Source organism: Phascolarctos cinereus, unplaced genomic scaffold (assembly GCF_003287225.1).
Source record: "Phascolarctos cinereus isolate Bilbo 61053 unplaced genomic scaffold, phaCin_HiC Scaffold_9;HRSCAF=440, whole genome shotgun sequence".
NCBI classification, from domain to species: Eukaryota; Metazoa; Chordata; class Mammalia; order Diprotodontia; family Phascolarctidae; genus Phascolarctos; species Phascolarctos cinereus.
In genome coordinates, this window is record NW_027556402.1 from 101,380,791 (window position 1) to 101,502,686 (window position 121,896).

A 121,896-nucleotide genomic window follows, 5' to 3' on the forward strand; every position below is an offset into this window, starting at 1 on the left:
CTAGAAAAGATGGAAAAAAAATTAAGAAAGCTCAACTTAGAAAATTAAAGCATTTAGAGAAGTTCTCTGACTGATATCATTACCATAATAAAAGTGAATTTATTAGCTCATGACTTTATGTGTCATATTTACAGCACCTGACTTTTGCTATATAATAACTGACCTAATGGATAACATCATAGAAGGCAATTTTTTTTTCAAACAAACAAAGAAAAGGAGACTGAGGAAAGGAAGGCTCAAAGGGACAAAACAACTTGATCTCATATCACATCCTTTTCAAAAAAGAACCAACCTTGAGGGTTATTTAGCAATGTAAGACATGTTGGAAGTGTAATTATCTGAATCAAAATAAATGCACCATTTACAGAATTAAACTCTGGATTCTCTCTGATCTTGTGGTTAATGTCACCAAAGCAAGAAAACAAACAATTGGGGATAGGAGAGTGGGGTGGGGGACGAGCAGGGAAGGAGAGTGTTTTTATACCCATTTGAGAATTATTAGTTTCACTATCCTCTTAAGTTTCAAATAAAGCTGAAATACCGAACAGATATTTTGGCCTGATTTTGATTTAATTCTTTAAACTACTCCAACAGAGAGTGTCACTTTACGAAAACTCTGCCATCAAGGATATTGTTAGCAGTTACTGCATTCAAAAGGTAGAATGGTGACATAGCGCTGGACCTCGAATCAGTAGAACATGGGCACCCTGCTTCTGACCTTCATTAGCAATGTGATGGGAAAATTTCTTAACATCTAGGAGCCTCAGTTTCCTCATATGTAAAGTGAGGACAAAAAAGTTCATTACCTACATTATGGGGTTGAAAAAAATAAAGCTCAAATGACATAAGGTAAAAGAAGAACTTTACAGATCTTAAGGTGATATAGAAATATGAATTATTATGATTGGAATATTGTGATTTGAATATATTGATCATTTATAGAGGCAACATAATGTAGTAAATAGAATGCTGTCTCGGAGAATGCTATTTGGATGCTACGATGGAGTAGATGGAATGTTATCTTCCAATACTTGGAACTGGAATGACCTGAGTTCAAATCCTGTCTCTGACACAATTAACTATGCAGCCTTCAACGAATCATTTACCTTTTAAATGTCTGGCATCTTCCCTAGGATTTACTGGTTGCCATATGCATTTGGTGGAAAGAGCTCCATAAATCATAGATCCTTCAAATCCCAAAGTCTCCCATTATCATGTAATTTATAGCATATCTGAAAACATGAAGATATATGTTGGAGGGGACTTGGATGTGTTTGATTATTGTTGTTGTTAAGTGTTAGAAGGTGAAAATATTTAAAATGTTCATATTTTTACCAAAATTTCTCTGAAATAATGTTTTCCAAGTTTCATATTCTGGGCAGAATATGTGACTATTCCACTGAGAAGAGAAGGATCAATCATGGAGGATAAATATCTTTATTTGCAATACATGTACTCTTTTCATAGGTATTAGGAGCCCATTTCAGGGATGAAGCCGCTGGTCTGGGTTGTAAGGGAGGGTAACAGTAATGGCCAGGCAGAATAAGCACGAGTCAGGGCAGACCATTAGCATACAAGTTTACTGAAGTCAGGCTAGACGTACAGCAGGAAACTACATACACTCATTGACTCAGAAGTACTACTATTAGGCATCATCCCAAAGATATCAAGGACAGATGGGTACCCTTGGGTACAGGAATATTTATAGCAGAACTTGGCTTTGCAGCAATGAACTGGACACATAATAGGTTCCCATCAATTGGCAAATGACTGAATGAGTTGTAGTATATTGCTATATAGAATTTTATCATGATATAAGAAATTGTAAATATGATGGAGTCAGAGAAATATGGAAAACCCTATATGAATATATCCAAAGTGAAATGAGTCAAACAAAAAGAATAATTTATACAACGACCACAATAACAATGTGAAAGGAAACCATATTGAAAGACCTTAGAACTCTGACCAAAACAGTAACTGATCATGACTTCAAAAGATTGATGAAACACACCTCCCACCTCTTATAGATGAGCCACAGGTACAGAATGAAACACTCATTCTCATATATGATCAATGCATTGATTTGTTTCTCATGACTATATATTTGTTACAAGAAACAACATCTAGCAGGGGAGATAAATAAAACATTTTTAAAGCACAGAAAAAAATAAAAAAGGAAATATAGGCTAATTTTATTATGACCTTGTCAAAGATTATCATAAGATCACAAATTTAGAGCTGGAAGAGATCCTAGAGGCCACTGAGTCCACTCTCCTCATCACACAGGTGAGGAAACTGAGGCATGGAGCAGTTAAGTGATTTGTCCAGGTTCATAGAGCTAGTAAATCTGAAGAAGTATTTGAACCCAAGTGTTCTTCACTCCAAGTGCATAGCTTTCTCTACTATTGTATGTTTCCCTCTCCACTATTCCAAGCATCCTCTAAACAAAGAAACTATGCCCCATGAAGCTCATAGTTTCTTACTCTTATCTACTCTTTATTGGATTTTGAAATGTTTGATGACTGTTAGGTTCATAATAAAGAAGAAAACATTTTTAAAGGAAAAAATGCAACTCATTTGACTATAACTTCCTTTAGACAAAAGATCTATTTCTGACTAACTAAAGTGTGTCAGATTTTTTGAAAATATAATCATATTTTAAATGCGTCAGGGGCATTTGATCACTGTTTTTACTTATATGGTGAAACATTTTATGAAGATAAGAATCATTCTCACTCTCTCACCTCTGCTAATTTATGTTTTCTATGCCTAGATTTTCACATACTGGATTTGCCTAAACAGGACACCTCTGCAATTAGCAAATCTCACTAATGTTTTTAATATGCAGTTAGTCCCAAATGAAATATATGTTTTTGAACTGAGTACCTTTAGACATAGACATCTAAATACATACATACGTATACGTATTCTGTAGAAAAAGACCAACAGAAGCAAGAAGTTTAGTTTCATGTTGATACAAGCACTTCCTGAACAAAAGATCTAGAACTTGAAAGGACCTCAGAGGCCATCTTATGCCTCGGAGGCCCTGATTTTACAGATGAAGAAACTGTAGTCCCTGGAGGTTAAGTGACATCCAAGGTGACACAAGTAATGAGAATCAAAGATGGGATTTGAACGTAGGTCCTCTAAGAAGGAATCTAGAGCTTTGACACTGTCTCTAATTTTGTAATGTCCATGAAAGTCCACGAAGAACTGTGCCTTATTTAAACAGCTCTAGCACATGGCATGGTGTTAGGCAAGGAATAGACACTGAGTGCTTGTTTAATGAATGAATTCTGCATCAGGCTTTTTGTGCTTAAAATAACATTCAAAGTTGAGTTTCTCTAATAGTTGGAGCCTTTACAGCAAAGTGTTAATGTTTCTGACCTATCCAATCACCTTCAAGGCAACAATAAATGCAGCAGATACATACTCAAATAAAGACTTTCTGTAGAAAAAAAAATAATAATATATAATCACTTCATAGAACACTTATTCTCTCCCAAATCATAAAATACATTATGCTATTCTTGAGTAATAAAGCAATTCCAGCAATTGTGCTTTATTGTGCCGCTCATTCTGGAGAACTCTTAGGGAGATTACAGACTTCATCATTATTCCTCCTATCTGACTGTAATGCACCATAATGACAAGCAAATCATTGGGCACATTGATATTGACTCCGCCTTTTAAAGAAACCTGAATCAAAAGCAGATGAAATGGAGGATGTGGGGGAAATCATGATGATCAGCAGAGTAAGGCAAATCAGGACAATCCCCAGAACTGAGGTTTGAGGAGTGCATGCTGCCTTTCCAAGGCCCTGTTAGAAATAGACTTGACACCAAAAATTTAGTATCAAGAAAATTTATTAGAAAGAAAGTCCAGAGGATTTAGACGTTTCTGGCCAGAAGCAGGCTCCACCCCTCTTCAGGAGGGGTGGGCCCTGAGTGTAAGGGAAAGTGTGCTTTTATGCAGTTGAATTCAGCGTGAAACCTCCCAGGCCGGGATTGGTCCATCCCTTCCCAGGCCACACCCCTCCTAACATGTTTCCCCTTGACATGCTCAAGTATGTTCCCCCTCGCCTGGTCATACATCCCATGACTCGTTAATGAGGCTCCAATTTTATGCGGGGTGTGTCAGATAATAGTAATGAAGCTCATTAAGCAGGCGCACTAGCACTTTTCAGGTGTCCTCAGGTTGACCCCAACTGGTCTGAGCTGGCTTGACCCTTATCTTGATTTCAGGGTCTTCTTGGAACAATCCACTTACTTCCTATTGGTCAAGCCCAGTCCACCTACAGTGTACCACTTCCTGGGACCTTTGTTCTTTAAATCTCTGCATTATTCTCTTTCTCTGTGGAAATTTAACCTTTACCTGACTCTCACAGCCCCAAGGATAATAACTATGTTTTATGCCATTTTGTGTTCCTAGCAGTACAGTGAAGTATGCCTACTAATCACGTTTGAAAATGATCAAGATGATGATAGTGTTAACAGCTGATGTTCACGTAATTCTTCAGGGTTTACAAAGTATTTACATAGCTTATTTCATTTGATCCCAACAAATAACCCTGGCAAGGCAGATGCTATTGTTACCATCTCTGTTTTACAGATGAGGAAACAGAGGTTGAGAGAGGTCAAGAGACTTGCCCAAAATTACACAGATGATGAGTGAATAAGGCAAGACTCATTCAGGATTTTCTGAATTCAAGTTCAGGGCTTTCTCTACTATACCACCTAGCTGCCCCCTAGATGGTAGACATGACAATGACTACGATAATGACGCTGATGGTAACAATGACAGTCAGGCATCTGGAACCACATAGTAACCTGAACAGCTTATAGACTAGAATAGAAGAACATGGGACTGCTAGCTAATGCTTTTTAAAAACAGACTTTCTATAACTCCCAACCACCAACACTTTCATTACCAAGGCAATGTAAGTGAGACTGGGGCTGCTTAATTGGCAACTACAATCCCATTTCCGTTTACACACACACACACACACACACCCCATTCAGGTTGTGTGTTGCCCCTCTTAATATTTCTTTTCCACTTTTAAAGGTTCCCTGAATAGGGAAGGGGGGAAAGAAGAAACATTTATATAGTGCCTATTATGTGTCACTTACTAAGTTAAGCTCCCCTTCGAGGTAGGTGCTGTTACTACAGTAATTTATAGTTGAAGAAACTGAAGCAAACAGAGATTAAATTATTTGCCCAGAATCGCACAAACAGTAAGTGTCTGAGGTAGGATTTGAACTCAGGTGTTCCTGACTCTGGGCTCAGTGCTTTATCTACTGTACCACCAGCTGCCTTAATTATAATGCTTATTTTAATCAGATTTTATCTTTAGATAAGTTTGGGGTTTTTTTGAGGAATAGAAGCACAACATAGTTTGCTCTAGATCCCATAGACCTTTGGGGATTTGCAGCTTGCCGAGATGTAGGAAGAAAAGCACAGATTAATAGGAAGACAGAGACGGAGAGATGATCAACTATACATATCTACCTGCTGGATAGTAGTGGTTCTTTAAGAACAATAATACATGTCTAACAAAAAACTTGTAAATCAGTGATGCTAAGCTATTTCACATTCTACCTTGTGTGACTCTGGGTAATTTACTTAACCTCCCAAACAGCCCAAGTTTCCTCATCTGTGAAATTTTCCAGCTTGATGATGCCAGATATAAACTGGCATAAAATCAGTATCTATTTCATGAGATAATACATATGAAAATACTTCAAAAACTATAAGAGAAGTAAGGTGTCATAATTATTTCCAAACAGAAAGAAGTAAAGATAGAAGCAAAGGCTTTTTAATTTTTAATTCTGAAAAGCTAAAATGGCCAAACATAATGCCAGAAGATTTAGGAGGATGTATATAAAATGAGACATGTATTTATTGGACATGGCCAACATGAGAGTTTGTTTTAATAGACCATGCATCTTTGTTACAAGGGTTTTGTTTTTCTTATTTTCTTTCAATGATGAGAAGAGGTGGGTGGGAGAGAAAATTGATTACAGTTCTTTGAAAAAGTAATATTTAATTTTAAAAAGTAGTGATGTAAAAATAATACATAACCATTTTTTATTTTAAAGGCTAAGGTACATGATTTTGGGGAAAGGAGGCAATTAGGAGTGGCAACAAGGACACTACATAAAAGGAAAAACAGCTTTTGGGGTCATATGACCCTGGCAGTCTGTTACCCATTGTAGTTATAAAGAAGAGAAGATGGTGAGTTATTTATAAGCATGGGAGGTTTTCTCTATACATTATTTAGTTTGTAAGACTTTAAAGAATTTGTCACCAAGTCAAATGTAACTAAGGAAGGAAACAACAAGGAAGTTTTTAAATGGTCTCCCCCAGAGGCAGCTGCACATTTTGGTTTGTTTAATGAACTAAATTAGAATCTGTGATGTCTGTGAAGGTACACAGATCATCCACATTGACTGGTAATTCAAAATGGAAGGAAAGTCATAAATTATAAATATCCATAACTTGTTAAAAGAAACAAAGAATTAAAGATATTGAAGAACAATGCTTTTTTTCTTTCCAAATGCCTTAAATTTGAACTTCTTGTCAATAAGAAGGAATCTCTGCAGGAAAATATAATTACAAATTTTCATTTTAACCAAACCTTTCTCCTGCTTTGCTATAATTCATTTATGAAATTATAATTCTCACAAAAAACAAACTAAATGAGTCCCATGGCAACAGAGTCAGTGGATAAAACACGGTCATGATCTCCATGAGTCTATGAAATGATTTACAATTTTTACATGTAATATTGACCTAGAAAGAAAGAAGGGGAAAAAAGAGGAGGAAAACCATGAGTAATGGACCTTTGCTCATAATTGCAAAAGATCATGACTTTTTTTCCCCCATAGGTATAACCATGGCAGTTAATGACTCCATGATCAGTTTTGAGGTCCTTTCATTTCCTACATCAGAAGCACTTATGTTCAAATAGAAGTACAAAATTAGATTCAAAATACACATAGAAAAGTAATGTAATTATAGTCATTCCCATCCCATTAGTCCAGGTGATTGATAATTGACCATGCATTCAAAAATGTTTTAAAAAAAATAGTTTGGGGAGGTAGGAAGTCTTGCACATTGTACTTATTTATCAGACTTTTTCAGTGTATTGATCAATTATGCTGATTTTTTCCTTTCTACTTTTCTTCTTTTGATTTTATAAAAATATTATTTGTTAAATGAGATGGCTCTCTGGGAGGAAGAAGGGGAAAAAACAATGGAAGGAAAGGATAGTGATATTTTTAAAAATCAAAATATGAAAAAAATCTTCTAGGAGTTAAGGTGGTGGAGTAAGCAGTAAATCGCCATAATTCATTCATATTCACCTCCAAACAACCATAAAATAGTACCCCAAAACAAATCCTGGAATAGCAGAACCAGCAAAAAGATAAGGTAAAACAATCTTTTAGCCCAAGAAACCTGGAAGATCAGCAAGAAAGATCTGTCTCACTTGGGTAAAAAGGAACCAGAATCCAGGACAAGGAATCATCCCATCAAGCCAGAAGAAAGCCCCAGCTCAGCAAACCAGCAGGAGATCCTAAGCCACAGTGCAATGGAGCAGGCAAATACCAACACCAAGAGCTCCATGTGCCTCAGCAGAGCCAAGACAGCAGGCAGAATCCAGCCCCCAAAACCACCACTTGCTTCAGTATAGCCCTAGGCAAACAGGTAGCCTCCAGGGACTAGACCATCAAGTGCTTCAGAGTAGCCCCAGAGAAATGAAGAAACACCCCACCACCCTTAACATATGCTAGACACCAGCACTAGGATGCTGGCCCATCACCAAGTAACCTGCCAGACCACTATGGATTCCAGCAGTGCCAGCCACTCCCCACCTACCCCCTCAGTGCAGCACCAGAAAGGAGGGCCCCATGGGCCTCAGGGCAATATCAGTGCACTAGGTAAACAGTCAGGACCTGCAGCCACTGGCACAACAAGCCTGAGACAGTAGCCCTTCCTCCCTGGGAGTACAGCTCAAATTTAAAAGAAAGGGAAAAGGGAAAAAAAGATGAGCAAAAACAAAACAAAAAAAAAAGAATCTGATCAAAATTATTGTGGTACAGGGAAGACCAAGACACAAACTCAGAAGAGGACAAAAATATCAAAATACCTATGGGCAAAACCTCAAAGAAAAATAGGAAGTGATCTCAAGCCCAGAAAGAACTCATGGAAGAGCACAAAAAGGAGCTTAAAATCATATAAGATAGGTAGAAGAAAAATTGGAAAAAGAAATGAGAGTGATGCAAGAAAATTATGAAAAAAAAAGTCAACACCTTGGAAAAACTAAACAACTGTTTAAAAAGTAGAACTGGCCAAACAGAAAAGGAAGTAAAAAATATAACTGAGGAAAACAACTCCTTAAAAGTTAGAATTGGGCAAGTGGGAGCTAATGACTCAATGAGACATTAATAATCAATTAAACAAATTCAAAAGAATGAAAAAATAGAAGAAAATGTAAAATGCCTCATTGGAAAAACAACTGACCTGGAAAATAGATCCAGAAGAGACAATATCAGAAACCACTGGACTACCTGAAAGCCATTATCAAAAAGAGGACCTGGACAGCATCTTTCAAGAAATTATCAAGGAAAACTGCCCTGATATCCTGGAACTAGGGAGCAAAATAGACATTGAAAGAATTCACTGAACACCTCAGGAAAGCCATTCCAAAACAAAAACTCCAACAAATTACAGAACCATTAGGTAAAAAAAAAAATAGTGAAAGTGGCCAAAAAGAAACAATTCAAATATCAGGGAACCAAAATCAGGATTATATAGGACTTAGTAGCTGCAACATTAAAGGATTGGAGGTCGTGGAACATGATATTCCAGGAGGCAAAGGAGCTAAGACTACAACCAGTGAAATTAAGCATAATACTTCAAGAGAAAAAAAAAAAGGTTATTCAATGAAATAGAAGGATTTCAAGCTTTCATACAGAGAAGACCAGAATTGAACAAAAAAATTATATCCAATATCAAGACCCAAGAGAAGCCTAAAAAGGGAAAAAGGGGAAAAGGGAAAAGAAAACATAATGGAGCTGAACTGTTTACATCCCTACATCGGAACATGATACTTGTCATTCTTAAAAACTGCACCACTAATAGTACATCTAGAAGAAATACACATAGACAGAGGGTACAAGCATAAAGTGAATCTGAGGAAATGACGCAAAAAATAATTAAGGGATGAGAAAGAGGAGTATACTGGGGGCAGAAGGGAGAGGTAGAACAGGCTAAATTATTTCACATGAAGAGGCATAAAAAACTAATTACAGTGGAGGGAAAGATGGGAAGAGTGGGAGATGGGCATCATTTGAACCTTACACTCATCAATATTGGCTCAAAGAGGGACTAATATACACAATCAATTAAATATAAAAATCTGTCTTACCCAACAGGGAAGTAAAAGGGGAGGAGACTAGGCAAAAGGGTTGGGTGGGGGGAGAGGACTGACAAGAGAGGGCAGACTGGGGAAGCTGATAGACAGAAGCAAAACACTGTCAAGGAGGGAAAGGGTAAAAGGAGAGAGTACAAACAAGAGAAAAAATAGGATGGAGGGAAATAGTTAGTAATTATAATGGAACAATCTCTCCCATAAAATGAAAGCAGCTAGCAGAGTGGATCAAAAAGCAGAATCCTACAATATGTTGTTTACAAGAAACACATCTGAAGCAGAGAGACACACACAGAGTAAAGGTAAGGGGCTAGAGTAAAATCTATTTAGCAGAAGTAAAAAAAGCAGGGATCCTGATCTCAGACAAAGCAAAACCAAAAACATACCTTATTAAAAGAGATAAGGCAGGAAACTACATCTGGCTAAAAGGTACCATAGCCAAGGAAGTAATATCAATACTAAACATATCTGCACCAAGTGGTATAGCATCCAAATTCTTAAAGAAGTTAAGTGAGTTACAAGTTCATGAACAAACAAGAGATAGAGAGTATTACAAAATGTAAAACAGATCATTTTGATTATATTAAATTAAAAGGCCTTTACACAAACAAAACTAATGCAATCAAGAAAAGCAGAAAGCTGGGAAACAATCTTTACAGCAAGTGTCTCTGATAAAGGCCTCATTTCTCAAATACATAGAGAACTGAGCCAAATTTATAAGAATACAAGTCATTCCCCAATTGGTAAATGGTCGAAGGATATGAACAGGCAGTTTTCAAATGAAGAAATCAAAGTTATCTATAAGCATGTGAAGAATTGCTCTATATCACTTTTGATTAGAGAAATGCAAATTAAAATAACTCGGAGGTACTGCCTCATACCTATCAGATTGGCTAGTATGTCAAAAAAAAAAAAGGAAAATGATAAATGTTGGAGAAGATGTGGGGAAATTGGGATACTGATGCACTGTTGGTGGAGTTGTAAACTGATTCAACCATTCTGGAGAGCAGTTTGGAACTATGCCCAAACAGCAACTAGAATGTGAATACTCTTTGATCCAATAATACCACTACTAGGTCTACATCTCAAAGAGATCATAAAAAGGGAAAAGGATCTACATGTGCAAAAATGTTTATAGCAGCTCTTTTCATGGTGGCAAAATATTGGAAATTGAGGGGATGCCCATTCAATTGGGAAATGGCTGAACAAGTTGTGGTATATGAATGTAACGGAATATTATTATTCTATAAGAAATAATGAGCAGGCAGATTTCAGAAAAACCTGGAAAGACTTGTATGAACTTATGCAATGCAAAATGAGCAGAACCAGGAAAACACTGTATACAGTATCAGCAATATTATGTGACGATCAACTATGAATCACTCAGCCCTTTGAGAAGAGCAACACAATGATCCAAGACAAGTACAAAGGACTCGCAAAGGAAGATGCTGTCCACATCCAGAGAAAGAACTGATGGACTCTGAATACAGACTGAAGCTTGCTTTTTCCACTTTATTCTTTTTCATGTTTTTTTCCTTTTGATCTGTTTCATCTTTCACAACTGTGACTAATATGGAAATACGTTTTACATGATAGCACATGCATAACCTATATAAAATTGCCACCATTTTAAAAAGAGAGGAGGAGAGAGAGAAAAATTTGAAACTTAAAATCTTATAAAAATAAATGCTAAAAATTGTCTTGACATGTAATTGGGAAAAAATAAAATACTATTACAAATAAAAAAAAATATGTCAGTAAAAACATTTCTAAATAGTTTAGAGAAAATATTTAAGTAGGCAGTGGCCATCTTCCACATTTTAAACTCATTTACCAAATTTGTAGAATATTAAGAAAAGTCAGGTTAACTACAACCCATCAAAAACCATAGGATCAAAACATACTGAAGGAAAAAAAGCACAGAAGGTTACACAAAGAGAGCAACTTTTTTACTTCCTTATTAAACTTTACATATATATGTTTCTTTTTTGAACTTTATATAAGTTCACAGTTTCTTATAAAGTTCTCTTCTTCATTATTTTTATCTTGAAATGTCTGTGTTTTTGAAGATTATTAAGTTCACAATAAAATATTTTTTAATAATTATAGCATAATAAACAGAGCTAGAGGTGATCAGAGAGGTCATCTAATCCAACCTCATTTTATGAATGAGGAAACTGAGATTACATTATTCTGAGAAAGTATTTGTCATCAGGCTTCACAATACTTCCAAAGGAGTCCACAACACAAAAAGGTTAAGAACTTCTGGATTAAAGAGAATATGCACTAAACCAGGTGTGGAGGCACCATAAGTAAACACCTCCTTATTATGTACATTTTTGCAAAATTCATAACTATTATAAAAGTCCCATTAGTTCAAAGAGAAGCAGAAGCTTGCTGTCACTCAGGTAATGGAATGAATGATGTGCAGTATAGTCTGGTATGATCGAACAACAAATAAAAAGCCTCCCATAGATAAGGGGTAATAAATGCCCTACAGGCAATTTATTGCAGGAAGAGATGATGAGTGAGTCACATAACAAGGATGATAGACAAGAGATAGACGACATGAAGAGCAGAAATGGCTGATACTGAAGCTCAAAAATCTGGTGGGAGGAATCAATGGTCTGGTTTGGAAAGAAATAATACCTAAAGAGGAAGAAGGAAATCTTAACCCATATTGAGAAGTTAGAGGATAGAAGAATGCAACAAGAAAAGGAAGGAACACTGAACAGCTGGTGCTAAGTAAAATGTGAAAGGCTTTTCCTACAAAGACAAAAGTTGGGTCCTCTATAGAGGAAGCAGATATTTGTGTTATAAGGAAAAATGATTTGTACCTATGGGTACAATTAGGAAAGAAACCATCCTTTAAAGGTGAAAAGAAGGTCAAGCAAGTAATAGTGGTTCATAAATTCATGCTAAAAGGCAGTGAAACTATTTGTTGATTTGACATGAACAACAGAGGGACCAGTCTTGATAGAACGAGCTAAGTGATACAGTGGATAGAGCAGTGGGCCTGGAATCAGGACTCAGGAAGACCCGAGTTCAAATCCAGCCTCAGACACTTACTAGCATTGTAGCCCTGGTCAAGTCACTAAACCTGTTTGCCTCAGTTTCCCCAACTGTAAAATAGGGATGATAATAGCCGTTACCTCTCAGAGTTGTTTTAAGGATCTATACAAATGCTTATTCTCTTTCTCTCTTTCCTTCTCCTTCTTCATTTGGATGTCCCAGAGAAGTATTCAGGATGTAATGAAGAATCTAATGAAGATATAGTGATGAAGGATCTGAACTCTCACTATATTAAGTAACAGTGATGCCATTTAGGTGAGCATAAAATTTTTACAAAAAGCCATGGTAGAAAGCTACTAAAAATAGAATGTACACTAAGGCTGACAGACTAACAGCATCTCAGGTTTGCAAAGGACTTAAAGGGTCATCTGATCCAATCTCTATTAGAACAATCAACTGCACAGTTCTCCTGATAAGCAGTCATCCAATCTTTCTTTAAAGGCACCCAGTGATGAAGAATGCATTTCTAAAGAAAAGGGAATATTTTCCCTGATCAAGTCTAAATCTTCTCTAGTATTTCTGGCCATAACTCTTAGTTCTGTTCTCTGGGACCCAACAGAATGAGCCTATTCCCTCTTCCACACAACATTCTTTCAAATATTGAAGACAATGACAATGTCTTCCAAGGGTAAGCCCCCAGTAAACCTTACCTGAACCAGTTGTATTACTGGACAGAAAGCTGGTAAGAACATCAAAAAATTATGGGGGGAGGGGCAGAGGAGAGGAGAGGAGATCAGCGAGGTAACTTCCCATGCTTGGCCCCTCATCTTTATACTCCTGAGCTTTAGGGGAATGTCCTTTTCTATCTAAGGAGAAGTAAGTACATAAGGATAGAGGTTACTGGAAAATTAACTAGCCTCCCTTTCTGCAGTATTTTTCCCTCGTTATAACCAAAATTATTCTTGCTGCAAGACTAATATTCCCAAAACACCACATTCAAGGTGTCATGTCCACGTTCAAGAACCAGAATTGGCTACTTCATGAACTAAATTCCTCATCCTAACTGCACTTATCCTCTACCATCTGGCCCTACTTTATATAGTCAACCTGATTGCCCATACTCTCTTAAGCCAAACACAAAGCATGGGCTCCAGCTACCCTAATTTCCAATTCTGTGTCTTTGTTCATTCCTCATTCATAAAAGCCCCTACCTTCCTACCTACCTACCTTGACCCAAGGAGTGGCTCAAACATCAACGCCTCCCTTTTATCCATAAAATAAACACCCTTCAAGGCCCAGGTCAAGTACCACCTCTTCCATGAAGCCCTCTCTGAATATCTCCTTTATGTAATTTCTTTTCTGTGATAATCTATCTACGCAATTAGCGTTTTGTGATTGTTAATCTCTTTTAAAATTTCCTTGTACAGTACTCCCATTTTAGCAATATTTCATATCAACACAAAAATGAAGTAAAGGTAAGAGAAAAGGAGCTGGAGGAAAAGAAGAAGAAAAGGAGGAGGTTAGCAATCACAAAAGATATTCAGGGAAGGCTTCATGGAGAAAGAGAAGGAGAAAGAGAAGGAAGAAGAAGAAGAGAAGGAGGAGAAATAAGTTTTCAGCCATTATTTTGACCTTCTTTTAAGATATTTTTCTCTTGTTAAAATGGGGGAAAGGTCTACAGCTGCATTTATCCACTTCAGTGCCTTTGGGAAAATATTTTTGGTAATCTTTCTTCTAGAGTCTTTGAAAGGACCTGGTATGCATTGCATTGTGGGTGGCTTTATCCAAAGCATCACAAAAAAAAATGGAAAAAGTTTTTAAAATGTTCTTTCCCATGTACATTCTTAGGAAGGTACCTTGCCGAGAAAATTGAATTTCTGTTATAATAAAGTGACTAGAAGAAAGAGGCTCCATTTGGCTGAAATCAGACATCCACATTTTATCTAGTCAAAAATCCAGTGGCAAAATGAATCTGGATTGTATGAGGTGTGATGAGAGTATGAGGAAAGGTAATGTTTATTCCAAAACCCATCATAGTCACAGATTTAAAACTGCTGCTTCATTATGAGTTTTCACAAGCAATTCTCCCAAACTGCATTTGAATTATGGATGATTTTTTTCAGCACCCCTAATGCTGGACAGGGCACAGTAGCTGTCTGAATAAAGGATTTTTGTTACAGTGATAAACAGGTGAATGAAATGCATGCAATTTTAAAAATAATATTGGCGTAACTCACGCTTCTTATAGCTTCTTCCCTGCTTGGTAGTTTGCGGCTAAAATTTCTACTATTATTTATAGTAATTTATGAAAAAAAGACATATGATGGGGAGTAAAGGGAGCTGGCTGGTATCAAAGGGTTAAAGATTAATCAAGTACAGTTTTTGAGGTCAACTAGTGGATTGTGATTAAGTCTTTTGGGGATCTGTGCTTTAGATCATCAGCTTCTTCATCTCGACCACATTCTATGTTAAACAACAACAAAAACAAAAGCCTTTTGGAGTTATCTTCACACACCAAAGTCTACATCCAATCCTATCAGAAAATAGTTACCTTGATTCAATAAATGCTTATAAAAGAGAATTGAGAAAATTAGCATCACCTCATGAGAAATGTGAAAAATCTCAAAAAAAATAAGGCTTTACTTCAAGCCTCCAAGGTAGAAAACTCTTGTAGTAAATATGCAGATTCCCACATTGGTCATGTCCAAAAACATGTCTCATTCTTTACCTTGAGTCTATTAACTCTCTGTCAGAAGATAAGTAGAATTCTTCATTTTTGATCCTGGAACCTTTTGAATGTGATCAAGAGGAATTTAAATCAAAAATAGATGGTGAGAAAACTACATACATGTATCTGCCAAGTCAGATACCAGGGAGAGTATAAAGTATGATATAGGAAAAAGGAGATCAAGAGAGAGGACTAGTAATTCAAAGGGAAAAAAATTTAAGAGCTAATTGATTTTTGAAACTGAAAGTAGAGAGCCCTGTAGAGTATTATATTTTATTTAGTTGATGCTGAGGTATATTTATAAAGCTACTTTAAAGAGTTTGTAGCACATCTAAATATAAAATGTTGTCTTTTGCTCTCTCCCTCAATTAACTAACACTATACTAAATTTATGTCTTGATCCCACATTTCTGATGCTGACCAAGATGAATATGGATCTCAAAATATTCTGGAAGAATGCACTAATCCTAGATCAAAATGTTGTTCATAGTCATCCAGATATAATACTGACTCACAACCCCCCCCCAAAAAAAACAATTTTAAATAAGGATCCACTCCCAAATACTCATCTCCAAGCTAAATGGAATGGAAACCTATAGAAACCTAGAAGAGGAGGATGCAATCACGTAAGAACAGGACAAGATACAGATCATCTCTGTTATCCTATCTGTTACTGGAGTTGTACTAAGAATTTTTTTCAGTGAGCCTACAGAGGATAAGTTTATATCCCCACGCTTTAATTCAGCTACCAAAAAATAGGTCTTCTTTGCATCTATGCAATAGTCCATAGACCATTAAATACAAATAATAACAGGTGGGAAAACTATAAAACAGCATGGCAGAAACTATATATAGACCAACATCTTACACTGTATGCCAAGATAAGGTCAACATTGGTACATGATTTACATATATAAAATGTGATACCATAAGCAAATTAGGAGAACATGGAATAATTTACTTCTAGGATCTGTAGATAAGGGAAGAATTTAGGACCAAGCAAGATATAAAGAACATTACAAAACATAAAATGGATAATTTTGATTATATAAAGTTAAAAAGGTTTTGCACAAACAAGACCAATGTAACTAAAATTAGAAGGAAAACAAAATTGGAGGAGGGGATTTACAGCAAATATTTCTGAGAAAGATCTCATTTCTCAAATATATAGAACTGAGTCAAATTTATAAAATAAAAGTCATTCCCCAATTGATATATGATCAAAAGATATGAACAGGCAGTTTCCAGACAAAAAAAATTGAAGCTATCCATAGTAATATGAAAAAATGCTCTGTATCACTATTGATTAGAGAAATACACATTAAAACAACTCTGGTGTGTCACCTCAAACCCATCAGATTGGTAATGTGACAGAAAAGGAAAATGATAAATACTGTAGGGGATGTAGGCTAACTAGAATACTAATGCATTGTTGGTAAAGTTGTGAACATATCCAACCCATTCTGGAAAGCAATTTGGAACTATGCCCAAAGGGCTTTTAAACTGCATAATAACCTTTGCTCCAACAATACCACTATTAGGTTTGTATCCCCAAAAGATTAACAAAAATGGAAAAGAGCATATTCATAAAAAAATATTTGTAGCAGCTTTTCTTTTTTTTTATTTAAATTTTTTTTCCATACGCTTTTGAGTTGAAAGTTTTTCTCCCTTTTCCTCCCCCCCCACCCTCCCCAAGACAGCGCACAATCTGATATAGGCTTTACATTTACATACCCATTAAACATATTTTCACATTATGAAGTTGTAAGTAAAAATTAAAACCAATACGAGGAACCATCAGAAAGAGTAAACAAAACTCAACAGAAGGTAAAAATAAGTGATAGCGATTTGACTTCCATAATTCTTTCTTTGAATGTGAACAGCATTATCCATCCCGAGGCCTCTGGAAATGTCTTGGATCGTCATAATGCTGAGAAAGGTTCAGTTTAACAATCTTAGTCATTGCATAACGTGGCTGTTATTGTGTACAAAGTCCTCTTGGTTCTGCTCACTTCACTCAGCATCAGACCATATAAGTCTTTCCAGGTTTTTCAGAAGTCAGCCTGTTCATCATTTCTTACAGCACAATAGTATTCCATTACATTCATATACCACAACTTGCTCAGCCATTCCCCAATTGATGGGCATCCTCTCAATTTCCAATTCTTTGCCACCACAAAAAGAGCTGCTATGTATATTTTTGTACATATGGGTCCTTTTCCCATTTTGTAGCAGCTTTTCTTACAATGACTAAGAATGGGAAATCGAGAGGATGCCCATCAGTTGGGAATGGCTGAACAAGTTATGGTATATGATTGTAATGGAATATTTTTGTGCTATGATAAATGACTAGCAGTATGATTTCAGAAAAACCTGGAAAGACTTACATGGACTGATACAGAGTGAAGTGAGAAGAAAGAGGAAAACATTATACACAATAACAACAATATTATGTGATGAGCAACAGTGAATAATTTAGCTATTCTTAGCAATACAATGATCTAAGACAACCCCAAATGACTCATGATGAAGAATGCTATCTGACTCCCAAGAAAGTAATGACATCTGAATACAGACCAAAGCACACTATTTTCTTTCTTTCTTTCTTCCTTCCTTTCTTTCTTCTTTCCTTCCTTTACTTCTTTTCAACTTTTCTTCCACAAAATGACCAATATGGAAATGTTTTACATGATTGTACATCTACAACCTATATCAGATTGTTTACTTTCTCAGGGAGGGAGTTGGGTAGAGAGGGAAGGTTAGAGTTTGGAATTCAAAACTTAAAAAAAGGATGTTAAAATTGTTTTTACATGTAATTGGGGGAAATATAATATTATTTTTTAAAAATATATCAAGATAGCAACATGCCCCAAAACCATTTCAATCTGAACTCTGTTGAAAAAGATGAGAACAAAATAATAATAACCCCTTCAAAGCCCAACAAATCATTAATATCATGAGTGGAGAGGAGCAAGGGAAAAGTAATAGCATGCCAGTCAGAATGACATAAAGAAGAGACTTCAAGGGCTCTGTGATTGCTATGGTAGCTGTAAGAGCTTGGCAGAAAACCTGAAACATCTGCCAACTGGGCTCTACCAACATTATCAATTGGGTTAGCATGCCAGCCACTGTGATTTAATTGTTGCTATGAATCTAAGAAATAGGTGAGATCACATAGGTTGCAGGCTGGCTCTACTCAAAAATCATCACTATGATCCTCATCACAAAGGAGAGAGGAATTCTTCTTCATGCTCTGACACCAAGAGAAGGCATGATACATGAGGACAAATCAGAAGTAACAATACCCCACTATTCGAATGCTTTGTTAAAGATAGCAGAGACCACTAAGGTGGGCAAACTATGAGGGGTCACGAAATGTACTACAGCTACGAATTTTTATGTGCCGGTATTACATCATAACAAAATTAGAAACATCTCACCAGTTATATGAAAGTCAATCAAAGTCAGCAAGCATTTATTAAGTGACTGCTGTGTGCCAGCCACTACGCTAAGAGCTGAGTGATATGCAAGGCATCCACGCTGCTTTTTGTCTATGACACCTACAGCATTTGACATCTAGGAAATACTACTCACTGTATACATTTGGCACAGAAAAAAAAAAAGGACAACAACGTATCTAGAAGATCTTCAAACAGTAATCCCTACAACATTAACAAAATGGGATATTCATCACCACAGTGCAGTTACAGAAAAGCTAGTACTTCTGCATCAAAAAGAAAGAAGACTAATTAACATCCTCAGAACACAAGATAAACTGGTCAAAAATTTGCAGAAGAAAGAGGCATTCCACAAATTACATTTCATGAACTCAACTAACAACCACATGTAGATAGCGATGTATCAAACAAAAGAGCTAGCCAGGCAAGTTGTTGTTTGTTTGTTTATTGTTTTTGCAGAAATGAAGGAATTTATGATAGTAACTGAGAATCAGATCACTGCTACCAGAAAATACAGAACAGTTATCCTTAAGAAGCCTAGAGTTAGTAATCAATGCAGATTACACAAGAAAATGATAGAGACAATGAAATATGTCACCGCAGGCTCTAAAAATTTAGCACTTATAGAATATCTAGGTGGGGAATGCTTTAGGAATATCATATTGCTAGATATGTGAAGAATAAACTGGAGAGGGGACAGGCTAGAATCAGGAAGATCAATTAGAATGCTGTATTAATAGTCTAGGCAAAAGGTAGGGGTCAAATTGGGGTGGTCATGATATGAATGGTGAGACAGGAACAGGATATGTTTCTGTGACACATGAAAAGTCCAAGAAACATAATTTCTGGGCAACTAATATTAATTTATTCTGGCTAGCAAATAATAAAATGAGGTCAGTGACTTTGTCTCATAAACCAAAGATGACCACTGGAGAACATTCAATGCTTAAAAAGCTTTGGAAAAGGGGGTGTACCTGAGGGTAGAAATCAACTCTAATTAATTAACAATCAGTAAGTGAGTGAACACATTAATGAGCAAGTGGGCAAACAGTCTTCAGCTCCTCCTGCTGATAAAATGACCTGATCATGAGACTCAGCCACCTCCAGCAATCTAGACAAAAGAATCCATCTCTACCCAGACTACTCTGGCTGGTTTTCCCTTTCATAAGTTGGGTCATGCTAAGTTCTAATGGAAAGGCCTAATGGAGCTTATTTCCTAGTAACATATTACCTAGACTGTATTCTGTTTGTAAGGTCTTCAATTTGAGTGGGGTCACACCCAAGATCAAAACACACTGTACCCCAAGGATTTGGACAATCTCACGTATCAGCAATGTCCTTCAGAGGCTGGCTGAATAACCGACAAGGATTGGTTTCTGACTGAGAGTTCTAGTCTCTATATCAGGAATGCTCAAAAGTTCTCTATTTCATTGACTATCCATTTTCACCCCTGGAGGATTATGCTCAGTTTTGGTGATTCTTGGTTGTAATCTTAGCTCTTATATTCTCCATAGTATCATACCACAAGCCTTCCAATCCTTTAATGTAAAAGCCTTGAAATCTTCTCTTCTCCTGTCTATGGCTCCACAATATTTTAATTGTTTCTTTCTAGTTGCTTGCAACATTTTCTCCTTGACCCTGAAGCTCTGGAATTTGGCTATGATACTCTTGAGAGTTTTCATTTTTGGATCTCTTTCAGGAGGTGGTCAATGAGTTCTTTCAATTTCTAATTTTCCATTCTAATTCTAGGCTATCAGGGTAGTTTCCCTTGATAATTTCTTGGAATATGATTTATAGGCTCTTTTTTCAATCATGGCTTTTAGGTAGTCCAGTGATTGTTGAATTATCTCTCCTTGATACATTTTTCAGGTCAGTTATTTTTCCTATGAAATAGCTCACATTTTCTTCTATTTATTTTCATTCATTTAATTTTGTTTTATGGGTGTCTCAAGGATTCATTAGCTTCCACTCGCCCAATTCTAATTTTTAAGGAATTATTTTCTTCAGTCAGCTTTTGTACCTTCTTTTCCATTTGACCAATTTTGCTTTTTAAGGCGTTCTCTTCAGTGGATTTTTGCGTCTCTCTTGTCATTTGGCCTATTCTGTTTTTTAACGTTGCACTGTGTTCTGTATTTTTTATGCCTTCGTTGTCAAGTTGTTGACTTTCTTTTCATAATTTTCTTGTGTCATATTCATTTTCCCCAATTTTTCTTCTAACCTCTCTTATTTAATTTTTAAAATCTTTGTTTGAGCTCTTCTAGGAATTCTTTTTGGGCCTCTAACCAATTAATATTTTTCTTTGAAGTTTTGCATGTAGCTGTTTTTAACTTTATTGTCTTCTTCAGAGTTCGTGTCTTTATCTTCCCTGTTTCCATAGTAACTTTTTATGGTCAAGTTCTTTTGTGTTATTGTTGTTGGCTTATTTTTCCCAGACTATTTTGTGACATATAACTTTATGTTAAAGTTGGGCTGTGCTCCTGGGGTAGAGCGGACACTGTTCCAAGCCTTTCTTGCTGTTGTTTTCAAAGCTAGCTCTGAGGGTCTGTAGGTTTTTGGTTCTTCCAAAATGGTATGATCTAAGGAAGGGTGTGGTCACTGCTCTCCCTGGCCTGTGCTCTGGTCTGTCAGCAACCATAAGCATTCTTCTTTGCCTTGAGAATTGTCACCAGGGCCCCTGTACCCCTACAATCACAAGCACTAGTGAGCTAGTGCTCCTCCTTGCCCTGTGACTGTTACCAGGAACTATATATGGGCAATTCAACAGAGTCCCACACTCAGTGCCATCAAAGAATCCCCTACAATCTCCTTCTGACCAGTTGTCAAATCCTCTTACCATCTGTGAGCTGAGAGTACACTTTGCAGTACCCATACTGGTTTCACTATTAGCAGATTTTAAATCACATAAAGGAAAGCCCAAGGTTTAAAAAAAAAAAAGTACACACACACACACATACACACACACACACACACACCAGGGATAGCCAAGGATACAATATCACTGGGTCTGAGTTGCCAAGGGGGCAGGTACAACTTAGTTAAAGTCCTAGCAACCTTAGATGTGATGGCAGCAGGAGAAAGTGGGGTCAACTATAGTTCTTTGGAAATTCTGCCCTCAGATTTGGCCCATCTACTTCTTTCAAGCTCAGTACCATTTCTCCTCCTTGAAGAACAGGGCACCTAATCACCTCCACACCAAGGCAGATGGATGAGGTCATGGGTTTTACAGAACTTAGCTAGGTTGTCCTTCAGCCATGCCTACCTGTCTCATGTCTGATATCACAGGCAGGACCACACCAGGAATTGACCAGCATATTAAATAGGTAAAGTAAGCACAGGGTAAGGAACTTTCCCGAAGAGGCAGGAAGAAGGTTAAACCTAATAAGTCTCAAAGAAGACAGAAAAAAAACAAGGAAAGTTCTATTGGACTACTACATGCATTCTGTCACCTTTTTTACCTATCTATTTTTTCTATGTTTTTCTCAAATCCTCTAGTCCCCAGAAATTTTTCCTATCTCTGAATCTCCCTGGCAAGGGGCTGGCTGGCCACAAAACCCCAGGATTTGTATTTCTACCCAATTTGGGAAGAGAGGAAATTAACAAGATATCAGCGCTTAGATGAGAAGACAGATGTTTTTTTCACATACTGATACAGCAGGAGATTTGGTGCTTGATGAGAACAAATTGAGAAGAGAGAGACAGCCATCATCCCATGGCAACAGCACTATCATGGCAGCAGACAGTGTCTGCTGCCTCTGTAGTTCTCTTCTTCAAGACCATGAGAAATGACTTCTAAATGGACAAACTGAGAGGTAGGTAACTGTGTCTGTCCCAGATGCTTGCTCTGGTAGCAGGAGCACTGAGAGAAATAAGCCATAAGAAGAGAACAGGCAGCCCCTACCCCATCCTCTGCCTTCCTTCCACTTAATTGTGTGTGTTTTCTAATTCTATGAAAGAATATATTTGCCAGATTTAATATTATTCCTCACAAACACCTATGGTCAGCCCTGTCCTTATATTGCCTGGGTTCCTTTGTTGTGGCATGAAGGCACAACGGGAGCTACATAGGCGACAGGAACCTTTCCTAGTCAGGGCTGAGAGCTCAACCCCAGCCCACTGTTAGAGAGTTTTGCTCTCTAAGTGGAGGCATAAGTGTGAGCTATTTCATCCCTACACTTCTAGGCACAGAATTACTATAAATGCAGGCAAATTTTTATAAATCTACCCTATAGACATGAACTGATGTTATACATTTATTATTTACAGCATATGTTATCATTATTAAAGGACAAGCATTATTATCCTCCCTACATTAAAGCTGATTGATTAGTCTGGAAGGAGCTATGAATTTATTAGTGCAGAGAATTTCCCACTGAGGAAATTAACAATATAGATTGGCATGTGTTGTGTATAGTTTTAGCTGCCTGGAGCACTGCAAAATTAAGTGTCTTGTCCAAGAACCCAAGAGGCAGGATTTGAGATCCATTTCTTTATGACTTTAAGGAAAGCTCTCTACCCATTACAACATACTAACTCTCAATATTTTATTTGTAAGATCTGAATGTATAACATATACTTATATATTGCATAGGCTGTATATATTATAAATACTAATATAAAGGACATTGACATTAATTATAATAATTTCATACAGTTTAATCAATTACAGCAATGAGAAGATTAAATGAGTACAGGAGTTACAACATTACATTACAGCCAACAAATATTTTATTTCTTTACCAAGGGAAGAAATATGGCAACCAAGTGTTACAGCGATTTAGAATATAAACTTGTTTATGAAATTTTATTGAGAAGGATAGTGGAAGATTATGGACCCCGTAAAACAATGAATAATAATGTAGGGGAAAAGTCCAGCAAGAAATTTAACAAAGTCAAGTCATCTTAAATGTATTTAAGGATAAAACTGGAAGAAATAAAAAAGAAACAAAAAAAATTAATCTGTGAAAAATTTTATGACAATTTTTTCCACCATTAAGGATAGCAGAATTTGGAATTTAATGTTACAGTCATGATGAATGTGCTGCTGCATGAGAAACTGGAAATGGGACCACAGAAGACAAAGATGGAAAAAGCAGCTGGACTGGACCTAATTAATATAAGCAGAGGAAACTTGTGATTATACTTGCAAGCAGTCCAATTTTGAGGGCACTTAGGAACATAATTCAAGGTATCTAAAGAAGGAGGAGATACCAAAACATGGAAAAATCTGACTTTTTTATTACAAGAGAAAAGGGAACAGACAGACCATCAATATAATTTCATAAGAATAATCTGCATACAAATTGAAGGCATTAGAAGGGAACAAGTAGATTTTCACAAGCAATATTCCACAGGAAAACACAAAATCTCATTATTTAAAAAATATTTGATTAAATATCAATTCAGTAGAACAGAATTATTCTTTAAATATTCTTCTCCAGACTTAGCCCACCTCAGTAATGCAAGGATATAAGACATCTCCAAAAGTCTCATGATGGAAAATGCTCTACACATCCAGAGAAAGAACTATGGAGTTTGAATGCAGATTGAAGCACACTATTTGCCTTTTTTTTCCTTCTCTTTTGTTTTGTTTCCTCTTTCTTGTGGTTTCTCCTATTGGTTCTAATTCTTCCTTACAATATGACTAATGTGAAAATATGTTTAATAGGAATGTATATGTAAAGCCTATATCAGATTGCATGTCATCTTGGGGAGAGGGAAGGTAGGGAGGGAGAGAAAAATTTAAAACTAAAAAGCTTATTGAAGTGATTGTTGATAAACCAAAATAATAAAAAAAAAATTTAAAAGAAAGAAAAATAAATAAATGAATATTCTCCTCCAACAATATGTTTCCCTTGAATATGTCAAAAATATGCAATAATCCTTGGAAGAGACTGCAATGGGAATTTTTTTATGATCTGAGGCAGCCAGTTGGCTCAGTGGATATAGCACTGAAATCTAGATGTGACTTCAGATTTGACCTCAGACACCGGCTGTGTGACCTTGAGTAAGTCACTAAACTTCTGTTTGCCTCAGTTTGCTCAACTGTAAAATGGAGATAATAAAGCAGCTACCTCCCGGGGTTGTTGTGAGAATCAAATAGAAATATCTGTAAAGCATTTAGCACAGTGTCTGGTACATAGCAGGTACTTAACAAATACTTGTTTCCTTCATTCCATAACATTAAGTGAAACATAAAACAGGGAGATAGATGCTTCTTATATATGCTCACCACTGTCATGGAGCTGACCTGACTAAAAGTCCAAGTCAAAAAGGGACTTTCTGTAGGCAGTAAGGTCCTGCAGAAACTGCTATTTCTAGATGACACAATGCTAATCATATCCTAAGACAGTAATCTCCTAAATGAATCCACAATTCTAAAGAGTTTGGATTAACTACCCATGTACATACACAAACACACACAAACCTCAAGTATAAATATGAGTGGGTAGTCTATAGAATTCTACAATCTGTATGTATATCTGAGAAAGACAATATAAAAAAAATAATAAAATTGGTCCCAAAATTGAACTGGAGATGAGTGGGCACCACTGAGAAATTGTAAACTTCCATCTTTTTTCATAAATATCTTTCCAGTTGTATAGCTGCAAATCAAAGGATACTATAATCTCTGAAGAACTAATATTGAGATCACCTACAACCATGTACATATTAATTGGAACAAAGTAAAACAATTAAATTCACTGTCATTCCATAAACTTTGCAACTTTTTATATCTTAAAAACTTTTAACATACAATACGCCTTCTTTTGCTTCAGTCACTTGTTTTAAATGTCTCTGAATTCAGTTCTCTGGATTTGGACACAAATTCCTTAATTTATCATCACAACAACATGCAACATACTGGACATTAAGTGTACCTCTCATGAATAATCCATTTTTCCAAGTCTAGCCTTGATTATAACCCATATTTTCAAAGGGATTTAAATCAGGTGCATTTCCTGGGCACTATGGCATTTAGATAAAATTTTAAACTTTTGTGACATGTGGCATGGGCCAAAGTCACATTCTATCATTCCATGTCTATTTAGGGATTTCTATAAGTCTGGAACAATTCTGCTTCTCAATAGATCAACACACTTATCAGAGTTCAGCATTTCTCCAATGAGGACATGACCTCCAGTTCCAATTGAAATTTTTAAAAATTCTCAAAATACTTTGGGGTAGATAGACATTTTATAACCTGATAGAGAAACTGAAACCTTGCAGGCTCACTTGGACTTCTGCCAACTGTTTTAGTACAGCCTGTAAACAGAGTGAGCTTCATCCGTTTAATATTTTCCAGCCTTCAGGACTATTGACAAGCTATTTTTTAAAACTTCATAGCACCAGTTAGCGACTAAGTTGTCTGTTTTTTAAGTTTTTAAACTAGCCTCCTTGCTATTTTTCCACCTTCCAAAAGCCAGTGCTGTAGTGTAAAGGAATCAATAACCACACGCTATGGTCACCTTCAGCTTCCAGGTCCCTCTGTTGGTATTTGTTTCCTGAGGCCTCATTAGTTCATCTTAAAGCAATCATTTGTCAGTTCTTTGTTTTGAGTTTTTGCTTTTTCCTTTTTGACCACACTTCTTCCTTTGCACTTCAGCATGATTGATCCTGTTTGACCGTGTACTTTATCAAACCCTGAAATGCTTTATTTCCCCACACCAACAGCTACTACGATGGTCTCTAATGGTCAATGAAGTGCGTTTTTTAAAAGCTTCATCTCTTGCATGTTTCCTTGGAGTAAAAGCCACTCTTAAAAACAGGGAATTAAAAGCATAACAAAGGAGAGCAATGAAACAGCAGTGTAAGATTCAAAAGTCTAGCATTCGGCTTACAGAAATAACTAAAGCTGAGGAAACGTGTTCAATTCTATGTAATCCGCTCAAGGTCAGACTTCTGAGTAAGCCTGCTGTCATCAGAAGCACATGTACAACTACTGCCATCACAAAATGAAACCATATGCAACTATTGCCTGTCCCTAGTCATTTGAATACCACTCTAAAGGGTAATGGAGAGGCAAGTGCACGGCAGGCATGATGTTATACAATGCGATCCAAATGGAGAAATGCAGTAATGGTCTCATCAGAGAAATTTTATGATCATGGAAAAAAAGAAGGACTGGTCATAATGCAAGGGCAAGGAATAATAACTCATATTCCCTGCTTATATATGTTTGCTATTTTTTTTCAGGCAATTGGGGTTAAGTGACTTGCCCAGGATCACACAGCTGGTAAGTGTCAAGTGTTTTGTCTGAGGCCGGATTTGAACTCAGGTCCTCCTGACTTCAGGGCCGATGCTCTCTCCACTGTGCCATCGAGCTGTCCCAATGTTTGCTATTGTTGTTTAGTCATTTGAGTCATGCGCTACTCTTTGTGACCCCATTTTGTGGGCACAAAACATTAGGAGAGAAGATGGTCACTCACAACTGCTCAACTGAAATTTAAAAAGAGCTAGTGACATTTCAGTTCTATGGTTATGCAGCTCAGGATCAGTACCAAGCATTCTGAAGAAACTGAATGAGTGTTTAAGAAGAAAAGGCAAAGATACGGCAGTGGTCTGCCATTTCCTTCTCCAGTTCATTGTACAGATGAGGAAACTGAGGTAATCAAGGTTAAGTACCTAGCCACGTAACTAGGAAGTGTCTGAGACCAGATATGAACCCAGGTCTTCCTGACTCCAGGCCCAACGCTCCATCCACTGTGCCACCTAGCTGCCCACTTGTATTTGTATAAGATCATAGATTAGAACTGGAGGGTCATCAAGTTCACCCCCTTCATTTTCAAGATGAAGAAATTCAGCTCGGAACAGATATGATATAGGTTGTTAGTTAACTGGCAGAGCCACAGATTTAAACAGGTCCTCTGTCTTCAATTCAACAAGTTAGGTGGCACCATGTGGTGAATTCTTGGGAGAATGAACACAGATAAGGGGCCCACGGGATGGACAGTCATAGATAAAGATCAATGTATACCAGATGAGAGAATAACCACATCACTGGATTATGGGAGTATTAGATTCATAAAGCACTTTCTATTAACTCACTTGAGCCACATATCAACCCTGTGAGGGAGATACTATAGTTATTATTGTCTACATTTTACAGATGAGAAGGCTGAGGTTCAGAGAGGGTAAGTTATATGTCTTTTGTCACACAGCTAGTAAGCACCACAGTCTGGGCAATCAACGAGCATTTATTAAGCTTTTACTATGTGCGAGGCACTGTGCTTAGCTCTGGTTATACAAAGAAAGGCAAAAACATAAATTCAAAGCCAGGCCTCCCTGACTCCAGTTCCAGCATACTGCATGGACCTGAATCAGCTTTTCCAAATGGGGAGTCTCTATAAAGTATGAGACAAACTGTTGACTTTCCACTGAGTTTGGTTTGGAGCTACATCTGTGTGATTGGACTGAATTTTCATCGTGTGGTCATCTCTCTTTCTTAGATTCACTGCACACCAAGGTAGAACACATCATTTTGAAAAGGTTAATGTGAGCTAGGTCTGGATTTTAACAAAATTCTCTGGTAACATTTCCATTTTCTGAATGGTACAATTCCATGCTTCCTAGATGTTGTTGTTAATAATGATGTGATGATATAACTCATATGTATGTAGTGCCTAATTAAAAAGAACTAAAAGTACCTTCCAAAATGTAAGTGGTCCCTAGAACAAGTCTGTGGAGTACAGAAGAAATGTCTTACAGCCAGGAAACACTTGGGTATGTCCACATGATGTCACTGATTCTATCCTGATATTGAAACAAATCTGGTCTAATAATAAATGGCTACCAGAATCTGGCTATTAGTTATGAAGACAACTAGATTCATCTGACCAGTTGCTCTGGCCAATCAACTGCCATGCCTGCCCAAACAACTGAGTTGACAAGAAAATGGTCGACTGAGTGAATTATGTAGACCCTGTTTAAAACTTGAGCTTAATTCCAGGTTTACTTTTCATGAAGGTCAAAAGCCAAAGAAATCAATCCACATTCATTGCAAAGCTTCCCTTCTTTGTACATAATTAGCATACAAAACAACCTGCTCCTTTGCTGCTCTATTTTGGTTTTTTGGTTATAATTTTTCCTTAGTATACCTACATAATACACTTCCTTTTCTTCTTAAATGCTCATTCAGTTTCTTCAGAATGCTTGGTACTGATCCTGAGCTGCATAACCATAGAACTGAAATGTCATTAGCTCTTTTTAAATTTCAGTTGAGCAGTTGTGAGTGGCCATCTTCTCTCCTAATGTTTTGTGCCCACAAAGCATATGATACTCCAGTAGTCGGTGCACACGGCAACAGCTTCTGCCGGTGCAAATTTAAAGTGTTTGAAGCACAGTTCAGAAATCATTTTCAGCTCAATTCTCCACCCACCCACCCCACCCATCAGATGTGAGACAAAGAAGTATGAATACAATGAAAAGCTCAAAGCCAAAGTGAGAACAAAATATTGGTAATTACAGATGCAAAAACTGGGAGCGGAAGAAGAAGGGAGTGTTTATAAGCAGAAGAAACGAAGGTTAGAAAGAATCAGATTTGAAAATTGTCTTCAAAAGCTAAAATGATTGCCTAGAAGCACAGCTCACTTAGCAGAAAAGGAAACGGGATCAAGACAAAGGGAAATACCAAGTCCAGATGGAGTATCCCCCATGTGCGGGGTCATGCTCCACTCACAGTAATCGGGGGAAAACCCATCAAGGAACAAATCATTCTTTTCTTGTTTGATGATGAATAAATGCTTATTGAGTCACTGACGGAGTCTGAAGGAAGAGAAAACAGTGAGAGTATTTGCTATTTTAATTAAATACTCTTGCTAACTAGTGAAAAAGTTTCAGTTGAGAGGGCATGTTGTCAGCATTCTCCAGATTTTTACAGTAGCTGGGCATAGACCGCAGTGATCCCATTTTGTTAACAGCTCTGGCTACAAAGGATTGATTACAGAAGTACATGCTGTGCCAATATGGACTGGATGTGTAAAGTGTATGCTACATCACCTCTAAAATTCTCTGACCCTCTACAATTTTCAAATATCTCAGTTCTACTTGGAAGGGCCAAAGGCTACTGAGCTACCAAGATCACCATCTAGTGGGCAAATCAGGTAACATCCTGAATGGAGAAATGAAACAAGATAATGGCATCCTTAAGATTTCTTGGACTCCTACTATCTTGATTCACTTACATTCAGCGCAGCAGGTTATAGATCCCATGAAATTTAGAGGGGAACAGGACATCAAATCTCTAATTCAATCCTACCATTTTCTACAAGGAAATTGATACTGGAAAAATGAAGGAACTTGCCCAAGGTTGCAGTTATTAAGTACAAGAGTCAGGATCCTACTCACTTTGTTCTTTTGACCCAAATCAGCTTACTCCTTTCACTATGCCAACTTTGCCTCTGTGGACTCCCAGTCATAAGCTTCAGTGATGTCAAAGCGAAGGAGGCAACTTTATCCCAACATTCACTCCTGCGTGTTTTACGCCACTACAAATGTGTACCTATAACAATGGATATTCCGTGTCTTTTACTAGAAACGATTCAATTGCACTTGTGAGTAAAATCCCCATAAAAGCAATTCCAAAATAAATTTGACCAGTTATTCATCACATGCACATAGCCATAAGAATGAAAAGTGAGTATACTAACAAGATCCTGAAATCAGGGCACCTAGGGTTGAGTCTTGCCTCTGTTACTTGTTGCCTGTGTATTCTTGGACCAGTTATCTCCCCTCTTCCGGCCTCTATTTCCATGTCAATGAAATAAGCAGATCAAACTCTCTAGATAATCTCTAATGTCTCTGCTTCCAGCTCTCAGTCCCATGATCTGATATGCTTCCGTGACAGATTTCCATGCCCAATTGAGTGTATATGTTCTTCCCTCCTTAATCCAAACGCAATGAGAGTTACCTCTCACCTTCCCCCACTTCCCTTCCACTGTAAAAGCTTTTTCTTGCCTGGTTTATGTGAGATAATTTACCTCATTCTACCTCTCCCTTTCTCCTCCCAGTATAATTCTCTCTCACCTCTTAATTTTATTTTTTATATATCATCTCTGCATTTTCAACTCACCCTGTGCCCTCCCTCCCTCTATACACACACACACACACACACATACACACACACACACTTATACATATTTATATATACATGTCTATTTATGCATTTAACTAGATTGTCTTAAAATTTTAACAAATTGTCTTAAAGAAGGAACTTCAAAGACTGTCTATTATAACAGACATCTGAACAAAAATCACTTCTGAAGCATATACAACCATGGTTTAATGATCTCCTATGAGGGGGAATCCACCACTTCTCTATACAGTCCATTCCACTTTGGGATAGCATTAATTATTAGGAAGTTTTTACTTTCATCAAATGTAAATCAGCTTCTTTGTAAGTTCTACCAAGGTTCTCAGTTCTGCTCTCTTAGATCAAGCAGGATTTATCCAAATTCCCCATGCCCCTTTAAAAATCAACTCAATTTGACAGATGAGAAAGCTGAGACCCAAAGAGAAGTGACATGCCCAGTGTCACACAGTTAATAAATAACAGAGGCAGATCTTCAGACTCCAAAGCCAGCCAGCTCTTTCCACTGCATCACACTATCTTTCAAAAAAAAAAAAAGTACTTATGTTGTTTCGGGAATCAGGTCCCAGAATCAAAGTCAGGCTTTGCAGAAGTCAAGCTAGAATTCTACCCTGAACCATCCATGCATTTGGAGGACTTTGGAATAGTGAAGACAAAGGACTGAATTTTGGTGGACAAATATGGAGGAGGAAAAGAAAGAGGAGAAAGGAAAATGAATAAGATGTGAAGCAAAGGAGAAGAGTTTGAGGAAGAGAGACAAAAGAAGGAACTTGGCCCTGCGGTCAATAATTTCACCAATGACTTGAACAAAAATTTAGATAGGATCCTTATGTCATTTGTATATGACACAAATCAGATAGGACTAGCTTATACACTGGATGATAGCTTCAAGATCCAAAGAGATCATGAAAGACTATACAATACTGAGACCATAATAATATGATGAACTTTATTTTTTACAACATGACTACTATGGAAGTGTTTTGCATGACTGTACATGTGTAACCTGTATCAAGTTGCTTGCCATCTCAATAAGAGTGGGTGGGGAGGAAGGAAGGGAGAGAATTTGGAACCCGAAGCTTTAAAAACAAATGTTAAAAATTGCTTTTACATGCAACTGGGAAATAAGATATACAGGCAATGGGGTACAGAAATCTATCCTGCCCTACAGCAAAATAGAAGGTGAAGGGGATAAGAGAAGGGGGGTAGAGGTGATAGAAGGGACGACAGATTAGGGGAAGGGGTATTCAGAATGCAAGCTGTCTTAGGGTGGGGAAAGGTGAGAGATGGGGAGAAAATTCAGAATTCAAAATCTTGTGGAAACGAATGCTGAAAACTAAAAATAAATCAATTAATAAAAAATATGATGAACTTTAATAGAGATCAATATGAAGTCTTACCCTTGGCTTCAAAAAATCAAGTTCACAAAAGATGGAGAAGTTTTGGCTAAGCCAGAGTATACCTGAAAAGGACCCGGAGATTGTAATGGACTGCAAGCTCAATGTGTGTCAGCAGTGAAATCTTTGGCTATCAGAAGAGGCATAATGTCAAAGAATAAGGAGTTGAGGATCCTGCTGTATCCTGCCCTGACCCACCACATCTGCAGTGTTATATCAACTATGGGCATTATAACTCAGGAAAGACATTAAGAAAACTTAAGAATATCCAGAAAAGGGTAACCAAGATAGTAACATGTCTCAAGGTTATGCCACATGAGGATATGTTGAAGTAACCTGGGCTCTTTAACCTGGAAACTGAGAAAAAAGTAAACCTGAAATCATGGCAGATACAATGAGAACATCCGACATGATTCAGGAATCTGGTTTACATGTAATTTAGCTATGCTGCCTGGAGGTACAGAATTTACAGATTCTCTTAGATTGGCAAGCAGCTCCTTCTAAAAATACAAATACCCCTGCAAGAATTTGAGGGCCCTCAATCTCGTTAATGTGAATTCATTCCATCAGATTGCTTTCCTCACACCTAGCAGATACCAGTTGCTCTGAGGGAATATGTTGAGAGTGGGAAGAACCAAGTTAAGTCCACCAAGACTCCAGAGGACCAATGAGATTCATGCTGCTCATCTCCTGCCAGAGAGGTGACAGATTCAAGGTGCAGAATGAGACCTGCATTTTGAGACATGATCAACACATGAATTTGCTTGACTGTGTATATTTGTTACAAGGGTTTCCTTTTTCTTTTCTTTTCTTTTTTTTTCCCAAAGAGAAGGGGGAGGTCAATTAACAAATGAAATTGTTCATTTCATTTAACACTGCTTGTTACGTGAAAAATAAATTTAATTTAGAAATAAATAATTGAATCTTGAAAGCAAAAACAACCATGCTGAGACATTTTAAGCATTAGGCACTTTGTAAGTTGAGCTATAATATACCTCATTATCCTCTAGCTTCTCACTTTTCATTTTAGAGACTCCTTTTTAGTAATTTAGTAATTCCCCCTGAGAAGCAACAAATAACTCACACTGAAGTCCCACTCTAATGGTCACAGGGGCAGACAGTGTGTGTATGTGCATGATATCTGAGATCCAGCCTAGCTAAGGTGGGGGCCATGTCAACTCACAAAGGCCATATATTAAGTTGTGCAGGGACTGTGATCCACATTGTCAGAAGGAGAATACCCACACACACACACACACACACACACACACATACACACACACACACACAATCACAGCTCTGTGAAGTACTGAAGTAATAATCCAATCCATGGGAGGGTCATCAGTCGATGCTTCTATTTCCTCTGTTTACTTGAGTGCTTCAAAGATCTATAGCCCCATGGGTGTGTGGGCTCTGCCATTGTAGACCTTGTTCTGAGATAAATTAATACTGTGACCTCAGCAAGCCACTGAGCCTCTCCCAAGTCTTAGCTTCTTCTTCTCCAAATAATATTTGCTAATAACATATACCCCACTTACGTCCACAAATTATTGTGAGGACAAAATAATGTAATTTATGTAAATGTAGGACCTTTTCTCACATGTGAATACTTTCAGAGAACTACATCAAGCTCAAGACCTCCTGTGGGTCAGCAACCATTCAAAACCACAGATCATGGGTCCTCAGTACTATGGGAGCAAGCCAGAGGACACATTAATTCAAAGGAAAGACACAATCAAAGAGCACAGTAAATAAAGTAACAAGAGAAAATGCCACTCAAAACATGAAAAGGGGGGGGGGTTCATGCTCCAAAAGTCTTCCACACCACCAGTGGGGAGGGAAGATACTAGGAAAACACATGAAACCAGGAAGTTAGAAGGCTCAATTGCCACCTTTTATCGCATTCTATCTTGTATGATAATAATAGCTAACATTTATATAGCACTCATTATATGTCAAGTACTGTGCTAAGTGCTTTACAATTATTTGATTCTCACAACCCTGAGAGGTAGGCACTATTATTATCCCTATTTTTCAGATGAGGAAATTGAGGCAAACAAAGGTTAAGTGAGTTGTCCATTGTCACAGAGCTAGTAAGTGTCTGAGGCTGGAACTGAATTCAGTTCTTCCTGACTCCAGGCCCAGCACTCTACTCATTGCACTTTCTCCAACTTTACTATTTACTAAGGCATCTATGGGTAGAGACTGTTATCTTTGATCTCTGTACTCCCAGCATCTAGCACAGCATTATCAACATGCTGATATTTGTTGATATTTATTGAAGAAGTACCTTCATTAAAGAAAAAGCCTGAAACAACAGTAATACCCATGATTCCTCAAATGTCACTCAGCCGAATCCTAAAATATGTCTGAAAAGCAAGGTCAAATAATCAGAGGTTGGAGTCCATTAATACCAAACTCCATTTAATATAATGAAGAAGGCTCTTACTGAACATGCTGCATTGTCATCTTTCACTGACAAAAAGCTGAAGGACAGAACAGCTCTCCTGGTACACATCTTTCATTACTGACTCTAATGGATGGATGAATTCTCCACAGAGCAGAAGGGTATAGCCAACTTCCCAAGACCTGGGAAACCTTTCTAGATCTCTCTACAATTAACTGCTATTATTCTTTAAGAAGAAAGATGATTTTTAAAAACTAATAAACAACAACAACAACAACAACAACCTCACAGCAATAAGTGTTCTCGTGTTACATTACAAATTCAAGTTTGTTTCAAATAGATATAGCAGAAATTTTACAGGAATCATATGAGAGCTGTTCCCTTCAAGGTAATGACCTTGGACCTTATTTTAGCTATGTTTCAACCTCTTCAAATATCTCCAAATAATTCTCATTTAGAAGTGCTTGCTGAGTTGAAGCTACACGATATTTTTTTATATCCTCAGTTAGTTGTAGGCTTTTGGAGGATGGACTTGATTTCTGGAACAGCCCAAAGTCCCAGATATTCACAGTTGGAAGGAACCTCACAGGCAGTCTAGCATAACCTTAAACCCCTTCTACAATATCACTGACAAGTGCTCAGTCTTCAATGAGAGAGAACGGGGGTGGAGGTGGGGGGATTGGGGGGGTGGGGGTGGCGGAGCCAAGATGGCAGAGTGAAAGCAGCAACTTGCTTGAGCTCTCCCCCAAACCCCTCCAAATACCTACAAAAAATGGCTCTAAACAAATTCTAAGGCAGCAGAACCCACAAAAATACAAAGTGAAACAAATTTCCAGCCCAAGACAACCTGGATGATTGATCAGAAAGGTATATTGCACTGGGCTCAGAACACAACGTGACATGGGCTCGCAGGTCACAGGGAACCTGGAACAGGCCTCAGAGGACTGAATCGCGGGCAGCTGTGGCAGTTTCCAGACTCCTCAATCCACGAATGCCAATGACACCTTAGAAGGTCAGTGGGAAAAGGCTGTTTCTGTGGTGCTGAGAGAGGAAGGCAGGGTCTCAGATCCAATTCCCTGAGAATGTGGCCCTGGGATGGGCAGCTGCTTCCCGAGCTTCTGGCCCACAGACTGAGGGGGAATCAAGTGACTGATCAGAGGGGGATTGAGGGATCTCTCTGCTGGTGCTGAGGCAGGAATCTCTTGCTTTGCCCGTGCTTGCCAGTTCTGGACGGGGGTCCTGGGGGAGGAGGAGCGCTAGCACAGTGGAGCTTGTAGTGGCTGTGGACAGAAAACCTTCCTCACAGTTCCAGGACAGAAAGGAGTGCTTGTGGTCACTAATAGACCACAACACAGGCCAGGAAAGGAGTAAACACCTCGCCCCTTTTCATACCACCTTGCAAGAACTGAAAATTTACAGGTCCCTACAAGTATCTCTGAAAACAACTATATACACCCCCAAAGCTTGGGACAGTACATTCTCCACAATGGAAGCAGACTCTTACCTTAACAAAGAGTTTAAAGCTCAAGTAGTTGGCTGGGATCATGAGCAAGCAGCAAAAAAACAGTCAGACTATATTATCTTACTTTGGTGACAAAGAAGATCAAAATATACAACCAGAAGAAGACAACAAAGTCAGAGCTCTTACATCCAAAGCCTCCAAGAAAAATATGAATCAGTCCCAGGCCTTAGAAGAGCTCAAAAGGGATTTTGAGAAGCAAGTAAGAGAAGTAGAGGAAAAACTGGGAAGAGAAATGAGAGTAATTCAAGAAAATCATGAAAAACAAGTCAATAGCTTGCTAAAGGAGACCCAAAAAAATACTGAAGAAAATAACACCTTAAAAAATAGCCTAACCCAAATGGCAAAAGAGGTCTAAGAGCCAATGAGGAGAAGAATGCCCTAAAAAGAAAAATTGGCCAAATGGAAAAGGAAGTCCAAAAGATTACTGAAGAAAATACTTCCTTAAAAATTAGAATAGAGCAATTAGAGGCTAGTGACTTTGTGAGAACTCAAGACACTGTAAAACAAATCCAAAAGAATGGAAAAAATAGAAGAGAATGTGAAATATCTCATTGGAAAAACAACTGACCTGGAAAACAGATCCAGGAGAGAGAATTTAAAAATTATTGGACTATCTGAAAGCCATGATCAAAAAAAAGAGCCTAGACATCATCTTTCAAGAAATTATCAAGGAAAACTGCCCTGATATAGTAGAACCAGAGGACAAGATAGAAATTGAAAGAATCCAATGAGAGAGAACCTAGGACTTCCAATGCAGCCCATTCCACTTTTGAATAGCTCTTATTGTTAGAAAGATTTTCCTTATATCAAAACTAAATTTACCTCTTTATAATTTCTATCCATTGTTCCTAGTTCTTCTCTCTAGGACCAAAGAGAACAGGTCTAATCCTTCTTCCATACAACAGCCTTTCAAATACTTTTGGATGGGTATCATGAAACTGCCCTCTTTTCTTTTACCTCCCAGCTCCCAGCCAGGTCTTCTTTTCTCTAGCTTGGTTATTCTAGAGTCAAGTCTCATGAATAGAACTGGCCTTCAACTCTCTGAAGTGATATACACTTCCCTCCCCTAGTTATAAGCAAAGCTCATTTAGTGAAATGGAGGGGCAACTTCCCTCCCAATTTGCCGTCTGTTTGCTCACAGGGCTTGGATGAGATGGAAACTGACAACTCTGTTCATTCTGATGAAGCATCAGGAAGCCTACCTACCATCTGTGCAGCCACCTACATCACCTGAAATTTCCCAGTTCTGTCATCTTAACTGCCTATGGAACTAAGCCTCACCATCCATTCCATCAATGTGAACCCTTAGGACTGTGAAAACTTTCCATCTGTCCTGAAGCTTTTATGAGTTGTCTCCCCCGTTACAGGGGGTGCTCCTTGAAAGTAGGGACTGTCTTGCTGTTTTTATTTGTATCTACAGGACTTTGCACAGTGCTTGGTACATACTAAGTAAGCATCTCTATGCTTTTTCATTCATTCATTCATGAAACCGAGGGATGAAGTTTGAGGTTACAAAATAAAGTTACAAAATTAAATAGTGAGATCAGTCCTTTTCTAGTATTGGGGGTAAACTAGCTCTGAATGGAATAGAAGCACATTTATTAAGTGCCTACTATGTGCCAAGAATGTTTGGTACGAGGAGTGGAAACAAAACCAAGCTCATTGACCGTAGGGACCCTTTGTGTGCATTTCTCATTTCTGTGCCAGGAATAGTTCTTATTTGCTGTATAGACATAGTTTCAATGAGGACAGGTTCCATGTGACGGAATTCTTTTTTTTCTTTTAATTTTATTTTTAATTTGTGGAATAAAAGAAGCTTTTCTATAACAGTACAATAAAAAAAAGATGATTGTACATGAAACTGCATCTCTACTATACACAGCTTGCAATTCCTTTCAAATACACAACAAAATCATCATGTAAATTTCTTTCTTTTTTATTTTTTCTTGGCAGCTTTAATTTTCAAAACTTTTAGATGACATAGACCAGTACTATGGAATTGTATTTGCATAGGGACTTTGTTTAAAAACGCTCAGTGAAGATTTATCTCACTTGTCCTAAGAGAATCCCAGTGAGATGATTCTCCCTATTTTTATAGGTGGGTAAATTAAAAGCCAGGAAGTGACTTGGCTCTGGTAAGCTAATTCCTGGTTTGTTGCTATAATCAGGAGATAAGGCTCTCTTCTTTATGTTTAGTCAGAGGTAGTAGTACAATCAAAAGATGCAGGATCTATACTCAGAGGACTCATATGTTTGAATCCTGATGATGTCTCTTTTATTACCTGAGTGACCTTAGGTAAGTCACCTAATCTCTAATGGTCTCACCTGTCACGGAGACAACAGGAATCAATGACTTAAGATCCCTCCTAACTCTAAGGCTCTCATAAATTCCATTATCCTCCGAACTTTCCAATGAACACTCTTGGACAATGGGAGCAGCTAGGTTCCTGAAGAGATCCTGGTTCATTTCTGACCTCTTGGGAAGCAGGGTATACCTTCCATAGTACAGTGTAGCAGAAGGTGCAAACAGGAAAGGCTGGGTGGGAGGAGAGAATGTGGTGGCACTTTCTTCTTTACTCCATAGGCTGTGCCTGACTTGAGTAGCTACTGTTCTGTTCCAGGATTTCATTCTTGTCTCCTAACTATTTTTGAGTAGAATTTCAGCAGGCTGCACAGCAGCACAGAAATGCCACACTCTTTTCAAAAGCCCAAGGTCAGCATAACTTCTTCCCAGGGAAATCGTAACCTTTTGTGCTGCGATAAGGGAGTCAAGGCACTGATGTCTTAAGATTGAGGAAGGTGAGAAGGGACAACGTATGTGGCCCTAGTGGCATCCTGCCTAGGTAAATGACTCACAGGGTTGTTGTGAGGAAATCACTTTATATGACAGAGAGCATTCTTGAAGATGCTTCTTTGAATATTTGCTGTTGTTCTAAAGGCATTTAACTTTCAGGGCCTTGACATAGATGAAGATGATTATGAGGAAGAAGATAAAGAAAATAACAGATAGTCAAAAGATGACAATTCTCAGACTGGAAACCTGGAGGCAGGTGTCCTGAAGTCATAGCTTCATCAAAGGCTGCTGGCATTTCTAATATCCCCTCCCAAATCTGCTTCTGACTTCCTGTACTTTTCCCCCATGATGCTTCAGCCCATAATTTCCCTCAGAACATGGGGCCTCCTTGTCCTGGAATATCTCTGTGGCCTTTTTACCTGGAACATCCCTCTGCCATGCTGGTCTCCTTTTCCTATTGGTGAGTTTCTCCTAGGACTTGCAATTTGGGGAGCTGCCCAGAATAGACATGTGACTGAATTCTTACCAGTAAGAAGGAAATGTATAATGGATAAAGAACTGAACTCAGAGACAAGAAGACTTAAGCAGGAATCCTGCTTCTGACACTGACTAGCTGTGTGACCAATAGTAATCAGTTTCCTTATCTGTAAAATGGGCATCATAATACCTTTTGTAAGAATCACAACAAGCTTTTTGTTTTTTGTTCTTTTTGGTGAGGATGAAATTAGACAATCTTTGTGAAGCTGGATTGAGAGAGGGTGTTTTCTTATCAGGGACCCCCTATATTAATGAAATCACAGGTTCAGTGCAAAGCCAAATGTAACAGCATAATGTTATAATAATACTCTCTGCATACCTACCTTTGAAGATGGTTGTAAGAACGAAATGGAAGAATCAGTAGTAGTCAGAATTTCAATATGTTCATTATTTCTCCAACCATCCCTAAATTAAACCCTACACTTAGCTATTCCCTTTGCTTTTCTGTTCCAATTGCCTAGCAGGACCTTGTGACTCTGAGGACAGCCATATGAATGAGTGGCTACTTACACCTTACAAAACCATCTGAGACATCTATATGGTGTTTGGGGGAAACATTGCCCTTGAAATTAGGGGACCTAGGTTTGAATCCCAGCTCTTATACTTACTGGAAGTATAAACATCAACAAGTCATTTAACTAAGCCCTTGAAATTCTCACCTGTGAAATAGGGATAATAACATTTGTACTACTTTATAAACCCTAATGGACAATATAAAATAGAGGTAAGTTACTATTATCAGCACTGTCCACAGCAAAGATAATTTCTTTCCATAGGCAAGGCCAGTTTTCCAGTAAAATACATCTGAGCTTCCTTTGCCCCTCTTTTACAAAGCAATATTAAGATAGATAAAGAAAACAACAAACATTACATGTGATACAGTATTCCAAGAAAGCATCTGTAATTTTTTGCTGAGTCTACCTCGCTGCAATTGCAAGATACCTTAAAACAATTTTTAAAAATTTTTTTTATAAGTTGGTTCATGTTTCCCTCTACAGGAAAATGCCAGTCATGACATATTTTCATAGAAGAGTACACATGCATTCTCAGAAATGCTTGAGTCAAAAAAAGCTTCTCTTTAGGAGTTCTGATAGAAGGGTTAAAAAAGGAAATGCCTTCTTGGATATGCACATATCTCCCAGTTTAAACCACGAAATATCTCAAGGCTAAGATGATATCTGATCACCATTCTTCCTTTCCCAAGTGTCCATGAATACAAGGTAAACATGAGGCATGAAAATCACTTAAGGAATCAGAGTCTCAGAGTTGAAAGGGACCCCAGACACCATGGAGCCTAACAGGAATATCCGAGACACATAGCAGACAAGGGGTCATCCAGACTTTGACTGAAGATCTCTAAGGAGGAGTAACCCATCATTTCCATTCCTTTTAGGGTAGCTCTCTACATGTTCCTTGGCCTACCAGTATAAAAACAGACCCGTATACTTTGATTATCTTCAAGTGGAGGAATATATTCCTTGATAGAGATGACTGAAGCAAAATGGAAGCTGAATAGTTCCACCTTCTGTCATAAGTTAATATTATGATACACAACAAAGCCATAACAATTCATCTGACCCTGGAACAAAGGTCAAAAACATAACAGGGGTAAGCAGCGCAAAAGGTGTCCTTGAATCAATAATTTAAGACAAATTCAGTTAAGCAGGAATAGAGGAGCTGGTAGCTAATAGGCATCAAGGGTGGATCCTGGTAAGAAAAAAACCATTAAATCTTGACACAGGAGGAGAGACTCTGGGATATCACTCAGCAGAGAGCAGAAAGAAAGAAACCTCAGGTCACCAATCCCCATGAGTAGATACACATCAGCATGCCATGAGTCCGCTAACAAGGAGGATACCACTGGAGGAAGGTGTACCTGGGCTGGTGGAAAACTCATCTCCAGTATGGTTACAGCAGGGAACTTTCTATTTTAACTAATTAATTTTCCTAAGCAAATACTAAATTGCTATTATGGCTAAACTAGAGTTGCAGTTATTCTTCCTAAGCAAGTATTTGCTACTGTTAGTGTTGTTTTAACATGATAAAAGGGTATCATGCTGTCAGCACCCTCTAAATTTTGGCACACTGAAAAAATGCCATCACCCCATTCAATTTTAGCTCCACTAACCACCCCAGGCTTTCCCTTTCTTATTCTTCTCGCTCTGAATTTAGTTGTCCTTAACAATTATTATTATTATTATTATTATTGTTATTATTATTATTATTATTATTATTATTATTATTTATCATTGCTATTATTTACAAACCCAGGTCATCCAAAGCTTTAGTTTAACAGAAAGACTAGTATCTTAGAAGTGGTTAAGCATCTCCTTCTGCATTCATATTTTCTTATGTCCATCTATTGTCTGAACTTCCATACTGAAAGATCCATGATTTCATCAGTGTGAATACCTCCTCCCCAGGTGAATACCTCACAATTCTTCAACAGCTCAGTTGGTGGTTTTTTGAAAGTTTCTATGGCTGGAAAATTATTCATCCTGTGACGAAACTGGCAATTAACTGCTCTGAACCTTGTTAGATGGCCTCTGGACAGCAGACACTACCCACTGATCATTAGGTCCCACACTCTTTTTCCCTTGGGATGGGCTTCCAAAATCTGTGCTCTCCCTGTACAAGCTTCTCAGGAACCCAGGATAACGTCCACACCATAATGAGACACAGGGGTAGAAGTAGAAGACCTAGTGTCAATGTCCTTTTAAAATGTGAACTCAACAGAGGATTCAGCATAGGCACATTCATTCTTAAATATTTTAATTGGTATCATTTGTAACTTTAACATCAGAATTTCAAGTTTGAAAACTTTCCAATCTTCAGCTTTGGCCATGGATCATAATTCTTTTTCTCAGATTTTTTTTTTAATTTCTGCTTTCTAAAAGTCTGTGATGTCACAGAATCATATTTTAGCTGGAAGGTACTAAGAAACTGTGTAATACACTTACTACATATAAGATCCTTAGCAAGTCCTTTAATCTTTTTTTGTGAGGCAATTGGCGTTAAGTGACTTGCCCAAAGTCATACAGCTAGTAAGTGTTATGTATGTACGGCCAGATTTCAACTCAGGTCCTCCTGATTCCAGAGCCAATGCTCTATCTACTCTGCCACTTAGCTGCTCCCCAAGTCCTTTAATCTTTCTGGGTCTCATATACCCAAGTAAGGACTTGGATTAAATGATTTCTAATAACTCAAGTTCAAATTCTATACCCCTATGACTCTATCATTATATGAGTGAGTAAACTGAAGCCCAGGATATCAGAATCTCAGAGGAGGATGGAATACTAGTGGCACTTTAGTCCAATCTGTCTTTAAGTATAGGAATTACCTTTATGAAGAGCTATAAGTAGGAATTTCAACACCAAGAGCAAATTTCTTGGGTGGGAGGAAGGAGAGACACAAGGCCCTAAGGGAGAAGAGCCCTGGGGACACACTCCCACAGGGAAAGGGAGACAGGCATAGGACCCCAGGGCAGTTTGCCTCTGTCAGCATAGTTGTACTGGGAGAAGGGGGTTTCATGTTATCCAGGGAATCCTGCCTATACCCCACATGGAAACTTCAAAGGAGATGTTTCTGAGTTAATGTGGTAAAGAGATAGTTGCAAGGGGCAGTCAGGATCAAGGAATATACCTTTTCTTCACAAGAGAAGGTATAGAGAGTATTGGACAAGCACTAGAGAAAATGACCAAGGAGGATATATTGTATTCTGTAAGGAGTCACATTTGCATTCAACAACTCAGTCAACACACATTTATTGGGCATCCGCTTTGTTCAAAGTATTGTGTTACGTACTGGTAAAAATGGTAAGATGAAAAGCAAATGGCAAGTGTGAGAGAGACAGATCTAGGATGAAGGGAAATGTGCTTCGCCAGAATTCCTAGAATAGGTGCTCCAAAGGGTATAACAAAAGTGGAAGGGAAAAATCAATCCACAAGCATTTATTACATGCCTACTATGTGACACGTACTGTACTGGGTGCTGAAAATACAAAGACAAAAAAATGAAACAAGGAAGAGGAAACAACTTATATGAGGGCAAGGGCTGAGGCGAACAGGGTTGACAGCAAAGAATGGTAGGACAGGAAAGATGGATTTTTGCCTTAGCACCTAGTAACTCTGAATTACAAGGATTAGAGAAGAGGAAGTGTGTTTTCTAGCTAACAAAGTGAGGTTAATGCCAATTAATTGTTACTAGCTTCATTTTCCATCAATGGTTCTACTTGGCTTTGAATACATAAGCATCATGTATCGCCCAGGATAAACTCATCCCCTGAAATTTCATCATCATGCAGACTGACCCATCTTTTTCATTGGTATATTTTATATATTTTTCCAATCACATATGTAAAAATAATTTTACATTCATTTTAAAAAATTTTGAGCTCCAGATTCCCTCCCTCTTTCCCCTCCCTATCTCATTGAGAAGGCAAGGAATTTGATACAGGTTATACATGTGCAGTCATGCAAAACATGCCCATTTTAGTCACATTGCAAAGAGAACACAGACAGAAAAGAAACAAGAAAAATAAATTTTAAAAAGTATGCTTCAAGCTGCATTAAGACTCCATCACTTCTTTCTCTGGAGGTAGATAGGATTTTTCATCTTGAGTCCTTCAGGACTGTCTTAGATCATTGTATTGCTGAGAACAGCTAAGTCACACTTGTATAATATTGCTGTTACTATGTATCTTGGTTCTGCTCTTCACTTTGCATCAGTTCTTGTAAATCTTTCCAGATTTTTCTGAGACCATCCTGCTCATCAGTTCTTACAGCACAACAGTACTCCATCACAATCATCTTGTTCAGTCATTCAACAACTGATGGGTATCCCCTTAATTTCCAATTTTTTTACCACCACAAAAAGAGCTGCTATAAATATTTTTGTACATATAGGCCCTTTTCCTTTTTTATCTCTTTCAGATACAAAACAAATAGTGATATTTTTGGGTCAAAGGGTATGCACAGTTGTATAGCACTTTGGTGGTGGCTGTTGAATCATTTCTGTCATGCTCAGCTCTCCATGACCCAATGTGGGGTTTTCTTGGCAAAGATACTGTAGTGGATTGCCATATCCTTCTCCAGATCATTTTAAAAACTAGGAACTGAGGCAAACAGGGTTAAGTGACTTGCCCAGGGTCACACAGCTAGTTAAGCATCTGAGCCTTGGCACATAGTAGGTGCTTAATTTTTATTGACTATTGGCTATTACCCTCTTAGGTCCACTGATCACAGAGGGTAGCATCAGGCTATACTACCTCAAACATCAGGGAAGAAGACAGTTAAATCAACAACAACAAAAAAAAAACTGGGTTAATTTCTGAGTAAGTAAAAACTGAGCAAGTCCTCAGGCAGCTGGATGAACTCACATTCAGGGCCAGTTCCTTTGTTTCATCCCCAAATAGCAAGCAATCATGTACATCCAGAAAATATCCTGTAAATGGATCCCATACCTGACTCCTAGTCAAACTTCTTGTCAGATCCTAGACCTAAACAAGGTCCTGGTGTCAGAGGCCTAGAGTCTGAGTCTGAAGTGAGAGAGGGCTGTCACTGTTGTTTATCTCAAAGGATTTCATAAATCAGGTAGAAGTAAACAGTTCTTCCACATGAAATATGTCACTAAGAAATAAGAAGGGAATGAAAAAATCCAAGATCTAGAATTAGAAGGATCATAGATTTAAAGAGAGAAGAAACCTTAGAGATCATCATCTATCTCCCTTATTTAACAACTATATAAACTGAGGCACAGAGGTCAGGTAATACAGGGCCACAAAGGGAGTCCATGGAAATAGATTATGAGAAATCTGGGAAGATTTATATGACATGATGTAGAATGAAGTAAGCAGAACCAGGGAAAAAAATTTCTACAACACTGCAAAAAAAATACCTTTTTGAAGACTTTGAAATTCCGATCAATGCAATCAAGAGCCACGAACGATGCCAGACAACCAATGACGAATCATATTTCTCACCTCTTGACAGAAAGGTGATAAGGTTAGAATGAGATATATGTATTTTCTGAGATCATGTGTTTGGCATAACTATACTTTTGTTGTTGTTGTTAGAAGGGAGGGCATTTTTGAGAGAGGGAGAGGTTATGAAGACAGAAAGTAGTATTAGCGATAGGGGAAAAAAAGCATTGAGAAAATGGTTATATAATATACAAAACAGAACAGAAAGAAGTTCAGAGAGACACAAACAAGACAGTACTAGAATTGCTGTTAAATTTTATTACTTTTCAAAAGAGCTGTACATGATAGACTCACAGTTTCTTTCATGTTTTTTGTACATGAAAATTATCACATCACGGAGTTTTAAAAGTACAATAACTTGCCATTACATCGATATTCTATCCTTGCTTTTATTAGCCTAGTTTTTACTCCAAGTTTTATCATATTTGGAGCAATGACAGATAGAAGGATGTCAAAGTCAGAAGCAATACAATCTGTATACTTTTGAAGGTCAAAGAAAGGCAAAAATGGTGATCAGAATGGAACCAAACTATTCCAAGCCTTCTACTTGCCTTCACTATGATTTTAATTATCAAGATAGCAAATCCTTTGTAGATTTGAGTCAGATCTAAGTGTAAAGAGGAATTCAATGGAGCCACATGTGAATTATGAGAGAATAGAAATGGGAACGTTAAGGATGGTGATGGAAGCAGTGTGGGTGCAACTTCAGTACCACATGTACTCTACCTGCAGATCCCATACTGCCTCAAGAAATACCAACGTAAGTGCACCCTGACCTAATGAAAGGTTTGTTACGTGACTCGAAGTCACCGAGGAAATGATTTACAAGCTCCCCAGTGGGGTGGCTGGGAGGTAAAGTGAGTTTCCAGGTCTTTGACTCACCTTTAGACAGGACTGTTTCTGCCTTGTCTGAAGAGGATCATTTAGGTTGTGGGTACCTCTCATTTTGAATGTATCAATATTATTTACTTATCCATTTTAAATACTGGTTAAAATTTTTACACAATTTTTATAAGTAAATCAATGAAGCAATGAGTGATTAAGGAATGGGAAGAATCTGTGTAATTTGTACTTAAAAGTCCTAGACCATGTTACCACCCACAAAAGAGTGGAGTTAAATAGAGAGAAGGAATCAGCTCTAGGAGTAAGAGAGCATAGATGTTACCTTTAGCACGCCTACTGGTACTGGGTGGTATGCATGACAAGTGGGGATGAATACTTGATTGACAACACATGGTCCATATTGCTGAACATGGTGGGTCATTTACTGGGTTCACCTCCTGGCTGCTACACATTGGGATTCAAATCGGACAGATGACACTTGGACGGAATGTCAACGGCACTGGCTGCCTGTGACACAAACCCAATATGAGTCAGGAATATAATATGTCCCCACAAAAAGCTAAGGAGCATTCAGAGATAGGATGTCTAACCTGAGTGAAGAGACAATTTTAATGTTCTCTATCCTGGCCAAGCCACATCTAGCCACTGAATTTTAGAAGATACCTAGGCAATTAGAAGCACTTAAAGGGTAACTAGCCTAGTGAGAACACCTGAAACCATGACCATTTGAAGAAACTGGGGATGTTTAGCCTACAGGAGAAGATCTGTCCCAAAGGGCAGAATTAGGATCAATGGGTAGAAGTTGAAGTGAAACAAATTTCAGTTTGATGTAAAAAACTTAACTAATTAGAGATGTCTGGAAGTGGAATAGTCTGGTTAGGAGGAGGGTAATAACCTCTTCACTGGAAATCTTCCAGCAAAAACTATATGACCATTAGTCAGTGATGTCATAGAGGGGAATTTTGGTCAGGTATATTTTAGACTAGGTGGCCATGAATGACCCTTCAAACCAATTCTTAGATTCTATTATTTTATAATGTCAAATTTTTATCATTCCTAAAAAGGAAAAATATTTATTTGTTCCATCTAAACACAAGTACCATAACAATTTCACTTTTTGTAAAAAATCCTAAGCCAAATTCTTATCATGCTCGCCATTTAAGTTAACAGACTATCAAGAAGGGAAATGCCTTCCATTAAGCATTCATTAAGGGCCAACTGTGTACCAGGCAATACAAACTGGGATATAAAGAAAGGTAAACACACACACACACACACACACACACACACACACACCCCATTTCCTACTGTCAAAGGAGCTCAGAGTCTAATAGGTAAGATAATACTCAATTATGCATGTATACACACGATAACTGAGAAATAATCAACAGAGAGAAAGCTTTAGAATTAAAGGGAACAAAAAAAAGGTTTCTTGTTTAAAATAGGATTTTAGCTGGGATTTGAGAGAATCCAGTGAAATCAGGATATAGAAATGAAGGAGAAGCATTCCATGCATGGGGGATAACCAGTAAGAATGCACAGATTGAGGAAAATGAGGCACAATACAGAGGTCAATATCTTTTTTTTTATTTTTTTAATGTAAATTTATTAATTTTTAGTTTTCAATATTCACTTCCACAAGTTTTTGAGTTCCAAATTTCTCACCCCCCCCCAGATGGCATGCATTCTGAATACCCCTTCCCCTGGTCTGCCTTCTCTTCTATCTCTCCCCCCTCCCTTCTCTTATCCCCTTTTCCTGTAGAGGATAGACTTCTGTACCCCATTTCCTGTATTTATTTCCCAGTTGCATGTGAAAACATTTTTTTAAAAACATGTGTTTTTAAAACTTTGAGTTCCAAATTTTCTCCCTTCCTCCCTCCCCACCCACCCTCATTGAAAAGGCAAGCAACTCAATATAGGCTGTACATGTGCAGTTATGCAAAACACTTCCTTAGTAGACATGTTGTGAAAAACTAACTCTATTTCCCTTAATCCTATCCTGCCCTCCCATTTATTCTATTGTTTCTTTTGACCCTGTCCCTCCTCAGAAGTATTTGCTTCTGATTACCCTCTTTCCCAATCTGCCCTCCTTTCTATCCCCCCTGCTCTCTTGTCCCCTTCTCCCCCTACTTTCCTGTAGTGTAAGACAGATTTCCATACCCAATTGAATGTGTATGTTATTCTCTCCTTAAGCCAAATCCTATGAGAATAAGATTCCCTCATTCCCTCTCACCTTCCCCTTTCCCCTCCACTGTGAGACTTTTCTTTTGTTTTTTTTTTTGAGATAATTTACCCCATTCTACCTCTCCCTTTCTTCTCCGAGTATCATCCTCTCTCATCCCTTAATTTTATTCTCCAGATATGACCCCTTAATCTTCAACTTATCCTGTGCCCTCTATCTATATATACACATACATACAATTTTTTTCCTTCAACTACCCTAATACTGACAAAGTTCTCCTGAGTTACAAATATCATCTTTCCATGCAGGAATGTAAACAGTTCAATCTTAATAAGTCTCTTATGATTTCTCTTTCCTGTTTACCTCTTCATGTTCCACTGGAGTACTGTATTGGAAAGTCAAATTTTCTGTTTAGCTCTGGTCTTTTCATCAGGAATGCTTGAAAGTCCTCTATTTCACTGAATGACCATTTTTTCCCCTGAAGGATTATACTCAGTTTTGCTGGGTAGGTGATTCTTGGTTGTAATCCTACCTCCTTTGCCCTCTGGAATATTATATTCCATGCCCTGCGGTCCTTTAATGTAGAAGCTGCTAAATCTTGTGTTATCCTGATTGTGTTTCCACAGTACTTGAATTGTTTCCTTCTGGCAGCTTGTAATTTTTTCTCCTTGACCTGGGAACTCTGGAATTTGGCTACAATATTCCTAGGAGTTTTCCTTTGGGGATCTCTTTCAGGGGAGATCTGTGGATTCTTTCAATTTCTATTTTGCCCTCTGGTTCTACTATATCAGGGCAGTTTTCCTTGATAATTTCTTGAAAGATGATGTCTAGGCTCTTTTTTGATCATGGCTTTCAGATAGTCCAATAATTTTTAAATTCTCTCTCCTGGATCTATTTTCCAGGTCAGTTGTTTTTCCAATGAGATATTTCACATTGTTTTCTAATTTTTCATTCTTTTGGATTTGTTTTACAGTGTCTTGATTTCTCATAAAGTCACTAGCTTCCAATTGCTCTATTCTAATTTTTAAGGAAGTATTTTCTTCAGTAAGCTTTTGGACTTCCTTTTCCATTTGGCCAATTTTTCTTTTTAGGGCATTTTCTCCTCATTGGCTTTTTGGACCTCTTTTGCCATTTGGGTTAGGCTATTTTTTAAGGTGTTATTTTCTTCAGTATTTTTTTGGGTCTCCTTTAGCAAGCTGTTGACTTGTTTTTCATGATTTTCTTGCATCACTCTCATTTCTCTTCCCAGTTTTTCCTCTACTTCCCTTACTTGCTTCTCAAAATCCCTTTTGAGCTCTTCCAAGGCCTGGGACTGATTCATATTTTTCTTGGAGGCTTTGGATGTAGGAGCTTTGACTTTGTTGTCTTCTGGTTGTATATTTTGATCTTCTTTTTCACCAAAGTAAGATTCTATGGTCTGACTCTTTTTGCACTGCTTGCTCATGATCCCGGCCAATTACTTGAGTTTTAAACTGCTTGTTAAGGTAAGAGTCTGCTTCCAATGTGGAGACTGTACTCTCCCAAGCTTCAAGGGTTTGTGTAGCTGTTTTCAGAGATACTTGTAGGGACCTGTAAATTTTCAGTTCTACCAAGGTGGTATGAAAAGGGGCGAGGTGTTTACTCCTTTCCTGTCCTGTGACCACAAGTATTCCTTTCTGTCCTGTAACTGTGAGAAGGGGCTCCTCTCCACAGTCACTACAAGCTCTCCATGCCAGTGCTCCTCCTCACCCCAGCACTGCCACCCAGAACTGTGGCCCAGATCCACACACGGGCAAAGCAAGAGATTCCTGCCTCAGCACTGGCAAAGAGATCCCTGCAGTACCTCTCTGAACAGCCACTGGATTCCCCCTCAGTCTGTGGGCCGGAAGCTTGGGAAGCAGCTGCCCCCCCCCCACTGCCACGCTCTTGGGGAATGGAGCTGAAACCCCGCCTTCCTCTCTGGCCACCAACAGAAACAGACTTTTCCCACTGACTTTGTAAGTTGAGGAGGCCAATATCTTGATGTAGCCACACTACATCCTCCCATTAGAGCCATTTCTTTTGAACAAAATATATATTTCTGTCATGTTCTCATTACAAGTCCCATCCCACAAGTACTGCCCATACTTACAAAATCAGGTTTACCGCAGAGTTAAAATCTCAATGGCAATTTATGCATTGGTATATAGATATCCAGTTCCAGAGAAATTAATTCTTGTTCTTTGCTGCCACCTATACAGGGTGTCCCAGAATTTGTGCAGTGTTAAGCTATTAAGGCTTTTAAGTTTACAACTGCTCTAAGACTTCTGGGACTCCCTGTATAACTAATTGCTCACTTTCCATATCCTCCTTTCTCTTCACAAGTCAGAAGTTTTCACCAGGAAGAAGAGCTGACAACATGACCTCTGTATTCTAATCATTTCTGTTTCCTAAAACTAGCTCTTCAAAGTCACTAAAGGAGCTCTACAGGTTCTTGTAGTGGTTTTGTTCACTCCATGAATCAGCAAAAAAGTTAAAAAGAAAAAAAATTTGAGGTCTTTTGCTAAGTTTCCTCTTCTCCCCTTATTTCACTCAGACATTTTCCTACATTATCTCCTCTACCCAGCTCACATGAAGAGGTGGCCCTTCTTCCCAAAATAAACCTCTATTTATCTATAATCCCAGGCTCAAAGCCCATTTGTGTAAAACTCTAATTGGTAAAGACTGACTACCCAATCCTCCATGCCTACATGAGGGGTGGAGCGAGGGAAAGCTTGGGAGAAGAGAGATCCTAATCTTCTGGTTTCCATTTCAGCTTTAAGAGATAAACATGATCCCAGGTTCTCTTCAGGTCTCTAGAGTGACAGACAGACTGAGGAACAGCTGACCTAGCAATTCCATCTCATTCTTATTCTTAGCTTACTCCACAAGAGATCCTGGAATCTCTCTTGCTTGAGCTCTTTCCCAATAGCAGAACTAATTTACTCTGAATTTCTGGTATATAATCTCATCCGCATACTTCTCCGATAAATTATCAGCTTGGATGAGTGGGGTTTACTTGCTATTTGCTATGTGCATTCTTTGGGAACTGGTATCTAATGGAGAGTCACACCCTGGATGTATACCTTGGGGATTCCCTTCTCCATTAAGGGATAGTGATCAAGAGGTCAGCTTGAGCATAAAAATTATTTCCCCTAGACTAACAATACCGGCTTGGGGGTGGAGGGTGGGGGACCACACACAGGGCAGGCAGGGAAAGATATAATTCTGCCTTGGTACTCTACCTCTCTAAGAACAGTGGCCAGCCTGACTCCATTGTCCTGCTTTCCCTCCTGGCAGAAATCAGTCTCCCTTGGAGAAGTTTGGATGGAGACTATTAGAGATACTTGTTCATGCTTCACTGTGAGCCACATCTAGACAGACACATGTAGATACACAGAATCTACAGTTTGGGCAACAAAAAAACACAACATACCACACTCTTTACATCTTTGATTCCATAATATCCTGTTTTCCAGATTACTGAACCACCCCCTCTAAATTTCAGTGTCTTTCTAATGGCTGCTTCCCTGCTGCCTACAAACATGCTTGTCTCCATTCTTTAAAAGCCAAAAAACCCCCCCAAAACCCAAACTCTTGCTTTATTCAATTACCCTTGTTATTCACTGTCGTATATCTCTATTTCATGGCTTCCTTAAAGACACAGCTCAAATCCCACCTTTTTCAAGAGGTTTTCCTAGTCCTCTCTTTCTCCAAGTCCCACAACTGTCACTGCTAGTGTCTTCTGGGATTACCTTCCCTAATACTGTATATACATTTTTGGATGTTCTTTTTTCCAACTCAGCTCCTTGAGGGCAGAGGACATGTTTTTGCCTCTATCCCTACCACTTAGTATACTGTAAACAATTACTACTTACTGATTAATCTCACCAATTCAACTAAAGTATAATGTCTGGAACTAAATGAATGCTCCAACTAAGTCTGACCACGTTAGAGCACAGTAAGACTATTAGCTCTGTATTCTTCAACGTAGCTCAAGATTATTTTAGCTTGATGACATTTTACAGTCAACTCATATTAAGATTGTAGTCACTAAAACTCTGGTCTTTTTCAAACTATTACCTTACCATGCCTCCCTAAGTCTTCTACTTGTGACTCTGAAGTTTTGAAAGCCCAGTTAAGAGTTTACATTTATCTCAATTACTTATTGTCTGACATTAGGTCCAGTGCTACAGACTGGCAAGATCTGCTGTTTCAAGCACTGACTCAGAGGAAAAAACGGATTTTCTATATGGATTACATGAATACCTAGAAGCAATGGGAAGATGAAATAAATTAAATAAAAGCTCTAGTGGAAAGAATTGGAAAGATAAGTAGCCTAGACTTGTTGGGGAGATGATTAGTAAACTTTACCAAGAAATGGAACCCTTAAAAACGAGAATAAATCAAAGAGAAATTAATGACTCCGTAAGATGAAAACTGTTAGAACTAACAGATTTTTTTAAAAAAATTATAAGATATCTGACAGTCAAAAAACCCACTGACCTGGAAAGTAAATCAAGGAGAATTCATTTATGAATCACCAAACTCCTTAAAAACTACATTTTTTCTTTTACAAGTACGGACACAATATTTCAAGACATTATAAATACTAACTGCCCAAATGTTTTAGAATTAAAAGTCAAAAAATCTGAAGATAGAAGCAATTCACTGGTCATCTCCTAAAAGAAATCCTCAAAGAGAAGGACTAGTATTAGCCAAAATCTAGAAATTCTACATCAAAGAAAAAATACTGCAAGCATCCAGTAAGAAGTTCAAGTACCAAGAGACTGTAATCATGATCACCTGAGACCAGCAGCTGCTACTAAAAGCAAAAGGATATGCAATATTCCAAAAGGCAAGAGATGGGCTTACAACTAAGAATAACTGATGCTGCAAATCTGAGTATAATTAATTCTACTGGGGTAAAACAGATCTTTAGCAGAACAGAGGAGTTTCAAGAGTGAAAGAACAGGACCAAGTAGGAACTTTGAAATACAAACCAAAAAAGCCCAGAAAAAACTAGAAAGGTAAATTTGAGCAATAGAAGCCAACTGTAGGATGATGTAATGTTAATAGTATTATATTAAGGAGGAAAAAAGTATCCCTTAACCTTTATACCTTCAGAGCATACTGAGAAGGCTAAATAAGAAAAGAGCTACTCAGGGTAGAATGGTTCTGTTACAAGGGTTTGAATAGAGGAAAGAGAAAGGAGGGCAAAAGGAATATATGTATGTAGGAAGGAGGAAAAATGGGGTAGAACTAGCTATTTCTCATGACTATATAAACATCAAGGAAAGGGTAGGCAAAGTAGGTGTCAGATGAACATCACCTCTGAAATGAGATAGTTTGGCATTAGTGATGCTATAAGAGGACCTTTGAAATACTTCTTAAAAGAACAGACAAGCAGGGCAGTTTTGAAAGTAAAGAGTATAACTTATTAATAAAGCAAACGCTATGAAATGGAGATTCAGTTTAGAAGCCTCTTTGTTCTGTTGTATATTGAAATGCTTAAGTTCAGAAATATAAAAGAAAAAGGTCATTCAAAACATTTCAACAAACAGGACAACTATATTATTGTGTTTCCTTTGGTTTGGGCTGCTATATTTGCTATTTCATTAACCAGTGGCCATAAACTACTGAGAAGTAAGGCAAGGAAAATGAAAACTGTTTGCCAACCTCACTAGAGTGGCTCTTCATGAAAGGAAATGATGTAGTTTAAATTCTACCTCTTAAGTTATGCACCTGGGAGAAAAGTGTTGCTAAGGCTATTAAAGTTGCAGATATACTTTATATATAGATTATACAGTATTTAATACTTGTCCTTTAATGTATATAGAATATTTTTACTGAATATATTAATAAAAATCATTTGAGTTAAGAGGTATAGTTGAAAGTCATGAACAATGTCAAATTTTGGCTTAGAAGAATTGAAGAAAGTCCACTTTCCAATTCCATAACATACTGCTTTGAAAATGAAGTGTTTCCAATTATTTCTTCACCATAGGTCTGCTTCAACAAATTCTTCAGAAAAGGTGATGAAGAAGTTGGGGAGAAAAATAATGTAATCAGCCAATGAAGAAAGGCCCAATCACAAACTATTTTTATTTACCCCTAAAAAGAGGTTTACTGCAGTTGTGCTTTCATACATCAACAAATTTTTATACAAAATGATGTCTGATTCCATTGATTTATGTATGCATAGACCATGATTTTCTTGCAAAGGCTCTCTACTGTTCTCAAAGAAGAAATGGTAAAGAAATCTGAACGAGAAGTAAACAAGAACTGTAAATAATTTTAAGCAATCTAAAAAATTAAAACAACAGACACATGTTAAAGACACGTTAAATTTAATGTCAAAGTGTTTGAATTCAAGTACAGAAATTAAACAACACATGATTTCAACATTAAAAAAACCATAACACTTATTCTAACTACTATACACTGAATATCACAAACTCAAATAAAATAACTAGAGTAACTCAATAAATTAACAGCAAAAACTATGATAATTTTTATAACAAGTATTTGTTAACTAAAATACTTATAATGATTTTCAAGGACCACAATAGTAAACTGTTTTTTATTTACTACTAAATAAAATTTACTTCTTAATCTTTTTTTCCTCATCATTATCTGGCCACATAATGGTTAGATGCTTCTGGTTAAATAACTGTTTTAATCTCCAACACTGTAAGTGATCCTTGGTAACTAAATCTAATATAACTACTTTCTGCATGTGTTATAATATTAAAGATATGCTGGTCAGCAAAGGAATTATTTGAAAAACATTTAACATAAACCACTGGGTTCTACTGCCCACTCTTAGATCAGGAATTGGCAATACTTAAAATCCAAAAGTTTAAAAAGAATAGTAGCCTACTGAACCCTAATTCAAGGGAAACCACTGAATAACTTTTTAACCTGTTTCTGACAAGTTCAATAAACATACGAATGTTCACATGTATCAAAGGTTACTATATTAAAATAAACATTTTTCCTTTCAAACCAAATGCACAAACCCGATCTAAAAATAAAAGTGTTTTAATCTGTAAGCTTTACAAAGAAATTTTTACATTAATGTTTACAACATTTTCTTCAGAAGAATGAGGCCTGATTGGAGATATACAGTCGTTGTCCAACATGGCTGCCATTAGCAAGCGATATTGTTGGTGATAAGGGGTAGCTTGGATAAGAATAAGGCCTTGATGTATATGGAAGCACGCTGGGTGTCCCAGAAGAGAGGGTAGCACTAACAGGGGAAATACTATTTACTGAGCTTCGACGGAAATTGTAGTCTGTAAATAAATATATGAACAGTTACTTTGCATATCTTTATGGATACAAATTTAATACAAAGAGACAAAGCATTGAAATACTAATCACATTTTAAAATAATATGCTCTAACACTCAAAATCTTGATGTTATTAGTAAAGACTGTTTCAGCCTGCACAACACTGCAAATCTTGATAGTTTTATTTTTTTATCAGTTAGTATTATTTGCCCTTCATTGACACAGTTCTCCAGAGATTTTTATAGGGGGAAAAAACTTTTTTTTTTTGCGCTATTACTTTTACTTAAGTGTCTTTTTGTATTTAGGAAAAGAAAGCCTCCAATTTATTTGGCTCCACAGTGAAGCTTTGTTTGGATTAGATTTGGTACTAAAACTAAGGTGTATAGTCTCAGAGAAAAAGCTAAAAGGGCCAATTCATTTTTACTTCTTTTATTAATTATGGTTATTAAGACTTAACTAGCAGAGCCACTCATCTCCTTGGACTTCAGAAATATTTGGTGTTTACAAAGTAACTACCAATATTTCATGTTTAAATACTACCTTTTATACAACTCTTAACTCACCAATTTAAAGTTGTAGTACTATTAGTCACATAAACACATCAAACTAACCACCTCTTAAAATAAAACTTCAGTCAACCATAATCAACCTATAGTATAGAAAAATATCAAAATGTTGAAGCAAAATGTTTAAAATACAATTATATTTGCAAAATTATTATTCCACAATAAACACATATCTTATTTCCAGTAATTTTCCTGCATCATTAATTGTAATTTGATACACTGATCAAAGACCAAATTTGTGAATCCTGAACTTTCCAAAAACTCAACTATGCTCTTCAGCGTAGGATAAGCCTAAAAGGATTTGAAGTAGGCTACAAAAAGTATTATTTCCAAAACGTATGATGTTATCTAGAAATGGAAGAAAAGGACAAATTAGGTCATTTAATGCACAGGTTAAGGTTTGCACTGTATTATTCTCCTATTACTATAAATTGAGGCACCTAAAATATATATAAGCATTAACTTAATGTGGCCAATGAGACAATGTTTAGCCAACAGGAATGAGACCGACATCAGGAGAATAAGCTCAAGCAACATCAGAAAGGACCTAGTTAAGAAAAAGAAAAATGCAAAAATTAAAAATTGCTTATAAAGCACTTAATTTTAGTATTATAAAGAGTATATCTTCACTGTGAATATTTTATTTCATGCAAGTATACTGCATCATTAACACAGGAAGCGAAATGATTTGTACTATAATAAAGAAATACATATATATATACATATATATATACGTGTTTTATATATATATATATGTGTGTATATATATTGTGTGTGTGTGTGTGTGTATATATATATATATATATATAAAACATCAGGTTCAATATCTTTTCAGTTAAGTTCACATTTAATGAAGGACTTTTGTTTTCCTGTTCCAAAATGAGATGCTTCTAAAAACCATAGTAAAAAATGTACTATCCTCTCCCTTGGATTAACAGTTCTTTCCTGAAAAGTTAGTTACAGAATTAACTACATTAAGTAAAGCTAGGTACACTAAACAGAAACATTAGGATGAAGTGATCTCAAAAGTAATTTTTTAAAAAGCCTATCCCATCAGTAGCACTGCTTTACAAACTGGTACAAAAGGTTATAAAACTAACTAACTACCTTCCAGTAACTTAATACAAAGTAAGTTCATTTTGTATTACCTACCCTTCTATAGTATATCCTTCTTTAAAAAGTATTTTAAAAATACTTTATCTAGTCTTCTTTATCAATCAGGCTACTGACAAAAAAAATCCTTGTTTATTCCTAAAAGACCATGAAGAGCAAAACTTTTAGCCAAAAAAAATTATATTTCTGTCCTAAGAAAACATGAACTACAAAATATGGAAAGAGAAACAATTCCTGTGGTGAGGATTTAAAGCTGAAAAGGAACTTCATCCAACCCCTTCATTTTATAAGAGGAAAAATTCAATCCCACTGCATTAGTGATTTGTCTAAGGCTAGGATGGGCTGCAGCCTCAAGGCCACATGTGGCCCTTTACGTCCTCAAGTTGGCTCTCTGACTAAAGGATTCAGACAAAGGGCAGCACTTGAGGACCTAAAGGGCCACATGTGGCCTTGAGGCTGCAGCCCATCCCTAGGTCCAAGATTTCAAAAGCAAGAAACAGCAGAGTGATGAGAACCTAAGTTCTGACTTCATATTCAGCATTTTTTCCAAACTAAAAAGTCATTTAAAGTAATGTCTTTTTTTAAAATTAAGAATGTTTGTAGGAAATGACTGCATCCACTCCTAGCATTAAATTAGCTTATACTACCTCTGTGTGTTATGTTAGACAAGCCATTTATTATCTCCAGCTGCCAGTTTCATCAGTAACATTATAGAATGAGTCCCATTCCACAATTAAGCCTGTAATCTTTGGTTGCCATCTTCCTCTGAATGAGGTCTAATGAGAATGGGCAAAACAAATCTTTCCTCAGAACTTTACAAAGATAGCAGAAAGTCCATGAAAAATTACAGGCATTTAAAAAAAGTTTACAAAAATTTACTGTGTACCAGCATGAAAAAGTCAACAGTAACAAAAATAAATGTCTTGCCTCTCAAGAAATTTACAGCCTAACAAGACAAAGCTAGACATATTTTTTAAAAATTATGATGATTAGAAAGTATTCATTAAAATATCCAGACTTAGATCAGGATAGAAACATAAATTCATTTCCTATTGTTATTAGGGATCACTTAGCTAGTAGAATCTCTAGAGGCTACATTAAAGTTTTGTAGTCTCAAAGCTACAATTACTTTTCTAGGCTGAATTTAAAGATAAAGAAAACAACAACAAAGTCTCTGAAATTCTTGAGAACTTCATTACCAAATAAATAAGTTACAAGTCTTCATATAGACTAACCTATCCTCCTAGACTCTCTTTTCACTCTATATTCTTAGTTATTTAATTCCACTGCTCAGTTCTCTTTACCTCTAGGCAACTCAGAGACAACTTTAGATGTTTTATGTTAAAAAATACTACCCAATGTCCCTCTGGCATTCCATAATATTCCATAGTTAAGTTACATAATTAACCAGCATATTTGATAAACCAGTACCTACACTCCCCCAAAAGAGAAGTTTAGAGATAGATAGGACCTTAGAGAACATCTGATTTCAAAAGCCATTCATTTTATGAGAAAACTCTGACCTAGAGATTAAAAATCTGTCCAGAGTCACAGAAACAAGAATTCAGACCTCCTGACCCCAATAACACAAATCCTATAGTAAAATGGTGAGCTGTAAAAACAAACTATTGCCTAGCAGTGCCACAATTCCACCCATTACTTTCTTCAAGTCTCTAAAATGAATGGCTTCCATCACAATTGTGTTGAATAGTCAATTTTATTTTTAATCAAGAACACCCTGCATTTGTCACTACTAGCTCTAATAACTAGGCTTCTTATAAATGAAAGGATTTCCCCATAGTCTCAAATGACAATCTAGGAATAGGAATATTCCTAATATCTTTATGGAGCCTAAACCAAAAATCTACTGAGTCTACATCCTGAGTATACCATGTGTATAATAGATTACCAATATTCTCTCTAACTATATTCCTAACTTTGATATATTTTTTAAACTTCTTATCAGTGATTTAGGAGTTCCCTAGATGATTTTCCTCAAATAATTCTGACCGCCTCATTTATAGTTTTTAAAACTCATCCTTTCCCTACATGGGGAGAATCTTTCCTTTGGGGGTAAGAGAAGATGTCCTCTTTCTTGTGATGGCTCCCATTATTTTTACTTATTAGCCAAGTAGAATTGTTTCTTTGTTGTTGTTCATTGACTGTCTTGTCTTTTGTACCCACAGTACACATTTCTTTGGGGGGGGGGGGGGGTTCAGAACAGTCTCTTAAAGAAAGTTTTCCATTTCTTTTATATTATTTCCTTTTAAAATTATTTCTTCAGATTTTCCCTAATGGCCCCATTTTACTTAGTTCCCTTTTCTAAAATTCAATACTCATATTTTGTCTTGCTTTGTAATAGTTTTATCTCCTATGAGAATGATGACTTTAGCATTTCAGGGAACATAGCTTTAACAGTGTCATGAATTATCAGAACAACAGAAACACAGTATTAAAATATAAGTACAAAAATGCTTTCCCAAGCCAAATGTAAATTATTTTTAATTATCTATGCTATTGTTCCCTTCCACCACCATAATCTAGAATTCACTGTAATACAATACTGTAACACAATACAGTAACAATTATTCAGAATTATAGATTACAAATATCCTATTAACAAGTTGTCTACAACCCATAAAAGTTAGCGAATCCATTCTCAGGCACATCTTATAAGTTTAGACACATATAATTTGGAGTCACTGTATTTACTAGTATATTTTCACACACACACACTTCCACTACTCTCTCCCTTGCACCTTGTAAGAAATTATGATTTTCCTCCCACAACTTATTACCTCCCAAACATTTTATCATAAGTAATAGATTTGAAGAAACTTCTGTTTCTGTTTTTTCTTAAGGTAGCACTGCAGTTCCTATAAGTCTCCATAAATACTTTCAAATATGTTTTTTGAAATTTTATTTAAAAAATTAAAATATTTTTCAACTTCTCTATTAATTTCTAGAATAGTATGGTAGTCTTTAAAGTGATACTCATCAGGAGTGTGGGAAAACAGTAGATTATATTACTTGCAATCACTATTCTTTTAAATTGTGATTTAGGTATTACAACATTTGCTATTGAAGAAACAATCATTTCTGTATAGGTTTAGAATCAGAATGTCCATTTTTATTTCAAACTTAAAAGTTTAGTAGTGAATTTTTAAAATTTTTCCATGGAATTTTCAAAAACCGGTTTGATTTTATATTTTAAGATTTTATTTTTGTCTATCAATTTACGTAACTATAGTCTGGTTCAAAGATGGTATATTTATTTTTCATTTTCAAAGACTAAGACTGAATAATATGTAACAGGTACACAAGAGACCATCATTTATTTTCACCTTAAGTCTTTTCGGTTTTTTTTTTGATCAAGGTAATACTTTAAGGAGATAAGAATGTGCCTGTGAATAAAAACACAAATTCAGTGGGATAAAACCTTTCAGCTATTAAAATCATCACTGTTCATATCTCAGATTGCAAAAGGAGAAATACATGTGTGTGTACATGTATATACCTATATATTTATATAAAAATTTATCTATTACTGCTAGGGTTCATTACAGATGAAGCAATGTCACTTAAAAACCTCCCAATAGTTTTTTGTTTTTAAAATCTATGTAAATCAGTGGTGTATATAATAGAAATACAGCACTTCTTTCTAGGAACCACTATAAAAACTTAGCTAAGCTCTTTATGATCATAATCATCAATATCCACCCCACAATTTGAACTCTCTAAATGTGCAGTAATACCACATTCTGTGATTTCTTACTGATTTTCATATCATGATTTCAGGATTATTTTCTTCATACATAAGAGGGAAGTTATACTAAAAGGTATAAAGCATAGCTCTAATATTAATGCTTCTGTCATGTACTTTCAGCTTTTTACAATAAATCTGCCATAGTCCATTTTTTATTGTGCACTGAAAACACAAAGGTAGCTGTAAAACAAATCCTAATAATGTATAATTATGTTAAAGACATTAACAACTGCAGTTTAATAAGAACAAAGAGAAATCAATTTTTTTGATAAAAGGAGAATATAATTTGATTGTAGTAAGATAGGTATCAGCATTTACTTAATTTCATTTGACAGTTTTTATCATTTATTTTCACGACACTAGCTTTTAAAAAACCAAATGTATCATATAAAATATTTCTTCAGCAACAGAACAAAATATTCCTAGGGGTGTATTTCTTACCTCTTAATTTATTTTCTCCAAATTCTCCTACACAGGTCCAGGCTGAAGAGATTGTGTTCCCTGTCTGCAAGCAGGGAGACAGAAAAGAATTGAATCTTTAGGATGATGTTATCCCTAATCTGGAAGTGTATGGAACCCTGGCAGCTTCAGATTTACAAAAAAAAAAAAAATTAAAACTCCTTAGGTACAAATAAGAAATTAATTAGAAAGAAACAAGTTACAAAAAGTTATATTCTCTAAAGGACTACAGAGACTTATTGCAAAAGAAAGCAATGTTTGAATCTGCCAAAGAGAACTACGAGGTAATAAATTAGCAGAAAAGAATTAAATTTTTCTCTTTAACTTTTCTACACAGGTACAAATAACAGGGCTTTCCAAGAACTGTGGCCAAACTAGTAAGATAAAGAAAGAACAAAAAAATTTAAAGATATTAACTGGCTTCAGACTTCTCCTAAAAGCAAATATCAAAAGACACTACTGTTGCAAATCTGAAATATGTAAATAGTTGATAAAGTACAGCTGGATTATACAGCAAAATATAGTTCTGTCCTGTTTGAAAAGGAGTGAAGATTGCTCAGACTACCTGAGTACTCAATGCTCATGGCAACAAAAGATAACTCTGCCTTAAATACTTAAAAGCTTTGCCTATAGAAGACCTAATTCAACTGGAAACAATACTATACAATAAAGAACAATTGCTTAAAAGATTTCTCTCTTTATGTCTATGAAAAGCCATGGTGTTAACTGTTCCTCCAATTAATTTTGCTTAAGATTTTATATTAGTTTAGAAGTCTGATAATCAATAGAAGAATTTTTTACATATTCTTTATAAAAATAGAAATAGCAAAGAACATAATTTTTATTTCCTCATGAGAGCTTTAATTTTTGTTAGGTAAATATCCCTATTAAGAATTCACAACTATGATAATGTAATGAAAATGCACAAAAAGACAATGATTATTACAAGAAACCAAAAAGAATTACTCACTGACCATGAAATAAAGGTACCTAAGAGAAAGAATAACAGAACTAAAAGAAAATCATTAAGATCTTCAGTCCTATGACCATTAATAATCTATGCTAGTGGCAATAACATTATAAAACAAGTTTTAATGGAGATTCTCCCAGGGAAGCACTAAGTAGAAATCGTGATAATGTGTGGGAAGAGGACCCTTTCTCTTTTTTAATGATTACAGTAGTTAACACTGGGACTCTGGAATTACTTTTTTTTATTAATTCTTAATTTAATATGGAATCAAAGAAATAAGTGTAAAAGTTTGTCAAATTATTTAAACCTGTGATTACCAAGCTTCTAGTATCAATTAAGAGACAGACAATATCTAATACAAGGTATTTATTTAAGGGGTAAAACAATATAATTCTATTAATAGCTTCATTCTTTCCTTAAACAACTTATAATAAATAAAATTTTGAAAAATTACTTCAGAAATGGTATACTTTGTTAAGATATAATGCAAAGAAAAACTGAAAAAGGACAATTGTTTTGAGCAAAATGCTCCTACTGCTCCATTTATTCACAGTAACTACTAGTGGAAAAGGGAGTGAATCAGGATAAGATGAATTCTAACTTAAAGAGTAATAGAAGGAAAATCCTTTTAACGTTCTGATTAATTTTACTGATGTCTTCTATAAAATTCAAACTTTAGTATAACATTTTTACTCTTCTATTATTTTTAGGAATTTTGGCACAAAGATCTCCATGTAACAAAGATCTATCTTTTACTAGTGTTGCTGTATGGATGCAAATTGATGGAACTTTGTAGTCCATGAAAAATTTAAATTAGAGGGCACTAGAAAGGTACTTTTAGTGGGTGTAGGTGGGCTGAAACAAATTACAAAAAATGAATTATTAAGAACTGAAGACTATCATCAAAGAAATGAAGAATGAAAAGTAATGTGGGCTGGACTTGTGGAGAGAGCAATATATTCCATATACTCCATTAACATCCTGACTACATCAACAGAAAGTGAGCAAAGCCCCAGCGTGTCAACTGGGATCTCCTATAACAAAATTATGGAAGGTCATAGACAAGAATCACACCAGAAAGGAAGAAATTGATAGGCTATGCCTTATATCATTTAAGGCTATTACAACCTTCCTGCATATCAATGAGATCACAAATCCACTTTATTTGAGCTAGGAAGAAAAGTAAATAAACTAGGCGAAAATCTCATCCTCTTTCTCAATTATTTTCCAAAAAACTATGATAGAAAGGAAATTTTTCATGGTCCTGTTTAAAACACAACCTCACAGGTTGAGTGTTTTACTGGGTAGAAGAATGAGGAAGGACAAAGATAACTAATAATGAAGATGAAATGTTTCTCTGATTCTTATACAAAGCTGTCATACTGTTATTTTCTCTTCTGAAGACAGAAAATAACCAAATGAGGATTCCAATGCACTCAAAATGAGGAAAATTGCAATATCCTGAAGTTTCAGTTTTTTTTCTGCTTCCATCAATATACTAGAAAAAACGTAATCCTCTCAGTCTATACCTGTGTAGGAGAATGAAGGATAAATACAATGCTATTATAATAAAGCTCTCAAATAATATATAAAAAGGGCTATTTTTAATTATCCATACTAAAATATTTATATAATTGTTGTAGATGACAATAAAATGTTTTGTTCATATTAAATAGCTGTGGATTATAAATTTAAGTAGCAGTATGACTCAAAGTGACAAAATTGTACTTACGGTATACATAAAAAGAGTCATTTCCTAATAGCTAAGTAGGTTAAAGGATATGAACAGTTTTCAAAATTCTGTAACACTGACATGATGAAGACTTGTTCCACATTACTGGGAAGAGAAGCAAAAAATTCAAAAGCTTCTTAAGTTTCACCTCAAAACTCTCAAAGTGGCAACAGATGATGCTCAACTAATCAAATGTCTTTGTGAACTCACTCATTTGGTTGCTCTCTCCAAGGTTTCTGAATCACAATTCATTTATGCCTGCCTCTCCTGTGTGACTACTATCCACGTTCCCCCATACATTTGTCACAAGGAGACATCTCACATGCTCCAGACCTTTGTTGCCTTTTCCAAACATTGTGAAGATATCAGTGTAGTACATGGGTTCTCCACCTGTTACCCTTCGCTCCTACCACATACACAGACTCTTCTTTTTCATACATTTTCCTAATGGCATCTTTTGCTCCAATTATTTTTTGAAGTTCTTTGTTTTTTCTCTGTTGTGGTATGCACCTCTTTATTGCCCTCTGTGTGATACTCATTTTTAATTCTTCAGAGACCACAGTATGTTCCGATGGCTCACAGCTAAATCATACTAATAAAATATTAATACTAAGATTAGCCTTTGTTTCTAGAAGTACAGGGTTACTTTTAAAGGAGTTTTGTAATTTTCTGGAAGCAATTTATTCCACCCTCCTTTTTCTATTTATTCTGGGTCCAACTCATCCATTTGGACTTCCATTTGGACTGTCCCAAATATGTATAGTAATGGTCACATTCTATAGATGTGAAGATCAAAAAAAGTATAGTCAATGTGGAAAGAGCCAAGAGAAGACAGCTACTGAAACAGTACCAATGGAGCCATAAATTAATCCAAACTTTTTGCAGAATAATTTGGAATTATGTGAGATTACTGCTAAATTAAACTGTTCATACCCTTTGACCCACTACTACTGGGTAAATACCCTCAAAGAGGTCAAAGACAGGAAAAGGTCCCATACACAGTAATAAATTATGACAGTACTTTTTGTGAAGGAGCAACAATTAGGGGGAAAGTGGGTATACATTGATTGTTGGGAAATGGCTAAACAAGTTATGGCACAGGAATACAGTGAAATATTTCCACCACATAAATGATGAATATGAAAGATTTGGACGAAGATGTAAAAATGTTCATGAACTAATGAAAAGCTAAATAAGTAAAGCCCAACAGACTGACTGACATACACCCCTTGTCCACTATTCTATACTGACCCAGACCACTAGACTATGTTTCACATTTCATCCAGTAATCCACAGGCTATCTGCTCTACTGCAATCTACTACTTACTTCTAACAAGAAACAACAACCTTATCAGTCCTGTACAATCCATGCACTCAGACCCTGGGGAAATTAATCTAGTAACTTCTGGAACTCTCCATCCCGGGACTGAGCCATGATTGAGTGCAAACTTACTTAGCCTACTTACTTGGCCCAGGTTAGCCACAGACCACCTTACTCTATGATCCTTCCACCCATCCATGCCAATCTGTCATCTGTTCTGTCACACAGGTACCACCAATTACCACCCCCTGCCCACTTTTCATTTCTCATTTTGGGCACAGTATCAAATCAGTACAATGAAATACAGCCGCTGCTTCTGCAAGGAACATGTCAACTGACCAAATGATCAAGTATTCTGTGATCCTCAAGACTAAAAATCTCTTCCTTAGGTACCATGTCCCTATATACATTTTTTCCCCATCTTCGAATGTAAACTCCTTGGGTGTAGGGGCCCTTCTCACTTTCTTTAAGCCTCAGAATTTAGCACATTACTTGTCACATAATAAGAATTTTTAAAATGCTTTTTTCATTCATGCATGCAAACAATAACAATTTTTTCAAAAACAAAACAGAAAAGGCAGTTTAGCTCATATTAATTGTAACAAATCTTGACCCTCAGGAACTGATGATGAAATTTTCCTTCATCTAAGTACAGGCAAGAGGCTATGAATGTAGACTATGGTATATATTTGATTTGACAGAGTCGTATATTGGATTTTCAAGAAAAGGTTCGGGTTCAATAATGAGGGGAAATTAAGGAGAAATGGCTTTGGTGTAAAAAACAAAGGGAAGCAATAAAACTTTTTTAAAGTTGTACTTAAAATTTTAATTATCTTACACTACGTTTACCATTAATAACTTGACCTAGGCTCAGGAAGTAGACAAAGAATAAAAAAGTTTTTCAGGAGGTAACCTGTAATAGTAGAAAGAACAATGAAATTGAAGTCAAGAGACAGGTTAAGTATTTAACTGCTCTAAGCCTCAGTTTCCTCATCTGTTAAATTGATAAAATAACACTTGTAATTTCCTACATCTTACTGTGTTGTAATGAAAAAAGTACTCAAAACCTCTTAGCATTATAAAAATGTAACTATTTCTACTAACTTGGTTTAACTACTTGTAACTCATCTAAACAGGTCTCCATCTATGATATTCAAAAAGATCTGTGGTAACACTGATTTGTAAGTTCCCTACAAAAATATAACACAACCAGCTAGGAGGTTGTTAAGGAAATGGTGGGGGTGACTAAACAGTCAGGGGTGAAGTGAAACATGGCTGTGGCTCATAATTTTTAATTATCTGGATACTGTGGTATTCTAAGTTGTTCTGCTACAGAGCAACACTAATAGAATGGTAGTATTAAAAAGATGGGCTTCTGCTTTCATAATAGGAAGCTTAATGGTAGAAGGCGAGTGGTGGTGGGAGAAAGCCATTAACGGAGTTTTGTGATTTCTCAAAAAGAATGCAACATACTTCAAAAATCGTTTGTTCAGGTCAGGACCCAATTTGTCCTTCTATGCTTTCTGTCCCAGTTAAACATAATGATTAAGTTCTATAGAGTGCCCATCCAAATGCATCCAAATAGTAAAAATTCTTCTACTTGATCTCTCCTGTTAAGTCAAACTCCTTTGAATAATTATAGCTCTCTTCCAGAAGGCTCTGCCATGTTCAAGGGCTTGATGCAGTCAGCCCTATGCCAGCTGCAAACAAGAACAAATAGGAATCTTCACCATCCACAGGAAATGCTGCTTAATTGAGAGGCCGAATTGGATCTCTTCACTCACAGTAGAGAACACCTCTGGCAGAAGGACAATTAAGAAGGCTATTTCTGTATTAAATTTTACCTTAATCGTGAATGATTCTGATGTAAGGATTGGCCATTAAGGCCGCATTTTGCTCTAGTGAATCAAATATTTTTTTCTAATCACAAAGTTTTATCTTTATCTATATCTTTCAGTCAGTTGTGAGACAGTAAACATGTGATCCCTAAAAATGGAGACTGTTCTTTTTTTCCTTTCTCCTTCTTAGACTTCAACTAACTCTTTCTTTTCCCTTTGCCTTAGCCAACCCCAACTAACTCAGCACATAACAACTCACATTTATATAACACTTTCAGATTTACAAAGAATCTTTCTCACAACAAACAGGTAGTACAATTTATTATTCCTGCTCTACAAATGAGGAAAATTAAGCTTAGGGATGGGTGATAACACAGCTAAATGGTAGAGCTAAAACTTTAACCTAGATCTTTTGACTCCAACCCAGTGCACCTTCTAATATACTACGTATCGCCTAATATACTCCTAATAAATTCAGATGCTCATCTTTCCTCTAACCACAAAAGAAATCCCTCCCTCAAATCATATCAGCTATTTGTTATGTACTTACTCTGTGTGTTAGGTACCATGAAGGTTATATATAGCAAATAGCACAATTCTATGTTAGGATTAGGGCAAAAATAAAGTATAAAACATGGACTATGCTTTAAGAAGTTTATAATGTAATTGAGAAATAAGAATTAGGAAAAAAAATAATGAAGGGAAATAATTACAATGAGCATTAAGACAGTAAATAATAAATTGCCAAAATGTGCAGTTTATAGTACAAGTGCTATAGAATTTCTGAAAATGGATAGATCAGTACCAGCTAACACACTCCAGGAAGCCTTGGGACTTGAGGCATATCTTAAAGGACAGATAGAGACGAGAGGAAAGGACGAAAGTCTTTTCAGGCAAAAGTTACAAGCATTAACAAAACAGAAAGGGAAATAACGGGGATTGTATGTGTGGATAATAGTAATAAGACCTGAACGTAGAATATATGTTGGATAGTGTTCTGTGAGAAGAAAGGGCAAGATTATAGAGGACAAATTAAATATTCTGCTGGACAGGAAGCTATTAAAGATTTCTGAAAAAAGGGAATTGTAAACATAATGAAAACGGTGTTGTAAAAAAATAATTTCAGCATCCCAGAAAGGACAGGATTAGGGAGGAACTATAAGTAGGGAGACTAGTTTATGAATATTTTTCAAAAAATTCTTAGGAACAACAATAAGGAACACCAATAGAATGTTAATAATGGGAACTTAGAAAAAAAGATATTACTAAGGGATAAGAATTATAAACCTTGGTAAATTATTATATTATGGAGCAGCAGTGTAAGAATATTGGAATAATTTAGACATACAGTAGTAATAAGGGTGTTGATTAATAGAGACAGAGAATAAAGAATGAAGTAAAACATTATAAAGGGGAAGAAAATCCACTAACTTGATAACAAAGTATATGAGGAATAATGAAAATAGAGAATGGCTCCAAGGATTTACACCTAGGAAACTGGAAAAGAGTATGGTCAAAACTGGGAAGGTATACAGAAAGGATTTAGTCTTAGGTAGGATTTTTTTATTAAAGAGGAAGATGACTAATTTAGTTGAATACTGTTCTTTAGAGAATAACGGCATTTGTGTTACAGACAATTTTAAGTAGACAACTGGAGTATGGATAAAAGGCTTGGGCAGGAAATACGTGTGTGTGTGTGTGTGTGTGTGTGTGTGTGTGTGTGTGTGTGTGTGTGTGTGTGTGTGCAAGTCTAAAATGGTCAGATAGGACCCCATTTACCCAATTCAATTCCTCAAATATTTAAGGGTTTAAGGCCACCACACTGTGCCAGGTATTTGAGGGGGAGGGCAGAGACAAAAGAGGAGCTATGCTTGGATGTAACATGCTACCGGGTCAGAAAGGATGCTTGACTGAATGCCTGAACACTGTTATGTTCTGCATACAAGTAAATTTTCAGTGAAACTATTAGAAGATGCTTTTTTCTCTGGTCCAAAGCTCATTTAAAAAGGGAAAATATTTATATGAACGACGGCAGAATGATTCTTTTACAATTTATTCCTAAAATAAGCATAACTCGAGTATATACTGTATCTGTGTATTGACAATGTCTCTTTTTAAATACACTTTCATTTTCTACTCATGTCTTTAATATTACTTAGTTCCTGCGTACTTTTCAGTGCTCTTAAGGCTTTTAAAAAATATTGTGTCCTACCAACATTGCCCAGGTTTCTGAAGTCCCTAGATCTTTACTACCTCAATCTCCAGGTTATCATTGTTTCATCTCTTCTCCTCCTTTCTATTCCCAATTCTTCATAGCTACATCTGTTGGTTTCTTAAACACTGACACTCTTCCCTGTCCGCAACCCAATTCTGTCCAATGTCTCTCGTCTCTACCTCACTGTCCCCTCTCCATTGCTCTCTTCCATTTCCTCAATCTTCCATGATCAGTACGCACAGAATTTAGTTTTTACAGCTTTTCTCAATTTACAGCATTCCTTCCTTTTGATAAGCAAACTGGCCAAACACAAAGCTTCTTAATTAAACTTTGTGCCTTTGTTATTATTTAGTTCTTTTTATGGATGTTCAATGTCTGAGTCTTCTAGTGACTTCATAGGATCATCAATCTACAGCTGGAAGATATGTAAGAATCTATCTAATTCAATGTCTTCATGTTGCAGATGAGGACTGAGGGCCAGGGAGGCTAAATGACTTACCCAAGGGTACATAAGGGCTAAGAATCAATAGGGGGATTTGAAGCTAAAGTCCCTGAATGCCACCCTCCTCACCCCCCTGAGCCTTTCCACTGGATGACAAGCTGAGTTTTCTTAACTAAATAATATATGTTTTACCACATTTTGCTTCTATCTAACACCATTCCAAATAAAATCCCAGGGTCAGCTAGGTGGCGCAGTGGATAGAGCACCAGCCCTGAAGTCAGGAGGATGTGAGTTCAAATCCGGCCTCAGACCAAACACTTGACACTTACTAGCTGTGTGACCCTAGACAAGTCACTTAACCCCAACTGCCTAAAAGCAAAAAATAAAATAAAATAAAAACAAATAAAATCCCTAACATATTTTGCATATCTGTTCATGAAACTGCTAATTGCAAAGGTCCAACATTTGAATGACATCTGAATTACTGCAAATATAACCCAAATGGGTATTCCTGAATCTATGGAAGAGTTCCATTCCAAACAATCTGGCTATGAAGTAAGCGTATACGGCATTACCAAATGACACCATTATGAATGTCCACCGAAATCATCTAGTCCAACCTCTTCCTTTCACACGTGAGAAAATTGAGGCTCACAGAGGCCAAGTGATTTGTCCAAAGCTGGTCAATGACAGGAATAGGATTCATTAAAACCCGACCTTTGTTCCAATACACTATGTTGCCATTTTAAAACAAGGGCAAGAGTCTGTGATTCTCACTGTACTAAAATTTAAAAAATTGAAAAAAAAAACACAACAAACTTAAGAGTGGGAGAGCAAAACATCTGAAAATCTACCAAAAGTACAAGACATACAGTTCTCCTTTCTCTTAGCATAAAAACACATTTTTTTTAAAGCTAGGGATTTATTGTTATTTTGTGATTAATAAATTGTCAAATTGGCTATGACACTTTCCCACAACTAAATATCACCATTCACCAGTACAGAAGTTGGTACTTAATCAGATTGAGGAACAATGCAGAAAGAGAAGACATGTGAACATCACTGGTAACTCAACTTACACTCTTCGTGCCTGTGTACTGCACATTATTCTCACCAAGGTAAAGTGTCCGAACAGATTAGTGGGGCAATATGGCCTCCACAACCTTTTTTCTGAAGCAAGCAGTTACAGAAGTAATAGAACTGAACTTCAATATTTCCCTTGATTTTACTGGTCTGCACCCATGTTACTTGACCATATTTCAGTTTTTTAAAACTATATACAAGGGAAAAAAAAAACCTGACCTAAGAGAATACTGAACCAGTCAGTCAAATACATGACTAACTTCTAAGGTCATCTTTGAATTGGTCCTAAAGGAATGTACCACCCTAACAGTTTGAGAATTAGGCACATAGGATTTCTCTGGAAGAAAGGCTGTATAAAGAAAAGCCAAATGTTCTTACTATATGGTTAGAAGAGCTCTTGATCTTTCATCTGTAAATTATATTTCTATACTACCCAATATCCATTTCAATTCAAATAGATTCTTGGTTACCAGGTATAGTCCTGGTCCAATCTGGAGGCAGATTTCCTCTAAAATGTCTCCTTTCTGAGCCTCTGAAAAGCATAATGTTCAACTATTTTTATAGGACTACCAAAACACTTCAGAAACAAGTGGCTCACAAATCATTTTTAATTCATTTATTACCTGTGAACAAGAGAAAAAGACGATAAACCCAAAAGAAACAGTTTTATTTTTACATGGTGGTTAAAAGTAATTGAAATATCATGACACTTTCAGTGAAAATAACATTTCTAATTCTACTGCAACAATGCTATCTTCCCAGCCCCATACCCTAAAACGCTTGCAGCAATTTGACAGACCAACAGTGGTGGCTCATTTTGTCATCTGAACTGAAAAATCATATAATTTATGTCATGGTCCAAAGACTCAGAACTGTTTTTGTCTCAAACTTTTATCAATGTTCTTTATTAATTCTTAATTATTAAATTCTAAAATGAGTTTTATGACAAGGAATATCTGTACAACCCATTTTTAATTGTCCACACTCTATAACAGTATAGATAATTTGAAACAGTATCTAGAAATGATGCTATATTAGCCTTGGAATATCTTTATGTACTTATACTTGAATATAGGTACATCTGACATTCTGAAAATTTGCAACACTTAAACAAAATAATGATGGTGTACTGTAAACGTTTAATCCAGAATGGAATGGAAAGATTTGTCTTCCCATAAAACTGTTTTGTTCCCTAATCAAGGCTAGAAAAGAGGATGAATCATTTCCCATAATGATACAATGTATCAATCTAAATAGAATTTAAGGTTGCTGTCATATTTAAATCATAACTTCGTTACTAGTGCAGATGGTAATAAACAGTTTGATTCAATGTCATCTCTAGCACTAGGCAGCAGCAAGGTGTTCATCACAGCTCTTACTGGGGTTCAGGCTATATCTGGACCAAGTATAAACAAGCAGCAGAAATATACCACCAAGAAAGTTAAAAGACGTTGATAATGCCATTGATTTCTTAAAAGTATGACTGCTACCAGTAACTAATAATGGTTGCAGTAAATTCATCATTTCCAATAATGTGACTCTCCAAAGAGTCAAAAAAAAAAGGATGCCTATACCTTTATTACTAAGATTACTGATGTAAAAGTAAAAATAATTGGCAACTTCAATGAAAACAATGTCATAATCCTAGTTTCATCTTAAGATTGAAACTACATGACATTTTCATAAACACAATCCCACAAGTGCAGAAATTATTAACACTGGTTGGGAGACTAGTTCTGATCTAAAGACGATGGCTTTAGAGATACTAAAAAACATTTGGTTCTGTCCCTAAATCTTTCTGTTGCTCCAGCTGACTCTACTTTAGCTTTTCATCCTGATAGTCTCTGGTATCTTAACCATAAAGATTCTGGCACTCAAAGTGGCAAATGGATCTCACAAAGCCCTTAATTTTTATCTCTTGATAAATTATTCCAGCACCAACCATCAAAGATCAGCTATACTCATCACTCCAACAAATGCAATTAAGATCTTAGTTACCAATCTCCTCATACGTTAAGGAGTTTTTTATATATGTGGAAGGCAAACATATAGAGAGTAAAGAAATAAAACAGAAGAAAAAAAGAAATTAGAAGCAAAGTGTAGACTTGTAAATAAATAAGCAGATGAGAGGAAATCAAGGGTAGGTAAAAGAATGGCAAATGTGTGACAAGACAGTAAATCAGCAAAGGCAAGGAAAATGGGTAAACAAAGCATTAACCAAGGTACAAGGAGTATTAGAAATGTCTAATTAGAAGCAAACTGGTTAGGATGGATGTTTTCCCTAACAGATTATCAATGAAAGTGAAAATATGACAATATATAGAATATATACTCAAATAAACAAAAAGGATTGCAAGCAGGAAAAAATGTTTCCAAACTTGTCACACCCGCAAAATTAATCATGTTAATGTTTATACTCTATTATCTATCAGAAAACAGACCATGAGATGCATTGCAGAAACAAATTTTAGAAAAATTACATTTAGTGGCCTTTCATAATAGGATATTAACAATCGAATATAGGCAATTATAAAATTATTATATAAAATTCAGGACACCAGGAAACTGATAGCTAGTAGTAGCTCATTATCTATTTGTTACATTATCTATTCCAAAACTATTTTCCCAAGAAAACAGACATAGGGGAAGAACTTAGATTATAAAATGAGTATACTGACTCCCTCCCAGTCCTATGTTTCTTTCACTTCATTCACTCACACCACAAAAGAGGGGAAGAAATTACTCCTGAGAAAGCAGTACAAAAATGAGGTTGAATGAATTAGAATTAGCTAGTAAATTTGGAGGAAAAGCCTCTCTTTTTAAAACAACCAGTTTTTAAAATGCATACCTACTTTTGAATACCTACTTTTAGGCCCTACATCATTTTACTTCTGTAAATATAGTCTACAAGTTTAAATCTGTATAAACAGAATGGTTCTAAAACACTCCAACCACTGCTTTTCATCAAACTATGTCCTTCTATAAATTGGAGTGAGTGTAACAACTAAATACTACCAGGTTTCTGATCATGCTGCCATAATAAAAGTTGACCAATCTTTACAACAGGAACAATATATGGAACCATTCTATTGTTATGCATATAAATTCTATGGATTTCATTTATGTAGATAAAGTGATGAGTAGAGCTAAAACAAATGTAAACATATAATTATTTTAATAAAACTGACAAACAACAGTATTTATACATGGTCTATAATGATGCAAATTATAATTACGCAGTCAATAATTTATCAACCAAAATGTTATAAATTTAAAGATCAAAAATTATTGCTACTTATATTCTTGTGATTTAAAACTTTTTACTAACAGATTTCAAGATGATGGGGGTACATTTTAAACATTTTTAAAGCGCTTAAAAGCATAACTGGCCTCTTAGGTAAACTTATCAGAGATGAAGATAGGACTCCAAAGCTTCTTCTGCTATTCCAGTTTGTTTCAGTTCAGTGTTCCACTCACTATGTCACATTACTTCTCATAAGCAATATATAATTGTCTATGAATAAACTGTAATGGTGTATGGAATATCTAGTAGAAGGCAGAAATTTAAAACATGTCATACTAAAATAAAAACTCATATGCCACAGTATAACCAGTGGATGTCAAATATAAACTATAATTAAGTTATTCTCAAAGATCAATATTATCCCCTGCATTAAAATAGACTACTAATAATAAAATACCACTACTCAATACTATTCAAAATTCATCTGACTAGGTGTGGCAAATCATGTACTGCTGCTATAGAGAAACAATTCAGCAATACTAATATACAGTATTAATTTTTTATATAAAGAAAAATTAAACAATTATTTCGAAGGAAAAAAAGATGATACTAAAAAATCTAAATTAAGATGCTGAAACTTAAAGCAAAACATTAAACATTACAAACTAGAAAACATCATGTTTTTCTTTAGAAATTTATTCATCTGTTACCAAAATTACAGTATGAAAGAAATAAGACACTAAAAATAAACAAAATTCATAACTGTAGAATACTAAAGTGGCTGAACATCCCATGTATCAAGAGTAATTATTTACTTGGACATTTTGTTTCAGAAAACACAGACTCTGAGTTGTTAACAATCAATTGTTTATGAAATTATGATTTTGGTCAATTTGGTAAATTCAGCAAAAAGTATCCATAACACCAGTTTACAAAAAAAGATTCTTTCCAGAAAATAAAAAGTCAGTGTTCAAGATGTGCCTGTCATGATCCCATTTGCCTCAAAGACACATAGTTGAGTTAGTGGAATTTTTTTCTACTCACAAATTGGCCATTAAAATGAAGGAATACACAAAAATTTACCATCAACAGTTACATTCTATTTTATCAAGTAAATTTAAAACCAATTCAGGCAAATTATTCTTTGTTCTTTGAAATAACACATTATAAAACTGGAAATAGTACCAATTTCTAAAAATATCATTAAACATCATTTATTAGTAAAATTACATTTCTTCATATTTCTTAAAAAACTATATTATTTAGTCTTAAATTTCCTGAAAATAACGCTTTTAAAATTAAAAAAAAAAACTTTGGGAAGACATGATTTATTTCAAAATAATAAGTAAGCAAGCTAGAAAGAGAACAATTGAATTGTTTTCCTTCTCTGCATACCTGCCCATCAATCTGGAAATAATGACAGCTCATGAAGTATAAATGCAAGCACCAATTAAACATTTCAACTTGTATGGCATGAAGACCTTCCAAGTATAGTATTCTTTCTCCCCTGCTATGTCTCCTATTACACCACTTTTTGACAAAGTCAACAGTGAAAATTAAAAGTAAAAGCTAGGCTAATTGAACTACTGCTAAAAATATGTAAGGAAAGCAAAGCCTATAACATAAAAGTTTCAGAAATGTTTTACAAGTAATAACCAGAAAATTCATCTAAGATATTAATAGTGCATGTCATTTATCATCATCCTGTAGGTACCAATGTCCTAAGTACTGAATTATTTCAAATAAAGGAAGTAATAGCCAATGGAAATAAACAATAAGGTCATACTAAAAAAGAAGTTTCATAAAAGATACATATTCACACACGTTATTAAAGTCAAAAGAAGTAGACTGTTACAGGAACAGAATTAAGTAGTCTACTAAAAATGACATTTTTAATAGAAAAACCAACTACCTACAAAACACAAAAAAAATATAAACACATTCCCTATTCTCTAAATGAGAATTGTAAAACCTTACTACAGATGATAATGTGTCCTACTTCCTCACACACACAATTCAGGGGTCATTCAAAATAAAAAAGCAACTTTTCTTATTGTATTGAGGGAAGTGGAAGTGGGTTTTCCAAACCTGCAATTTCATCAGTGTAAAGAGCTCTCAAGGGAGGAAACCCCCTCCAGCAATACTGCATTTTAAGAACAGCCTCAGTGATTAAGTGATTGTAGGATCACAAAGCAGATTTCCCCAACTAAAGCCAATTTTCTGCCCAATGATCCTTCATGCTGCCTCTCGATTTTTTTTAATTAAAGATACATTATTTAACTTGCCTGCTCTTTAAATTAAGAAAGAACATAAAAAAGCTAGTCAATACAGTAAATGCTAAAAGAAAAATGTATTTCAGCTCCACATTACAGACGATGAAAGCAGGAGAATGAGGAAATAAGAAGAGGGAAAAGAGGGAGAAAGAAAAGCAGAGAGAAAGGAGATAAGATAGAAGTAAAAAGACAAAGGGAAAAGAATATAAGAGAGCAGAAAGAAATGGACATAGGATGAGAGTCACACAAAGACAAAAGGAAGAAAAAATACTAAGATACATATGAAGCATAACAGTAGCAAACAGATACACAGACTAAATTAAGCAGTTACTATTATGCACTACTACTATAAATTTGAGCTATGGGCCTCAAAATAAGCTCTGACTGGTATTATCCTTTAAAATTTTGATTAACTTATCACCCATTTTTTAAAGTTCTCCAACTGCTTTAATCCTTTTACCTTGATTGATGCCACTCTAAATGGGATAGCTGCCATCATTTACAACTGTGGCCAGAGTAATATTACCTAAAGACAAAATGACATTAAATCTATAGTCCGCTCCAAACATTTAATGTAGCCATATTGAGAACATAAAGCTGCTATCAATGTTCAAGATACTGAAGATATTCACTTCATTACTTCAAGTACATATGCACCAGTGGGAAAGGTTGTTATTCATAATACCTGGGTATAGAGTCAATTTTCAATAACATATATAATGAACATTGTCGGCTTAACTATATATTCTTGATTTCCCCCTAGCTAATGTTCTCCAGGTCTTTCACTACCACAATTTTAACTTTCCAAGTCTTCTTAAATCTCCTTAACTTAATCAATACTATATTCAGGACCTTTCCTTCCCTCTCCCTCACCTCCCACCATCCAATAGTTGCCAAATCCTGTCAATTCTGCCTTCACAAAACCTGCTATCATTCTTTGCTCCACTCACAAAGCTACTTCCCTTATTTTGACCTTCATCACCTCATCTTGACTATGGAAAGTCTTCCAATTGGTTTCCCTGTCTCCAGTCTCTCTCCTTGCCAAGCTATCCTACACATAGCTTCCAATATAGCTTCCAAAATAATCTACCTAAAGCAGAAGTCTAATCCCACTACTCTTACACTCCACAATATTTACTGGCTCCCTACTGCCTCTAGGATAAAATACAACACCTCAGCTTGGTATTTAAAGCCCTAAAGCCACAGCCAGGCTCTAGTCCATATTTCAAATTTAATTTACATTACTACCTTTCACACACTACATTCCAGCTAAAGTGGACAACTTGTTTCTCAAATTCAGAATTCCATTTCCCACTTGCACAGCATGTTCCACAGGCCTGCTAATTACAATTCCTCTCTCATCTGTCTCTTAATCCTTACCTTTCTTTGAGGTTCAACTCTAGTACCATTTCCCATGAGAAGTCTTTCCTAAAGGGCAGCTACGTGGTGCAGTGGATAGAGCACTGGCCCCAAATTCAGGAGTACCTGAGTTCAAATCTGGCCTCAGACACATAACACTTACTAGCTGTGTGACCCTGGGCAAGTCACTTAACCCCATTGCCTAGCCAAAAAAAAAAAAAAGTCTTTCCTATTCACTGGTTGTTGATACTTTCCCCCTCCTTGAATTACTCTGAATTTTCTTTTCTGTCCAAATAGTCTATCTAATTTATGCTCCTTTTGCTTTACAAATAATAGCTATTTAATATATTCTTGATGAGTTCAACAGTGTAAAAGAATGTTAGCAGTCTCAGGGAGTCAAAAGCAGAAACAAAGGTTAGGGGAAGGGATAATCTTGGTCATTTTATAGCAGTAACATCAATGGCTCCCTTCACTACTGAGTATTATGTATATAAACTATAAAATAATAAATGCAATGGAGATGTGGTGAGTTTCCTAAAATAATTCCATGCATCATAAAAAGCAATATTTTCAAGCCTGTAATCTTATGCATTAACTCAATTATGGAAACCTTTTATAACCAACTCAACTATAAACTTCTGAATGTAGAAACTGAGTGAATTAATAACTTACACAATCATGTTAAGATGGAAAATATCCCATAGTTGATAAGTGAAATAGTCTATAGATTCTTAAGAGATCAGAATAATGTAGTAATATGCAATGATGTTCTTGTGTCTTATCGTCACCCATTTTCTGAAGGCTAATTTGCTGAAAATATACTCCCATTTTAAGTGAAAAAAGCAAATAAGAGAGGAAAATAGAACTTAAATAGCACAATTGCAGGACTCAGGTTAGAAGTACCAAGATGCCATCAGAATGTATATTTCTTCCATCTGAGTACTTGGGTTTGTTCTTCTCTCAAAGCTCCTAACTGCCACCAAATAAATGGCTGTCATGAAATCATTCCTTCGATGAAAAATGCACAAAAATGCCTCGGGCAGATTAACATAATCTTACCAAAAAAACATATGAAAAAAGGAAGTGTTAAGGAAGAGTTTCCAACATTCAGAAACTCAGGTCTTATCGATACCACATAGTTAGTCCTTAATAAATGCTTACTGATTGATTATAGCATGAAGGTAACTTCAAATTCTTAAAGGCTATGACAACAAAGCAAAAGCTTTGGAAGGCTCTACACCAAGATGGAAAGGCTTTAGATAAGATGCCAGCAGCAGGCCTACTCTAAAGTCCAAGATTTGGCCTAGCCAAATATGTACAAATACAACATCTGTATGGTAATGAACTATTTGATCAAAGAAGCTGATAAAATGAAAAACCAAAAAGTTCAAAAGAGTCCTCAAGTCTCCCATAGTAATGGTGGTGAAGTGATGGAAAGGAGGCATTAATATAGCACCTAGCAGCAGGTCTTCAAGGTAACCACTATGTGACTCTGGCACTGTCTACATCTTGATGAATAAGAGAGAAGGAAGTAAGTGGCTGAGTAATCTCAGGAGATTGCAGTAGACAGAATCATACAGGATCATGTAGGACTGAGGGGCTTTTAAATGAATAAGAAACTCTATGGCACTGGTGCTTGTACCACATGCCTAACAGGTGATATATTTTCAGTCTGATTTGGGACCACATCCTAGGTCCTAGCAGTGACACCAGGAGAAGGTGGCTAGAAGGGCACTGAATTGCCAGTAAAGGTACTGAGCAGCAGCTTTGCACAGTGAAGAATGAGGAAGGAGTCAAGGAAGTGGGAGCCAAAGGTAATTGGATGATTTCTCCTTCTCTGAGATATCTAGAAAAAAATTAGCAGCACTTCACTGCAAAGGTTTTTCAGTGCTCCTGTGCAAATTAGATGCATTAGTTTAAGTAAGAATGGAGATTTCAGAATCAGCCCAGAAAAGTCCTTGCTGCTCCATAATTCTAATGCTGTATCTTCTCATTTTAGTTTAGCTTCAGAAGACGTACTTTAATCTACAGGTGAGTAATTCTTTCAAGTTCATGCTGAAATAGGAACAAGGAGTTGGGCTAGTTATTTGAAAAACTATCAATTGTCGTTGGAAACATTCACATATCTAGAATAGATATGAATATGGAAAGGCACTAGGAAGGAAGGGCCCAGAGATTCAAGAACAGTGATCTTGTTTGTACATGAGGCCAGGGAGCGAACTGCTAACTCATAACTCAGTATACCAGGGGCCTGAACAATTATCTGGTAGCTCAGGGTTTGTAGCTTGCCTAACTATAGGACTCTGAGTTATCCAGCCATTTAGCCAGACCTCTTTGGCAGCCTTGTAAAGCAATTGACCTTGTGTGGGCATATGGCTTTAAAATTAATCACATTTTTTTATACTTTTATACACTCTTAAGTATTAACTAAGCCACTGACACTTTAAATTTGAGATTTTTGTTCAACTATCAATAAGTTGATACACTATTCTATTGGAGGAAATGAACCTTATTAATAATGACACTCTTCCTATAAGAAAAACAATTAGATATGAAGAACTAGGACAAAATATTGTTTGCATTATCAGATAGAAGCTATCTTCTATACTGAATGTTTCTGCTTAATTGTTTTTCTATGTATGAGGGGAGTTAGATCTAGGGGAAGTGAGGAAGAGGGAAATGACCTTGATGTAAAGGCAGAAGAGAACAATAAAAGTTTTTTTAAAAGATGGTACAAAGTTATAGCTAAATGAAAGGGATAGCCCATTGGTTCTCAAAGTCAAATACAGGAGTTGGTAGAACCCATGTCATTTACTGAATGCCCACAGGCAATGAAAAAATAATGGGAAATGCTGTCATCTCACCCTACAATATTCATGAGGGACACAAGCAAAAAGACCACTGAAAAAATCATTGCAACATATGCACCAACATCTGTAACAACGTGAAGAACTTGAAAATTCTATGGAGAATTCAATGAAAATCCTCAGAATCAAGTCACCATGTACCTTGATATATATTTCAATTTAAAGATCAACAAAAAAAGTGCTAGAAAAATGTTTCAGAATTAAAGGAGTCCAAAAGTTATAGACTACTCAGAAGCCTGATATTTAGCTATCACAAGTGTTTTAGTCAAGGAAAATAAGAGGGTACTGAACAGGATGAGTATCGAACATCACCCAAAAAATGATAGTTAATAAACTTAACAGACATAAAACAAATGGTTTACCAACATGGGTGCCACTTCTGAGTCAGTGGACTGTTTTAAGTCACACTACTTATTAGTTCAGAATAATATTAAAAAACATAAAATAGATTAGAGTAAAAAAACAGCATATAGTCTATATTCTCTCTACTCACAAAGTCACATAGTTAAGGACCTCATCTCTTCTCAACTGGACTGCTGCCTTATTCTCTTAATTGGTCTCCCTGCCTCATGTCTCACCCCACTCCAATCCATCTTCTACACAACTGGCAAAGTGATCTTCCTAAACCACAGGTCTGACCATGTTATTCTCCTACTCCATAAATTCCATAGGTTCTCTATTGCTTCTATTTTATCTCTAGGATCAAATATAAATTCTTCTATTTGGCATTCAAAGCTCTATATAACTCAGCCCCAATTTATCTTTCCAGACTTATTCTACCATTCCTTCTCACATACTCTATGTTCCAGCCATTCTGGCCTTCTTGCTGAATAGCACTTTCTCTCACATCTCACCCATTTCTGAAATGCACTACTTCACATTCACCTCTTAAGAGTTCTTTGTTTTGGGGTGGCTAGGTAGTGTCGTGGATAGAGCACCAGCCCTGGAGCCAGGTGAACCTGAGTTCAAATCTGACCTCAGACACCTGACAATTCCTAGCTGTGTAAAAGCTAGTGACTAGCTGGGGCAAGTCACTTAACCTTGATTGCCTCATCAAAACACACACACAAACACACTGAATGGTACCACCTTCTACATGAGGTCCTGCCTGATGGTCCCCCTTCTTTCCCCTAAAACTGCTAATACACTCCCTCTTAAAAATTGCTTGTTAGCTATTATTTCCTTAAGTAGAACATGGGGTAAGAACTATTCTTCATTCACCTTCATTCACTCCTTGGTGCTCAGAACTCAGTAGTCACTTACATGTCTGACTTAAGCCACACATGCTAAAAAATCAAAAACAGATAAAGAAACTGACTCACATAATTTCTTAGAGAAATTTAACAAAGAAAAAAGTATCTGGCACAATGGTAAAAAAACCCAAAAACTGCTGCAAGAACAACAAACACTTAGATTCTTACCAAGGAGAGAGAGTAAGAGACAGAGACAATGTTGGTTTAAAGTGTAAGCTCCTCTATGGAACATGACAGAGCAGGGCGGTTGAAGCAGTATTGCATCATAAAACGAACAAAAAAGAAAACATGGCTGAGGGGAAAAAATGAACCTACATAAAGCTTAGCATGAGAACCAACGATTCAGATTATTCAAAGATATAGACAAATCTCAAAAGAAGATGACAAGAAGCAACATAAAACAAATCTGACACTATCCAACTCTTGCACCCAAATTGGAGAGCTTTATTCAACTGATACTACTGATATATATTATTAGAAGAACTGAACCACATTAATAATATTCTTGCTATAAGAGAAAAAAGGCATGAAGAACTAGGAGAGAATATTGTTTACATTGTAAACCACTGCAATGATTTATGCTCATTCATCAAATGCAGTGGAACTACCATATCTGCATTCAAACAATTGAATACCAATACTCTACAACAGTGTGCAAACTAACTAGGATAAAGAAAAAGAATTACCTTTATTGATATATTATTATTTTATTATTATTAATTATGTTGTTATATTATTTACTTATATAATTTTATCATATAGTATATAATAATATATTTTGTATATTATTTATTATTAATTGTAATATATTATCCATCTTCATTATGAAACTGCACAGAACACTGGATATAAAGTGCGTCTCTGACAAATAACCGATTTTCCCAAGTCTATCTTTGATTATAGCCCACAGATGTTTCAATGTAGTTTAAATCAAATAGGTTCACAGGATACTAAAACATGTTTTTATTTCCATCTCTTGGATACATTTCTTCACCTTTAATGCTATTTGGCATGGTACAAGATAATACTGCAGCTTTCCATCTTCATCTGGGAATTTCTGAATTTCCAGGATAATTCTGTGTGTCAGTAGATAAACATATTTTATCAGCGCTCATAATTCCTTTAATGGGGACAAGACTTCAACACCTACACAGTCAGTAAACAATCACTAAAAGTTTGTTTCAGTGGATGTTTTCCAGTTTTTTGAAAATACCCAGATATTACAGGCTCACCTGGACTTCTAATAATAATTTGGGTATAGCCCTGATCGAAAAAGTTAAGTTTTATCAGTAAAAATTACCTTTTACTCCAATTTTTAGTAGTCTAGCCTTTACCAAATCTTGCCTATTACAAGTATTTTTTTCTTCAGTGTAGGTTCGCAGTTATTTATTGCTTTTCTAGTTATTCTTTCAGATTCAAGAGGCCTACAATATACTGCAGAACAATCAAAAACAGTCTCTCCAATTGCTGAGTCCTTCTAATGGTATTCTGTCTTTTTTTTTTTTGAGAATCAAGGTTGTTTCAAAGTAATAGTCTGGAATTCTTGGCATTATTTTTCATTTTCAGCTTCACTTTTATTGTCTAGTTCTCGCTTCATTGTAGGCTTAGAGGATGCTTAAAATGTCTGATTTTCCCATACCAACAACCACTACAACATCTCTAAGAGTTACTGAAGTGTGCTCTTTCAGAGCTATAACTTTTGGACATTTTAATGGCATAGTATCCATGTTAAAACCAAAGATTAAAAACACAACAAAGGAAAGCAATGAAACACTTGTAGGGCACAAAATTTAGTACACAAATGATAGAGAGCTAAGGGTGGGGAACCCAGCTAGATCCAGTTTTATCTGGTCAAGAAGTGATATTCTGAGTCAACCTAGAGTCAGCAGAAACATACATGCATGACCAATGCTAAAACAAAATAAAACCATATCCAAATTATTACTTGTTCCAAGCAATTTATCCACTACTGCATAAAAAGTGGAAGGTCAGGGAAAAGTAGTTTTATTGATTGAAGTACATATGCTTTAAAAAAAAAAATGACAGAGGTAACAACCATAGTAACAGCACTAAGGAACTGATTTCAAAATATGATACCAAAAGGATGGGAGAAGAAAATCAGTTATCACCAGAAAAAGAAGGCTATAAAGACACTAGCAACTATTGACCCACTTGCTTGACTCAATTAAATCTTTATGTGAATCATCCACAGGTGAACTGATGAAAATATAAGAACAGGCAGACTTCTATACGTTACTTCCTATAGGAGACCATATGTTAACAATAAAAGACTACAACTGAGCAAGGAATGCAAGGTACCACTGTGTTTAACTATTGATTACAAAAAAGCACCTGGCTCAATGGAACAAAATGGTACTTTAAGAGCTCTTTTCCAATAAAATTATTCCCCATACATAAGTTAAAATCTTAGAGGATTTCTTCATAGATGTAATCACCAATATAATTTTGTCCAATGTTCCTCTGATGATTATCAATATGAAGTAAAGCATAAAACAGGAAAGATAATGCTTGGAAAAGATATTCACAAGATCACAGATGATGTTCTGTACAAAATTCGAACTATAACAGGATTCCTTATAAATGATGAGGTCATCTACATGTCCCTCCTTTCATATGCAATTATGCTGACTATAACAAGCCCAAGAATATTATGTGACTCCTAAACAAAATCCACAACCTTTCTAAAGTAATTAGCCTAACAATTTACATAGGAAAAAAGTATAATGAGAAAGATTTATTTTCCAGATCATGACATGTAGTTGGATATGCATATATATATATATGTGCATACACACACACACACACACACACACACACACACACCCCTATGTATATACATACATAGAGGCATCATAAGTCAGCAATGATCAGGGCCTATAATTGTACATAATGGAGAAAGCTACAATGCAAATGGGAAATTGTGCAGCATTTTCAGTGAACCAAAACTGTTCCCCAATGCAAATCCATCTTTATAACACCAATACCAAGATTGGTACGTGGACATCAGTCTCAGATTTTTGAACAACCTAAAGTCAGCAGAAACATACATGCATGACCAATGCTAAAACAAAATAAAACTGTATCCAAATTATTACTTGTTCCAAGCAATTTATCCATTACTTGGGGATAAGCCCCAAGGACAAAGGATAGAAGCATGGTGAATGTAAGTAGGTGGCAGCATATTACCAAGAAAGATACACATCCAAGAAGTGGTATAAAAGATACCATCTAGGAATTTTATAATCAAAAAATGAGTTAGGTTAATTATGTGAGGTAGAGCAATGTAGATAACAAATGGGCAGCCCAAGTAACATTAAAGAGACTTAGAAGAAGGCTTCCAGAAAACACATCTCTGGAAAGACACAGATAAGAATTGTACAATAAGGGCAGGCCCACATTCATGAGATCAGAGATCCACTGAAGTATACCGACAGCACCATTTTAGCATGAAATTCAAAAACACTAGGAATAAAGCCTAGCAAGGCCAGGCCAGCTTTTAAAAGATAATAAACTTAAACCTAAACTAGAGGTTCAATTAAAAAGTCTTATTAGGGGGCAGCTAGGTGGCACAGTGGATAGAGCTCCAACCTTGGAGTCAGGAGGCCCTAAGTTCAAATCTAGCCTCACACATTTCACACTTACTTATCTGTGTGACCCTGGGCAAGTCACTTAACCCTGATTGCCTCACCAAAAAGAAAAAAAAAAGTCTTATTAGTAGAAACTAGAAATTGAGCTTAAATGCTTAACAGGGCTATCTAGAAAATCAGATTCAAGATTTATGAGGAAAAATAAACAACCATCAATTATACACAGTGAACTCTAGGAATAATTTAGGTTCCATGGTCCCAGGAAAAAAACATCTTAAAAACCTAACAAACAACCCTGTTAGAAACTTCAAACTAACAAAATAGGCATCTAATAGGAATTCCAAAGTCCTACTCAAACCTTGAGGATGTGGGGCTCTTCCAACTACATTTGACTTTAAAGAAAGACCCCAATCATCTGATGAAACCACCTTGTGCAGAAGATAATAATCCTTTAACTATCACAAATTGGAGAAGATGGAGCTTGACTCACAAGGTCCAGAAAAGCATTCAACCATCATAAGTCAAAGCTGAAGCAACATTCAGAATGAAAGCTCACTGAAAGCAAGGACTGCTTTTTATTCTGTCTTCATATCCCCAGATTTTAGCACAGTGGCTTGCACATAGCAGCCACCTAAGACATACATAATGAATTGATTTGGCTGGTTCTGCTTATAGCTCTTAGCCTCTACTTCTATCACTGCTCATCAAAGTTCTGACCTTTATTTCCTGATGTAGTTCTGCTAGAATCATAAATTCCCTGGATCTCAATTTTCCTGGCCTTCAGAAGCTCCTTTACCCTCACTCTCCTAAACACTGGCTTTCTGAATACATCTCCTAATTCTAACTCCCAAGCCTTTACCTTCATCATTCTTGGTCTTAACACTTATCAACCATCTGTGTTCATATCCTGGTCAAACAGGTTAAGGTTCAGGCCCTGTATTTTCCACGCAAATAAAATATTAAGCCCTGTACTCCACCTATTTCCTACCTTTTGGCCATGCGAACTCCTTGTTAGCCCTTCCCTCAGAAAGCACGAAGACACTGAGAGAAAAGAAACTCAAATTAGTAAAAATCTTGCTGCTTTTTGCAGCTAACAAAAGGTTTGCTAGAAGGCCAAAATAGATGGCTACAATGAACCTGGGGAATAGTTACACATTTTTAAGCAAGACATATTAATTTTACCCCTCCTCTCCTGAACTCTGGGCACCCATCAGCAAAGATAATTAGGATTCTTATTGAATGTGAACAGATATTTGATTTTTTTTAAGTCAGTACCAACTAACAATGACTGCCCTCTTACTTACTCTATATGCAGTACACACCTCTGGTATCATGCAATTTCCTCTTATGCAACAAACTTTTCATGGGAACAACAAAATATGCAGAAAAAAATAGAAATCAAAAGAACAGATTTGTGAATAGAAAGCATATATGCCAGGTTTTATAAAGTGTTAAGATTTTAAGAGTTTGTAAAGAAAGGAAAATACAAGCAGAGGCTATATCAATAATAATTTTCTACATGACTAAGCTAGTTCACTAACAAACATTCTAGAATATTTCTATGAAATTTTACCAAGACTAACCTCTAGTAAATCTTACCTTGACTAATCAGGGGTGGGGAGCTTGTGGCCTTCCAGGCCACATGTGTCCTTCTAGGCCCTCAAGTGCAGCCCTTTGAATCCAAACCTCACAGAACAAATCCCTTTAATAAAAAAGATTTGCTCTGGAGGACTCAGTCAAAAGGCTGTACACAAGCACCTAGAGGGCCATCTGTGGCCTGAGGCGGAAGGTTCCCCACACCTGAACTAAATGCTTCTGCAGTCATTTCTAACCCATTATCTCTCCCTCCCCCAAAAGGTCACCTATTTCTTTGTAAAGTCAAACACTACTGACACTTTTTTACATTATAATTTTAAAGTAGATTGTCTTTATTTATTAGGAGGGTACATTTTACAACTGCTTATATAACCAAGAGAAATCATGAGAATATTAACTGACCTAATGCAGTCATATCTGCATTCTCTCTACTAGATCTGAATATTCTATTTCCTTTTATCTCTAAATCTAATACTTCTAACCAAAGGTTCAGACTTATAAACCTGAGTATATAATGAATCCAAACAACAATGTGGGTATAAGAGGTATTTTTAGAAAAACAAAAAAATAATGTAGACCAATATCCTCTCTTGTAGGCTATTTTTCGTCTATTTCCTTTTGCTGTCTGTTCTCACTACTCTTGCTAGGACCCAATATACAAACTTTAAAGACTTAATGGCTAAACCTGTGGTTGTCAAGAACCATTTATAATCCCTCATAAGAGTATATAGCCATTACTGAAAAAAGACACCTTTCATTTTTTTACTGTTGACTTTCAAGAAACTATTGATCATTGAGTGTTTCCAGTAGAAATGACATAACTTTAGGACAGCATTGTAAATGGAGACCAACAAGAGGAGAAAAAAAAAGTGTAATTTTTTTTAAAGAGAAAAAAACAGGAACCAAAGTCGTATTTACAACTCCCTTCTTCATAATTTCAAGTATTTTCTTTAACACTTCTCCAAAAAGTTCAGTCTCTTGTGTTCATTTTTATGAACTAATTATTCCACACAACATTGAGAAGAATATTTTTACTTTTTAAAAAATGCATGAATATATCAAAACAAACACAAAAGATTTCTTAAAGATGCTTTTCGCTTTTGAGAAATAGTGACAAAATTCCAGATTGGTGAACTTAAGGCTGTGTCTACACAGAGCTACTAATTGGATTGGCTGTTTTGACTGAAAAGATGGATCAATTTATCCAAATAACTGACTTGACTGATATTTTAACTACACCAAATGGTTATTTAATGACTTAACTATCGACCAACTGACAGAACAATGTGAAGACACTGCCCAAGATGCAGGAATGAGGTCATGCACTGACTTTAGGAGCAGACACTGTACTTACCGCCTCTTAAAAACATCATTTCAATTAAGGTTATTAGTCAAAGTGATAACGCCAGACAAAGAATAAATAACAGGGCCATATCCTTTAGGGTAGAGCCATTTTACATGTATCACAAGAAAACACTTTAAAAGCTATATTAGAATCAAGAAAAACGAATTCTAATATAACTTTGTGAAGTCAGGGTAAAATTCACTTTAAAAAAATCACAGCTGCTATTGTTGCCCAAAAAACTACTAATTTAGGCACAATCTGTAATAATGTTCTTTTAGTTTCACGTTATAATTTTTTAAATATCATGTGAGCATTTAACTTACCTAAATGAAGCAAAGTAAACTGGGCTGCCAATTCCTTTGCATCTTCTAACGTTGTACATAGTTTGTCTGGCATGAAGTAACTCTGAGATCCATTTGCAATAGCAGGAATAACTATTTTATATACCAAGAGTACTTTTCCATCTTGACTTGTTGTTGAATATAAATAATATTCTGGTGGTGCCCAATTATTTTTGTTGCAGTAATAATCCAAATGCATTACTGCAGAATTGAAGTGATTAGATTTTAAAGAATACATACTTATTGGTGTAAGCTTTGTTCCAGGAAAAAGTGGATACGTGCATCTTTCAATTTCTGGCGGGCTTGGGCTGTGCTGACCATTTAGACGAGCTGGAAGACTTGGCGGTTTTCCTAGAGTTTTTTGGTGTCCCTCTTCTTTGTTAGCAAATACCAACAGATTTTCAGAATTTGGGCTAATCTGACCATTGAGATGTTGTCTCCAAGTGCTTTCTTTATTTACTGGTTTCGCCAGTGTTACTTCAATACTTGCTCCATCAATACATTTTCCATTCATAACAGACATAGCAGCCACTGCATCTTCTCGATTGAAAAAATGAACAAAAGCATAATCTCTAAGTTTCTTCACCCTTTCAACAGCACCAGGCTTGAATTTGTTGAATTCTGCTTTAATTGTTTCCTCTGTGGTAGAGATCATTAAATTTCTTACATATAAAACTTTAACTCTCTGCATTGTTTCTTCATCAACTTCTTTCTCTGGATCTGCCCAATCTACCTGTATAGTATGGCCCCACAGCTGGAATGTTCCTGTAAAAGTTATAAATAATATTCACTTACAGGCAAAATTAAAATGGACAAAATGAAGGTTAAAGATTTGACTAATTCCTCCCAAAGAAGGAGACACTGATATATCTCAAATATTTGTAATTCTGAAACAATTTTTTCTATTCAAATAAAATTCAAATTGGGAATGTTTAGTTTGAAACTGTTTAAGTCAAAATAATAAATGTTGACATTCATATATTTCAAGATCTATTTCTAAGTTTCATCCTTAAAAGAAATTCAAATAATGCATGCTGTTAAAATAAATGAGAAAGTTATTACCAAAAAGCATTTTTTATAAATTACTTCCTGTAATGAATAGCCTACTTGATGACTTATAAAAATCTAATTGTAAGGCTTCTGAAATATTTTACTTCTGTTTACTCAGAAAATTTCTTTTTTTTTTGTACAGTTATGTGTTTTTATAAAATTGACCTCAAAAGCAATATAATCCTTTTAAGGTAAAAAAATAATAGATACACCATTTGAAATCTGTAATAATTTTCCTTCAGAAAACCTACTTTAAAAATTGATTTTTCTTTCCCAGAAGCAGCGTAGCATACAGAAGCTCAGAGTCAGAGCTACATTAAAATCCTCCCTCGACACATATTGGCTACGTTAGCCTGGGTAAGTCACTTAATTTTTCAGTGTCCCAGGTACTCTCTATAACTTTAAGATGAACACTTACTGACCTACACTAGCAGAGAGAATTTCCTCACCAAGCCTACACCAATGAAATCACAGCTCTGGATTAAAAAAATAATAGAAACAAAAATTGATTTGTTCACCTGGAATAAGTTTTCTCCTTGCCATGGCAGCAGCTCTGTGGGACTCATATTCTACAAATGCGAAACCACGATTTTTGGTCTTATCAGTTGCACTTGGATAAACAATGACATCCACAACTCCTTCTGTAACTTTCTTCATTTCATCGAGTATTTCTTCTTTTTTCTTTTCTTTGGGAATAGCTCCAATAAATAATCTGCAATTATCCAAACTCACACACACACCAATAAATTTCCCTGGACGAATCTCATAATTATTAAGAATTCTAATGGCTAATTGGGCTTCTTCTTTAGTTGTATACATTACAAAAGCATATCCTCGATTTTCACCACTAAACTCCATCATAAGTCGGAATTCATATATCTTTCCAGCTCTTTCAAAAACAGGAACTAATTCATCTTCATACATATCACGAGGGATCTTTCCTACAAAAACTTCACAACCTCTAGGTGGAGGTGGGCCTTCCCAACCTGAAAGGGAAGCATAATTTTCAAGGAATATATTTGTAAAGTATAATTGCTTATTGGCTTATTACTGAGAGATGGCTTATTTTTTGGAGATAAGGCAAACGTGGTATCTAATACCTTGGTTTTACTGATTCATCCTCACTTCCAAATACACTCCAATACCCACTGTTCATCCAGTCAAACTTCCAAAGTTGCCAACTCCTCGCAAAGAATGATAGTGTGAGAAAAAAGGTACTTAGAGAAGTTGAGTTTGATTTCTAGCTCTGCCCTGTGTGGTCCTGGGCAAGTCAATTAGCCTCTCTGGGTCTCGTTTTCCTGATCTTTCAAATGTGGGGGTCAGATTACATGATCTTTTAAGTAATCTTCCAGCTCTAACTTCTATGATTCTAACGTAGTCAGCTCCTATTAGCACATCATTACAACCTTAATATTGTTTCTTACTTCCCATCATTACCTTCTCTTCCAAAGCTGGTCTTCTAAAATAAACAGAGTTGATGGACTAGCTATGAGAAAGTTACAAAAAAAAAATATTCAAGACCAATTTGTTTTTCTTTCCCAAAGATTGAATATGACCTAATAGGTAAGGGAAGGCTAGTAAGAGAAAATTTCTGCTGAAGACACTTGTACTAGGCAATTAGATATTCATAATTTGAATGCCTGAAGTACAGGATTAAAAAGATTTGGTACACAGACAATCCTCACCTGGTGGTGGCCCACCAAATTTCCTTTGTCCATTTTCTTGAACCATGTTGTAACCAGTTTTTTCCATTAAAGCTAACAAGGCTGCTTCATTCTGAGTACCAGTCCGAACTTTGCTGCATCCATTTGTTACATCTAGATTTTCTTCATTCATAGTTGCAATTTCTAAGTAAAAAGATTAAGAAAAGTTTTAAAGTAGCAATGCACATATGTTCCATGTCACTACAATCTTGTGGTCTCCATGGATTCACAGAAACAAAGTATGGTCATTATGACTAACAAGTCGGGCTACATGTTCCACCTATTCTAACGCTCTGCCCCAACATTACAGCAAGGATTAAGGTACTAAAAACCTAATGAAGAAAAAAATTAAGAGTTTCACAATCTTGATAAAAGTCATGGTGTGTAGGTGACCCAAATTCTTGAAGATTATATACACTGAGCACAAGCTCTACCCAATCCAACGCAAATGAGAATGTTTCAAATACTTGTTCTGTCTAGTTAAGTGCAGGATAATTTATCAGATATTGAACCTATTAATCTTATGTTAACATATAAAATCTTCTACTAAGGTACTGATGGGGTGTGATCTGCTTCAGTGGAGGAAGTGTCAACACTGGTAAAATTATAGATCTTTTGAAATATTATATTGTATGAGAAAATAAATTTTCAAGTTCTATAAAATAATTTAATATTTGGAAAACTTAGCAAAAGAATACTTATAGTCTATTGTCAGCATCATAAATATCAGACATTAATACATTAAGGATATGGCTTTCTTGTTTTTTCTTTTCTCACCAATGTAAAACAAAACCTATACACAATTTACAACACTACAGATCTGTCTGAAACTCAGAGGGGTAAATGAGTGACCCATGGCCTCCCATGTTTTTCCTGAGTAGACTCCCCAGAGTCTAACAGAGTAGGAATTTAATAAATATTTTTTGAAATTATTTGAATTCCTGACTCCAAGGCCACTATAACAAGCTATCTCTATAATCAGTCATTCTCCACCTTTTTCTCTTTCTTTCTTTCCTTCTTTCTTTTTCTTTTTGGTCTAGATCTATGATTTCATCAGCAAAAGGAAGTACTATTTTAGAAATTCCCCTCTACTAATGCAGAATAGGAGTTTTGCATCTCCCATTCTACAACCTGAAAATTATCTATGAAACTTAGAAGTTGTGACTTGCCCATGGTGATATAGCTAGTATGTATAGAACTTAAACTTGGATGGCTCCTAACAATGATCCTCTATCCATTAGCCCTGCCCTCCCATCTCCTATTCTCATATCCTCACCCTCCTCAACTCCAGCCTAACCATCTCCCATTTCAACTTTGCTCACTCCCTCCACTGTGCCTGCTGGAATTCCTGTTCTATAATAAACAAAATCCCTACATTTTGGATAATTATCTTTCAATTTTTTTTTCTATCCACTTGCTCTAAACTTGCCTTCTTCCCACAAACAACTGTATCCTTGACTGTTCTCTCTAGCACTAGCTGAACCTTCACTCACATTCCCCAAATCACTGATCCTACAAGGATGCTATTCAATGCCACTTCAAGAATGTCCACTTGACACCAACACTCAGCAACCTCTCATCCTTTGAAATTTTTCACCCCACATAAATCATGGTGGCTACTGTCTGCTTTATACTATCTCCCAAATTATTCTCTCCTTTTTAAAAAAAAATTTACTATTTTAATTTTTCCCAAATACATGTAAAAACAATTTTAACACTCATTTTTTAAAAATTTGAGTTCCAAATCCCCCCCATTCCCTTCCTCCCTCATTGAGAAAGCAAGCAATTTGATTTAGGTTTATACATGCGCAGTCAACAAAACATATTTCCATGTTAGTCATGTTGTAAAAGAAAATATAGACAAAAAAAAAGGAAAAGTAAAGAAAAAGTATGCTTCAATCTACATTCAGATTCCATCAATTCCTCCTCTCAAGATGGATAGCATTTTTTATTTTAACACCTTCAGAATTGTCTTGGATCACTGTATTGCTGGGAATATCTAAGTCATTCACAGTTGATCATCATACAATACTGCTGTTAATGAATACAATGTTCTCCTGGTTCTGCTCATTTTACATTGCATCAGTATATGTAACTTTTTCCAGGTTTTAGTATTTCATCACAATCATATACAACTTATTCAGCCATTCCCCAACTGATGGATATCCCCTCAACTTCCAATTCTTTTCCACCACTAAAAGCTACTGTTAAGTCCTTTTCCTTTTTGTTCTTTTTTTGTAATCTAAGATACAGACCTAGTAGTAGTATTACTTGGTCAAAGAGTATGCATGGTTTTATAGCCCTTTGGGCATAGTTCCAAATTGCTCTACAGAATGGTTGAATCTGTATGTAACTTCACCAATAGTGCATTAGTGTCTCAATTATCCCACATCCCCTCCAACATCTATTTTCTTTTTCTGTAATAATAGCCAATCTAATAGGTGTGGGTGGTAGCTCTAACCAATAGTGATCTAGAACATTTTTATGTAACTACAGATGGCTTTAATTACTTCATCTGGTAACTGTCTGTTCATACCCTTTGACCATTTATCAATTGAAGAATGGATCTTAACTCTATAAATTTGACTCCGTTCTCTACATATTTGAGAAATGAGGTCTTTATCAAAAAAACTTGCTGTAAAAAAATTTGTTAGTTATGATTACTACGTATTTCCCTCTGTTTTCCTCTTGTTTATCCTACTACTCTGTCTCTCCTTTTACCCTGTCCATTCTCAAAAATGTTTTGCTTCTGACTTTTACCTCCCTGAATCCACCCCCTCTTCTCTCAATGCTCCACCGTTCCCTTCCCCTCCTACTCTCCTGGATGGCAACACAGATTTCTATACCCAAGTGAGTGTGTATATTATTCCCTCTTTGAGCCAATGCTGATGACAGTAAGGTTCATGTACTCTCCCCCATCTTCCTCTGTACTGTAAAAGTTCTTTGGTGCCTCTTGTATGTCAGATAATTTACCACATTCTACTCCTCCCTTTCTCCTTCTCCCAGTGTATTCCTCCTCACCCATTAATTTTATTTTTTTCAGATAATCATTCCATCATATTCAACTCACACCCATGCCATCTCTCTATGTATACATCTAAATGCCCTAATAATGTGAAATTTTTTAGGAGTTACTAGTATGATTTTCCCACATAGGAATGTAAACAGTTCAATCTTATTGAATCTCTTGCACTTTCTCTTTCCTGTTTACCTTTTTCTTTTTCTCAAGTCTTTTGTATGAAAGCAAAACTTTCTATACAGCTCTGGTCTTTTCAATCAGGAATGCTTAAAAGTTCTCTACCTCACTGAATATCTTTTTTTTTCCCCCCTGAAGGACTACACTCAGTTTTGATGGGTAGGTGATTCTTGGTTGTAATCCTAGATTTTTTGCCTTCTGGAATATTATATTCCAAGCCCTCTAATACTTTAAGGTAGAAGCTGCTAAATCTTGTGTAATCCTGACTGTGGCTCCACAATATTTGAATTGTTTCTTTTAGGCTACTTGCAATATTCTCATCTTCACCTGTAAACTCTGAAATTTGGCTATATAATATTCCTGGGAGTTTTCATTTTGGGATCTCTTTCAGGAGGTGATTGGTGGAATCTTTCAATTTCTAGTTTTACCCTCTGGTTCTAGAATATTAGGGCGGTTTTCCTTGATAATTTCTTGAAAAATGATGTCTAGGTTCTTTTTCTGATCATGGCTTTCAGGTACTACAATAATTTTTAAATTCTCTCTCCTGCATCTATTTTCCAGGTCAGTTGTTTTCCCAAGGAGATATTTCACATTTTTTCTATTTTTTCATTTTTTTAAATTTTGTTATATTATTTTTTGATGTCTCATAAAGTCATTAGTTCCTACTTGCCCAATTTTAACTTTTAAGGAATTATTTTCTTTAGTGAGATTTTGTACCTCCTTTTCCATTTGGCCAATTCTACTTTTTAAGTTTTCTTCAGTGAATTTTTGTGGTATTTCTTTTTTCCATTTGGCCAATTCTGCCTTTTTAAGGAGTTCTTTTCTTCAGTGAATTTGCGTACAGTTATCCCTTCCACACTGAGACTTTCCCCATCGAGGTTTCAACATATTGTGGGTCAGCATAAGAAATTAAATGGGAATTTTGGGGGCAGTTTCGCAGAAGTTGCAGATGACACATGATGGCCAGCAGATGTCACAGAGCCTGTGAACAAATACTTAAATAGATTTTACAATAAGGTACTGTAAACAGCCCATAAAAGAAAAAGAAAAAAAATTCAGTCTTCTATGGTATGAAGGGAGGGCCAAAACATTTTACCCAGATTTTCCAGATCACATGAGCACCACATTCCCAACCCCTGCAACGTGGAGGTGGTAACTGTATCTTTTTTTACATTTGACCAATTCTGCTTTTGAAGGCATTCTTCTCTTCACTAGATTTTTGAGCCTCTTTCATCATTTGTGCTATCCTGTTTTTTAAGTTATTTTCTTAGCATTTTTTGTCCCTCCTTTATCAAGGTGTTGACTCTTTTTGTTTTCATGATATTCTTGCATTACTCTCACTGCTCTTCCCAATTTTTCTTCTACCTTCTCTTACTTGATTTTTAAAATTCTTTTTGAGCTCTTATATGGCCTGAGACCAATTCATATTTTTCTTTGAGGTTTTACATGTACGAGTTTTGACTTTGTTGTCTTTTTCTGAGTTTGTTTTGGTCTTTCCTATCACCATAGCAACTTTCTATAGTCAGGCTCTTTTTCTGCTTTTCACTCATTTTTCCAGCCTATTTCTTGATTTTTAACTCTATGCTAAAGTGGGGCTCTGCTTCCAGGGTGGAAAGAGCACTGTCCCAAGTTTCAGGTTTTTTGTGCAGCTATTTTCAGAGATAATTCTGGGGACCTCTAAATTTTTGGTTCTTCCAAGGTGGTATGATCTAGGGAGAGATTAAGTTCACTACTCTCCTGGCCTGTGCTCTGGTCTATGACCACAAGCACACTTTTCTATCCTGTAACTGTGACCATGGGGTCCCAGCTCCCCTGTGGCTAGTGCTCCTCCTTGCCGTGGGACTGAGACCTGGGACTGCAACTCAGATCCAAATATGGGCAATACACCAGCAAAGGGACCCCTATAATTTCCTTCGGACTAGTTGTCTGACACTCCCTCCAACCCTTACTATGGTCTGAGAGGTCCAGAAACCACCACTGCCATCACTGATTCAGTTGCATCCCACCCTGACCCCCAAGGCCTACTGCTGGTTTGTGGGGGCACAGCCTGTGCTGGACTGCATTCTACTCTCACACCAATGGAAGAGACCTTCTCTGCCAACCTTCTAAGTTGTCTTGTGCTGGAAAATTTTTGTACCCCTTCCATTTGTGAGTTCTGCCACACCAGAATTTGTTTTGAGGCATTATTTAAAATTGTTTAGAGGAGTTTGGGGGAAGAGTCCAGGCAAGTCCCTGCCTTTTTTCCCCCCACCATCTTTTCTTTCTAAAGGAGTTTTAGCAGCTGTCTTTATCTCCTCTCCAACTTCTGCCCTCACAACTGGGGATCTCAGCATTTATAGGCTAATGTTCCCTTCAACACCTAAGCCTCTCAGTTCCCTAGTCTACTCAAATCTGATAACTTATTCCTCCATTCCACTTCAGCTACACACTCAAATAGTCACAATCTAACTCTCACCATTACTTACTAATACTCTACTTCATGGATAAAAAAATCTTACCAAACACTAGCCGTGTAACCTTGGATAAAGTCACTCAACCTAAGTCTCAGTTCCCTGATCTGTAAAAGGTGGACTTGATGGCCTTGAAGGTCCCCCTTTCGGCTCTAAATCTATAATCCCATGATTTTCCGCCATTCCTCTGACCTCTTAACATTCCTTATCTCCCTTCCTCTCAGACATGATAAATCCATGGGAAACCCTAAATCACTCCCACTATCTACCTACTCTGCTCCTAAATCACATGTATTAGAATAGAGGAACTAGAAGAACAAAACTAGAGGAAGTCACAACCATGCTGACTAGGTTACTAAAAATTTCCCTAACTTCACCTGTGCCTTCACTGCAGCAAGACAATTCCTATTTTCCTATCTCACTCCCCACAAAATACATTCCAAAACCTTTTTTTTCCTCTCATCTTCTACACTCTCCCTCCCTCCATTTTTTACTTGAACACCTCCCTTCTTATTTTGCTGAGAAAACTGAGGCTGAAGCCATTCACTAGGAGCTCCTTTTCCCCCTTCTTACAGTAAAACCCCTTGACATCATTACTCACTTTAGCATCCAGCTTCCTACTGCTGATGAAATGTCCTTTCTCCTTGCCAATATCAATCTACGTGTGCCCTTGATCCCATCTCCTATCTTTTCCAGAGAACTGACCCCTTCATCTCCATTCTCTTTAATCTTTAATCCTTCCCCATTTATACTGTTCCTTCTCTATTGCCTTAAAACATACCCAAATTTTCCCTGCCCTAAAAAAAAACCTTTCCTAAATCTTACCATCCATCCTCTCCAGCTATTATCATGTATCTCTATTTCTTTTCTCAGCTTAATTCCCAGAAAGAATCTTTCTATACCCATTTCCTCTCCTCTCACTCATTCAACCCTCTACAATCTGGTTTCTGATCTCAAAACTCAAACAGCTGTCTCTAAAGTTAAACTGATCTCAACTGCCTAATGTGATGGTCTTTTCCTAGTCATCTCCCTTCACAACTTTCTAATCCATGACACTGTTGACCTCACTGTTCTCTTGGATATTCTCTTCTATCTGGGTTTTCATGATACTATTCTCACAGGATTCACTTATCTGTCTTACTCTTCAATCTCCTTTGCTGGTTCATCACCCACATCCCCGTACCTGGAGTCCCACAAGTCTCCACCCTAGGCCTTCTTCTCTTTCTACACAATCTTGGTAATCTCAGCTCCATAGATTTATTTTTTATCTAAATATCTTCATATGAAGATGACTCAGATCTATATACACAACCCACTCTCTCCCTGAATTTCAATCACATCACCAAATGCCTAATGGACATATCAAACCAGATTTCCCAGAAACAAATAAATCAAATTCACTATCTCTAAACTAGGATTCCTTATCTTTTCCCCAAAATTCCCTCTTATTTTTCCTGATGACACCATCATTTTTCTAGTCTCCTAGGTTTATAACCTCAGCATGATCCTAGATGCCTCACTCTTCCTCATGTCAGTTGTCAAACCTTTCTGTTTCTACATCTCATCTTCTGCATCTGACTCCTTTATATTCTCACAGGTACAACAGCCTTCTAAATGGTCTCTCCTCACTTCAATCCATCCTATGTAGCTGCCAAAGTTATTTACCTTAAGCAAAGACTTCATTTTGCTGCTCTCCTACTAATAAACTTCCCTCTTGCCTCTAGGATTCAATATAAATTTTTCTGTTGGACATTTAAAGCTCTTGACAACCTCGCTCCAACCAATCTTTACAAACTTTTTGTATACATTACTTCCTTCCTTGCATTTTAGGGTCAAGCCAAAATGGCCTTTCCTCTTCTCTTCACACACGGTACTCCTTCACAAACAGAATGCATTCCCTCCTCACAACCATTTCACAGAATCCCTTTCTTTCAAGATGCAACTCTACACGAAGTCTTTGATCTCCCAACTGCTAGTACCCTTACTACCATATATTTAGCTACCTTGTATTTATTTTGCATTTGTTCTGTATATGCTTACATGTATATGCATGTGTATATGTATTTATAAACATGTACATACATATACACATACATGCTGTCTTCCCTGATAGAATGTAACCTTAAGTGTAAGAACTATTTCTTTTTTTTGTGTTTTTTAATAACAATGCCTATCACTGTGCCTCGAACATAGCAGGCACTTAATAAAATGCTATTTTATTGAGGTACCTCCTGCCTCTCATAAATACCAAACTCAAAAAAAAATCTTATTCTGTTCACAAAAATAAGTGAAGTAGTTCTTTCCCAAAAAAAATCCACAGACACCCAACAATTCTGATACCATTCTATGATGAATCTCCACAAATTCATTTCTTGAACTTCCTTTACTATTATGTTTCCCAATGAGTATTTGACTTTTTATTATGGAATATACTTGGTTTCTGAACTCTCCTTTTCCAATTTCTGACTAACCAGGTTTATGCTGAACCCTAGTGAAGAAAGGTGGTTAAGAGATCAAGGCGGTAACAACAGTGAAGAAAAGTTGAATGGCTTTTACATACAGATGGGTATATATAATGTGGCAAGGGACAGCAAGGTGAGGACCCTTGATATGGTGGAATGTGTATATGTACATAAAAATTCACAGTTTTTTACAAACCAAGGAGAGTTAAGAAAAATTATTCTGATATTCTTTCTACAGAACAACTACATTTTTATTATTATTTTTTAATGGGACCCTATGATTCATTAGTGCAGTTTATCTCTCAATTAGAAAATTCCCTCCACTAATTAAGTTACTACGCTGACCCCTAAAGTGTGGCACTTAGAGAATCACCAATTAAGCATTAATACTAAACGAAGATAAAAGTATTCTGGAAATCACAAGTCAATAAAACATTATAGGCAGCTTATCAAAAGCCAATGTATACACAATAATTCAAAAATGCTTGATGAAACAGATCAAGAGTGAATTGTTTCAATTGCATGCCATATCTTTTTCTCAGAATCTCATCACATCATCTTATAGTTCCTCATTTCTTTTAGCTTTTTGCTAATTTTGACCTTTGCTCTGAAAAACTGGCACTATAGACAAGACAAGTTGGAGATACTTCAGTAACAAATCTATCAATTGTTATATTATTTGGTGCTCACCATGTGCAATACCTACCAATTCTTTTCTCAAAGCATTCACGATGTAAAATTATAGTACTTCTGAGAAGTCTACAAGTCTTCAGTCTCTTTCATTCCTTCTTCCTGAGTCACATTTTCCCATTTATTTCTTACCATTCTAATGTCCCTCTCCCCCTTTTTCATTAAGTCACCAAATTTCAGAGTATATGTTAATTTCATTTAAAGGGTTAGAGTCCTAAAAAAATTTAAGAAAATGTAAACACTTCTCACCCTCTCTTTCCTCTAAAAATGATGTTGGTGAATATACCGCAATTATTTATTTTCATGGTGGGGTTTTTCACATATGTTTATTATGAGTACTACAAAGACAACCAAATAGCCTATGAAAAATATTTTTATTTGTACGTGGGCATCTGTTAAGACCACATGTCTCAGGTTTGTTTGGGTTTTTTGGGGGGGGGTTCTCCAAGGAATGTCATTGTTGTTCAGTTGTTTTAGTTGTGTGTGACTCCTCATGACTCCACTTAGGGTTTTCTTGGCAAAGATATTGGAGTGGTTTGCCATTTCCTTCTCTAGCTCATTTCACTGATGAGGAAACTGAGGTAAATAAGGTTGAGTGACTTGCCCAGGGTCATACAGCTATTAAGTATCTGAGACCACATTTGAACTCATGAAGATGAGTCTTCCTCACTCCAGGTCTGGCACTCTATCCACTGCAGTATTTTTCCATTTAGCTGCAACCTCCTTATTCATTCTGGTTTCGTTTATAGACAGAATAGGAAGACTGATTGATTCACCTTCTCCAATAACATATTTATCCTCTTGTTGGTCACTAGATAAGGATCTTTCACTTAAAATACCAACACTAAATTAAAAGTCTGACATTTTAAAAACTATGTTTCTTATAATCCTCTTTTCCCTTTTCTACCATGCTGCTATTATTATAGATGCAGAAAGCAAACAACACAAGTCTGAGGCATTCTGTATTTTTCTGTTTCATGGATTGCCACATCCAATAAGTAATCACCTTAATCAGATTACTTGTGAAAAGCCTTTCTGTATTTATCTGGGCCAGTCCTCAGAGAGCAGACTCATCCTACTGTCACACCATACCTAAAGTCCTTCCATAATGGGAAAACCTGACAAGAGTTTGCCATCCACTGGACTAGTCTTCAAAAAGTCAGGGTCATCTCTATGCCAAGATGAAGCATTAGAGCAAGACTTTGTGGATTTAATTATTCAAATAAAATATGTTAATAAAAATGAGAAATGGACAACAGAAATCACATAACCACTAATTATATCAATTTTATGCAGATTTTAACTAGTATAAATCAATTGTCACAACGATAAAACCAAATGAGCACAGAAAACACCTTAGTAAATACTGGACATGACTGCCAAATGAAGAGATGATGGCCAAAGGCAGCTTAGAATACAAACTTATTTATAAAATCTTACAAAGGATGATGGATTATTAAAAATATTGTTTCACAATGAGAAGCAATAAAATAAAATCTATTTTAAAGATCTTAGCAAAAGATCCAATAAAGCAAAATTATCCAAGGGTATTTAAAGATAAAAATTGGAAGAGTTACAGGTCAAGTGACCAACATAATCTGTCTAGTCCCCATTAACTTGCAAAAACAAATAAATCCAACAAGGAATTAGGTGCCAAAAGTAGAGAAATTACAGCTGTATTCACAGGTCAAGACACCAAAAAGTATAACAAGATAAAAGCCCTATGAATTCCCAGTGGAGAAAACTTACTCCCTTACCCTGCCCAGAACTTATAACCTTTACAAACTCACTGAAGTCTCTCTCAACATACTCTAACATGCCCTCATGACACTATTCTGTGGCAACAAGTAGTAGACATCAACTCTGCCCAGCCATTTACTAATTAGGTGGAGCTATAATAGGGTACAGTGGCACTTATTCACAGAACTAAAGAAGAGAAAAAACAGGAGTGGGAATAAGATAGAGGGGGAGAATGTGGCAACACACATTGCTACTTCACACCTCAAAGTAAGGGGATTGGCATCCTGCTGGAGCAAGTCCATCTGTGCATGTACATACATGCACATATACGTGCACACACCCACACCCACACACCCCAACTCCCACAAGTCACTGGAACAGGAAATGAGCTAAACCCAAAAAATATGAATTCCCCAACAAAGGAGGAGACTGAAACAGCTTTGAGGTCCATGACTCTTTCAAAGGAGTCAGAAAGTGAGCAATATGAATGGAAAAAAGCTAAAACTGTCAAAGACCTCAGGAGAAATAAAACTCAATTAAAAACTAATAGAACTGATAAGTCAACAGGAAGATATAAAAAGAGACTGGAAGACATCTAAATGACTTCAAATATCATTAAATAAATACTGTAATATTAAGGGAACTGAACAAACACTTGAGAAAATATGGGATCCTGTGAATTCCAAAGAGGGCTTAGAACTGAGGATGTTCCAAAATGCTTCAAGAGAGAAATCAAAACCTTGAAAGAAAAAGGGAACAAACAGCATAATTTCTGAAACTTGAATCCACAATAGCTAGTTTCTCCAAAAAATCAAAAGAGGGAACAAATGATTGGGAATACAAATATACTGAAGTGAAAAACCTGAAAAAAGAGAAGCAAAAAGCAAAAATGTTATAATAAGAACATATCTCTGCACAAGCAAAACATGATAATCTCAAAGACAGATGTGCTGAGATCATTAGGGATCATATGTCTCATAGAAAAACATGACCAAAAAGACTCTAAATACCATAAAGCAATAAGTAATACAAGAAAACTGTCCAGAATTTATGAATATAGAAAATAACGAACCAACTAAAAAAATCTACAGGGGCAGCTAGGTGACACAGTGGCTAGAGCACCAGGCCTGAAGTCAGGAGGACCTGAGTTCAAATCCAGCCTCAGACCAAACACTTGACACTTACTAGTTGTGTGACCCTGGGCAAGCCACTTAACCGCAACTGCTTAAAAAAAAATTAAAAATTAAAAAATCTACAGATCACCTTCAAAGAAGAAAAAGAAAAAAAAACCATGCTTCAAACTTCAAGACCCATGGTGGTTAAATCCAACAACTGCAATGAAAAACAGTTAAGTTCTACAAGTGATCTGGAGGAAGATCTTCAAACATAAAGGAAAGGAAATTCAAATAACAAAAGACATTTCTATGTCCACCAGAACATAGAAGAACATAATATACCTATATATATTATATAATCAGTATAAAATACATATATATGAGAATGGAATATATTTTGAAAAGCAAAGCAGTTCAAGTTACAATCCAAAATGACAATACCCTAAAACCCTAAGCCTATCAATGAAAAAGATGAACGTTCAAGAAGCACATGAAGTATTCCTTTTAAAAAAAACATACATGATCAGAATACTCAACTAAAACTACCAAGGAAAGCACAAATAATGAAATGAAATACCCATGCCTTAAAAGTATTTAAAAAAAAAAACTTCAAAGATACACCTATAGGATTTTTTTAAAAAAAAGGAAAAACTGACAACTGAGAGATTTTTTTTCCTCAAAGTACGTAAGGAGATAAAGTTGGAAGAAGAAATAGGAAGTGACAATAGTGGAGAAACAGGCTTACATCATCTCCCTAAGTTAATCTCTGTGAGACTAAACTGTAGAATGGGAAGGTACATATACAGGGATGGAGATGGTAAAAGACAGTGGAAACGTAACATACCCTAATCAAGTAAATGGTAAACAACAAAAGGAAAATAACTCAAATTGCTCAGCAAGAAGAGAGGGTAAGGTGGCAAAGGATGGAACTGTGAGAAAGAGGAAACCTTGAGACAGCGGCACAACTGGGTCCCATGGAGGGGTAAAGGTAGATTCTGTAACGAGAAATAGGGACTCTACAATGGGCATGATCTGATGAGATCTGATACTCAAAGAGACCACTTCCTGGAGAAATGACTTAGAAGAAGAAAAATAAAGGCCCCTGGCAGCTACTAATATACAGAAGCATGGGAATGTCAAGGACCCAGAAAAGATATTCCATTCAAATGGAAAATGATGACAGAATAAGGAGGGCATAAGCCACATTATCAGAGACACAAGGAAATTTCTATCATATTATGGTAATAATATTTCTATCCTTTCTAACTCCTCCAGGAATTGATACTTATAAGAGCAAAGGACAACAAAAAAATGGGGAAAGGGGATAAAATCTACGAGACAATAAATCAAAATTAGAAGGAACTCAAAATAGCTATCTTAGAAGTTATATTCCCAAAAGAAGGAATAATTAAGTATAAAGACTATGAATCAAAGAATAAAAGTTTTAAATACACAGAAAGAAAAGAGAAATGTTGAAATGAAAAACTTTTTTTAGAAGAAGGTAAAAGAAGCTGAAGGTGAAATAAGGAGCAGGAAACATTTTTAACTATTCAACTGAGAACGGAAAAAAGAGAGGAAGAGCTATGTAACTAAATAAAATGAAAAGTAATCAGTAAGTAAAACTCCAAAAGTAGTAAAAGGAGTGACAAATGGGAGGGGGGTACAAGGTGAAGGTGAGGGGAAGAGAATTTGTGGGTACAGGATTGCTTTAAGGTAGATTAAACAAAAATAACTATAGGGACAAAGTACTGTCTTGAAATAGAACAAGCAGCAAAAAAAAATCCAAATGAAGAAAGAAAAAGCAATCATCAGAGAAACAACAGAAAAAATATAAATACTGTCTTAAATTTAAATGTGAATGGATTAAACAATACAATGAGAAGTGAGAGACAGACTGGACAAGAAAACAAAACCCCACAATGTCATGCTTACTAGAAAATCTAGAAAACAGGCATACAAAGAATAAAAATGAGTGGCTGGAACAAAATTTGTTACGCATCAGGTGAACCCAAAAGGAAGAGTTGTAATCATTCTATCAGACAAAGCAAAAGCAAATATTCACAATATCAATAGGAATAAGCAAAGAAATTACATTATATAGCAAAAAAAAAAACAGATAACAAACCAGTATCAATAAAAAAAAAAAATCCTGTATGTTCCAAATGCCTTAGCTTCCGAAATCATACAAATCCAACAGAAAGATAAATAAAAAGTAAAATACAGGAATAAACAAATTGCTGGAGAAACTAAAGCTAAAAGTTGGGTGGTAGAATAGCAGGAAGTACAGCAAACTCCCCCACTAAAACTCCTTTAAATAAATCTAGAAAACACATTAGACCAAATATTGATCAGGAAACCCAACTAAAAATCATAGTGAGTTATTTTTCTAGCCCAAATCAGCCCAAGGAAACAACAGATTTGGAGACAATAGAGACTAAATCTGGCCAGAAGCAGAAGTACTGAGCATTCCAGTTCAAAAGAGAGGCTGTACAATAAAGCAAGAAGTCCCAGAACCATACTTGGGCACTGCAACAGAAATGGATGACAACTGGCATCTCTTTCACCCACTACACTAAGTTCTAGGTAACAAACTGAGAGAGACCAAGGAGGTAACCTGTGCCCAGGAGTGGCATTTCAGGAAAAAGACCAGTTGAAAGCTATTGGTGGCATACCAGGACAGGAGCTAATTAGCAACCTTATTAGAGCTTCGACCCCAGAAGCAGAGAAGCATCCACCTTCTATCCCTGTCTGAAGCCTGCAGAGGAATAAGCAGGGCAGGAATCCTGGGCCAAAGAGGACCTTGAAGTTCTGACACTTTCAATCAGCAGAATTTCCCAAATGGCTGGTAAGGGCAGAGTTGGGAGCAGTCTACAATGTTTCAAAGACCCAAATTCAGGTCAGTTAACTTGCAGAACTCAAGCTGTCCTGGATGAGACCACTTTAGTAGCACTGAGAACTTACCAGAACCCTGAGCTGTTCCTGAGATCCTGAAATAATACAACTCTCAAAAGCTCAAGAAAGCAGCAACAGCATTAGCCTGGACCTTCCCTCCAAAATGTGCACAGCCCTAAATCCCAAGTTTAAAGTCAGGAAGTAGACTGGAAGAATGAGTAAACAAAAAATGAATTCCATCATAAAAAGCTAGTATGATGACAGGGAAGCTCAAAATACAACGACCAAAGAGGAGAGTGACTCCAAAACATCTATGAGCTAAACCTAAAAACAAACAATACAACAACAACAATAACAACAAAAATCCACTGCACAGGTTGGGTACAAATTCAATTAGAATTCCTGGATGAGACAATGGAAGAGTTTTTTAGAAGAGTGAAAATGTTTATAAATGCAATGAGTGCTAGAGGAAAAAAAATAGCTGAAGTGAAATGAGAGCTACGGAAGAAAAAATGGGAAAGGCAATTAATAGCTTGATAAAGATGGTACAAAACCTTAACCAATAACAAACTTCTTGAAAACTAGAATGGATAAATAAGGCAATGACTCTAAGAGACAGCAAGAAATATTAAAACAAGCAGTCCAAAGACTGAAAATAATAGAATAAAATGTAAACAACTGACCTGAAAAACAGATTGAGGGACAAACAAGTGGCTAGATATCATCTTTCAAGCAATCTTAAACAACAACAACCACCACCACCAGATTGCTTAGAACTACAGGACCATGTAAAAAGAGAAAGAATAGACCAGCCTCCTCCTAAAATAAATTCCAAAATAAAAACTCTCTGGAACATGATATGGAAAATCTAGAGCTTCCAGGTCAAAGAAAAATACTACAAATAGTCAGAAAAACAGTAATTCAAGTAGGAGAACCACAGTTAGGAACAGATACACAACAGCCACCACTATAAAGCATGAGAAAAACTGGAATATGATCATATAGAAAGCTTACAACCAAGAACAGCTTACTCCAAAAAACTGAACACAGTGCTACGAGGGGAACCTTTAACAAAATAAAGGACTTTCAAGCATTCCTGATGAAAAGACAAGAGCTACACAGAAACTTTTAAAGTTCAAACACAGGAGTTAGGAGAAATATAAAAAGGTAAATAGGAATGAATAACCATAAGAGACTAAACAAGCATAAGTTCCTTACTTTATAATATATACAAAGATGATATGTCCCCTTCTGAGCCCTGTTATCATCATCAGAGATCACAGTGTAAGTCTAATTAGGAAAGTTCCAGTTTTGGGAGAAGGAAATGGCAAACTACTCCAGTATCTTCACCAACTAAAACCCAGGGGTCACAAAGAGTTAAAAACAACTGAAACAACTGAACAAGTAGTAGTTTTGTTATCATTAGATGATCTTAAGAGAATAATGGAAAGAGGTGAAGAGAAATACATTGCGGGGAGGGGGGGAAGTAAATTAGAGAAAATTATCTCACATAATCAAGGTGTGCAAATAGACATTTATACAAACAAGAATTTAAAGCGGTTTGGGGAAGTGGTTGGCACTTGAACCTCACTCTCATTTGAACTGGACAAGAATGGAAAAACCCACTGACAAGACATACATTCATTTGGATATAGAAATATATTTTGTTAAAAAATAAACAAAATAACTATACTAAAGAAGGGGAAAAAACCTTCTGGTCCTAATGGACTTAATGGATAATTCTATGAAACTCTTAGACAGTTAAGACTAATGCTACACAAAACATTCTTAAAAATCCTTTTGAAAAATAATTTCATTCTAAAACTTGAACCAAATATAAAGCAAAAAAGGAAAACTATAGACCAATATCATTAATGAACATAAAAATTTTAAATGTAAATAAAAATTCTGTCAAAAACACAATAGCAATTCATATAAGAAATCATCCTAATATGACCAAGTTGGACTTATACCAGGAATGCAAGGATGATCCGCATTAGTAAAATAATCCACACTATTATGTTAAAAATGACAATGTCCAAAACCACATGAGTATGCTATAAAGAGTGCTACAAAACATAATAGAGAAACTTTTTAAAAATATCATTAAAATTACTTGCCTAAAATCAAAAGCAAGCATCATATGCAATGGAAATAAACTAGATGCTTTTCATATAAATACGGGAATAAAACAATAAGACCCAATGTCCCCAGTATTATTTGGTAGAGTTATATAGAAACGACAGCAATAGCATTAAAACCAGAGAAAGAAATTAAAGGTGTAGGAGATAAAACTATACTTATTTGCTGATGACACAATGGTTTGCTAATTGAGACAACAGGCTTAGTTAGCAAAGATACAGGCTATGAAACAAACCCATAAAAAAAAAGCATTTTTTTGTATAATAAAGTTGAAAACCCAATAACAGAAAGGGAAAGAAATATCATCCAAAATAACTACAAAATGCATACAATATTTGGAGATCAATCTACCAAAGCACATTCAATACCTAAATCAATTCAATTACAAAGTGCTCTTTAAATAAAGTATAACTTAAGCAGCTGAAGAAATATTCATTAATTATGATTGGGCCATGCTAATATTAAAAAAATGCCAACATTATCAAAGTTAATTAACAGTTTTAGTACTATGCCAATCAAATTATCAAAAGGATACCTTATAAAACTTGATACTATGATAATAAAAGTCATCTGAAGGCACAAAATATTTAGACTATCAAGGGAAATAACGAAAAGATAGGAATAAAAAGGGGGAATAACATTTCTAGAGCTTAAACTATATAGAGCAGCAGTCACCAAAATTATTTGGTACTGGTTTTATAAAACAGAAGATTAAGAGAAAAGGTCTACCCAAGAAGAATGAAAAATTATAGAACACAATAACCTAATGTTTGCTTAATTGGAAAACAAAAAATTTTTTTAAACTAAGTTTAATTTTAAGTTCTGAATTCTCTGCCTCCTACCTCCCTCCCCCATTTGCTAAGAAAGCAAGAAAAATAAAATAACTTACAAGTTTAGTTGTTGTTTAGTTGTTTCAGTTGTGTCTGATTCTTTGTAACCTTATTTTGGGGTTTTCTTGGCAAAGATACTGCAGTGGTTTGCCATTTCCTTCTCCAGTCCATTTTACAGATGAGGAAACTGAGGCAAACAATGATTTGCCCAGAGAAATACCTAGTAAGCCTCTAAGACCAGATCTGAACTCATTAAGATGGGTCTTCCTGACTCCACGTGCTGTACTCTACCTACTACAATACCTAGCTGTATAGTCAAACAAAATAAATTCTTACATTAACCACGTCCAAAATAAAGAGGGGAGAAGGAAGGAAGGAAAGATTGATTCAATTTGCATTATGAGTCCATCAGCTTTCTACCTACAGGTATATAGCATGTTTTATTACAAGTCTTTTGAATTTCTACTTGGTAACTGCGACATTTGGAAAGAACTGTCTATTTGATAAGAACTGCTAGGACAACTAGAAAGCAGTATAGCATAAATTTGGCTTGGGCCAACATCTTATAACCTCTTCCACAATAAATTCAAAATGGCCATGTGACCCTAACATCATACCTTTATAAAAGAGCTAGAAGAGCAGATCATATACCTTTCATAGCTTTGAGTAGATGATGTATTTTTAAACAATAAAGACAATTACAAAAGATTAAATAATTTTAACTATATGAAACTGAAATATTTCTGCACAAGCAAAAATTAATACATCTAAGATAAGAAGGGAAGCAGTCACATGGGAAAATTTTCTTGAATAAAGCCTTGGTATCCAATATAGACAACTAACACAAATATATAAATACCAAAAGTCATTCCCAATAGTTAAGTGGCCAAAAGACTTAAACAAATATTCCTGAAAAGAAGAATTACAAACTTCTAGCAACCATAAGAAAGCTCCAAATCACTAACAATAAAAGAAATGTAAATCAAAATAATCCTGGAGTTTTGCCTCACACTAAAGAAACAGGACAGATGATAAAAGATGGGGAAAAAGTCAGTGCTTAAAGGTGTTGTAGAAAGATAGGCATATTAGTACACTATGAAAGAATTGAGAATCAATACAACCATTTTGGAAAGCATTTTAGAATTATGCAAATAAAGTCACTAAAATATCCATACCCTTAGATCCACAGATTCCATCCTAGGCAAATGCTCAAAAGAGCTCGTTCATAAAAAGAAAGTACCCATATACGTGAAAATATTTATAGCCATGCTTTCTGTTGTAACAAAGAACCACAAACAAAGCAAAGCCCCATCAACTGCATTACAAATTTACATGAATATAAAGGAAAAATACTGTACTTCTGAGAAACGGTGAATTCATATTAATATAGGAAAACATGGAAATAATATGAAGGAACCGATGCAAAATGAAGTAAAGACAGCCAAGAAAACAACATACACAACTATAACAACATAGATTAAAATTACTACAAAAAATAAAAAATGAATATTGCAAAACTACAAAGAATAACATGAAAAGACAATTCCCCTTCAAGAAACTCAAGAAATGGGGGGTTCACTAGTAAAAAATACTGCAAGTATTTACATATTTTAATGTACTAACTTTACTTATTTTTTCCTCTCCTTCCTCTTTTTATTAAAAAAAATCTTTCTTAAGAGGTATAACTGGAATACAGAGGAAAATTTTGGTGCCATAAAACAAAAGATAATAAAAATTTATTTTAAAAAAACAAAAGGATAAAATGAAAGGAATACAAAAAAGCAGTAGAAAGTAGAAAAGATCTTCAAAGATTACTATAACCAATTGTTTTTACCATCAAAGACAGTGGCACTACCACAGATAGGTGCCAACTTCATACTTCCAGATGTTTATAGGAAAGAAAGAAATGGTACTAAAAATAAAGACAAGAAAAACAGTTGGACTGGACCAAGTGTATATAAAAGGGACTTGTGCATCAGGTGGTAAAATTTTGAGTCTTAAGGGATCAACGAAGGCATTTGAAGTAGGAGAATATACTAAAAGAGCAGAAAAAAAATTAAACCTTATTAAGACCAAAACAAAATGCAACAAAAAAGGCAACAACTACCAATGTATACATGTACTTTTCCACCACAAAATCTCGGTAAGTCCTCCACTATGATGCCTTAAGGTAGTTGTTCAGTCATTACAGTCATGTCCCACTCTTTGTGACCCCATTTGGAGTTTTCTTGGCAAAGATACTACCACTTCTCTCAGCTCATTTTACAGATGAGGAAACTGAGGCAAATAGAGTTAAGTGATTTGCCCAGGGTCACACAGCTAATAAGTATCTGAGGCAGGATTTGAACTCAGGAAGATATATCTTCCTCACTCCAGGCCCAGGCTTCTATCTACTGTACCACCTACCTGCCCCTGAAGGTAGTGGTAGCAAAGAAAAAAGGCATTCAAAAGCAGTATCTAAAAATGAACCGCAGTTATATCATTTTACAAGTGATTAAAGATACACAGAGTACACATTACTATTTTGCTTACCGTTCACTGATTATATAAAAAAGTAGATTCAGCAAAGCAGCACATCTCTTATCCAATAAGGTATCACCCATCTATACATCAAAATCATTCAAAATTCCTTGAAAGCTATAACAAATAACCCTCGATTAACTACCCTCCCATCATAAAGATCATGTAAGGCACAGAAACATGAGATATCTGCTGGCAAAAGGTGTTTGCCATTATGGCAGAGGAAATCTAGGGCATAGTCCATGTTGAAAAGGGTGGCCCCTGGAATGGTGAGATCCTCCTATCTACAGAAGTCTGCAGGTTATATTACAGATTATAAAAATTATAAAAATATTAAAAATATTTTTAAAACTAAAAAAATTATAGATTATATTTTTAAAAACCTATAAAATTGTGCATACCCTTTGATTCAGCAATAGCACTTCTAGGGCTGTATCCCAAAGAGATCACAAAAATGGGAAAAGGACTCACACGTACAAAAATATTTATAGCAGCTCTTACTGTGGTAGCAAAGAATTGGAAGCTGAGGGGATGCCCATCAACTGGGGAATGGCTGAACAAGTTGTGGTATGTGAACGTAATGGAATATTATTATGCTATAAGAAATGATGAGCAGAAAGATTTCAGAAAAATCTGGAAAGACTTATATGAACTGATGCTGAGTGAAATAAGCAGAACCAGGAGAACATTGTACACAGTAAACAGCTATACTATGCAATGACTGACTTTGATAGACTTGGTTCTTCTCAGCAATGCAAGGATCTAAGACAACTCCAAGACTCATGATGGAAAATGCTTGGGGGAAGCTAGGTGGTGCAGTAGATAGAGTACCGGCCATGGAGTCAGGAGGACCCAAGTTCAAATCTGCCCTCAGACATATAACACTTATTAGCTGTGTGACTTTGGGCAAGTCACTTAACCCCACTGCCTAGCCAAAAAAAGGAAAAAATGCTATCCACATCCAGATAAAGAACTACTGAGTCTGAATGAAGATGGAAGCATTACTATTTGTTCTCCTTTTCCTTTGTTGTTTTGTTTTATTGCTTCATTTTCATGGTTCCTCCCATTAGTTCTAATTGTTCTTTACATCATGACTAATGGGGAAATATGCTTAATATGAACGTATAAGTAGAGCCTTTATCAGATTGCATGCTAAGAGAGGGGTAGAAAATTTAAAACTCAAAATCTTATGGAAGTGAAGGTTGAAAACTAAAAATTAATAAATTATTTTAAAAGAAAAGAATAACCGCACAACAGCTATAGTACCTATAGAAAAGCTTGAATATTACCATGCCTTTATACTTCTTCAATTTGACCTAGAGCAAATTTCAGCAACTTCTTTAACTCAGAAAATCTACAATTGCTTCGAAAAGGCCCAAGTCAAAAGCAGGCCTAAAAAAAGAAAAAGGTAAATGAATAAAGGAAAAGTAATAAGGAAAAAGGAAAATAAAAACAAGTGAAAGAGAAAGTTAAGATGCATACAAAGTACATAAAAGAAGGATTATAGGATGTAGAGGTAATGCAAATCTGCCCCTCCTGATTTTTTTTCCTATATATTTAATGGTACGACGGATACAGCATTAAACCTGGAGTCAGAAAGACCCGAGTTCAAATTTGACCTCAGATACTTACTAGCTGTATGATCCTGGGCAAATCTCATAACCTCCATTTGCCTCAGTTTCCTCAACTAAAAAATGAGGGAAATAATAGCACCTACTTCCCAAGGTTGTTGTGAGAATCAAATGAGATAACTGCAAAGCACTTACTACAATACCTGGCACATCACAGGCAGTATGTACTTATTCCCTCTTTCAATTCCCCCAAATAACAAAGATCTAAAAACTTGGCCCCAGAGAAAAGTTGACAAACCATACCTCTCCTCTTTGCACAGGCAGAGAATTATAGGTATAGGATAATGACTACTTTCAGATTCAACTAATGTGTTGATTAGTTTTACTCATTTTTTTTCCTTTTTAAAATTGTTGTTCAAAGATTCATTTGAGTAAGGAAGAGAGATTAGGAAATTAAGCTGATATTAATTTTTAATATATCAATAAAAATAAGATAAAAAAGACAAAACCATAAAACTATATAGGTCTCACTTCATCCCAATGCTACTGATATTCTCCGTGGCTCAGCTGCTTAAACAGATGCCAGTAAGAAGTGATTTCTCAAAGCCCCTGTTATGCCAGCTGCTGAAGGAGAAATATTTGGGGATATCTCTGTCGCATGGCAGCTAATTAGCAACTGAAGTGGAGATCCTAGATCCCACAGAATAAAATTACTACAATTTGGGGAGAAGCATGTTTTAACCTCAGAAACTATAAGTTTCTTAACTGTAAGTTAAGAACAGGGAACACCATCTTTTCTATACTTCCTCCCCGATTAAGAAAAATTCAAAATCCAGTATTTTGTTTGTCTTTTACTGGTGCCCTGCTATGTGTGCCAGATATTCACTAGGTTGCCTACCCCTCATTTAGGGATGCTATATTGGTACTGTTATCTCCCCAAAAACCACCTTGGACAGATTCATCTGGCTTTCTCTTTTTAAATTCTATCCAGCATTCTTGCTGCCAAAGAAGTAGTTTACAGCTACATATCAACACACAGATATACATATGTATATTTATCACTAGGTTTTATTTGAGTGAATTCTATATTCCTTTATTTCTAAGTGTCATTTCTTCTGAAGAAAAAAAGCCAGTTATTGGGTACAAAAATTATGTAATCTACTTTGCCTTAAAGTAGCATTCTCGTAGGTATAACCAAAAACCAAGTCATAACTGACATAGCAGTAAAAGCAATAATCTCCAAAGTTCCATTCAATCTTAAGATCTTAATCTTAAGATGCACTGCTTTGCATCTAAAATTCCTTTATCTACCACCTCCTAAAGCCACAATTAAAAAAAAAAAACTTCTGCAGACCATTTGGGAAGCTTTTTGAAACTAATTATCACACATAATAATCAACCCAGTAATCAAGCATTAAATTCCAACCTATTTAATTAGTCCTCCAAGAAATCAAAGCTATTTCTTGTTGCTGTTGTTTTTGCCTCAATCAATCTTAGAACAAAGTAAGTATAAAACTAGATTGGGATGAGAGGGAGGTTGAGGTAACCTTCCCTGATAGACTCCAAACATAATTCCGTTTCAGGAGTCTCTTAACAAAAAAAAAAAAAAAACACATAACCTCTAAAGAAAGAATCAATGAGTTTTAATTAGAAGTGACAATGGAAGTTCCATACACAGAGCAGTGGAAAGAGCACACTGGAGTGAGGATAAGAAAACCTACTCACTTAGCCAGTAAAACTAGCTGATCAGGCCACATAGTATTCACGAGGCTGACCAAATGATCTTTAATATTCCTTTTAACACTAAAGTTGTTAGATTCTCACTAATGGCTGGAGTTCTATAAACAGATATCTAATTCCATAAACAATTCATTGAAGGATGTGAGGAACAGAAGTCTGAATTTCTCAGTAATACTGTTCTTAAAAACCTTCAACCCACTTCTACTGAAGAACATAAATATATTTAGAGGAAAAAATTATAAAGAATTTTCATTAAGGGTAGTTGAAGAACATAAGGATTTTCAAAACCCACCCTTTATCAACTTAGGAACAATCACTTATCTACAGAGTTAAAAAAGTAATAAAGCTGGTATTCCATCTTACTAAGGAAAATTTCTAGAGATAAGCAGTGACATATCATGGATAGAAAACTAGCCTGAAAGTCAGGAAATACTGATTTTATGTTCCACCTCTGACATACTTGCTATGCAATCAATGCCAACCTAATTTAAGAGCCTGTGCCGATATGCATTGGTAGAGGGGTTACCCTTACTAGGAGTTTGCTATACTAATGAAATCAAAGACCTAGTCCAGAAAATAAAAAGTCATGCATGGAGTAATCATAATAAGGCAATTCAGATACTACTACTACTACCACCACCACCACTGTTAGAGATATTATATTTTAAAAATTAAATGCAAATGAATTTAACAAATCTTTTTGTACATTAAAGACTTATCATTATAGCTTTTTTCTAGGTACACTGAAATACTTCCTAGGTATAATTAAAAATAAATGAACTGAAGAATACAGGCCAAGATTTCTTGAAGAAATAGTGTTAACTATAACTCAAAAAAATTCAGTCTAAATAAAAGCCTCCAAAAGACATTTGGTCAATATAAAATACAATTATTCCTGCTTCATTAATCAAATATTTCCATGATTAGCAAAACGAATATTTAATAATTGTCTAGTTAATTTCATCAATTAAGATCAGATCCTAGGCCTAGAGTGATGGAAAGAGACCTTAGGAGACATTTTATATAGCCCCTTCATTTTACAGCTGGAAAAAAAAGTTAATATCAAGAGACCCAAGGTCACACAAGTAGTAAGAGGGCCTTGAAGAGAGATCCTGGCACTCCACTTTTGGGGCACTTTTCTTTTTATCTGGCTGCCTCCCCAAATAACCCTCACTACTGGCCTAATTTCCCCAATATGGCAATTTCCATTAATCAAATTAATCTCAAATTCTGAAATATACAGTTAAATTTGTACTACTAATAATACAATTAAAGTATTGCAACCGAATTCCACATAACTAAGTTCACAAATATCTCTTAAAATTTTGATAACATGTTTATTTTAGTAATCATGATCAATTTTATTAGAAATAGATTTTCTTTAAAATATTAGTACTGGGATAAACCTCATGACCAAGTTTCCAAACATGTTACAAGCTAATAGCATGACACAGAAATATGTACTACAATCATATCATAAAGGAGTCCACTAAAGTTTTGAAAACAAGTTAAAGGGTGAAGATTAAAACCGTGTTGCAATAATTTTTTAAAAAGAACAAAGCTAAACATTCCTAGCCCTTACTGTCCATACTGATCACATATTTTTCAGAGAATCATAAAATTAGAAAGTATCATCTCAAAAGTCATCCAAGGCAAAACACTATCTGAACCAGGAATATTAAGAGTAGACCCTTTTCAAAAGATATGTATTTGTCCACATTAATGACTAAGAATTTGACTTCACTGATACTATTAAATTCTTCTCTATTCAGCAACCTACCAGTGTATCTTGAACTTCAACATCACTCAAAATAGTATCTTGAAATTATGAGATTTTGAAATTCTACTTACTGCCATCTGTTCCTACTCTTGAAGCAAAATATTTAAGATTTTCTTTTGCCTAATCCTTCCCTTAAAGTGTCCCCTGAAGAAACTCATAGCATCATTTTTTTCACTGAAACCTTTCAGTTTTTCTAAGATTCTCACAAGCTGTCTCTGATTTGTTTTTATCCTTCCATTCCATATACTTCCATGTGAAAACTTACTTTTTCTAGTAATAATTAAAGCTTTATCATTTATAATTAAAGCTTTATCATTTTCAATGCTAGCTATTAAGTCACTAATTTACCCCAAAACAAACTTCTTCAGAGTCACATTCTATCACAATAGCCTCTGCGGAATACTGCTTCAGTTTTTCCCCAGAAAATATCTAGGATTTTCCTTGTGATAGAGTACTTCGACTCTCTTACTCCAGGAAGCAAAGGACTCAGTAGGGAATATACACTGAACACAGTTAAGCATCAAATCTTGAAATCATACAAATGAAGAAATGGTAGGAACTTGATGAGTCATAAACTAAAGCCAAGACAAAAGATGAATTATTAAAACATAAAATATTTCCAAGGAAGAAATTATATAATTTTCTTTACTGACCTATTCAAATTTCAATTGCCCAATCATCTTTACTGGCAAGAAATTTTTACATCTAATCTAAGGAGCTTATGATTTAGTTTAAGTTCACTTCCAGGAGAATTCGATTTTTAAATTTCAATTAGAAAAATCATCTTTACATTTGATCCTGGGACAATCCACTAGTGAGTTCCCTTTAACAGTTTAGGAATCAAAAGTGATGAGCTATACATGCTGATTACCTAACTGTGTTCCACTCCCAAATGAGGTGCCAAAACTAATTACTCCCTTCTCAACTACTATTATTTCAATCCTAGTCACCCAAAGCATTGCCACAGGCCAGCCTAAAACTACAGTCTTGTGGTTGTAGGAGTAAAGGTGATGGACATGAGAATGTAATCAGGGCATCGCTCATATGGAAGTGTAAATTATAAGGCAGAAAATGTTGCACCACACCTACGTGTGATCTCTACAGACAATTCTCTAGACCAAGACTTTGAACTTTCAAAGACGTCTCCTGACACTCAGGGGGGATAAAACCAGCAAGCTATGGAGGCAAGGAAATAATATAGCCAAAACATGGGTATATTCAAGACCATTAGGTTTACATGTTGACTGTATTTTTTTTTTACATTTTAAAATCTTGTTGTCAATAATAATCAAGACTTTAAAATTTTTAATGCCCTTAAAAAAACAGTAGACAGGTAGGTGGTGCAGTGGACAGAGCACCACGAACACTACTAGCTGTTTGACCTGGGCAAGTCAGTCACTTAACCGAGTTTACCTCAGTTTCCTCATCTGTAAAATGAGCTGATGAAGAAGATTGAAAACCATTCCAATATCTTTCCAAGAAACCCCAAATGGTTTTAAGACGAGTCGGACATAACTGAAAAACAACTGAACAGCAGCAGCAACAGACAGTGCGTTACCCAGAAAAGTGATAGTTTTATAACTAAACATACCTATAACTTAACAAATGTAAGTCCACAGAATTACATTTCATTTATCAAATTTAAATCCTTATATAGAAATTCTCCTTTCCTAAAGCATCATGAAGATTTGTTGTAAAATTTTTAAAATTATCATTACATAGACTTTACCTGAACTTTTAAATTAAATTAAAAATTAAATACATCAGCTTAAGATCCGAAAGTATCTTCTTAGAGATCAAGTCAATCCTTTAATGCATTACATATAATATGTAGTAGTTAAGTTTCTAGCCTCTTGGTCTAACTGTTTAAAGTGTGGTGCTCAGTAAGGCTAGGGTTCATCGTTCACTCAATGATTGGTTAAGCCATCTATTCACTGTTCCAGTCATAGAATTCAACACAAAGACATTTATTATAAGAAAGGAGCTAACCAAAGAAATGTGGCTGGATCAACACAAATATTTTGGGCATACAGTATAACACATAGCATTACGTGGCCAGTACATTTATTTTCATAGGAGGTATACAAGCAATTTAATAAAATATTCTCAAAAAGATGTTTCATGTATTTTGGGAATACTGTCAGATTTACTTTAAGTTTAGGATGGCTAAGTTACAAAATTTTTTAAAATAGATTACTACCTTATACTAGAGTTGTAATTTTTAGATGATTATGAATATCAAAAGGTAACATGTTCTTTGACCCTAAATCAGACCTTTTTTTGACAAGTACTCTCTTCCTAATGAAACACACAATTCCTTATGTAATATTTTCCAAGGTCTTCTGTGAAGTTATCAATGAAAATACTGATTTTTATTTTCTTCCCTCTTTCACCAATCATTAGGTAGTAAATTAAAATGGATAACTGCACTGAAAGTTCTGTGGGCCTTAGTGATAAAAGTTTCAAAGGTTATACAAGAGTTGTCATAATAAATATATAACTAGTATAGACTATTCCTATGTGCAAACATGGACTCTTGCCAACAACTGTTTATGCACGTAACTTCACAAATCGAAGCCTACTTGCCAAGGTTCTATAACTGTAAAATGGAAATGTTATGAAGTTTGATTGCATCCTACCCATTAAAGAAATTTTATTATCTCATACTATAGCTAGAGAAAAACATGGAATTTAAGATTTAAATGAGGAGATGCAATGACAAGCAAAGTATTATGATCTATAACCATATCATCAGTCTGGTCCTGATGTCATCATATATGTGAAAAGTCAAGTTACAAAATATTTCAATGGAGAATATATACCTTACAGGGAAACTAGTAGCACTTTTAATTTTTAGCAAATAAGGACTTACTACATTACTACCAAATGATGTGCCTTTTATTTACGTATAAATTTTTTTTCACATCCACAAATTATTGAATACCATAGTGCTACTGGTGATACTTTCATGAAAACCTCTTCCAATAAGGCTTTTTTAAAAAAATAAAAGAAACCACCCCAACCAAGGAAAACTTACACACACATATCTGGATGTACATACTGTGTATTGACATACACAGTAATCTTTGCTTAACGCTAGCCCTGAGTCCATATATAGTCCAAGACAAAGCAGCAAGTCAGGTCATATTGTTATAAAGTCTTCTGAAGCTTCCAATAATTAAACCCCAAAAGACTCCTGATAAACAATACTAAACATCTAAAGGCAAGACACCATTATATTTTTTAATGCCTATGGAATAAGATTACAGGAGGCTCCTTGTTTTATCCCACACCCTTTGATAGCCATATTTTTAGGGACCTCCTAATCCAAACCCCTTATTTTGCAGATAAGGAAATCCAGACCCAAAGCAAGTGACTTGTCCAAGTCACTAGTCAAAGGATGAGGGCTCTCTCGAAGAACATTATAATTCCTTCATTGTTTAACAGTCACACAGGTAAGGGGCAGAACCCGCGTCTTCTGACTCCCAGTCTAGTGCTCCTCACACATCAACAAGAGTAAGATAAAGTCGAATAACACTCTTCAGCCCTCACTGAGTGATCAAGATGGTACATCCGTTCTTAACTATTGATTACCGTGTCTGGCTGCCTGCCCTCGTATTGTGGTTGAGAAGGATCAGCTGGTGGTGTTCCTGTCCCTCCAGAAGCTTTCCAAAGCACAATAATCAATATAGGTAAGATCTCGGAGCAGACCCGGGAGTCAAAGGCAGAGGAATCCTAGGCTTCCAAGCATGCACCCAGGTTAAGACCTCTATGAAAACAATAAGGGGAAGGAAGGGTTATTATTACTAAGTTTCAGCCGAACGGCTACGTGCCTGAAAGGTTGGGAGCGGGGGGGAGGGGGATCTCTAAGTTTCCTAAGTTTGCCTGTCCTTCCTACAGGTGGGGGAAGGGCCCGGAGTGGAATTTACCTGCCAAGTCCCGAGTGGCTGTGAAGGAGTGAATTACAGGTAAGGGGAGTAAGACGCCCGGGGAGGAAGAGAAGGGAGACGGAGATGGGCTAAGGACGGGGCGACGCGACACCAAAGGAAGGAGGATCCCGAAGCGAGGAAGAGGGGCTGCGCACAGCAGGGGTCTGGGGAGGTGGGGGACGCCAGGAGGTAACAGGTGGGGGGAGGGCTCTGACCTCGGACGAGCCCGGAGGGGCAGGGGGGCTGGGCGGGTCGCCGCCGGGCGAGGCCCCCCCAGGAGGCTAAGCTACAGCGGCCTTCACCCGGCCCGGGCACCCCCCCAAACCCCCGGCCCCCTCGGGACAGTGAAGGGGAGGAGCGGCCAGAGCTCCTTCACGCCGGCGGCGGCCCCGGGCGCGGGAGTGTGCCCCAGTGCGTGAGCGCGTGTGAGTGCCTGGGGGGACGAGGCGGGGGGCTGGGGGTCCGGCCGTTACCGGCGGTTTGGTGGCGTCCCCCTCTCCCCTCCTCACCCCTTTGGTCTTCGGATGTTGGTCACAAATCTCGGGGACCAACGACCACAAACCGTCGCCGCGGCCGCTTCGAGGACCCAGCGGGCCGAATGGGGGCTGCCGCGGGGAGAGGAGAGGCGGCCAGGGGGCGGCTGCAGCAGCGGCGGCTGCAGCGGCAGCCGGAGAGCGGGAGCCGGGGGTGGGAAGGGCTCGCGCTGTCCTCGCGCCTCCGCCTCGGCCGCTCGCGCCCCGAGCTCAGGCACCAGCGCTAGGCGTACTCCACCAGCCCGCGTCGAGAACTCCCCATCCGCCGCGCCGGGTCAGCTCCCAGCCAATCAGGGTCCAGCTCCTAGGAGCCCCCGGGAGGTGGGAGGGCGGGGGGCGGGGAGCAGGAGTGCCCCCTCCCCCAGCCCAGCCTGCGCTCACTCGGTGGGAACCAGCCGAAACACAGAAATGGGCGGGCTCACAGTTGAAATCTGAAAGGACCACATGGCCGTGCGGCGAAGTGGTTTGGACGGGCAGAGAGGGTAGCCA

At 36.3% G+C, this 121,896-nt stretch overlaps 1 protein-coding gene across 5 annotated transcripts; it reads right to left on the bottom strand.

Annotated features, from left to right (window-relative positions):
* Positions 1-54,749: 54,749 nt before the first annotated feature.
* RBM46 (RNA binding motif protein 46) lies at positions 54,750-121,486 on the bottom strand. 5 transcript variants are annotated; one of them, XM_020993984.2, is made up of 8 exons: positions 121,384-121,485; positions 120,540-120,714; positions 91,800-91,961; positions 90,633-91,100; positions 89,047-89,829; positions 86,771-86,823; positions 61,560-61,623; positions 54,750-55,676 (listed from the first exon to the last, which is right to left on the bottom strand). In XM_020993984.2, the coding sequence occupies exons 3-8, from the start codon at positions 91,948-91,950 to the stop codon at positions 55,477-55,479; spliced, it is 1,719 nt and encodes a 572-aa protein (XP_020849643.1). In that variant the 5' UTR covers positions 91,951-91,961; positions 120,540-120,714; positions 121,384-121,485; the 3' UTR covers positions 54,750-55,476. The 5 variants fall into 5 exon arrangements, with proteins under 5 accessions (XP_020849643.1, XP_020849645.1, XP_078004464.1 ...); XM_078148338.1 differs by having other exon boundaries at positions 55,586-56,786; positions 121,384-121,486; XM_078148339.1 differs by lacking the exon at positions 86,771-86,823 and having other exon boundaries at positions 55,586-56,786; positions 121,384-121,486.
* Positions 121,487-121,896: the final 410 nt, after the last annotated feature.

Excerpts from the sequence above, each read along its gene's own strand:
- RBM46 (XM_020993984.2), bottom strand. The coding sequence starts at position 91,950 with ATGAATGAAGAAAATCTAGATGTAACAAATGGATGCAGCAAAGTTCGG. Across the intron at positions 86,824-89,046 it reads GTTTACTTTGCTTCATTTAG|TGTCTTCGTGCTTTCTGAGG; the intron begins GTAAGTTAAATG and ends CTTTTCTCTCAG. Across the intron at positions 61,624-86,770 it reads GGAGTTCGCATGGCCAAAAG|ACAGGGAACACAATCTCTTC; the intron begins GTAGGAAATAGG and ends CCCTGCTTGCAG.